The sequence below is a fragment of the Onychostruthus taczanowskii genome, unplaced genomic scaffold, assembly GCF_017590055.1.
Source record: "Onychostruthus taczanowskii isolate IOZ18803 unplaced genomic scaffold, ASM1759005v1 scaffold7, whole genome shotgun sequence".
In the NCBI taxonomy this organism is placed as follows: Eukaryota; Metazoa; Chordata; class Aves; order Passeriformes; family Passeridae; genus Onychostruthus; species Onychostruthus taczanowskii.
This window is the reverse complement of record NW_024504786.1, coordinates 15,756,895-15,901,073: the sequence shown is the minus strand read 5'-3', so window position 1 is coordinate 15,901,073 and position 144,179 is coordinate 15,756,895. Positions and strand designations below refer to the sequence as shown.

The following is a 144,179-nucleotide window of genomic DNA, read 5'->3' as shown; positions in this document are numbered from 1 at the left end:
AAAAGAGGGAAGACCAGGGAATGAGTTTTAAATTAGGTCAGTTGATGTAACTGAAAAGAAAAAATCAACAGTTTGGGGCATCAGGTCTGATAATAACTGCTCTGCATTAAGCTAAAAACCAGCTAGATCATCTGAGAGAAAAAAACAGATAATAATTGTGAAATAGAGAAGAGATTAGTGGAGAAGAGGGCTATGAGCAAGGGCAGAGGTGAGTGAGTGAATATCTCCCATAGAAAGAGACCTCGTTCATCATGCTAAAAAGCATGGAGGGATTATCTTGGCGGTGAATTACAATGAGCCATTAAATAAAAATGTCATTATTTAGTACATGCTAAAGCTATGCATTTAATTTCCCTTGCTCATCTTTGTGGTCTGCCTTGAAGACTAGTAGTGAGAAGAGAGAGACGGCTGATCCCTGTGTGAGTGGCACATCTGCAGGAGATGGGGTGCTCCTGTTCTCTATCAGTTGGCTCTGCAGGTTCATACCAGCCCATAGTGGCTGCTGTAGTTTCACCCACATGGCTCCCCTAAGGGCATCTGCTGCACTGACTGAAATGTAGGGTGTTCTAGGAAGTGTGCATGAATGTTTTATCTTGATGGGTTCTCAGGTAGGTGGGTGGTATTTATTACAACCAAAAAGATCTTGTGAGAGAAAAAATAAATTATTTTATAAACCGTCAGTAGATGCAGCAGGGCAGGGGGAACAATTTTTTGAATTTTCAAAGACTTTAAACAAATAATTTTCAGGTTTGAGTTCTAGCTGTTCTTCAATAACAGTTCACTTAAAATATAGCAGTGGGCAGATTTTACTAAAAATGTCACATTATTTTCTTAAACAGAAACTGAATCTTGAATGGTTTTCCAATATACACATTATGTTGGCCTTTTGCAGGAGCCTATATATAAATTCTTGAAAATAAATGGTTTATGGAAATACTTCTTGAGAGGAGAATGTTGGAATGCAAGCAGAAGGTAGAAACTTCTGCCAAGTTACCTCTCTAAGTAATTAGTTAAAATTATTTAAAGTGATGCCCAGCATGGGGCCAGGTTTGGGTTTCTTGCAGTTGCTTCACTTGCAGATGTGGCAGGCAACAATAGCAGCAAATATTCAGCTCTGTACTGAATGCTTATTGATTGCAGTTACTGATCTGCTCATAATTGAAGTCTTCGAACTAGTCTAGAAAATCTGGCATGTACTTCTGCATGTAGATAGAATAGAGACAGTATTTTGAAACTGATTTCTTAACAGAAGTTACTTTCCCAGTTCTAGTTACATGAATGCTGCTGTCTAGAAATGTTTCTTCTCTAAACAATGATTGGAGGCTGCAACGTAGAGCAGCTTTCATCAGGCAGGTATTTCTTAGGATTTCAAAGAGACTTCTGTGTGAGTAAAGTAAGGAAGAAACCAGGAATTGAAGTTTGGGGTTTTTGTTGGTTTGTCTTTTTTAATTGTAACATAGATATGCTATGGCTTTTATTTCACTGTGTGCACACGCTCTATCAGGAAAAGAAACATGTTAAAAGAACCATAGAAGTGGCTCTTACAAAGTTGGACATTTCACTTGCTGCTCTCATGAAAACTTAGCATTTTTAATTAAAACAAATTCAATTTTCATGTCTCTTCTTGGGGACTACATTGTTGGGACACTGGCCTCTTATTGCCCCAGTCTTCGCTGTGAACTAGTAAAGGGTGACCAACATACAGCAGCTGTCAGACCATTAATCCTCTTCCCGCTTTATCTGCTGCAGCAAAAGTTGTGATGTACACCTGGCCTTTTTATGCAAGACATATTTTCTTGAAGGTGGATCTATTATTTCCATTTCTCCATTCCATTCTCCATTTCATGTAGTATTTTCCAAGACAGTTTAGGAGGCAATCAACACTGTACAGTCTGAGAGACGGTTGCAGCTGTTTTGTGCCAGATTTGATTCAGGGGGAGTGCAGACAATCTGTATTCAATTTAGCAGCCAAGCTGAAAATGAGGAGGGGAAAAAAGCTCTGAACAATGAAAAAGCAAAAGGACAATTGTTTGTTGTTTTACTTTGAGAAAAACCCAAAACTTCACTTAACATTCCCATAATGCAGCATGTGGGCTCAAACCCTTTTTTCAAAAGATGTTTGAAGCTAGGCCTCCCACAATGTAGAACACTTTTATGTTTTAAATCAAAAGTAACTGAAAAAAAATATTTCAAAAGCATAAAAGCATAAAAAACATGTAATCCTAGTATTTCTTTGTCACTTTCAATCTCATGTCTAGAACAGATTTTTTTTTTTTTTTTTTTTTTTTTTTTTGGGCAAATAAACAATTCACCAATAAATTTGCTGAACTCTTGTATGGGCCCAGGTTAGCTTATGTGGGAGCTGGCATGAGAGAGACAAGACTGTGGAGGGGTTGGAGCATATGAAGTGTATATGTACTTGGAACAGCTGAGTTTATTCTTTCTAGCATTTTCTAAAATGTGCCTGGGAATGGTGTAATTATGGCAAGATAAAGTCACTTCTATTTGCAAAAAGAGTGTCTGTAAGGAAGAGAGACTCTGCTGGAGCTGTAGGCTTCTCTTTTGAACAAAGGTTTGGCTCACCAAATAGTATCCACTGCTTTGTATTCTATCTATTGATAAGTATAGGAATTTCTTGTTTATCTTCTTTATTGTTTTTGAACACTTATCTAATGGTTTCAATGACTTTTTCCCACAATAAACCTTTCTTTTGCTGATGATGTGATTGTTGATTGTACTATTTAACCCACATTCCCTACCACGCTTCCTTGTTTTCACATTAAATTAGTTTACAATTGTTTACTCTGGCCTGATTTTGACACCTGCAGTATCGATTACCTGAATGATCAAAATCCTTTTGAAGGTTAGAGTATTGTTTTCTTTTTTACTTTTTTTTCCCATGCTTAGAAGACTTGAAGAATTTATAAATTCTGGATTTCTAAATTTACATCGCATGTAATTTAGAATTTTTCAAGGTGAAGAAAAGTTTTTGAACAGTGCTTAACATTGACACAAGAGATAAGAAATGTCACAACTTGTTTTAGTTTAGTTGTTTAGTTTCAGGTTTTATGAATTCCAAAAGAAATTTAATAAAATTCTTCCTGTAGGATAAATAATGGCAAATATGAAAAGGAAAGATGAAGGAAGGAGAAGATTGGTACTGTAACACAAAATCCTGCATGGAAGTGGCTGGGGAAGGAGGCTGGAGCAAGGATGGGGAAATTGAAGATGTAAAGCCTGAAAACTGCTAGGGTTAAGGAACTGGGCTAGGAATTCGGTGCTGGAGGCTTTGATACATTTTTGAAAGTAAGTCCCATCCCAGCCCTTGGGCATTGGATCTAAGATTGCTGAATTTAAATGGCCTTTTAATAACGACAAATAGAATGTGGGCTTGTAGTCCTGCCTCTGGAAGAAGAAAAAACTACTGCTGCCGTCAAGCACTGTGAGATGATGTAACAGAAGTCTGTAGTCAGGTCTAAAGGTCATGGTATTGCTGGGAACTATCTAAGTTTCTGTATGATGATGCAAATTTCTGCTTTACCAACTTCTCTTTCCTCTCAACCAGAAAAAGTGCATATATCTGCACATGCAACTAAATTCAGAAGATGAATTATGCCAAAATTTGGGCTGTCTGGGTAGCTGAATCCATACCCATGCCGGGGATATAGTCTGAGGTTGTATAGTAATTTTGTTACTGCTTTCATTTTCAACTAGTAGGCAACAGAGCTCATGCAGGAATAAAAGTGGGCTGAGTCCAGCAGAAAGTGTGTGTGTGTGCACGCGCACGTTACTCACAACAATACTGGAAGCTGCACAATTAATGATAAACTGGAACACAAAGCGTGGGAGGTTGAGCATGAGAAATTCATTCTGCGCTTTGCCACGGTGTTTGTGTTTCGTTGGCCAAATCACTTAAAAGCAAAGCCTGTTTGCTAAACACCACGGAGCCTGAATTTGGACTTTTCCTCCCTTTTGAAGCGTGTTGTGCGTACAGCGGTCGCTGCTGTGCGGCTCCCTCGGCGGCCCGGCTGCTGCCTGCGCTCGGCCGCCGCTCTCCGGTAAGCGCCGGCTGCGGGAACGCTGCGGCGGGAGGAGGGGGGGCGTCGCCTGTCGCCGCCGGGAGGAGCCGTGGGCGAGCGTGGGGCAGGGCGCCGGTGAGTCGCCGGGGGGACGGGGGCGGCTGGAGGGGCCCGGTGGCCCCTCCCGGTGCGAGTTTGGCCCCGGCGACCCCCACCGCCCCGCCCGGCTGTTCCCCGGAGCGGTGCCGGGCGCTTCCCCGCGCTCCCACCTCCGCCCTGCCCTGCACATCTGGCGGCCCCTGCCCGGTACCTGCTGCGGCCGCGGGGAGTGCCCGCCGCGGGGCCGTGAGGGCCGGGGCGGCCGCGGGGCGCCGGGAATGCGCGGCGGGGGCAGGGCGGAGCGCCGACCCCCGCCCGGGGCACCGGGAGCGGCCCTGCCCTCCGCCCGCCAGCGACGTGGCCCCTTCTTTGCTTTCTTTCTCGCTTTCTTTTTTTTTTTTTTTTTCCTTTCTTCCCCTCCCTACCGGGGAGATTGTGCTGGGAGAGCAAATTTTTGAAATATCTGGCGCTTTAGTTTTTCATCTTTTTTTCCGTCGGGACGGGCAATGGCTCGCTGTGAGCCAGAGGAGTCTGGAGGCGTTTATAACAAAGCTGGTGGATGCTTTTCGCTTTCAAAGCCAGAGTCTCCTGAAGAAATATGAAACACTTTTCAGTAATGAAAGGCATGTGTTCTGTGAGGGAAGCGTTTCCCATCTGCCTTGTAACACAGGAGGAACAGACGTAAGGGCTAATATTTACGAGGAAAAGGTGTTTCTTGTGCTAAGCTGCTAAGTTTTGGTTTTCGTAAGTTTTCCCCACTTAGAAACACTTTGTCATCACTTTTACAATTTTCAGAGTGGTGGCGTCATTGTAGTGCTTCTACAAAAAAAAGGCAACATTTCTAAAATAACACAGCTTTAAAAGCATGGACTTGTCACTGGAACAGGTCTAACACACCATGCTGCTTAAAAAGTTGACTCTGAAGCTGGCCAGACTTAAAAGAGGCATGTCTTTTAAATAATATGAAAATCTTTCTCGATATAAATAGATATCACACTTGTTAAGAGGAGAGGTTATGTTTTGCCTCTAATTGCAAGGCAGAATTGCAAAGTAGCTTTGTAGCCATGAGAATTATATGTGGGAACAGAAGAAACTTTCTTAAACACTATGTTTAATGTAAACCTCACTTCAATCTACTTGAGGTGTTTGGAATTGCTTAATTATCTGCATTATTTGTATAGTGTGATGAGTGTTCTTATACATACTGACTTTAAGCAGTAAACAGAAATTAGAGCAGTTAATTTGTGTTAAATTCTGAAGTTTTCTTCCCTCTCTCCCGCACACGCTCCCTGGAAGGCTTGCACATTAACTACAAAAACAACTGCTTTGACCACGTTTCCTCTGATATTGTTAAACTGCAAACAGAAATAAAGCAGAAATAATGGAAAAATAATTGAAGTGCATTAGAGTAATGCCTATTGAAATTCATAATGGGAGTGTTCAAAGTGGTAAAGGTGCTACTGCTTCAGTTGCTCTAACCAACTATAAACGTATTCAGGAGAACCCGTGTCAGCCTGTATTTTTTGGTTTATAACAACTCTTATTTTTAGGTAATTGAATTTGAAGATTAGCTGCAGATGTGTCTGCAACCCATATTAACTTTTTAGCTGTTGTGTTGCAATTCGGGTTTTGGGTTTTTTTCCCCTGTGATGTTTACGCTGTAGTGTAAACACTGGGAATCTCTCCTGGTGTGGAGAGAACAACAGCAGGCGTTGTGGGAGCTGCTGAGCTGCTGGAAGCGTACCTGACTCTGCCACCTGCAGTTTGCGTTGAAATGAATCGCTTAACCTGACATAGCAAAATTTTCAGTAGCTTTCTGGTTTGTTTGTTTGGTTTTTTTTCCTAAAGGAAAGGAATGCAGGTACTTTCTTTGTTTATACTCCCCCAAATTTGTGCACTTTTGTGGTGGAACTTTCAGAGCAGAGCAACATCATTCAGGATAACTGCACTGGGACTTGCAGTTGAACTTTGATACTAAAATATTTTTCATTCTCTTCATTTTTCTGTGTTTTTTTTTTTTAATTGCCTTTTATATTAATAGATAACAGGCTGAAAAGCCCACATAACTTCTTTGAGGATATTTTCCTTTCTGAGACAAACTGTGATAGGCCATGGTTTCTTGCGTGGCGCACTGCACAAAGAAAATTCATCCTATTAGATCAAGGCTGTGTATTATCTTAAGAGACAGGATGCTGAATACAGCTTGGTGGCTCATGCAAGAGGGGGTGTTGATCATAGTCTGTATCACATCAAGTGTTTTTGTGATTGTATTCAGTTGAAGTAACATTTCATAGTAAAGACTAGGTCTTGGTAAATGTAGAGAATGCAATTTCTAAATATTCATAGAAGAAACTTCTCATGAAATAAACATGCATCATGATTAGGTTTTGAAATCATTTTGGCATGGCACTGATTTTTTTTTTATCCAACAATCTCTGTACAAATTTAAATAAGTTCAAATAGTCAAAGCCTTTATAATACTCAGTTTAGCATTTTTATGTAAAGCAGTATCATCTCAAAAGGAATTTTGGCTCTTGTTGGTACAAAAGTACCACTTCACTTATATTTCTATACTAATCAGCGTTTTTCCTTCTCTTCCACCTCTTCTCCCTCCCCAATTCTTAAGGGTTTCACCTTTGGCTTGTCCAATGGCCACCAAGTGACAGTGAGTGTTGACTGCGGGAGCTCTCCAAGCACAGCGGCTGCTGGGATGTTGCGGCAGAACGGCGGAAGTAACAAGCGTGGTTTGGGATTAGCCCGCCTGTCTACCTCCAACTTCTTCACCATCTCGACTGCAGGAAACTGGGGAATGGGGCGCAGCACCAAGAGCAGCTCTCTGAGCAGCATTAGCTCCAACTCTGACTGCTATGATAATCCTGTTGTGGATCCAGAATATATCATGCAACTGGTGAACGATGTCAGAAAATTTGCAGATGTGCTACTATATTTGAAGGAAGCCTTTCTTTCAGAAGGTGTGTCAGTTGTTCTTAATTCTTAGATTTTCTGAAACTCTTAACAACTCCATTTGTGTGTTTTAACTAGTATTTGCTGTGGTTGTTTCCCCCTGCCCTTTACCTTCATCATTTACCCTCCCTTCCTCTTCCCTCCCCACCCCCAACATGGTGATTACAGGAAGTGATGGTTTTTAGTTTGGGTTCTGCACTTCCTCACCAGAACAGTGCAATCTGTTTCATAATCATAACAAGGGAAAATAAGCTCTTAGTAGGCTGTCTAGGCTGATGCTTAAATTTGTGAGACCATCGACTGATTAATTTTTTAACCACTTGAATGGTTAAAATGGTTTTTGTAATTACAAACAATTCTATTACTGTTTTGGTTGTATTTCAGTTTTCTAGGCTGATTTGGTTTTCGAAAGTCTTCCACACTAGTAGTTTGAGTTTTAAGGTAGGATATAATTATACTGTCTTCCTTTGCAAGTGAAGTATTTACTGTCTTCTGCCAGCAGGTGGAAACTGCAAATTTTCTTGTTTGCAGGAGGTGTGTGTTACTTCCTGTTCCTTTTGGGGCAATACCAGTAGTCCGGTTTTGGTCATCAGCATTTTATCTGAATTTTGTGAGATTAATATCTGAACTGACAGCCAGAGCAGTTTTGTGTAAGATGTCCTGAGTGCTGAACATTTACAGTCACCTCTGTATTCAAGTGAGTGTGCACACAGCTGAAATACTGCTGCTAAAATGTGTGTGAACAATTCTTAAAAGAGCAATAATTTAACACTAGTGATTGCAGAGCACACAGGATGAGCAGAGTTATTTGTGAGGTTGGGTGTCTGGTGCCTACTGAGATTGAAATGGGCATCCTGTAATAAAGGACTGTCAAAACACTGAAGTGTTCCCATTTCCATGCAGCAGTAGTTAACTACTTATCACTTTGAAATTTTGAGCTCAAAAGATCCAAAAAACCTAACCTGGAAAACAGGAGCTGTAATTTTATTTTATAGTGTGGTATAGAATTAATTTGTGAAACTGTGTTGTCCATTTAAAGGATTTGTAATTTATAAAGGAAAGATGTTTCTCTTCCATAGTTGGGAGTTTTATTTTTGACCTTCATCCCCATAATATAGTGAGCTCTGTAGTGCTGGCCATGCTTACTGCTGGCTGGAGACAACCTCCTAGAAGCTGCATAGTTTGGTTTGCATTTTCTAATGTTTGGAAGCATTCCCAGTTGTCTCTCCAAAACCTAACAAAAACTTACCAAGGTGGTTGAATGGACTTCTTGCACATAAAATTGTGGTTTGCAATGCTTGCAGCTTACCACCATCCTGAAATTAGTTACGTCAATTATTAGAAGATGGAATCAATTGCAGGGATAGGAAATTAATTTCTTCCTTTTTGGAAGGGTAAACATCAGTGAGTATTTATATTTGCTTGGTAAGCATGCCTAGAGATCCTGTAGCTTCTAGCTATTGTTCTTTCAGCTTCTGCATCAACTGTTAGTTGTTGTGTTGCTTCTCTGGCAGATTTGTCTAAACTCTTGATGCACAGTAGCTTCAGGTTTGACCATGTGGCTCCCAGTTGTCCCCATTCTGCTGCTGGGGTCCTGCAGTGGTTGGCAGCTGATTGCCAAGGGTGTGTGCCTTCGGTGTCATTCATACTGTCTGGTACCCTGTTTGTGGTACCTGGGCTATCATAGAAGAGCCCAGCAGTTACTCATCTGTGGTTCACTTAACATTCATCTGATGTAGTGATCCAATCTTGGATGACAAATCTAAGAGATTTTGGGTTATAACATGTGTTTGTCTCTAACCTGGAGCATGAATGCCTTGGGATTACAGACTTGAACTGTGTTTTCTTATGGTACCAATGTGAGTTGATTTGTCTCATGAAGAATAAGTTGAAATCTCTTGAGGGGAGTATTTGGTCAAGGAAATGTTTCATAGATTTCAAGGCTACTTCTCTTTGCATTCCTTATGGCAACATGATTTAATTTCTTACAGCAGTCTCATTGTCATAATGCTGAATAAATTTTTGATACCCATCAAACAAAGGGAAACCTAAACCAACAACCCAGCCAAAGCACCCCAAATGAGCAAACAAAACACTCTGAATGTAACTGTAGAGTTTAAAAGGTTGACAGCTGTTTGGACATGAGGGGGCTGCAGTTGTCTCTTGTGTTGAGTGAAGTACCAAATGTTCCATACCCTTCAGTTCTTGTTGTCCTTTAGACCTTGTACTCATTGGATGTATCATTCTCTTATTAGTGATGCAATCTGGGAGTCACTATAAGATCAAGATACTTTATTGTTGTTTTCATTGATGGAGAGTTCTGGGCATTTTTTGAACCTAGGTCAATGAATCCAGTGCTGTTGCTCAAATTTTGTATTTAATTCTCCTCGATGACGGGCTGAAACGGTAGTGGTGGTTAGTGCAACTGGTGCAGTTAGTGCATCAGTGTCTTGGACCAGTCTTCAGCTATATTTCCAGATGAGCAGGATTGTCATGTAGCCACAAGGACTAGTAAGGAAAGTTGTTGTCCTTGTGTTTTTGTTTTGAACTGCAAGGTTGTCTTCAGTTGTAGCATTTGTACTTTATGTAGTTGGAGATAAATTTATGGAGAAGTCTCAAAATAAGTCTTCTTTCTTTTCTGATAAGAAGAAAATGAAAACAATTCCTGCCTGGAAGGCCAGACCTGAGATTGTATGTTGAGCTAGTACCTAGAAAACTCAGATAATTTCCTATAATTTGTACTGTTCTTAGTGCTGTTCATTTGACTGCTCAGTTTTATGGGTGGCATTGTTTTCCTGGTGTGCCCCAGGTTTACTTATTTCCATCCTAATGTACATCCCGACATGGCTTGAAAGCTGGTGAGTTTTCTCTGTGCTTTGAGTTCCAAGAGTAGCATTTCAGCTATTGGCTGAGAGTGTGAGAACTTTGTTGCCTGCAACTTACACCCCTCTTTCCAAAGGTGGGACACAGAGGGAAGTACCGTATCAAGGCTGGAGCCAATCTCTGATTTTCAGAGTAGTGGCACTCAAGATAAAAGAAGTAACTTCCTATGGTAAAAGCAGTTTTAGGAACTGAGAAGTTGTTTGATTCCCATGGAGACCTGCTGAGGGCTTAAAAGCCTGACCACAATATCGAAAATATTAGAGATTTTGAAGTGTATGGGGTATATTTAAGGTAAATCCTGTAAATTGAAGAGGTTAGTTCTTGTCCCAAACATGCAGGACTGAACTCTTACAAACTTGTGTTAGAGAATCTACCAGTGCAAAAAAACATTGCTTACTGCATTGATATGCAAAGTTGAGAATCTATTTAATAGATGTTTATGTATGAGGTTGGTGACTACAGTCCAAGCTTTTACTGCATATAATAAATTTTACTGTTGCTTCAAGTAAATGATGTTACTTGTGTGGTCTTTGCTCAGATGAGACTCATTTTCTCAGGTGTAAAAAGACCATACAAAAGAATATTTAGGACATGGTAAAATATCTTCTAATTATGAACTGAAATTAAATACTTAATCTTTAAGCAGTACATAGCAGCTTTTGCTTGTATTGCATTAGAGAGGGAGAAAGCATTCCTGTTTCCCTGCTCTGGAGGTACTTAGCTACTAGTTTTGTGACATCTGCTCCTTTTTTTTTAGGAATATAATGTATGCCATAAGGTCTGCCCTTGAGACTGTGGGAAATACTGTGTTTCATTATGAATAGCTCTAAGGGTAAAATTTGCATGTGGTTTAAAAGTGCAGGAATAATTACATTTTAATATGTAGTCATCTTGATTGTACTGTAGGATATACTTCGGAATTTTTGCTTACTTTATCACAAACTTTGATGTAATCATCAAAGTGTGATATTGTGTCCTTCATGTGGGTAATTGTGCATCCTTTTAATGAGCAAAAACTTTCTTCAATTTCATCCTATCTTCAACAAATGTAAATTGTAGTTCATTCTAAAATATTAATACACTTTTTTTTCCCAGGTATCTTAGAACCAGAGTAGCAAGATAAAGCTATTATCTTTCATTACAGATTTCTCTGCGGATCAGAATGTGTCTGATTTTTTTTTAGAGTTTGATAGATTTTTTTTTTATTTGGGGTTTGGTTTTTGAGTGTCTTTGTGGGGGTTTTTTTTGGGTTTTTTTTTTTTTTGGCTTTGGTTTTTGTTTTGTGGTTTTTTTTTGTTGGTTTTTGTTTTGTTTTGTTTTTTTTTCTAACTGAAGCAGAGTCAAAAGTACTGCTGAAGCTGGAAGGCCTGGTCAGGAATGTTTGCATTCTCTTTACAGTAGCACCAATACTTTCAAACGCATCAGGAATGCTACCTAACTTGAAACCTATCAGGTTGTTATTTTTGCAGGATAAGATATTCACCCCAGTGGGACAGTTCTAAAGGTGTCTCAAGGTAAACAGTTTCCTCAAAATGGGGAACTTGTAATCTCTAGTGACTTCAAAACCTTCTTTTAGCACGACAGAGATTGGTGTTAATCACGTACTACACTAAAAGCCAGAAGCCATTTACTGAATACAGTGCCTGACGCTCAAAGGTGAATGATTTCTCTTCAGCCCTTCCTGACTTGATAATGTATATTGTCCCTATTTTTAGTATGATTAAGGCACTGCAGTATTTTTAGCATTTCATTTTTTATTTCCTTATTTTGTTATAGTCTAAAATACTACTGCCCTTTTTTCTGAGACTATGTACTTGAAAGTCAGTTTGTCCTGTTTTGCTAGGGAAATCTGAAGCTTATTAGTTCCTACAGTGAAGATTACAGATTGAATTTATGATAATTTTTAATATTGGGTGTAATTTTGTAATTAGGTGTTGTTTGTTCTTTATTCCAATTTTGATGTTTCTCAGTGAAAGGTGCTGTCTTTGATACACCTTAAACCAGATGTATTAACCTGTCTAATGACACCTTATACTGAAATGCTTGGTAGGTGGGCAGACTGCTCTAAACAAGGATCTGATGAAGTATTTACTTTTCTTTGCAGTTTCTGGAAGCAACATTTGGGAGAGTTTTTTATATTTGCTTTGATTTGAGGGCAGTTGGACTAGTTTTTGTGGAAGATGGTGCTGGTTTTCTGCTGGGTAGTATTTTGTTTGATAAATAAGAAACTTTTATGAGAGAAGGGAAAGGAAAATGTAAGGGTAGTTAACTTTTGGGAACTGTGAAAACATAGTGATTATCAAATGTGTAAACAACCTGCTTGTGAATTATTAAATGACCTTTGAGAATTGCTAGAAAAAAACAGAGGAATCCATGTAATAGGTAGCACATTGTTTCTCTTCTTCCATGTAGCACAGAAAAAGAAGGAAAACAAAGTGTCTAGTAACTAATGAATAATATTATAGAATTAAAAATAGTTGAGGATATTGAGAAATAGTCTAAAGTGGAATTTTAAGGTTTATCACTTCTAGAATCTGTCAAAGTGGAATATGCTTGCAGTATCTGAAGAATAATTTTGTGATTTATTATTAAAATATAATTTTTGTACTTTGTAGCTCTATTCAAACTTGATCCACAAGGAACTAACTGCATGTTTCAAATGCATTTGCCTGTAATAAGATTGTTCATCCTCTTGCTGAACCAAATTAGATGTTAAAAGGTGAATTCTGACAACTTATGTTTGCTGCTTTGGATGTTATGATTTCCATGGCAGAGTTAGCAGAAGTGCCTGTTTGAGCCTCAGTAGCAGGGAGGCCAGGACAAAACCAGGCTGGGGCAGCTGCAAGGAATAACTTAATGGGCTCCTGCAGAAATTGCCTTTATTTTCCCCTCTCCATCAGCAGCTTAATTGTTGATACAGTTCTGTAACTGTTTAAAATCCTCAAGATGCATCTAAACCTGCTATTTTTTTATTATAAAGCTTGTTATGCTTGGGGTTTTGTTTTAAACATGCTGATAATCTATTTCCACCGCAGTTTACAAAGAAACTTCTACATGAGCTGCTGTGATCTCACAGTTTCTCCTTGACACTGGTGGTAGTTCTCTGGTGACTGCATAGCAAGCCAAGTTTTGGGGGCAGATCTACCTGAAAACTAGTCCTAGGAAGAAAGGAACTAGTTTTTAGCTGGATCAGTTCCATGAGCTGGCTGTAAGGTTGTACTGATTGCCAGCAAAAAGGGAGAAGGTGGCTGGCAAAAGAACAAGGGGCCAGAGGTTAAAGTGGCACAAGACTGTAAGGCTTTAGGCAGAGTTGGTGTGGCCCTCCAGTCTGGCATCACAGCATACACTGCTAAAACCTGTATTAATTCTTTTGTCTCCTTTGCTGAATGCTAAGTTTGACAGGGGTATATGAAAGGTGGGGTGGTGGTGGGGAGAAGAGCAAGCAGAGGATGCCCTTTGTAGATGACATATTAACCAGTCACCTTAGCACTGAGCTTTTGGCACACTTGAATTTGACAGTCATCTTCTAAAGTTGCCTTTCTGAAACCTGCTTCTTACATGCACGGTCATATCTGCTTCCAGTCTTTCTGACCTGGAAATTCCTTAGTACACCCTTTCACATACCTCCAAGTAGTAGTCACTGCTCAGTAGAAGTTCTATCAATCTGAAACTGAAATTGTTCTTTCACAAATCTGAAATAGTCTTTCAAGCTAGAAGATGTGAAAGGTATAAACAAGGATAAGAACAAAGTAAATAGTTCCTTAAATTTTCTTTAACAAGTAAAATTATCGCTAAGAACTGAAAGGTGATAGTAGTGACTTCAAGAACTTGTTGTGAGTTTTTTAATGGCAAAACTTAGAGGAAAAAAATTAGGCTGCTTCTTTTAGTGTAGCTGTAGGACCACAGCAAGCCAGAGACCTCCTGGTCATTTTCCCATGCTTCCTTCACTTTCACACTGTCATTTTCTGGTCCCTCTCTTGGACAGCAAACACGGAGATCCCTGGCCTGAGTCATGTTCGTGTGCAGTTTCCTCAGAGTTGAAAAGCTAGGCAGAGAAAGTGTGATGTACAGCCTGGATGAACACAAACCCACAGCAGTGTAAAAAAAGGTATTTTAAAGTCAGTTTATGGGAGGCAGGCATAGTTATGAACCTTAGGTTTTCCCCAGGAACATTGCACTTAATCTGGGAGAGCAAACTTCCCACCTTTCTTTTCATTTCACTCCAGATAATCCTACAGTCTGTTTTGCCCAAGCCTCCTGTTTACTGAGTCTGCTGGCTGCAGGCTTTAGTTAGGGAGTCTTGGACTTTCAGACACTGTGAGCAGAGCCAGAGGAGCTGGGTATTTTGTTTGATTTTACAAGTTTGCAATGGTAGTGCACTGCTTAATTCATCTGCAGTCATGGAACAATTCTTCTATTTCCACTATTCTGAACAAGAGGAAAAAACCAACCTCCTCTTGAAGTTGAGTTCAAGCAAATCTGCGTTCTTCTTAGTCAAAGTGTAAGCTGCCTGTTAAATGCTGGCTGCTAATGTTGGATAGTAAATGCTGTTTCTTCAGTTTCAGAGAAGATTGAAGTTAAATAATAACTTAGTGGACCGGGAGATAAGTTTGTGGCTGATAGTACTACCCCTCCCCCAGTTGCATACTCCACATTCCTTCAGAACAAATGTTCACTTGTTGCTATAGTGTCTAAGATCAGCAGTCAGGAGGAGGGGATGTCTTGAAGGCTCATGAGTGTTTAAAATGTAAAATCAACCCTTATGTGCAGTCAGATATTTTGGTTGACTTAAATAATTAGCATATCTTTCTTTAGGAAAACTCTGAGCTATTTATAAGACAGCACAGGCTTTTTTCTTTCTTATGTTGCTTTTGAAGTGCAAAAAAAAATGCAGTACAAGGAAAAACTTAATTCTTACTCCTTTTCACATTTCTGATGTACAAAAGGAGCTCAAAACACTTACAGCCTTAGCTGGAGTGTTAATTAGAATTAGCTTCCCTTTCCATCACAGCAACTAGACTAATGGAACTGCAATGACAAGATCAGCAAGATGAAAGGTCCCTAGTGAGGAAGAGGATGAATAGTACTATTTTAATTTTTGGAAGTAAAACTAGGCCTTTCAACAACAAAAATTCTTCTAATATAGTTTACAGCTTAAGGAGCAGGAACACTTCCACCAAAAAACAACTTGTATCTCTCAAAGAACTCTGTCATAACATCTGAAAGATAAGAATTGACCCATATTCAGTCTAAGTCTTGTGTTATAAACAGCAATTCCCATGTATATGTAGGAGCTCTTGTGTTAAAAACAAAACAAAAAACAGTTGCCACAGATGAGTTTCCCACTCTTGGCAAAATGTTATAGCAGATGCACAAAAATATTCAATTCTCTCATTTTGCTCATGCATCAGTTTATCTAAGTTGCAACATAAAAGAAGAACATCAATACAAATAATTTTTGTATGCCTGACAGCACAGAGTTAACAGTTGTCATCTTAATGATCTTGACTTCATGAAGGTTTCATGGACTAAACCATTCCTTTTCCTCCAGTTTTGTTGGAAGTGTTTGTTCTTCCTATTTATGTAGCTAGGTCACAGAACTGAAGCTGACATGTTGCTTAATTCTCAGCAAATGTTCATCTAATCTGACAGTTCTAGTGATTTGATTGTTAGAGCTAATGTCTTGGTAATGGATTAGAGTTAGAACAGCATGGCAGGGTAGGAGATTTGATACAGAGCTTGGACCTTGATTTTTGTACATAGCTGTTTCCCTTTCCTCAGGAAAATAGGGATTTTATGGGGGTTTATTCCTTTGTCTGCCTAAAATGCCCTTTTTATGGAAGACGGACGTGACTCATGTAAGGCTGTAGAAAATACTTACATGTGAGTTAAACGTTCATCTTAATGGCATTCGTTACAGAACAGTGTAAATGCAAAACCTAGGACTTGAGGAATTTTCTTTTGTTGAGGCTGAGATTTAGCTGAACAAAGGAGTTTTTCCTTTTCCCCATTTTCTTTCTCCTTTATTGCTTGAATAATTTCTTGGACTAATTTTTAAAAGTATGTAGGAATTCTTACTTGCCAATTACAGTTATTTTTAGTTGATAAACCAGTTTTAATCTTAAGTTAACAAAACTTACCTCTTCAGTCTTGTTTTCTTTGTCATGACTGAACTACTTCAGATATTTAAGCTATTTTAGTAATACGACATGTACCTTTTTCAAATATGCTGATTCGCTCTGCTGTGTGTAGCTGGTTTAGGGCTTACAGGTGGGTGTTGCAGCAGTTCATGATGTTGGTACAAGTTCTGTTAGTGCTACTTGTCTGTGAGAGACAGTGACTGTGGGATTGTGGAGCTTGCTACGTGTACATGCTGAAGGGGAGGTTCTTATTTTGGAAGGAATCAGGTGTTCTTCTAAATCTTGTAATATCTCAATCTTTTCCTGGTTTTAGAAGTCTGCAAGATGGGAAAGACCTAGTGAAGAGGTTTCAGCAAAGATGTATTAAAAAAATGAAAATGAAATAAATAATGGAAAATGTCAGTTGCATGGTTGTAGATCAGTAAGTTGCAGGAAGTATATTTGTATGGTGGAATTAAAGCACCTTCATGCCTTTTCTGGAAGAGGCTTTGATATCTTTAGGACTTGACATTATACTTAGCATTTCCAAGTTCTTCTCTAAGTATTGGATTAAAATTTTCCCAATTTATGCAGGTCTGATTGTTTTAGGGCTCTGTGTTGTGAGGGAATGTAGCATCTCAGTTAATGTTCTACTTTTGGACTACAGCTATATTCTTAGCTCTACTTTTAAGCTCAGATGTCACTGAAATAGCTATGGACATGGTATTCCTGAAGCATTAGCTTAAAGACTGCTCAGTGTTCACAGATTTATCTTGCTGTTTTAGTGTTTTTAGTGGTATGAATGGATTCTTTAGTAGAATGCTTCCTGTGGGGTTTTTTGTTTTTCTCCTGTGGACTTTTTATTTCATTCATTGATTGTGTACAGGGTATGTAAGTTATTTTATTCACCCACAACTATGGAACTAAAAGGTGTGTCCAGAAGTTGTCCAGTGCTGACAGCAAGTGGGGGAAAAGGTGTTTACTGGAATCACTAAAGTGGTGGAAGTGCAGAGCAGTGAAGATTGGCAGTCAATATGGTCTCAGCTCACAAGTAGGTTATCCACTCCCAACAGAAAAGCAGTTGAAGGAGGCAGCTTTTTTGAGGGGTAGTTCTATATGCTTTGTTCTGTATTGAGTAAGCTGCATATTGTTTATCTGAAAGCTTAGCAGCCCACATGAATTGTGATAGTTGAGTGAAGACAGTTTGTGAAGGGCTTTGAGAAAGTGACTGTGATAAATAGCTGAGACCAGTGGTGAAGGGGAAGCTAACAGTAGGGTTCAGACTGCACAGTGGTCAGATTAAATGCTTTCTGGTATTCACAGTTAAGCCCTTGTGTTAAGGAGAAGCAAACAAATTCAGCAAGCAATGGAGAACTCCTAGCTGTAGTTGGCTTCAGATGATGGCTGGACATGAGATTTTAGAGAAGGTGGCTAAGAACTTAATTTGGAAAGAAAGCAGTAGGTCTGAAGCATGTAAATTTTTGATCTAGCATCGACTGCCTGGAATGACAACTTTAGTGGTATTAGGGAGAAACAGATGGGTAAATCCAGAACCACAAAGCAAATTAATTCTGCTGTGTTTCTCACCTTTCTGTTGCAATGTATTTATGAAGAAATACTACTCTGTTAAAAGTTCATGGTGAGGTGTACAGTGAGTTACTGTTGTCTTTTGGGAAGCGCAAGTGCCAGTGTGACATCAGTTGCTGCCTTAATGATAGCGTTACTGTGTTTTCTCTTTATACAAAGATTTTCAGAAATGCTTTGGTGTGAATTAACTGATACCAAAACATTATATTGCAGTGGAGATTGACTGTTCCTGAGTTTAGTAAAAGGGAAGATTTTAAAAGTATTTCTTTTGGACTATGCAAATGGCTCTGTCACCTGTGTGAGTTATGCAGTCAAGTTTTGCTCTCTCGGGTGGTTGTTTCAGCAGGACATCAGTGAAGGAATTTCAAATAACCCTTAATCCTTTATGTTCACCATTTTTCTAGACAACTCATTTTACCAGCTGCTGCTTTAGGGACTTGAATACATCCTTAAATCTAAATTGATTTTAAAGTGTAACTTTTTTCTTTTAATCAAAAAACCAGAAATGGACTACTAGCACATCCTATAGCAGACCATAGTTGTGTTTAAAAAATCCTTTAAAATAAATGCACAAAATCACACCCCATATTTAACACCATATTATCTTGTAATCCTGGCTTTGTGTGGTCTTTTGAAAACTAGGTGGGCAGGCAGCAGTAACATAGCTTCCTCACTCAGTCAGTGGCTTAGGCTAAAAGTGGAAGGAGCAGGCATGTAGAACAAACAGCATTTTAGACTAAAATTAACATGAGTTAAAGGTTAAGTATTGTTTGATAATCTCTCAATGTTGGTTACCAAACGTTAAATTAATTTTATTTAGAATTAATAAACCATAACTTTCATTCTACTCTTTCTGTGTGCCAGTTTGATATGGTATGATCAACTTGCTGGAGATTTTCATTTTGTGATTTGTTCTTTTTTTAAAATAAAATTTGTTCTGTAAATGTTGAGTGAATATTACTTCATATGCTTACAGAACTTGAACCAGAATGCAAGGAACATAGTTGCTTAGAGCATAAGGGTTCTCATTTTATTTTAACAGTGTCTTCCATTGGCAGCTGTTTGATCTAGTGACTGTTTGACTAAGTTTTAGTGAAATATCCTTGAATAAGAAATAAGTAACTAGTCACTACTAGATGTATGATTTTTTGCGAACTGTGACTGATCAGATTTATTGCTGATGTATTCATATTAAAGAGTATAGCCTTATGTCCACTTGACAATTTACAATTTTAGCTTAAAATGTGTCCTGAAACTTCTGAAGCATTATCCTCACCTAGATTTATTCTTAATCCCTGGGGAGATTCAGGGAAATGAACAGTGACTAAAATGGCCATGTAGTGTTTTCACTCTCATTTGGCAGAAACAGGTAAGTAAGGAAACACTAGCAATTATCATTCATCACTGGTTTCTGGTCTCTAAATTTTGGTTTAATAAAAGATTAGAGTATTCTAAAGATTAAACTGCATGGCTGAACACATCTGGGTTAGTTGACTGGAATCTCAAGGCTAGTAGAATAAAAAAGTTAAAGGCATGTAGTGTACAGCATATTGAAATAGATTAAAAACTGCAAACTTGTGGTAGTTTTTTCTAAATGGCTTCCCTAGTTTAACAAATGGGGAATTCATCTATTAATCTAAATGTGAGACAAATGTGAACTTTTCTGCTGATGTCAGTTGGCAAACCAACAAAAGGAAAATATGTAACTGCTTTCAGTGCAAGCAGAATGATAAGATTTTTATTATTCTGATGTATTTTGCATGTACACCTTGGAAAGATTGTTTGGAAAGATTGTTTTAAGACATCTTTATTTTTGTAACTTTAATTTCTGAAAATTCGTTTAGTCTGGGTTTGCTCTATATATGTAGTCAAGAAGGATTTATTTCAAAAGTTTTACTTCACAAGTAGAGAATTGGTCCATAACTAAAATGGTGTAAGAATGTTAGTCCAGTTTTATGAAAAACAAAAGCCAGCACAGCTCAAGGTCACATAGAGGCTGATCAACATGGTTAGTGGTTGAGTCTAAATGGATAGATTGCTGTATTTTGGCTAGTCCCTAATAGCAAATGTCAAATTTGAAAGGGTTATTGGGGCATTTGTGATAGATAACAAAAAGTCATCATGCTAGAAAACTTAGCCTGGAAGGATTTACTAATGGGAGATAGTTTTGTTTTCTGTCCAGGGATATTTTTTCTGCAAAAATTGCAAGCTTGCATAGACAGGGTGCTTATTTCAAAAAATAAAGACAAAACTTGTCCCCTTAAAATTAAAAAAGATGTGAGTCCCAGGTGCTTTTTTATTTTACTCTAAATTTGTGCAACCTGACATTAAGAATAAAATTAGTAGTTTAACAGTAAATAGACAATTAACTTTCCAAATGTTAAATGCTTTCTTGTATTACAAAAGCATTATTTGTGTGGAATAACTGGAAGCAAGCAGTGCTACTTTCAGTACTGTATTCAGTGAGCTGCTTGCAGGAAGTCTCAATGCATTCTCACTGAACTGGGTCAATATTGCTGTTTTCAAAAAAATGCCCTTACAAAACTCTAATGCTTTTATTTCTAATATAGGCTTTTGGGTTACTATTTTTATTACTTTGTTTTCCTCATTCTTAATCAAACTTCACATGTCCCTAGATTTTCCTCATTGAAATAATTTCTTAACTGATTATTTTCCATAAGTTGTAATTTTTTTTGCTGCAGTATGATGCAGTTAGAACATTGGTTGGAGCACGTGCTGCTAAAGACTATGAATTTAGTGTGGTGTGTTTTAATGATGCCATGACAACAGGGGTTGCCATGATACTGATGAACAAAAAGGCTGGGACTGGCTGTCTTGCTAATTTGGAATCTTCAACTACTATGTTTCTTGACAGAGGGATGGGTAGGTAGCTTCTTATTCTGCATTGTGCACAGGGTAGAAAGGTGATGACTCTACCAGACCCTTCTGCAGCTTCCAGCCTTGCTAGAGATTTTGCAGGAATAAATTCTTCCAGGAATTCTCTGAGTGAGTTTTTCAGTGAATTAAAATGTTTCCTTCCTTACATCTGCAGCATGTAGCCAAATAAAGGAAGAAATATGATAGCTGAGACTGTTGCTTTCTCATCACCCCTGAGCTATGACCACCAACAAATGTCTCTACCATCATTAAAGGAAAAAGTTTTGTTCCTTTTATAGCCATACAATGAATGAAAATCATGTCTAACTCATATGTTTACTGCCTAAAAAAAGCTGCTTTGTTGGTAGACTAGACAGTAGGGACATAGGTAACCTTGCTGTGGTCAAACCACAATCAATGTAAAACTTGTTTTCACTGTGTGTGTGATTAATTCTTGTGGTCTTTCGAATGTGGTAGTGAACTCTGTTAAATCAAACAAATATGCCAAGCTGTTAATTGTGTTAGAATGGGGCTGACAGAGATAGCAGGCAAAAAGAAAATGGTGGTTTAATCTGGGACTGTTTGCCAAACTGCAGATGTAGGAATTAGGTGAGTTGCACGCAGGTCATTATTGTGTGATCGTTTTGCCTACTCTGTGATGCTCACTGGGAAGTCTCATAGTCTGGGTCAGGTTCAGACCTGAGTGCTGACAGTGTCCTGGTATGCAATATGGACATAGATGAAGATGATAATAATGAGATTTTAGATAAAATCAGTTTTACTTTGGATCAGCTTCATTCCAATGCTGATTTTTTTCCCCTGCCCTAGGTGGCACAAGTAGTGATACCATGTAATCCTTCTGTATAGTGTAATAGAAGCAGGATATAATTTACTTAAAGGTCAAAATGACATTTTTTAATAAATAGAATGAATGGTCTCTAGCCAAGATATTTGTCTTGAATATTGACATGTTGGTTACTCAAGCCTCTTTCTTCTGAGTCCTGCAAAGACTGAAATTGATGAGAAGCTGACTGTGTGCATTCTATAAAGTGAAACTTTAATAAAAAGTTCTGGATCCAGATATTGGGGAAATTGCTTCCAAGTTTGTGTGCTTGCTCTCACCACCGTCCTGCAAGATTATTTGGCTGGCCTGTTTGTCCTGAAAGAGGTTAGGATTCATGGAGAAGATGTGAAATGGTGCCTAAAATTGGAATTCAGATTATTATATGTCAGTTGAAGGGGAGGTGAAGTACACACACTTCAGCTGATCCCAGGAGAACAGATTTACAAAGGGAGTTCCCGAAATGAGGACTAGACCTAGTGAGGCTGATGGCTACCATGGGCGTTTAGGGGTTCTCATCAGCTGCATTTATTCTGCTGGAAATGTCCAGCGGGAGTGCTCTGTAGATTCTGATCATAGTGAAGGCGTAGTGTGTTTAGGAAGGTAGATGCAGAAAATATTTGTGCAAAACTCCAAGTTACCTTGTTTATAGTAAGATTTTGACCAGCGAGGTGAGTTTCTGTAGACTTCCCCCAGTCTAAAGAGACTGGTGTGTGTATATAAACTTGTGGCTGTAGAGAGCACGCACGGCGTGTTGTTCTCACTGTGTAATGTTCTTGAAAGCTATTTGAATGCACGACATAACTAATCACATCTTCCTAAGTGTAAAAAGCTCCAGATGGAAAGCTGGACTTTATTATGTGTTGTGAACTAGAATATCTGCTTTGACAGTCTCACATGCATTCTGACTCAATGAATTTTGCAGGGATGTGTTACTTTTCAGTTGTTTCATCTAGACCGCTACCCTGTCTTTCTTTAGTGAGACCAACTTCCGTTCTGAACAAACTTTTAGCCACAGCAAAACAATAGTTGTATTACTGGTTTCCCTTCTTTTGGGACTGGTGGAAATTGAGTAGCAGAGAGTCTGCTGCCATTAAGGCCTTAATATTCTGTGTGGAGAAGCAGTAAGTAGAATTGCATGTACGTCTCCTGTATGGGTCTGAAGAGCAGTGTAGTGGGGGAAAGACTGTTAGTCTGTATTTAAACTTATCCTGGCAAACATTTATTGACATAAACAACTTCAGAAATATTTGGACCAATAATAAATCAGGTCAGATAAAAGAATGCCAGCCAACTGACACAGCAGTGCCTTTCCCGACTGCATGTATTGTGACCAGCCCTGACTTGGCAAGGAGGGTGACTGGTGCTGACAAGCTTGATGAGCAAATTTGATTTTGTTTTGCATGAATAGAATCCATAGCTGTGAGGACATTATTGCTTAATAACTTACTAAACAAAGGCTTCCCTTTGAGAAATATGTAAAATTAGAAAATAGGTAGATTATACTTTTACATTAAAGATGTGTGAACGGTTATAAAATGTGGTGACCAAAACCATTGAGGACTGGGATGCCAGTGACAATAGAGTGCTACTGTGATGACTTGGCAAACAGACTTTCCAGCTGCTTTGTATTATTGTTCTTGTATATTAGACTTGTCAGCTTTGAATACATGCTTTTTCACCCTGTTCTTCTGTATCCACTTCTCCTACAGAGTATGCTTTCATTTGGGAAGAGTTTGTTTTCAGCTCTTGTAAATGACAGTTCAACCCCTAGCGAAAGAAGATTTTCAGATAGGCTACTAAACTATCCAAGCCTTTTTTTCTCCCCCTTTTCAGTTTTAAGAGCTGGTTTTCTCCTTTTGAGAGGTAGGGGGCTGATTCATTCCTCCAGGAGATTGCAGGAAACCAGTCACCTGAGTGAGCAGCTGAGCTCAAGTGCCCAGAGAGGGCCTCTGAGTGTTGCAAGATCACTGACATGATCCTGCTTTAGACTTCTGTGGATTTTGCATTTCATGCTGTTAACTTTGAGAGTGGTTTTAAAACAATATGGCATCCATTGGTGGAGAATTTCCTGCTGACTTCATGTGCATCAATGAATGTGTACAGCAATACAAGGGACAGAAGAAAAAATGAAAGTAAATACTTTTTGTGAGTGCTTCAGTTAGATTGAATTGCTGCAGGAACTCATTGGAGACACATTTCCTTGTGCATTCCTTTCACTGTATTTGTTCTACCGTTGTTTTGATCTCAGCCATTTTCAGACTTCTTACCATTAAAACTCTGTTTCTGTTCATCTGGCATGCTTAGGCTGTTTTGCTACCTGAGGTTTCTATATTTGTCCTGAACAGGAAATCTCTGGTTTAGTGTCTGTTTGGTCTCAGTTATTGTGAATGCAGTGTAGTTGTGGTTCCTGATGACTTCTGCCCCCACCTCTCCCCAAGCACCACTTGTCACAGACCTTTTGTCTTCTGGAGGGACACAAACAATGCTTCAGATATATTGTAAACAAATTATACAGTGATGGAATACAAAGAAATCTCAGTTGGGTGTAGCCAGACCTTTGCTTTTGAAAGTACAAATAAGTAATCTCCTGCTTGAGTGCATTATTTTAGTGATAGTGTTCTCCTGGATGGTATGATAAACATTTAATTCAACTCAGTGGTTGTTTTCCATTAGCATTTCCCTTTGAAGCTTATTACTTCTGTTTTAGACTTGGAAGAGGCTTGTGTCCACTTCAAGATTTCTTCTTTTGTTTTTCCCCTTTTCACTTATTTTGCCTTTACCCCCCCGCCCCCCCCAAGGTCTATTGTTCTGGCAAGATGTATTATCAAATTTTTATAGTATGAAACTACATTTTGGGATCGTTTTTGCTTTAATTAGTCTTTGGAGGGGTGTTGTTTTTTGTCCTCATTTAACAAATAAGGAACCCTAATGGACTTTTTTGACTTAGACAAGTCTGCATTTGTGAGTCGCATTGAAGTCCCAAGAATAAATCATGCTGTTTGATGTATGTCTGTGTTATACTCCTTCCTGAGCACTCTCAAACTGACAATAATCTGTAGATTGGTGGGGCTGCTTTATGGCCTTGTTTCCCCTCCCTGATTGCTAGGGGTCCAAAAATCTGCCCACCGGGTTTCCAAAAGGATCTGGCTATACAGTGTGGGTGTTCTGATCACATAATTAGGAACTCTTCTCTCCAGACACATCTTTGAGCACCTGTGTGTCACAAGACAGGGACGCCATCATTTTGACTAGGCAAGAGATGCAGTTCTAGTCACATGGTGCCCTTGTGCTGACCATCTCTAGTCCATTGACCACAATATTCATGCCCTTCATGTGAGGCTGCATGCATCCTGGTTAGACAGAGATGGCTGATGGGGATGTTCCTAGTATATAGTCTTCAAATACCTTCATAAAAGCCCATCCATCCCATCCCTGCCAATAAAATACATTAGTTCTGATGAAAGATTGTCAAATATTTGTCTACCTCTGGAAGTCTGTAAGAAGAGATAAAATAGGAACTCCAAGGACTATCTTCGTAAGAATTTCAAAACTTAAGTTTGCACACTACACATATTTCTTAATGATCTAATTTGAATTGCCTCTAACTATTAATATCCTAATTCCTGAAGATTACATGTTACTATAATTTTAAGATCTATTATCTGTGTTGTCTGATCCACTTTGAGTTTGTGGGCATCATACAACTTTGCTGTTTTTAATTTTCATCATTGCCTGTACCTGGAACTGCCTTGTACTCCCAACAGAATTTATTCTTGCATTGATGGAGTAAAAATTATGGATTAAAACCTGAAGGGACCATTAAAATTACTGGTTTTCATTCTGACAGCTATAAAATTTTTCTGAGTTTTAGAAGGTGGCAATGGCCATACTGGCTTAGGCTAAAGCTGTGTCTAACCCATTGCATGAGCTCTGATGTTTGCCAAAGTTGAATAGCTAGAGAAAAGTAAAAATGAGAGGTTGGTTATGTGCTCTCAGCTGTTTTTGCTTAGTAGGATTCTTGAGCTGTTGCAAGTTACATTGGTTTAGTACAATGCTTGGTAGCTCAGTAGAATAAAGGATGGAGTAGTGAATGAAAAGTTGTGAAGGCAGGTTCAAAAGGAATTAAGTTCATTCAGAGGCAGCAGTTATGTTTTGTGGGTAGGAGCAGCTGTGGTGCAGCAGTCATGGATGCTGGGGAACTGCACTACTGAAAGCAGCCGGTCTGCTCTGGGCTCTGAGCAGCAACAGCAGCCACTGCTGTGCAAGGCACGGGCCAGAACTCATGGCCAGACCCACCAGGGCATTTACTGACTCATTAATAACTCACAGGGAAAGTTAACTTGTCCAGCTCTCCTTGTTTCCATGTAAACTTCTTGTGTCCATGTTGTGGTTTGGCAAGAAATTCCACAGATCTCTTACATGAAGAATCACCCTTTTCTGTTTCGAAGCTCCTGCTTGCTCACTTTAATCATCTGAGGTGTGTTACACAGAATTGAAAGACGTGGAAAGCAATTGATTCTACCTGGCACTTTCATGCCTTTTTAATTTTTCTGATCTTCTTTCATATTCCCTATAAATCATTTCTTATGCAAGGTGGCAGCTTCTACTGTTATTGCTTTCATGGAAACCACTTCAAGCCTGGATTGCTTTCCCCATAAAGGTCTGAACTCTGAGCTATAGTATGCCTTTACATCAATGTGTGTTTGTCATAACAACCTCTGCTGCTAATGTGAATGCACTGAATCATGGTCATGTTGAGTACCAGGCGTTTGACCTTTTTTTGCCTTAGCTATGCTTGAGTCAGTTAAAAATCATTATATGTAGGTGTAAATGAAGATAAAGCCACAATTGGCTGGTTGGGTTTTTTTTTAACAAGTTACTTAGAACTTGCCTAATTTACTGCTGAGTAAGGTGGATTTTCCCAGACTTTTGTGTGTCCTGCTACAGATAGAGCTTCCTTGTCCCTTCCAGGAGGAAAAGTGCCTGTGAATGGTAGATAGTGTTTACCTTCGTGTACTTCCTGAGTCAAGGTTTATTCCTTTGACAATGTATAAGCCAGTCTGAGTTGAAAAAAAGAAAATCTCCTGATATGTGGCATGTAGGGGAATAAAACCTGAAGCACAGTGGTCCTTAGGAGATTTGCTATTGTACTTGATACAAACATAAAATTTGTGTGTAGCCCCCCCCCCAGCTGCACACTTGACAGCTGTGATCTACTGTACTGATATGTCACGTTGTACTATGTGGATTCCTCAGAACAATTTAGGTGCCTCTAGCCTCAATGTAATGTCACCAGAAAAAATGGCTCTGAGTTGAAACTATTCTCTGGGCAACACTGGATCAATTTGCACTGTACTGTGATTGTCTTTATTGACCTGTTTGTTATCATGGCCACAGACAACACAGAATTGCCCTGCTCAGTGGGGAAGTGAGTCAGCTTCTATTAGATCCTCTTTTTCTTTTTCATAAGCTAGACTTTCCTGAATTTGAAAGCTTTTTACCAGAACTTGCAACGCAGCACTCTAGCACATGAGAAACTTTTAATTCCATGCACCAGCACCTCTTCTATAACAGAACAGATTGTGGTTTAACCTATGCTGTGGATGCAACAATAAGTATTTTGTAAAAAACTTAGATGAAGTTGGGATTTAGAGGCACATAGCAAGAGGTATGTAATATAAAAAGCATCACCATCTTGGAGTGTGTTTGAGAATTTTTCTGATTTGGCCTAATTCAGATTATCTACTTACTTATCAGTACTGACATGCATAAAGACAGACCTGTGTAGATCTAGGCTTATATACTAAAAATGCTTAAGATTTTGCTGGTACTTTAATTAAAAACTAACCAACATTTGCCAGAAATTTTAATTTAAAAACATACATATATGTTGTTGAATTTGTATCAGGTGAAGAATTACCTAATGAACAATCAGAATCTCCTTTTATTGATACCTTTTTTCATATATGTAATTATCAAAATGGTGGTTGATGAAATGAAGTGATAAAAAGACGATGGTTTAATTTAGAAACGTTAGGGTATTGGTGTAGAATTTCCACACCCCTTTTTTTTTTGTATTTGCTTGACCTTTTGTGAGAAATAAGTTTGTGTAAATGATGAACAGTATTGCAAGTTTACTATTGGCAGCTGCTATTATAACTCCATCTTTTTAACAATTTCTTTATTGTAAGTAGGCTCACCTTCAATATGGCCTAAAATTCCATGCAGCTGAATACCATAAAAGTGTTTTGTAATGTGACTGGGTGTTAATTCACTGTTTTAATGTAGTTTCTCCGTTACTTTTTTTCAGAAAATCATGATGGCCTGCATCAAGTAGTACATGAACGCCTGGGGGAGTTGCTACGTGTTTTAAAAGCAGTGATAAATAAACATCAGGCTCTAAATTCAGTTGATATTCTTAGTGCTGCAGGAACAGTTATTGCAAAAGTAAAAGGTAAGGAATGACTATCTTTCATATTCATGGAAAATTGTAATTAGTGACTTGATTGGCTTGGAGTTATAGACAGAAGAAACTAGGGTTTTTTAAAAGCGTAATGCTGTAATACTTGTTTTAAAAAAATGCCTTCCCTAAGTGAAGAGTTAAGTAGAGTTAAGAAAGTTAAACAGATTTTTCTCTCATTGATGTGATAAAATTCTGCTTATAGGAAGCTGAGTGCAAACCCACATTGAATTCTAAAAGCACAAGCCTGTGATTTTAAGCTTTTCTTTTACCTGAGTATCAGAGAATAATATCACAGAGTAATAAACCTGGCATTGATCTACTTGGAGATTTGCCAAGAATCTTTGCCTAAGTTTGTCAGTCTGTAGGGACGGTACTGTATTTATATCAGGTGAAGAAATCTCTGAGCAATCCAAATCTGAATAGTTGAAGAGTTATAAATTCCCCAAGTGCATCGTAGCCATGTGTCAAAGGTGTCGATAGCACCAAGAAAAAGTGTTGCAGACATACTAATACTTTCTGTTGTTGATCTTTGCTACTGTGGTTCTCAGCATGTCAGACAAATGCAAATAGTGAAGCACTCAATTGCTCCAGCCGCAGAAACCTGTTCCTTCTTTGTGTGACCTTTGACTGCAGCTCCTCCTCCTCTGGAGTCTGCTATATACTGTGGAACCAGCTAACCAGCTTGGAGTGGGGTTAAATCTCTACCTCTTGCCTGTGTTAAATCATGTAGGATATCTTCCTTCAGAGACACATAGTTTAGTTTTTCTTCTTTGTCTAGGCCTTCCCTCTTGTTTCCTATTTATCTTAGTATGTCTGAAATGTATTGTTGATTCAGTAAAGTGGGAATATCAGTTAAAATGCTAATGTGTTTAGCTTCCTGATTCCTATATATTGCAGTCTTCCAAGCTTCTTATGGATTCTTCCTACTGATATATGGTTTTGCCAGTTTGTTTGATCTTGGCAGGTAGTAGCAGACAACTTTGCATTTTCTTTGTGTTACACATAGAATTTCCTATAGTTCTGTACCTGTATTTCAAATGATCATGGGACAGGACTATAACTTCTGAACTTGCTTTAGAGGTTTGTATGTTACAGCATACAGAAACACAGAGGGAGGAGGGATCCCTTGTGGTGCTGTTTGCTTATTGACCGTGGGGAGAGTTGAAGTACACACATACAGTGGTAGTCAGCGTTAAGTGAACATGTTAATTGTTTAGTGAAATAATTCTTCCACCTCTGACAAGCTGTTTCCATGCTTAAGTGCTGTGGTGACATGACTGTGTCCTCTACTCTACCCTAATTTCAGTGGTCACAGAACAATGTTCAACTTGTTAAATTTAAGAAATGCTGAGGAAAAGTGACCCAAGGTATGCAAATAAATCATATAATATTGTTTTAAAACCGCTCTCAAGCTTAACAGCATGAAATGCAAAATCCACAGAAGTCTAAAGCAGGATCATGTCAGTGATCTTGCAACACTCAGAGGCCCTCTCTGGGCACTTGAGCTCAGCTGCTCACTCAGGTGACTGGTTTCCTGCAATCTCCTGGAGGAATGAATCAGCCCCCTACCTCTCAAAAGGAGAAAACCAGCCCTTAAAACTGAAAAGGGGGGTAAAAAAAAAGGCTTGGATAGAGTTTAGTAGCCTGTCTGAAAATCTTCTTTCACCAGGAATGGAACTGTTGCTTACAAGAGCTGAAAACAAACAGTACTGCCTCAATATTTGTAGCCATTGATACAAACAAGTACTTTGGTACACAGATTTTGGTAATGTCTGTCAGTGTTTGCTCAGACACATACTGTATTTGTGACACCTCTGGAGATGGAAATGGGGACATGCAAGACTTCAGGACTCTTTCTGACTGGTACTTCAGTCCTACTTCTCTGTGAACAGCAAAGCCTTTGCTGTGTGAAAACAGACTGCCTCCCCCAGCATAATCTGTGGTAAATGTGAAGGCAGTTTGCCTTTAGCACCTGTTTGGTTTTTACAGCTGTTCTTTTTCTGAAGATCATACTGCTCCAAGTTTATATTCAAACTGAAGTGTATGACAGCTGGTACTGAGAAAGCGGAAATAAAAATACAGCACATTGTGGTGATCATAAGCATATCAGACCTCAGATTTGCTTACTTTGACCTGTGTGTAACACATGCATTCACATGTTTTCAGCTGTGGTTATTTCACCAGAGGAAATGCAGCTTTTGAATAAACAGGAAGCTACAAGAATGTGAGGAGCTGGTAGAACATATCCAGTATCCTTTTTCCTCTGGCTTCCCTGTCTTTGTTAATGTGACATTATGAAAAGTTCATGTGACTCATCTGTTTCTTGTCATTGGAGGACAGAACTATAAAAAGATATGGAAGCACTCTGTAGTTGGATTTATGACTAGGAAGAAAATTAACCTGCCATGGAAAAATTCTGATGTTTATTTAGGAGAGGATGAAATAGAAACAAGCTGAGATTTACATGTGATTCCACCTCCTGATTTTGAGTCTTTGCATAATATCAGAGTTTCAAATCCAGTATTTCTTTGGAACTTCATACAAGTACATACTGCTATTATAACAAAAAAAAAAAAAAGCCTTTTGCTCTTCATTAAATCAGTTACAATAACTTTGGGACCTTAGTGACTCGTAAAGTCTTAGTGTCTTGTGAAGTGTTGCAAATGACAAATTGCACGGTGCTTTAAACATCATGTCCAGTGCAGATGGACTACCCCCATTTAGATTACTGCAAGTGTGAATATTTCAAAGACTAACAAAAATTACAGTGTGTGTGACCATCTTTCAAGCTTCAGTGGGAATGATACAGATGTGCCCCTCGTTCTGCTTTGGATGTTCAATGCTTTTCCTTTTAGACAGATGGAAGGAAAAACTAGATGTAACATGTTGCCTGAATCGTGCTATGGAGAATCATGCTTGGCAGTACAGGTTTGTCAGACTTGCGCTATTTTGGACTGAGGTTGAGGGAGAATGGCGGTGAGAAGAGTGGGACATGACACATTTGATTTCTCTGGTTACATGTTGGACATGACATGCCTCACTGGGCCTCTTTGGACTCTACTACTTGTACATGCCTACTTGAGTGCTTCATGAAAAATGTCTTTTAAATGGCACCTCTCTTGACCTGGAAGAATTGAGACTTGCCAAAGCATCTTGCTTGGAACCTGTTTAGGCTCCCATTTCACTAGGTCACTTCCCATTTTGGCACAGCATCCTATTTGTAGTTATTTCTCCACTCAGTGCCTTTAAATAGTTGGTGGCCCCAGAGGACATGGTTCTCCTGATCCCATGCTGAATTCAAGTTTGTACTCTTCTTCTGCTCTTAATTACACACTTTGACTTAATCACTAGAATGAATACTGATTCCTGCTAAAGCTGAAAATTGCACTTGTCTTGTACAAGTTTCTTATTTAAGCATAAGCTTTTTTTTTTTTTGTAGTAGTTCTGCATTAAAAAGAAATACCTCAAACAAAAAGTAAAAAACTGAAGTAATTCAGTTTTATTGGTGTATCTGTGATGTTCATTCAGAGCAAAATTTATTATGGAAGGAATAGGAAACAGTTCCTTGAAATTGTCTTGTTGGCATCCAGCATAAGTTGAGGAGGCTGCCAAAGTACACTTTGGTGGTAGTAAGTACAGGCTGGTGAAATGATATGGCACTAAGAACTAAAATCAGAACAGTGGGGCTTGGATAGCCTGTTGACCTTCTCTAGAATACAAGAATATTCTTCTGCTCTCCATACTATTGCTCTTTTTACTTATGTTCCTCTCCCCATTTATTTTACATGCTTTGAAGAGGAGAGGTAATAACAAGAGGTATTACAAGTCTTTGTTTTCAGAGAGGGAGTGGTCTTTTGGTCTTTGCTGCGTTTTTGTTTGCTTGGGTGGTTGTTTTGTTTTTGACATAGTTCTGAAAGGTTTTTGAAAGCGTTGTTGTGAGTTTAAAGATAAAATTGGTTGCACAGGTACTCCGTTCTAAGAAGTCGGCTGGTTGCTTACTTCTTGATAAGTCAGCTAGTAAAGCGTGGATTGAGGATGTATTCCTGGCTAAACAACATACATGGTGATGCTATCATATATATCTACCATGTATGAGAAAACTGACCTGCAAAGGGCAAATTCTGTGAGCTTGTCCAGGCTCTGCAGACACCTTGCAAGGCAGCTTTGCTGCAGTCAGTCCTGCACGTGTGTGTGGGCAGCAGGCTTGAGGCAGCCAGTGAACTTGTGCTGCCTCCAGCATGGCTGTGTCCCATGGGCTGTGTGCCTGCGAGCTCACTGGGAGCTATCCATCACCTTCTAAAGGCCCTGCTTGCCCTTTGGTCTCCACAGCTGTCAGCCTTTCCTTCATCATTTGAGAAGCATTGCTCAAATGTCCTCAGGCCGTGCTTCAACTTCTGAGATTCTCACTTCCAAAACCTTCATGGCTGTTTTGGATTCCCCAGCCTGACCTGTGCTTGATTCGAAAAAGTTTTGATGGCATGACCCAAGAGCTGAAACTGCAGCATACTGCAGCATTTTAATGAGATTGCCAAACCCACCTCAGTTTGAGGACAGCTTTGGAAATAAAGATCCACTGCTAGCTAGGCTTACATTTCTGGTACTGGATTTGGATTTTAAAGTACCACTGTCATATGATTTTTTGAAGTTCATTATGTATCATCTGAAATCTTGTTTAAACGAGTTGTCTAGTTGTATTCTTGCTTTGAAATCTGTAGAACTATAGATAGATAGCTGTCATTTCCAGACATGGCAAGATTACTATAGTTCATTGTTGTCAGTAGCTATTGTGTGCAGTCAGGATGTCCTGGGGAAAGAGAGTGCGTGGTTTAAAGTTGACGTTAAGTACATCAGCATTCCAGTGGTGGTAAGCTAGAAAAAAGTTGGTGGTATTCTACTGAATTACTGAGAGATTACACTAACCTGTTTTGGGAGAAGTGAAAAGAAGGAAATCTGAAAAATTTGAGATTTGTTATTCCTTTTGTGATGGATCCTGAAAAGAGAGGATTTCTCTGGCATATAAAGTGTAAAGCTTAACAAAACTCTTCCTGGAACAGGAAGGCAGAGTGAAACAGACAGCGTTTCTTTAGGGAAAGGCTCTCTATATTAATGTCTTGTTAGCTAAGTGAAAGAGTCCTCTCTCTCTGAAGATACTGTGGCTAATGGATTTACAAATGTTTCCATGGTAAGTGCTTTGAATACATAGACAATTTTTGCTAATTCCTTCTAATTTTGAAACAGTTTACATTTCATGCTGGCTCTTAAATGATTTTTCCAGTCATTAGGGACTGGTAATCAATAGAACTCCTTGTGACTGTTGTTGCTTAATGATTTGAAATGCAAAGTTTAGACTTATGCACAGCATTATTTCTGGGAAACTGAGGTTTTCAACTAACCTGAATTTAAAAAAGAAAAGAAATCCACTGCTACTTACAGTTATTAAAAAAAACCAAAACAGTGGAGCTTTATCAAATCTCATTTTAAACGAAGATGCCAGAGGCATTTTTTTTTTGTAATTACAAAGTGTAGCCGAACGAAGAGGTAAGAGAAGCTGTAATTTAGTAGTGAACTGTGTCAACAGAGACTGGTAATGTTATTATAATATGTGAGAATTGCTTTTTGCTGTAGGCTTATTACAACATTATTTTATGTTTGCAAGTAATTGTAAAAATAGCCCATGAGAAGAATATGTATTTTCTGTAATGGCTTTATATAGAAATAGTTGTTATAAAATGTTGATCAATTCTGTTGACATAATGTGTAAATAGGAATGGATTTAACTGTGTTACTTTACTGGTAAAAAACTTTTCCTTTCACAAAGGAAGTCTAATGGGGGAGCAGATTACTGTACTTTCTTTGTTTGTTACCCATTAGTATTTAGGCACCTGGCAGGAAGTTTGAATACTTTTAAAGATTAAAGCCTGTTAATTTGCTGAGAAAAATTGTATAGAGTGGGTAACATTTTAACATTATCTTCTTTTTGCTACTTCTACAAGTAATTGTATTTTATTTGTACTTGAAATGTAAGGACGACAAGTTAACCTTGTTAGATTTTGCAAAAAGTGATGTGGGTTGAGTACCTGTACGTGTGTCCTTGCAGTACCTCTAAAATAGGTGTTAGCATGAGTGATTTACACATCTAGAGAATTAAGAATATTGTATTGCTTAAAAAGAAAATTTTAAAAAACGGTAAACTGAAAAAAAGAAAACTTAAAAATACTAATGTGAAGTTGCCATTTCTCACAATGTAACTCTGGGAAAAACTTCCCTCCAGAGGATACAGCTTCAGCTCAAAGGAATGTGTGCAGCTTTTCTACAAAAAATCTCCCAGTCACCATTGATTAAGGAGTTAAGTTGAAACCAGACAAAAATGGTTGTGCTTTTTGTCTTGTCCTTTCACCGTCCATCTTCTTATTTAGTAGTTGTTAATAGAAACTCTGGATGAATCATTCTTCTTGTCTCATTATTCCAGCTTGTCATAGGAGTGTGCTAAAGGCTGAGTTGAGTAGTTAAGTACTTGATCACCACTTTAAACCATCTAATTTGTCCAGCAACACTCTTCTTCCTATTTGGGACCACCAATAGTTACGCTGAGTTTCTTCCCCACTTTTAACAGGAAAAGTTGAGGGGCTTTTACCAGACTGCAGAGCTAATAATTGAAGGGTTTTGCAGTGGAACCACCTTTTGGTAACTTTCTGCTTGCCTGTGCTCAAGCCAGAAATGCTGTATTCTGGATTGCGTTCAGTTGAGGGGGCACCCCACAAACTGCTGCTCCTGTTTGGAATTCTGAAATTTCTACTCAGAAAAGAAGCAGCTGTTCAATATCTGACTGCATTTGTGAGCGGCTTTCTGGTGGTGCTGCTGCTGCGTGATTTGACTCTGGCTGGTAAATGACTGGTTTTGTTCATGCATTAGCAACATTTCCACACAAAGCTGCTCCTTAAGTGGGAAGATACAGGAAGTGCAAGAGTAATCTGATTTCATTGTGAGAAGCATCTGGATTGTGTTAATTTTTTCCTTTAGTGTTTACTTTCTTAGTAATCTTCTTTAAAACCATGTTTTTTCAATTATTAAGAAAAGCATAATGTTGCATGTTCTGTAGGAGACTGTATAAAATTTGTCTCTAGGCCTGGTAAACTTGCTTAATTGACCCTACCTCTCACCCTTTGGTTTTCTTTTTTTTTTTTTTTCTTTTCTAAGCGGTGAACTTCAAAGAAGTTAATGAAGAAAATAAGAGAGAACTCTTCAGTGAAATATTTTCTTCCATTGAAACATTGGCATTCACCTTTGGAAACGTGTAAGTTGGAATCCAGAAGGAGTTTTTAAAGAACTCAGTGGAGCTGAATCAAATTAAGACACAACAATAACAAAAGCTTAAGTTTTCTTTTGGACTGCTATTTTCTGATAAAGTAGTTTAAATTAGCTACGTTTATAACAATTTTACTGTTTTGGGGTTTTGTCAGTTTGTATTTTTCCTTAATAAGAAAATCTATGATGGTATAGAAATTGCAGAGAATATGTCTACTAAAAATGGTTTGCAGAACTTTTGAAGGACTTAGTAACACTATTTGAATTTCTGAATTCAGTGATACAGAATTGTTTGGTGAGGTAAAGTAATGAAGTAACACAATTCTTTGTTTTTCTGGCAGTGTTTCAGACTTCCTTATGGGAGATGTAGACAATGGCTCGTCATTGGGACTTCCTGTATCTCGGAGAAGTCGGGTAGGCTAAACACGTTCTCTTGGAGTGTAAAATGGTATCTGTTAAAGGAGACTTCAGTTCCACTGAAACTGCATCATTGGGCTGGGACACTAGGAGTCATGTATGTTTTAAAACAAGTTCTCAACCCAGGAAAACTATGTATTCAAGGTTTCAAATACTTGAATTAGTCTCAATTCTAAATGATAGTGATGACTTGACAGGCTACCTGCTGTCATTGTTTTTGAGATTTTTAAATTGGTTAAGTGAAAATAAGGGGGGAAAAGTAAGATAGTTGAATGACAGCTCACTGAAGTAGTTAGACAGTTACTCGTTAAACCTGGAAACCAAAGGGTTAAGGACTTTGTTTTGGCTTTTAAAGACTCGTATTTATGACAAAATTACCTTTTCTTCTTTTGGAGCCCACTTTGTGCTGTGACTGTTTCAGCAACAATTCACTAAAAGAACTTTCAACTTACAGGTAGTCAAAGAAAAACATTAACATTTTAAACTTTCCTTTAAACACTGTGAAGGTATGATTGAAAAATGCTCAGTACCAAATTCTGTTTTGAATTTTTGTGTATTGAGAAGCAGACTTTCAGGTAAATGAAATAAATTTAAAAGTTACTTGCAAGGAAAATACAGTTGATAATTAATGTGTATTACAAACTAAGTTGCAGCAAGGTTAAAAATGTTAGATTGTGTACTTTTTTAGAGACTTTGTTGAAATATACTTAAGACTTAGCATTTTTTCACACAGGCTTGTGTGCAGCAAGCCATGCAGCTACGGCTGAACAGTTGTATCAAATTTTCACTATGTTTGATAATCCATCTTTCTCCCAACTGTGTTATCACACAAATTCTACTTCTGTAGCTGCTATAAAACTTGCCTTCAGAAATAATATGGAGGAAAAGTAGGCTACTCAGAAAACTGGTTCCAGCAAACTTCAATTTAGGTCACTGATAAAAAACATGAAATAAAATAGCACAGAACCCAGCATCTCATGTAAATTAAATGACCTTATTTGACAAAGTACTGGTTTATCTAAATGGTTCACCAGCAGAAGGAAGGTGCTGAATTTGCCAACATTTTAATCTTGAAATAGTTTTGCATTGCAAAAATATACGCTTGTGAAAAGAGATGGTCTTATATATTGTATTGTGAAGTGAATGATTGATTGTCTAAAAGATCACTCTTCTGAACATGGGGGTGAGGGGAAAGACCAAGGGGAAATTTGAATATAGTGAAATGAAGGAGTTCCATTCTAGATGCTTCAGATCAGCTTATGTTTAAAACCTTGCTTTTGTAGTATCTCGTGCTTTTCCTAATGTGAAGGTGAACAATTATACATTTTGGAGCAGGTGGGGTAACATACTTCAGTTTCTTAGAAATCTGCCTGAAGTACATTTTCATTTAGGCAAATAAATACACATTTAGGAGGTGAATCATTTTACTTTGATTTACAATTCAGGGAGAAATTTGGAGGCCAACTAGGAGGTGAGTGTTCAGAGGAGTTAAATGCAAAATATTTAATAGCTGTTTAACTTTTTCTGTAGTTCTGTGTGTTAAGTGATCATAGCAGCTAGCTGTATTTTAAACAGAGCATAACATTTCAGTAGAATTTAACATGTAAATACTCTGAGGGTTGATTAAGGAGAAATATTTTAATTGCCTCTTTAGTTAGGGACCTCCCTAATTAAGCTGATGAGGATGGCTCCGAGGAGGGGGGTGGGCAGAGCTGATTTTGCTTCTCTTGACTGCAGAGGAGTCTGCATTCTTTAGGCATTCCACTTGGAAGCTTAAGTTAAATGATATGTATACCCCCTCTTAGCAAATGTAATTGTTCTCATTTTAGCTCTTGTAGTTCAACCAGATGTACAAGGTGGAAGCAAAGATATTTTTTAATTAAAAAAAAAAAGCACTTGAAAATATACAGGAAAAGACCAGACAGACATGTCTGACCTTTCATTACTGAACAAGCTATTTGAATGATATTTGATGCTGTGCATATCTGAGAGCATAACAAAGAAGGAGGATAAAATTTTCAAAGTGTGTGAAGAGATTTGCCTGTGTTAGGGTGAGAGTCAGATAATGAGGGGAAAAAGAGGTAGAAGAGACAGCTTGAAGCTGGAAACTAAAGTCAGGGTTTTAATTTTGCTGGGACTACTGGGATGAGTCATTGGGTTGCTTGAGGGTGGAAAGCTGTATGGATCATGTTCTGATCAGTTGTGGGACATAGATAAAAGCATTTGTTCATGCTTGCTTATAAAATTTGGTATTACGTATTTGCAGTGGGTGAATGTGAAAGAATGAGTGACCTTTGATTAGCTGCTTTAACTATGTGCCTGATTTACTGGATAGCAGTGAACAGTTTTCAGGACTGCAATGATTTAGGTCTTATAGAAATGGGAAAAAAATTTTAGGACCAGAACTTAAAATTGTGTAAAGTTAATATAAAGTATGGAGGTTTTCTAATTATTTTTTTTCTCCCCTGACAACTTTTAAATAATCTTGAGGACAGTAATACTTTATATAAAATCTGAACTAAATCTAGGAATGTTCAAGCTTTCTCTGCAACCAAATATTGATCCATTGCTAAATTCAGATTTTAGGGTCTTTTTTACCAATTTAAAAAATTGGGGACAGCTTTGCATAGATTTCCCACCTGGTCTGGAAAAACCCTTCCATTTTGTTGAGACTCTCTTGTATTAGACAGCCATCAAAATAGTAACAAAGCAGCTCTTTAGGCTGTAGTTTGATTCTGTTTGATGTCATTGATGATTAATACCTTGCATGTTTTGGTCTTTGGAAAAGCTGCTTCTGCTATGAAGTAAACAATGATTCCTGAGAGATTTTTGTGTGATTTATGATCAGTTTTTGTTTACATTAAAAAACACCAACAAACCAAAACTACTTGTATCATTGATAACTGTGCTCTGTTTTAGTGAATGTCTGAAAATAAGCCAGTGCCAAAGTCTAAATGGAAATAAGCTGTTCTTGCAAAGCTTAAGGACACTTTGCAGCTATTTCTTAGCCTTTGTTTTCTGTCTGCTTTGTGCTTCCAGGTTTTCAAAAGTAGTTTATCCATTTAAAATTATGGTAGGGTTTGATGTCTGTTTTGGTTTGGCTTTTAAGGGGGTAGTTGTTACAAAGTAAACTTATTATTAATTTAAGTCTGTTGAGCAGTCAGGTCTACAGTACAGCCTTACAAATAATTCAACTTGCACAATTCAAGGGGTAGCAAAATGCAGTGAGGACAAATACAGGGATGACGTGATGTGCTACATTCCTTTTATTATTGGATTACATTCTGTCAGGTTGTACTGATTCTCAGGGCTTCATTAGCAAGTGTTACTAGTCAGCTGTTGTGCCTACAGAGCACCACCTGCAAGTCATTTACAAAAAACTTTATTCCCTTGAGGAAGAAATACAGGATTATAATGGCTTGTAGAATGGTGTCTATTTTATGTGTCTGGCATTAAGTCTGTGTGAAAAGGTTTTTAAAATATAGGTAGGGAATTAAGAAAAGGTGGAACTCACTTAATTGTTTAACAAATCTGGTTGATATTTAACTCTTCCATCACAGACTTTCAAGATTGTTGATGTAAAGGTATATAATGATTTCTTGATATTTATTCTTTTTCATTTTACAACAGTGGGGGTTTAAAAAATGTTGTGCCTTAAATGGGAGGGAGTGATGGTGCAGTTTGCTTTATATGCTGTATCTGCAAAAAAATAAAGAGGCAGCTAATGCCATTTATGTTGTTTACTTTCAGTTCCAGTGAGGGATTTTCTTTGCTAACTTTGTTTTATTTCTTGTATACCAGTCTTTTGAGAATCTTTCTGTGGAGTCTGGGGGTTCACTGCATGAAAGGGATGATATTCAAGGTAGGTCATTCATTTAACATTGATAGACACCGTTTTGTAATCTGTGGAGTTTTTTTCTTCTAAAAATGTTCTCAGTTAGTTGCTTGGTCAGTTTTTTACACCTATGCTGCCTTTACAACTTCCCTGTGAAAAAAAAAAATTATTGCCAAGGTTTCATTCTTTTCTAAATAACCAACCCAGAGAGCTGAAGCACCTTCTGTGTGTTGTCACAGATTCGTGTTTTGTTGGGTCACTTTCTTGAAGAAAGTTATGCTTACCATATGACTACTCCAGATAAAATCCTATGACCCTTTAATTTGTTCTAAAACCTGTGTCAGTCCTGTTTAGAGTCAACTAGCATTAAAGACCAACTCAAGATCAGAGCTGCTTAAGCATTCACAGTTGGCTAATACTGGCTTTGCTCTCAGTGTGTGGTCATGTCTAAAAATCACTTCTTTGTGTTGGATGCTTTATTTGCAGGACATCTTCGAGCAGAGGAGGTTGATAGCATGCTCCTAAGAAATGACAGTGGAATTGAGTCGGCTCTGTCCTATGCTAAAGCATGGTCAAAATATACCAAGGATGTAGTCGCATGGGTAGAAAAAAAGCTTAGCTTGGGTGAGTGGCTCTTTCTGGCATTTAATCAGCTTTGTCATGATGAAATTAAACCTGTTGTCAGGCCTCTGTGCTGCAGACTGTCAATAATGTGATTTCTAAATTAGTAGCTGTTCCGCTGAAGTGGACAGAGCTATCATGCATTTCCTACAATTAAAGGTCTATAACAAAGTGAAGGTGGTCCCCTCTGCAGTCTGTTTGTTAAAGGAAGACTGTAAAAAGCATTTAGCATGTGGTATAACTGTTGTTGTGTTATAATGTAAACAGTAACTGTGAAATTTTTTTAACAGAAGTGGAGTGTGCTAAAAACTTAGCAAAAATGGCTGAAACTGCTAAAGCTGTTGTTGGACACCAGGTGAGTGTATACCTTAGGGACTTTATCTTAGTCTTAAATCTTTATTGGATGGCTGGCCCAGGAGTAAAACTCTGATGTTGAGGAAGGGATTTTTAAGCTGATGCAGAATTGATTTATATGATAAAACAGTGGTTAAAAAAATCTTCATTTAACAAATGGAAAGATGTAACAGAAATTTGTATATATAATACTATTTTTGTTGAATATGCAGATCCACAATATTCTTTGTTCTGACTAATATTTTGTATGCTTTGTGATTTGGACTTGTAGACTTTTTTCCTAGTAAAATGAATCACAGATGAGAAATTAGTAATTATCTACATTCATACCGGACATTCATACTATTTTAGTAAATAATTTACTAAATTTATTTGAAAATCTAGTTCAGTTATACAGACATTTAGAATGTCATTACACCTCTGTCTTACCTAGAACATGTTTTGTGTAATTTTAGGATTATATGCCATTCCAGTCAATATTCATTAATGCTTTTCAAAATGATATTGAGAACAGTCAACTTTGGCAACAAACAGCTGCTGCTCTCCAGTCTAACAAATTTGTGCAGGTATGCTTTAAAAAAAAAGACAAAAGTATATATAATTTTATATAATATTCAAAAAAACAAACTTCAGCCTATATGCCTTTAATGTACTCCGTTAATATTTCTTATCTAGCCTCTTCTTGGAAGGAAAAATGAGTTGGATAGACAAAGGAAAGATATCAAGGACCTTTGGCAGCGAGAACAGAAAAAAATGGTTGGTAATTCTTTCATATCTTAACTGTTCAGTCTAGAATTCTACAAAAAGATGAAGCTTTCAAACTAGCCTGTTCTGCAGTTACATTCACACATAGTCTCTGGGGCTTGGTGAAAGTAGATGTAACTGTCAATTTTGTGGCAATCTGGCATTTGTAAGAGGTTATCTTTCAATGTCAGTGTACTTGGTACTGCAGCATACAGACCTGTGCATAAGTCTCTTTAAACATCGCATTAAATAACTGAAAAATTGATGTTGTTTATTCTTTTCCTTTGGCTGCATTCTGCAGCAAGAGCTGGAAGCTGCTCTCAGAAAAGCCAAGTTGCTGTATACGCAGCGTCAAGATGAGTATGAAAAGGCAAAATCCTGTACTGCTCGTGCTGAGGAGGAACAGCTTAGCTCAAGTGGAAGCTTTGTGAAAGATTTCAGTAAGCAACTGGAGAAAAAACGAAGGCTAGAGGAGGAAGCTCTTCAAAAGGTAAAGAGGTTTGTTCCCTGCTTTTAAAGTTGAGTCTGTACTGGTTTTATTCATGCTTTCCCAAGGAGGCATTTGAGTAATTTGAGTTCACATTTTTAATTTTAATCATGCTATGCTCCTTTGGGTTTTTATCTTTAAAGGTAATCTGAAATGCAAGCATACTGAGTGAAGTTTTTTCTTGCTTCTAGTATCAATGCCTGTAATCCATCAACTCTTTATACTTGTGTTTTCTTTAGGCCGAAGAAGCCAGTGAACACTATAAAGCAAGCATGGCAGAGGTTGAAGAAAAAAGAAATTATTTGGAAAGCTTTAAAAGCGATGTTTTAACACAGCTTCGGGAGCTTATTTACCAATGTGATCTTACTCTTAAAGCTGTAAGCATGGTGTTTAAAATGCATTTTGCACAGATATTTATATATTGTTAGAACTAGGGGAAGGCCCCATAAGCCCCATTTTAAATAGAAAGCTTTGAAATAGCAGATGTCATGCCAACAGAAAAAGAAGCAAAACTTTTAATCTATTTGTGTTCTCTTTCTGGTAGGAGTTTTAAAAAAAAATGTGTGAAGGGGTCTTGAATGTTTCTGGGTGTTTCATAAGCTGTTGCCTTGCAAGCACCCTGACTACACAATCCTTATAAAATATTTCTTCAAAATTTTCATGGCAGTATTGTTGCTTAAGAGTGCAGCTTTCTTTGCTTTGATTAGTGCATTAGCGAAGACGTTGGATCAAGCCCAGCATGGATATTAACACACTTCAGCCTTGCTGGCAGTCTCAGTTACTGCAGGATCCATTGTCACTAGCAGAATGTACTAATTTATTGGTGTAATAGGGAAGTCATGGTGAAAACTGCATATGACATGCAGTTTTAAAAAAAAGCTTGAAGAATGTAAGAACTCATTATGCCAAGAGATGTTTGGGTTTTTTTTTTTGGTTTTTTTGTTTATTTAGATGAGACAATGAAAATTTAATGCTGGCACAGTGAGGAAAATAAAACATCAAACTTAACCCTGCTCCACAAGCAACCCTAAAACCAGCCCATAAGAACAGTACAAAGTATAGACAGACTTGTCAGTTGAAGTATATTTAAATTGCAGACTACTTTGCAACCCAAAAGCTGATGAAGCAGTTATGCAGTGTCCCCCTTTTCTGGTCTCTGGCATGTAACAAATTCTTTCTCAGAAGTGTTAGGTAATGAAGAAAGTGTTCACTTAATCTGTCTGCTGGGACAGAGTTTTGTCCATTTCATGTCTCAAGACAATACAGAGCTCACCTGGGTTTGGAATTCCAACTACTTCATTATTGTAGTGATGACTAATATTCACTTCAGAACACAAAAAAAGCCTTTCTGATACCAAAAGCCCTTGTTGTTTATCTTGATCAACCCAAAGTGAGAAGCAATTGGAATTGCCTTTGCTAGTGGGAAGATTCAATACCCCAGAGAGGAGTGAAATACTCCTGTCTCTATTACAGATGAAGCTTGTGCAAGTCTCCTGAAAGTTGACTGTAAAAAGTAGCATGTGATTATTTTCTAGAAGTTTTCTAGTCTTATTGTTCCAACAATCTTCTGCCTGGGTATTAATTTGTGTTGAGCAAAGTGTAAGTGAAATATTTAGTAAATGATCTACAAATAATGAAAATCTTTCTCCCAACAGGCAACAGTTAACCTGTTCCAGCTGCAGCATGCTCAGGTTGTATCTCTGCCAGTTAACTGCCAGTCCCTCTGTGAGAGTGCCAAACTCTATGACCCTGGTCAGCAGTATTCAGAGTTTGTGAAAAATTTGCCAAAGGATGGTGTTCCCGTTGAATCAGGTTGTTTTGAAACCCAGAATTCCCAGGTTGATGGGTGAGTGCCAAAGTACTGGTGGCAACTGCTTGGTTTAAAATGCAACACTTAGGCATATGTGTTTAACAATAAAACAATATTTTTGGAGGAACTCAAGGAATGCTGGTGTTTTACCATGCTTTACTGTTCTCTTAGTCTCATCTTCTAGATGGTAGATTATATATAATTTTGACATTAAAATCTGCCTTTGAATTCTAAGGCAGAATGTTATTTCACGCAATAATATTTGCTAAAGCATTGACAATTGTTGTGCAAGACTTGACTTTTACTATTTTAATGTAGATACTGCTTCATATGAAAAATGTAAATTTTGGACTTGGTAGGGTTGTGTGGCAGTAGTACTTGAAAATCAGGAATTTAGAAAGTCTGAAGAGGTAGTTTTCCTCTTCTACAAGCCTTGCTGCTACATACAGTAGCTTCTTTCATACTGTTTACATTTGGCAACTTTTTGGCAGGAAGTGTGTCTCGATTTCTATCTCATGCTATGTGCCTAAAAAAAGCTCAGAGTCCATTTGTAGGGACATGTTACAACTTAATTATTTTTTTTCCAACCTGTATGAAATAGAAGTTTTTATTATTAAACTATGAAGGATCCAGCTAATGTGGAAGTAAAGACTTCAAGATAAAGACAACTCCTTGTGTCAGCATGCCAAATGCTTTTCCACCTTTAATTTGTTGTAACATGGTCATCTTGGCGCTAAAGCACCAGAATATCCATTTCAATCTGTGTGTTTCACAGTTCTACAGGAAAGCCTCGTCATCGTTTTTCAAAAGGAAACTAAATACAAAAAACCAAATGCTTGAGTCAGACTTCTACCAACAAAAGGCAGGAAATTCAAAGTTAAAGCTGAGATTCTTAATTCTTGTCTGTAAATTTCCTGCCTTTTAAGACTGATTTAGGCTATACTCATAAACTGACTTTGGGGGATTTAACTATGTAGCTCCCTGAGAAACTGATGAGCGTGAAATTTCCAAGACTTTGTGTGCTCTCCCAGCTCTTTACTGCTTGACATTTATAAGAGCATGTTTTTTCTTCTCCTCTCTGCCCACCTTTTATTTTCTTTGTCACAGCCTTGTGATTCTTCATGTACTTGATCATTTTTATTGCTTGAGTCTGCATTAATTTAAGGGACTGTTCCTTGAACAAATGCAAATTTGAATGTTTTTCAGTCTCTGTTTCCCTTAAGCTTGATAGGGTAGAACTGATTAAGGAACAGCTTCCTGACTGCTGAACTTGGCCAGCAGGCTATTTTGTCCCCAGAGTGCTTCAGCATTTTATGTTAATTACTGTTAACATTATTCTGTTCTTACAGTGAGTGTGGATTTTCAAAATGGACTGACACTCCGGCAGCTTTAGCACATTTTCTGTGCATTTAAAAAGCACAATATGTCAACACCTGTGTGTTTAGAGGTGGATGGTCCTGATGTCTGGTCAGAGAATCTTTGAGGGGAAAGCATAATCATAGAATACAATGGCTTCTGATTATTCTTACCTTCAGATGAACAGATAAGCTGTTTTTTCAAAGTCTGCAAGATAATGTTTATAATACATGAAGACGTGGAAAAGCTGATTCCCTCTGGGTGGAGAGAAAACATACTTCATTGAAAATAAATGGCCACTCTTAATATTTTAATTTTTTAGTTTTGGAATTGAATTTAATTATGAGAATGACATGTCAAAAATGTATGTTCATGAATAGTTATTAAAGGTAGCATTTTTTGTGTCCAGGGATTTAAAAAATGCATTCCTTTTCATGAATTTCTGTCTTATTCATTCTTCAAATTACTTTTTTTTTCTTTCCGAAGGGTTTTTAATAAACAATCAACAAACAGCGTCCATACATCCCATGGTAACTTATCTCAGTGTTCAGGAGATTTTCCTGCTCAGACATTAGATGATGTGGGAAGCCCAGTTTATCATCGTTCACAAAAGGTTAGAGAGAAGAGATCTTCCAGCAACACAGATATTCCAGGTAGTTCCTCTGTATTTCTTTTGGAGCTCAGTCTCTAAATAAATGCATTTAAAAAAAAAAAACAAAAAAAACAACCCTTAAAAAAAAAGCTTGGTGTCTCAGTCAGAAATGTAACTCTGAAGGACTAAAAATGTATTATAAAATTCAAAGCCTATAAGACATTATGTACTAGAGCATTATAAGGACAAATGGAAAACTGCCTGATCCTAGATCCTTTGACAAGAAAGGTGAGGTACAATTCAAACAGCAAGTACTGTCAAACTCAGTGGACTAAACTCTTTCAACTGAAACTCTAGCAACTGAAAATCCATTGGTTTTGTAAATTCCAATGGATTTTGGAATTTTTGTTGATTGCAGGTCCTCTGCAAAAGCTCAGTTGTCAAGTTTCTGAGATGAATTTTCTTAGCTCCTGAAGCTTTTACAGGAATATATGCCCTGGGGTTTTTTCACTATATTGCATGTTCATGTAACTCATGCAGATTTTCCTATTTTCAATATACTCACAGTTAGTTTTCTGTTTAAAAAAAGTAAATTTTGTCTTTGACATTCGGAATTAGCACACTTTCTTTTCTAAAGCAGTGAGAGGGCCACCACCGTTCAGATCATGGTCAGTTGGCAACCAGAGTGGAGGAATGTGCAGTGACTCTGAAAGTGCAGGGGGGAGCAGTGAGTCCCGATCCATGGATTCTCCATCTGCCAGCCCAGGTACAGCTGCCCTCACTGCTACACTAACCTCAAGTCTTTTCCCTGCACTGTTTCACATTAGTGAAGACATCATTGTTAAATAAACAACGGTTGAGCACAGCATGTAATGAAAAATGAACAGTTGGGTAGGACTGATACTTACAGCTTCCTGAAAATTTTTCTCCTCTGCTAGGGGATTTTAAAAGACGACTTCCCCGAACGCCTTCCACTGGGACTATGTCGTCTGCGGATGATCTTGATGAAAGAGAGCCACCATCTCCTTCAGACTGTGGTAATGTTGTTTCTGTACCTGAAGTCCTCAGAAGATGCTTTTTGTTGCAGTGTGTGGCTTTTCTTTCTAATATTCTTAAGAAGAGTACTTTAACAAGGTGTGATTGCCAGCAGCGTTGTTTTTCAATACAATATGCATCCACTTCAGGTTGAGAGATGAAGAATAATGTTCAAGTCTTTTTTGAAGTAGTGCAGAATTGCCTTTATATGTTTAGGTTACTGTGTGGACAGCCATAGAACATTTCTAGTGTTGTCACCCTCTTGAGGTAAAGCAAATTACCCACTAAAAATTCCCTCCAGACATTTGCGTTTAAATTTAGCTCCATACTGAGTTATGTAAGATCACTTCTAACCTTGGACATGAAATGCACAAATACATAGAGTTGATAAGTGGCAAATTGAAGGAAAAGTGGAACCAAACGTTTAGGGTAGTAACTGAGATTTTCACCTTTTCAGCTAAGACAAATGAGTTCAGTAATGTCTGTCCCAGATTTGACCAGGCCATTTCTAATTTTCAGATGGATTTTGACTGTATAATGACAATGTTGCCACAGGCATTGAGACCTGAATAACTGGATTATCAGAAATAGTTCTATTGTATGTCTACAGTACTTAGAAACTAATTCTGAAATATTTGTGGCACTTGCTCAGTAAAGCCCTTAGGAAATTCTTTACTTAGCCCTTATTTCCTAAAGGTATATTTTGCCTTCTAGGAATGAATGTGTGGTAAACAGCATTAACTCAGATCTAGACTTAAAGCATGGCAATGTGTTACTGAATGCAAGCTTTCACTTAGAGTGGTATTGTTTAATCAATGTTTGAGCATTTAAGAAGCTTTCTAGGCAATTAACTGAATGTGATAATTTTAAGTTATCTGTAAAACAAAGGGGTTTGGTTCACAGAGTTGTTGATGACATTTTAAGTTAATTGCCTGAAAAAATTTGGACACAAAAAGGACTAGTTGCTATTCTTTTTAGTCTTAGAATCCTCTAGAAAATATTTGATGTTGTTACAAGAAACTCAGAATCAGTGATTCTTTTTAAAATTCATTTTTATGAGGCTGCTGCCATTAGTGTGTGTTAATTCTTCCTTGCTGCAAAATATTCCTTTTTTTAAGCATTTCAGAAACACTAAAAGCCAAAACAAGCCATCTTTCATACTCCAGTACAGGATTTCAAAATGTATAAAATTAAACTTCCATGAATTGTTGCCTGAGATGCAGGGCAGTTGGAATTAAATGTCCTAATATTTTCACATTGCCACAATAGCAGGAGAAATTTGAATACTTAATAAGATGATTGTTTGGTTCTGCTTTTACACCAGATTGTTTGGTAGTTGATGTCTCTGTTATGTGAACTGCAACTTAGTGTTGTCTCCTTGTGGTTTAAATGTTTTTGATTACTTTGATAGTTGCTATTACTTACAGACTTGTGTTCTACAGCACAGTTCTAAAAAATCAGAGTAACTAACACCCCACTAGTAGATATTAAAATTATTATAACAGGGAAATTCTCTTCAGGTTTAAATGATCTCACATCTGAAACTGCAAATTCTCCAGGACCTTTTAGAAATGCTAATATGTCCAAAGCAGCACAAACACACAAACTACGGAAGCTGAGAGCTCCATCTAAATGCAGAGAATGTGACGGCTTAGTAGTATTTCATGGAGCTGAATGTGAGGAGGTAAGTTGAAAATCAGTTTTAATTGCTGCTTGGGATTTTATCTAAAGTTGGGAGTTTTGTTTCTGTATAAAAACTGGAGTTTGTTACTCATATAACCACCATGAACTTAAAGCAGAGGCACACCACACTAACAAATGTTTTGTTTTGCTCCCATATGGAGTAAGAAACAGCAGAAGTATTTGTTATGGTGTGAGATTATATCAAGCCATGTGCATTTTTTGTTTCTTCCCCTGTAGTGTTCACTTGCATGCCATAAGAAATGTTTAGAGACTTTAGCTATTCAATGTGGGCACAAAAAACTTCACGGAAGGCTTCACTTATTTGGAGTGGAATTTGCCCAAGCTGCTAAAAATATTCCTGATGGCATTCCTTTCATCATCAAAAAGTGTACGTCAGAAATTGAAAGCAGAGCACTGAATGTCAAGGTATGCTCAAGTTTGTTCATGCTTAAGTTTGACACTATCTTAAAAAAAATTCTCTTAAGATTTTAATGCTGTCAGTATCATCTGTGTTTTACAAGTTGCATTCAAATTGAAATAGAGTTGTGCTCGTCTTTTAATTTTAGGGCATCTATCGTGTGAATGGAGCCAAGTCAAGAGTTGAAAAGCTTTGTCAAGCTTTTGAAAATGGAAAGGATTTGGTTGAGCTCTCAGAACTCTATGCACATGATATCAGCAATGTTCTCAAGCTGTATCTCCGCCAGGTATGGAATTGAGAGGTCAGATGGAAAACCAAAGTGCTTCACTATATTTCTTCAATACAGTACAAAACAACCCCTTTCCAGCAGTCCTACAGCAGCAGATTAAACAAGTGCCTTGTATAACTGCAGTGGCTTCTTTATTTGCACATGGAGCCTGTGACAAGGGCTGGGAAAAGTGCTGGCATTACAATATATATTCCACATGGATATTTTGGCTTTTTTTAATACCATATGCATAACAAGCTTTTGTTTGTTTACTCGTAGTAGAGTTTCATTTCTAAAACCTTTCTGATTAGAGAATTTACCTGTCTTATGTGGAGTTTAAAAGATTCCCATGTTCTTGCCTCTTCATGCAGACAGATGCTGTTAATACCTGCTAACAAACATGTCATTAAACACTCATAATGGTCATGATGTGTTCATTATGGAGGGATTATCAATCTTTTCCTTCTAAAATAGAACTTTAAAGCTTCATGATTAGATTTTAGAAAACAGTTTCAATATGTATGTGAAAAAATGAAGCTGCAGTGTAGCCCAGTGAAATTGAGTCACTCTGAAAACTTGTTAACCCTGAAAGCAATGATCTTTAGCTAGATGGTTCTGTCCTCTTCCTCATGCTGGCTGTCAGATGAGCATTCCAATCTTATGTTCATCACCATTAAATGATTTTGAAATCAAGTTGGTTTTTTTTTTTTTTTCCTCCTTGAAATCTTTGTTTTTCAATAAATTGTGATAAATGCTCAGTCCTGGAGCTTTTGTAGGAAAGGGTTAGCAAATGATTTCTGGAAAAAGGTGTGGATTTGGAATAAGCAAAATTGGGGATTGAGCTAATGAACAAGGATTAAACAATGTCATCATCTGAGAAAAGATGCTAGACCAGAAAAAGTTCAAGAAAAACAGGAAGGAAACAGTTAAAATTCAGATTTAAGTATGTTTCTGAAATGTTCCTATTTCTTCAGCTTCCAGAGCCCTTGATTTTGTTTCGGCTTTACAATGAGTTCATTGGACTTGCAAAAGAAAGTCAGAACACTAATGAGGAGTTGGATGCTAAACAAGCTAGCCCCAAAGCAAAGACAAGACAGTCACTCTGTATTGAACTGAATAGGATCATCATTAAAATTAAAGATCTTCTGAAACAACTGCCTGTACCAAACTATAACACTCTTCAGTACCTTATTGGACACCTTCACAGGTAAGAAAATACTTTAAATGCAAACTGATGTTGAAAACTTAACTGCTACATGTTGCACGCTAGGAATGTCTTGTGCCATTTTGATGACTCTTGAGAAGGAAGTCACATATGCCTTTCTGTGACTTTCTGAAGACACTGTTCTCTGATGGAGTTTTTTCCGTATAATGAATTCCCAAGTGAGAGAAGAAGATGAAAGGGGAAATAAAGCAGGGAAAGCATTGGCCTCCATTATTTTTGATTCTCTGCTAACATTGGGGTCAGTAGTAATTAGTGTCACATGCATTTAAATATGATTTAAATTGCAGTGTAACAAAGATAGGGCAGTGATTTGGTGGCTATTAACAGAAAATTGAAACTTGTATCATATCTCTTAATAACCATTCTTCAGTCACATTTCAGTTCCTTGTCCTCCAAATGGTGGTTTGTATGATGATGTACTAAACCGATGATTGCCTATAAAAAGGGGTAATACTGGGCTGTAGCTGTGTTATTACTTAGAATGAGAGACATTCTTTTCCCCAGCCCCAGAAATGCCAAGTAGCCACAAATAACTTTAACAAATAGGACATAAAAACACCCTATGTGGGAAGTTCAAGCCACTGTTAAATGTGGTCTGTACTGAAGATTCCGCCTGCCTACCAAACCCATTCTGTTTTTTATTGTCTCTTACCCTCTTTAGACATAAGATTTTAATATCAAAAGTATTTCTGAAGTAATAAAACCCTCTAACACTTGGGGATTTCTTTTGGTTTTTTTTCCCCTCTTTGTGCAGAGTTACAGAACAATGTGATGAAAATAAAATGTCAGCCAGCAACCTTGGCATAATATTTGGCCCAACTCTGATCAGACCACGTCAGACCGATGCTACAGTTTCTTTGTCATCACTTGTGGACTACCCTTATCAGGCCCGGGTAGTGGAGCTGCTCATAACATACTATGAGAAGATATTTGATGTCTCATTGAAACCACTTCTGAGCGCTTCTCATGCTGAAGAAACAGCTGGTACAGTCAGAGTTGCTTTATCAGCGGATGAGAGGGAGCCACAGCAGCAGAGGAAATCGTTTGTTGCTGTAAAGGAAGTGAGTGACTCTTTTGCTGCCACAAGGTTACCTGTGCCACATTCACTACTGTGTTAAATTCTGGAGCATTCCAGAGCATATTACTAATAAGTCTTTGTGGGTTTTTTTGATAAGGAGTGCCTTTTTTCTTGAGCTCTCATTTACTTCTGTTCTGACTTTTGTTAGCAGGGTATTCAAATAGTTCCATGTGAAAGAGCTTCAGAAACAGCTGCACTCTTTTTGGAATCAAAGAATAGCAAGAATACAAAAGAAGAAGCAGATATATCTGTAACTGGTTAGTATGCTGTTAAATCTGGGTGTGGGTAAATAAGGAGCCCTGGATGCTTTAGATTATAGTGCATGTAGCTCTGCAATATAGACAGAAGCAAGTGATAAAACCAGTTCATCACTGTTTGATACACTGTTTAGGTTTGCAATAAGAACAGTAAATGAAACCTAAAGGCTTTTAAGAAATCTGTGTTTATGGAATCAGAGCTTAAAGTATTTGGTAAGAGAGTATAACAGTGGTTTGGTTTCTCCCTTGTTTTAAAGAAAGCAAGCAAAAAAACTGTCCTAATTATGCTGTGACTGCTGATTTCTGAAATCCACTACAATGCTGTAAGCTACTACCCAGCAATTTATGTATTTTGACCACTGTTCCCGTAAAATACATATCATTGCCACTTACTAGAACTACACCAGAAGGCTTTGGAAAGAGTAATTATCTGACAGAATCATCAGAGCATTCTGGATATCAGTGTTTTTGCTTTAAAAACCCCAGGTTTGCTAACCTAATTCTAACTCTGAATTTTCTTCTCTGTTTATCTGCCTATGCTACTACAGGGGTTTGGTTTAATGTAGGTATGATTTCACATAGTTCATTTAGGAGTAACTATACATATTCCCTTTTAATTGTACTGATTTTCATCTGACGTTACCACTTCAGTCATGTCCCGTACACCAACAGTGCGACATTCTGAAACATACTAAAACTGAAAATATTCAGGGTTGGCAAAGCACCAGCCAAAAAGTGAAGCATCTCTTTTTCTCTTTGGTTACAGTTGTACAGTATGTGTTTTACTGCTAGTGAAATGCTTACATTTAGTTAGAGTAGGCTGTTGCTAGTATTTATACAAGCTATCCCTTAAAACTGTTATCCCATTAAAATGCTAACTAGCAATGTGTCATTGAAGTCTTGCTGATTTCTCTTGGTGAAAAGATCCAGTCATATCTGTTTGTGTTTCTAGGTGATGTTGTGAGTCCAGCTTCAGAGAAGGACAATGATCCATTAATTTCTCTAGGTGAAGACCCCTGTCAAATGAACTTAGTTGCTGTAAAACCCAACCGTCAGATTGCCAAAGTTCCATTGCGGGCTCCAAGGACAAAGCCAGTGTCTCGCCCTGTCAGCCTGCCTGTAGACCGACTACTTCCTCCATGTGTTTTAAATGAAAGAAATTCACGAAATGCAGGGGCAATAAGTTCAGAGAAGCTGGGCAGAAGCCCTACTATTGAAGAAGTCTCAGAGGTGAAGGCACTCCCTGCTGTTGATACCTGCTGCAGACTGCCTTGTTACGACACCCAGATGCTGCGAAAAACGTGGGACAAGCAGTACAAACAGTATGATATCACAGCAAGGACAGCAATGATCGTGACTAACGTGCCCCAGGAGATCCGAGCACTCGAGAGTGGAACTGCAGGTGCTTTATCATCATCAAGCAGCCTTGGTAACAATTCAGCTAAAGCCATTCTTCCTAATAAGCCATATTCTGTTGTCGAGTCAGGAAGGACAGCAGCAGAAGAGAATGGTCCTGATGTGAATCCTCTTGCTGCCTTTAGGGCACCAAGAACACTGCAACCACCCCCAGGGACATTTTATAAACCACCCTCTAACAAACCAAAAGAAAATGGAGATGGTTCTTCTGCTAAAGCTTGTGCACCCACCAGTGCTGGCTCTGTGCTCCCCCAGGATAATACTGTGAAACTGGCTAGGAGATCTGCACTTCCATCAGGTGATGCTGAACAAAACACAAATGAACAGAAATCTAGCTCAGAGGATATTCACTCCACAGATCTGAAGCCTGCTTACCATAGACTGAGACCAAAAAGGATCCAAGAACTGGAACACAGGGAAGCTCATTTTGTATAGGGTGCAAATTCCTCTTGGACTACATGCAATTTCTTGGTGTTGCCCAGTGGAGGCTTCCCTTCGCCCCTTTATCCTTTGCCTTCCCTTGAGAATCCCACTTTTGTGCCATATTGGAGTTATTTTTATATATATGCAGCATTTTAAAAATGGGGGGAGGCCTGGGGAACTGTGAATTAAATAAGTCAAACTTTTTGTAGTTCAGTAGCTTTCAATAAAGATGTAATACATTCCCAGTCTAGACACATGGGTTCATTGAATAAGACACCTGAGCTTCATTTCATTGTGTGGAATGGAGTGCTTATTCATAGAGAAGCAGCTATTTTTCTTAACAGATGTTATAATAAAAATGGAAGGTTTAATGTTCACTGTCTAAGCATAAACCAAAGCTTGTGCTTTGCTCTGTAAAAGCATTTGTTCATTTTTCTAATCTGTGCAATTAAAGCTTTGCTCTTGAACAGGCTTACATACTGGCCAGCATGGCAATAGTTATGTATCATATGTGTATATTTTAGCAGACATGGTTATCTGTTGCCAGTTTTCTATGTTGTCACTTTATTTTGTTTTGGTTTTTGTTTTGGTTTTTTTTTTTTTTGTACAGCAAGGATGCACTTACTGAGCTTTACTATTCAGAAGCAGCAATCAATTCACATCTGGTCTCTTGTATAGCTTAGTGAGTGGGGCAAATGTGCACAGCCTGTTTAACTTGGGTGCCCTTCTGGACACACTCAGTAGCCCTGGTGTTGTCTTTCCCAGGTGAATGACAAGGCAGTGATTTGCTTGCTATAGATCAGTTTTGCCACTTAACCTGGTGTAACTGAAATGAAGAACTTAGTTTCCAAGTTTCCATGAAACAGATCAAAATAGCCAAAAATCAGCATTAGTAGGTGCATCTAATGGTTTTCACTTTGTATTAAATGGTTTTTATGTGTACACTGTGTTATATTTGCTTTAAAATATATTAACGTGTTAACATTTCAGTGACTCTATGGCTTCTATATCTGGATTTCTTCTAACTTATTAAAATACAGATGTTTGGCCTTTGCAGTAGTGTAGTACTCTCCTGCATCTGTCTTCTGGGACTAGGGGGTGGCACGCTTTTCTTTATGGGATTACAATTAGCATGACCCTTTCTTGCATACTATAGAGTACAGTTGTTTTAGCATGGCACTTTCTACTGATGAGCACCAAGATGACTCTCAAAGGACAGCAAAGACGAAGAATCACTTTTCTGTTTTTGCAACAGGAAATACATTGGACTTTAATACACCATTACCTTTGCCCGTCTTCCCAAAACACCACAGATAAAATCCCACACTCTGTTTTGTGGGCATAATCTGATTTTTGTTCCCAGGACTCACAGTGCTGGACTTTGATTCCTTGTCACATTTCCACAGAAGCAGGACTTCCGTTCTTGGCAAAGGCCATCCTATCACTGGATGGTTCTGGCCATGCTTGAGGTAATTTCTTTGGGGGAGCTGCCTCTTATTACAGAAGAGCTGAAAGTCCCAGATGCTGCAGTCTGCCCAGACTGGTGTTAGGAGTTACAGAACAAAATATGTAGAAAGGCTTCTTGACATAGATGGGAATTTTTTCTGTTTTGACAGTGGAGGTGTGGACTATATGTACCCCACACAACTGGTTAATGAATCATTAAAGCCAGTGTAGCATAACTTCATAGCACAGTTGTGAAAGGATCAATATTGGTTAGGACCGCAAAATAATCTGTGAATTATCATTAAATTTATTGTCTCACTATATTTTTTTCAGCATATCTTAACACTGGATATGGTAATTAAGAAATTTATTAAATTTCTCAATTTAATAATTTCTTAATTTAATAAAGCTGTTCAGCTACTGTGATGGATGTCTTTAGTACTCCCCAGAGCAGGCTCCTGAGATAGAGAATTCCAATTTTCTAGAATTCTCTAGAGATAGAGAATTCCAGTGAATACTGACGCCTGAGAAACAGACAAATGTTTCCTAATCAAGTCATAATACCAGTAATTACAGGCTCTTGCCATACTCCTGTTTATGTAACATCTCCTTCCATCTTTCGCTAGTCCTGAAGGTTTCTGCCCTTTCTAAGGTGTTTCCCACAGCGCCGCAGGAGCCAGCGGGTCGGGCCGGGAGCGGGGTGAGCAGGGCCCGCTGCCTGTGGGTGGGGATCTGTAGGTGTTTTACAAACCCACGCTATTTCAGGGAAAACATCCAGTGTAAAAGACGATTTACGTGTCCCAGTTTTATAATGCCTTCAACTGTTTTTATGTAATACAAGCGAAGTAGCAAGGGCACGACTTTGGAAATGGACACCTCTGGAGCCTATGTGTAAGCGTTATGACCCTGCTGCCCGGCGTGACGGCAGCGCCGGAGCGGCTGCGGGCTGGGTCGGGGGTTCTTTCCGAGCTTGCCCTCCAGCCCTGCCGGGGAGGCTGGGAGGCGGCGGCTTCGGGGCCGCTCTGTGACTTCTTGTCAATTTTCGTAAACATTTGCACGGTGGCGTCACGGCCGTGTTGTGTTCGGGCCCGTACGCTGAGGGCTCCTGCCCTGTGAGGGAGCGGGGTCCGACGGCCGCCTGAGGGGATGAGGGGGCCGGCCGCGGCAGCGGAGCCTTGCGCCTAGTGGAAAATTCTTGGTTTCCTTTGGAACTGGAAATGTTTCGGTTGGCCCCTGTTGTTTCTTTTGGTTCAGATGCATATTTTACTCTATCTTACTTTGAAATGTCTTCACTCCAATGGAAGTGCAGCAGTCCTACCCACCTGCTGCAGGTGCCAGTCTGTGGATCATGCAAAATGCCCGGCAGCTTGAACTCTGGGGAGGAAACCTCTTGCAGTCAGATTTGTTTGGTAATTGCATTTTCTGAAGTCGTAATGCACTGCCTCATCCCTCTTAAAGCTTTGGCAGAGCACCGACTTCTGTAAGTCGCTGACCTAATTAGTCATGACAGCTGTTTGTTTAGTAGGGCCTCTGACGCTACCAGAACTACCCTTGTGAAACCATCTTCTCAAATAAGGGGTTAGTTCTGATCTGAAGAAATACAGAAATACCAACATCCTGGTAACAGGCTTGATTGTGCTTGGGTAGGTCATACTGGATATTTGAGAGGATTTTTATTCATGAGTCCTTAAACTCGCAGATTGAGCCATTCTGTATCAAGCAGGGGATTAAAACAATCTCCTTACAACTGAGCAGTGTTATTCTGCGACTGCTAACTGCATCTAAGATATGTGTTTCTTTGCTGCCAAGCTGAACATTCCTTCAGAAACCTTTCTCTTTCAGCAGTGCTCACAGATGAGGTAAGCTTCTGTGGTAAGTTTTCAAGGTTTTGTTGCTTCTGTGTAAGAAGTCTGTGTTTTGCTTGCAAATCCATGAACTCTTTAGCTTCCGTGTAGCAGAGGCCTAATGGAGCTAATCTGGAAGCTGACACGAAACGCTCTGCGAAGGCAGCGCACGTATGGTAACGCTGGTAACAGCTCAGAGCGTGGTTGTACTTTTTTAGTGACTTTGCTACATACCACTGCAGCTCACCATACAGAGCGGGCCCAGAGCACACAAAGTTAGTTCTGTTTGGGTGAACCTAAACTGGAATGTGTGCTTCAGCACCATACCTGATGTGCTGCAGCTGCTAATTCTCCTTCAGTCTGTGCCTGGAGCTCGTCTGAAGTAACCCTCAGGCAAATAGTGCATGGGTCCTCGGTCCTCAGCACCCACTGTTTCACTGTAGAGCTCTTGTTGGACCGTTCCACTTGTCAGCATACACATAATATGTTGGGAAAATAGAGCAAACCCAGTGTTTCAACTTCCCATGAGTAAAGGGGGGGTGGAGGGAAGGACAGGGAATGTCAGGTATTTATAAATGGTGTTATTTAGAATATTCGAGACAAGCCTTTCTGAATAAAATGTTCTATATGCATCTCCATTTGTATTCATAGAGAGAGGGGAATTCATTTTCTAATTTAAAGTTCCAAAGGACCCTTGGAAAATGTTTCACTCACAGGTGGAAGAAAAAGCTATCTTAAATCTTCCAAAATGTTAAATGCTTGAGGAAGGTGAATGCTAGGAAAATGCTTGCTCCCCAGGCCTTATGCAGCTGGATGACAGAGCAGTGTTTATATGAAGTGAGCTGAATTACACCAGAAGTAGAAAGTATGCCATGTGTTGCCACTGCTTTGTGCTTGTTTATCCACAGATTGGGGTGATTAGCTCACTGCTGGGTTTGCATAAGAATGGGATCTGTTTAAGATTCCCCATTTCTCTGTGTTTGACATGGAAGAGTCTGATTGTGATTATCTTTGATTCACAGAAATACACCTTTCAAAAGAAGTTCCATAGGGCCTTTTCTTAGTCTCTCTTGATGTTTTATTATTTGATCCTGGTTTGATAGAACTTCCCATTCTTGTCTTTCAGGTTACTCCTTATTTCAGAGGGAGGCTTCTGAAATACATGGGAAACACCTAAAAATGTTCAGCTTGGCTTTTCCCCAGTAGCTGGAGATAGTTGGGTGCAAAACTTACCTTAACTCAGAAAGCCCCAACATGTGTTTGTGTCGTTTTCTTTCCGTACATAGATAGATCTGTTTATTGATATGGATACATTTATAGACACCCCCTCCTACAGTTAGTCGAGGCAAAATTGAGTTAGCATTAATTGTGTTAACTTTCTAGTGAGCCTGTGTTGGGGGACATCTACGTGCATAAGAATGTCTCACAGGTTAGGAAATTGTTTGGGTGCTGTAAAACATTGTTGAACATTAGCAGTGCTGGCCCATGAGCACACCCAATACACCTAAGTGTGGGTATTTGCAAAGCTATCTTTTCAGGTAATTTTAAAATTCTCCTTATTTTACAGAAATATTTGCTTGCGGTACTGGAGGGATTACTGGGGATGTTTTTATAATTTGCTGGACAAATAGCATTTAATCAGACTTAATTTTTTAGTCAGAAGTCAGGAATAAGCCTGGAAATAAGAAAACAAAATTCTGATATTTAAAACAGCTGTTAAAACTGTGGCACATGTGTGTGAGGTAAGAGGATATCACAACACACATGCCATGTGACCCCATGTATTGCATATAGATGCTCATGAAGCATGTTACAGGGATTATTATGAGATATCTATTGTAGGCATAATGCAAGAATTGTCACCAAACATCTGTCTCCACTTTCTGCTTTCTTTATGGTCTGATATGTAAGTGGAATGTCTCATGATTTGTTGTTGCTGGTTACAAACTACAGATCTTTAGAAAACAGTTAAGTCATAGTGATGACTGTGGGTAGAGCTACAGTGAAATTGTGCAGTGTGCTCCATAAGCTGAACTGTATTTTACCTTCCCATGTAAAGTGATAGGCCCTGCATAACCTTTCTCTGTTTACTTCTGAAGATCCCTTTGTAAAGCTAAAAAGCAGAAATGGGTCACAGGAGCAGCAGATGTAGTTGACCATAGAAAGCAAAATATCCCCTACCTTCATCCAATTGTGATGTAAAAAATCTAATTAGGAGAGATTAATTTAATCTGTTAGAGCTGTCTCTGAAAACATGTGGACAGCAAAAAGAGATCCATTTTCTTAAAATAACTTGCCTTAGGATTTCAGAGGTAAAATGCTTGCTTGCTGGATAAAACAATTAAATTATCTGTTTGCCTCACACACTGTGGTAGGGCTTACACCCAGTCTGCAGCTGAGAAGCAGCAGCAGTGCTGGTTTCTCTGCTTTGCCATTAGTCAGAGTTAGCTTCTGTCTGTGGCTTTATGAAGCTTTGTTTCTCTGTCTAGATTGAAGTAGGCTGTGTCTTACCTGTGATATGAACATGTGCTCAACAGAAATTAGATCAAAGCTGCTTAGAAAAGAGGAAGTTGCCATAGAACCATAGAAAAGAATCACTGAGGTTAGAAAGGACCTCCAAGATCAAGCCCAACTATTGACCAAAAACACCACATCAACTAAACTATAGCACTAAGTGCCATGTTCTGTCATTTCTTGTTCCAGGGACAGTGGGACACCACCTCCCTGAGCAACCCTTTCAGTGAAAAAAATTCCTCCTGATGTCCAACCTGAACCTTCCCTGGCACAGCTCGAGGCCATGCTCTCTTGGTTTGCCTGAGAGAAGAGGCCAACCCCTATCTTGCTAAACCCTCCTTGCAGGCAGTTGTGGAGAATGGCAAATTCTCCCCTGAGCCTCCTCCTCTCCAGACTAAACCCCAGCTCCCTCAGCCACTCTTCACAGCACTCGCTCTCCAGCCCCTTCCCCGGCTCCGCTGCCCTTCTGGACGGGCTCCAGCCCCTCGGTGCCTTCCCTGAGGTGATGGCCCCCAGCAGGCACAGCTCTCGAGGTGTGGCCTCACCAGTGCCGAGCAGGGGCACAATCCCTGCCCTGCTCCTGCTGGCCACACTGTTCCTGACACAGGCCAGGATGCCCCTGGCCTTCTTGACCTCCTGGGCACACCTGGCTCGTGTTCAGCAGCTGTCAAGCAGCACTCCCAGGGCTTTTCCCACTGGGCAGCTTTCCAGACACTCTTCCCCCAGTCCGTAGCACTGCCTGGGATTGTTATGACCATTTGGCAAAGGTTGTCACACTAGCCAATCTCCAGTCATCTGAGACGTCCCTAGTTTATCAGGATGGATGAGAAATGATGGAGGTGAGCTGTTGGTGAGCCCTTTTGCCAGTTCCTTCAGTACTCCTGAGTGGATCCCCTCTTGCTTCATAGACTTGTGTCTAAGTGGTGCTCACTTGTAAGTGTCTAAGCAGGTCACTAACTATGTCCTAACAGATTGCAGGGGAGATTTTCTGCTCTCCATCCCTGTCTACCAGCTCAGGGGACTGGTTGCCGTGAGGATAACCAATCTTTGTGTTGAAGACTGAGGCAAAGAAGGCATTAAATACCAAGGCTTTTTCCTCATCCTTGGTTACAGTGTTTCTCTCTGCATGCAGTAAAGGATGGAGATTTCCTTTGGGCCTCTTTTTGTTGTTTATGCATTTATAAAAACACTTTTTATTATTTTTCACAGCAGTTGTCAGTTTGAGTTCTAGCTGAGCTTTTGCCATTCTAATTTTCTCTCTATGTGACCTAACATCATCCTTGCACTCTTCCTGAGCTGGCTGCCCCTTCTTCCAAAGGTCATATACTCTCTATTTTACCCTGATTTCCAGTGAAAGTGCCCTGCTCAGCCAAGGCTGGTCCTCTTCCCTGCTGGTTCACCTTTCAGCACATAGGGATGGCTTGATCCTGTGCTTTGTTATCCTTTGTGCCAGAAGCCAGGTTAAAGTGGGTGGTTTAGGTGGCATCTGTGTGCAGGGGCTCAAAGACTCAGCAATGGTGCTGGGGAAGAAGCAGAGTGTAGTGTTCTGCTGTTGGAGCTGCAGTGGGCTCAGGAAAATCTAGAGGGTGTTAAATTCAGTGAAGCAGTTTTGTGGAGGATTTTCAAAGGTGTCCCCAAAGCCCTGTGAAGGGGAAAGAAAAAGGCAAGCCCTGCCACATGCTTTTAAAATTTTTTTTTAATAATGAAGGCTGGATTGTCATTCAGCTTCTACTTGGAAGAACAATCACAGGGAAACTGTGATAGTGTTTGTACAGAGTCATCACCCAGCATGAGCACTGGTAGGAGGTTTTGCTGCATTGCTGTTTCAGATGCCCTTTACAGATGAAAATCTGTAGGGAATTCAGCATTCACTCAGTTCTTAAATGTAGTGGTCTTTTTCTGATTTTAGGAGAAGTGTTGTTATATATGTAAATGAACTTCTTTTTTGGAAATTGAATTTCTTTCAGTGCCTACTCTCTTTCTGATTGCAGCCATCCCAAGTCAACACTGATTTTATGAGCAGGGTGCTGCCTGTAAAGAGTGAAGATAGATCTCCACCATGACTAATCACTCCAGAAGTTCATGTACCTCCTCAGACCAAGTGGAGTTCTCCACACATTATTACTAAGTACTACTCTTTATCATGGTTCTACTGTGCTTTTTTGTTAGTGTTTTGCTCTACTTAAAGTAGTAAAAAAATTTTTGTTGTGATAAATGATGCAACAATTAACTGCCTTCATTACATGCAAGTCCAAGTTAATAGCCAGATTCAATGTTCATTACTTTTTTTGTTCTGAAGAGATGTTCTTCCTCTCTACTGCTTTTCAGTGCTGATAAATGTGTCACAGGAAGTAGCCTCTAAACAAAGGAAACTCACAATTTTTCATGCATGATAGTGTATCAAGTGCAAAATTAAATGGTGCAGACAATGAAAGGAACCGATCTCTGTGATAGCATAATCTTAAAATAAGAAGAGAAAGCTGTTATTTTGCTCTAAGGTCTGTTTCTGATGTCAGCTGAGAAATGGCAATGCATTGTTTGCCACAGGTTAACCAGAAGTACTGATGCAGAAGAATGAACTTTTTTAGGCAAGTCAGACTTCTACTCTGGAAGAACTGGATCCTTCGGAAAAGACAAAAGGTAAAGTATTAGTCTTTGGATTTCAGGTTTGAACCATGCACTCCACTGGATTAAGTGACTGGTACATTTATCAGCATGTAAAACTTTCAAGACCCTCAAAGAATCACATGTGATCTTTGTAGGGGCCTGTTGTCTGGCATCTTGTCTGGTGCAGTGTGCAAAGCTGCTCTTTACAGAACATAGAATAGTTGTGTTGGGATTTTCTTTAACAAATGATATTTTGTACCACAAGTAGTGGTTACTAATAATTATATATTTTCACATTCAAAGATCTGTTGTTAGAAAACATAATGAGCATCATTCAGCTCAGGAGGGTTTGATTCCTAATTTTAGGTTTGCTTTTCACACTTAGCTGTTCTTAGATGTGGTTCTAGTTAGGACCTTACAGTTCACACAGATTGTCTTTTTTAATATGACTGAATGACATAAGTAAAGCAAAAGCCAGAAGTATTTTAAATACTTACAAATACCTCGTAGATATTATGATATTCGTCTTACAGCAAGACTTCATTGCAGAGTCAACAGTTGATCCATAGCCAATTTAAGCTTCTCGCATTTATATGGTCTTATAATTGTGCTTGCTCCATTACAGCTCTGTCTGGATATTACATTTCTCTGTGCATGTTGCTGGGATTTCTGGCTGTTTATTATGTGGTTCTGTAGGATCATGGGCTGCTTTCTGATACTTCTGGTGAATTTTGAGACACCTTTTTGTCCTTTGGATAAGGCCCACAGGAAAAAGTCAGAGATCTGACAGCACTGGTCTATCCTTAGCACACAACACATTGTGTACCAAGTTGAAAGAAAGCTTCCCTTGAGCTTCAGACTTCAATCTTTTCCAAACTAGTTAACTCAGACAGAAAGGAGCTACCAAATTCAAGTCTGAGGATTTTGTATATCCTAGGGATGAAGAATCAACATCTGAGCATTAGCACATATTAACTCTGCAGCAAAGGTGGACCAAGGAGTCTCACCAGTTCTTGCCCCTCTGTGTTTGAGTGTTTAGTGCTTGTCCCAAATGGGTGGCAAGGGATGTTGATCAGACCTTGTGGATCCTGCTGGGAATGGTATTCTGAGCTGTGCACAACAGCTGTCAGGTTTCCCTCTCTAATAAGTGTGTCATTTGCCCTTTGCTGCTGGTAAGAGTTTGTGTGCTTTTAAAAAGATCAGGCATGCATAACTTCCTAGGTGGTGGTGGGTGGGTTTTTTGTTATTGTTCTGTTTTAGAAAGGAAACCCTGAAGAGGAAAACTATGAAACAGAAAATTGTTGCCTGGTGTAAAGCTTTCTGTCCTTTTGCTGTAAGAATATGTTGTGCTTAACTAAAGCTGTTAGACAAAATTACAGTGGAAAAACAGGGCAGCTCCAAAAACCTGTTCTTAATTTTGCTGTGGAGTGCCTTTTGCCCAAAACAACATTCACGTGTAACCCATCTTGTCTTTGGCTCTGCTGCTATGTGCATTATTCTTACGTGTTTGGTACCTGGTTGGGGAGGAGGGAGCAAAGGTAAATAAACCCTGGTTCTGAAGATATTTTGTCCTGGCTGTTACAGGGAGGAGCAAAAAAGTGCCTATGTGTCTGGACACAAAAATCCCCTTGCTGCTCCTCAGAGCCCAAGGCCTGTGTTACAGGATCAAAGGACTGTAGTTTCAAACCTCTGCCAAAACACACAGAGGCAGTAAAACAAACTGAAACACAGGAGTGGAGGAAACAGACTCAAAACCGGGCAGGATGTTGCTCTGTGGTAAAGCAGTGCCCTTGATTTTCTGACATGACACGGGAGCCAGTGACTCTTCTAAGTATATTGAAAGGTCTGAGCAATAAAGTGGCCTTTGATGGGGTCTTCTGTGTTATTAAATAAGGTGTTTGATCTTAATACATACATTTCTACAGGTGTTAGGAAATTAATAGCATTGAAATGAATAATGACAAAAAGAAGCAAAAGTAAAGGTCAAAGTATATAAAGCTTATGCTGAAGTCTTTTACTTTTGGGTAAGCACAGTGTACAGTGACAGCCTGCTAATGAGCCCAGCAGTGTCAAAGTGTGGATTAAAAGAATCCTTTTGTCTCTTGTATCTAATCCTTGTTGTAGAGTCATGCACTACCTCCTGCTTCTTTCTACCTCAGTCAGGATGTTTAGATATTTCTTTACAAGAGGTGGAGAAGCTACTGAGCACTGAGTTGATGGTGATGCTTTGTGGCATTCTGATGAAATCCTCTGTTGGGTTTCCTTCTGAAATGGTGTAACAGGCAACGGATAGCCATGGGCACGTGCTGCACTGGGCTTTTCTGCTGTGAGAGGAGGTCTTATGCCTCTAGCCATCTAGGACTCTCTGGTGATCTATTTGAAAAATTTATTTTTAATTTACTTTTTTCCCTTTTTTCCAGCTTCGTTTTCTAGTGGAGCTTTTATGGCCTCTGTCATTGTTTCTTGCGCTTGTCTGGCTGAGGAAAGCCAATCCACCGTATCGCCAACATGAATGTAAGAACTTTTCAGATGTTACCATGACCTGACTTGTTAGAGGTAATGGCCAGGTGTTCTCAGACAGAGGTATTGGGACCTGTTTGTGGAGCATTATTGTCCAGTGGTGAAAGAACAGAGTTTAGTTCAAGTAGCTTAGTTATTTGTAGCCATGTAGTATAAGACCTAGCAGTGAATACTTAGAAAAAATGTCTAGTTTTCCTGTGAGATGCTTTCTGGTCAGACTTACCTGGGGTCTCAAGGTGCTATCTGGTTTTGGATTTCCATAATTCTGTTGCTGAGAAAGTACTACCTCACTACCTATTTAAAAAGGCCTTCACATTACTCAGGATTAGTTTCTGTTGAAAATAGCCATATTGCTTATATTGGGGACTTCTTTTTTCTCAGTTAAGGATAAACCTATGTGATTCCTATCACATTCCTTCTGTAGAGAGCCAACTCATCATGCTATTTATATTCACAAAGGCTGCATTAGAAAAGACACCTAACAATTTCTATTTTGTGTTTTGACTCTAGGTCACTTCCCAAACAAGGCAATGCCATCAGCAGGAACGCTGCCATGGTTACATGGCATCTTCTGTAACATGAACAATCCCTGTTTCCGCAGCCCAACCCATGGAGAGGGTCCAGGTGTAGTGTCCAACTACAAAAATTCCATGTAAGCAGAGCTGTATGTGTGAGACTGGTTTGCAGCAATACAGGCCTGCTAGGGAACTGCTAATAGCTTGCTGTGGGCACCTGTTGGGCATTCGTGGGCATGAATGATGCAGGGAGAAAGGCTGGAGTACCCTCACCCTGCTTAGAAAGGTCTCTCACCGCACCAAGGAATATTTTAAAGAATTGTTCTGTGATTTGAATGAATAGGGAACGTAATAATACACCAGTGTGCAAACAGTGGAAGACAAAAATTTTCAGTTCTAGCACTTTGGTTTCATGCTAACAGTGGTAAACAGAGTTGAAACAGAACTCACAATGGTAGTTTTAGGCCTTTTAGAGAGGGACTTCAGTGCAAGTCTCCAGGGAACACATTTTAATTTAATAAAATCTGTAAGAACCTGCTTACTGAATGTCTTGGGACAAACCTTTTTGATAAAAGAGCATGGAATACCTAAGCCTTCTTTTCTCATCACTAGAGTTGTCCCTTCTGAATGAGTGCTCTGATGAAGTAGCAGCAAATAACCTGCACTGCCACTTCTTATGTAGGACCTATTTTGGCTTGTGAGACTTTAATCAGCACATAAACTTCAGATACTAAGCTTGTTTGCAAAATAGGAGGATGGGAGATTTCCAGGCTATTACTGAAAAAGGGCTGTGGGAGTGTTTTATTGCATTATTCATTACAGCTGAGTCATGAAAGAAAGTATAGCAGACAAGGACCCTTAGAGTGAAAAAAACCCTGTCAACCTAAATATAAAAAATGCTCCAAATCTCCCTGTTGCAAAGTCCACTTTGGAGCATCCAGTGATTAAAATTCATGAGCTAATAATGAAGTCCCTGTCTTGTGAAAGTCTGTAATGTGGACTTACCATTTGACCTTTTGTTCCTAGTGAACAGGATTTAAAATAGTCAGCTGACCATTTTTGGTGGAGTACAGTCAGACACACAGTGATGCTAGGGGGTTGTGATTTCTGTACATTCTAGCTTTTCTAGGTTGCTTGTTAAAGAGCAAACTGTCACTTTGTCAGTCCCAGTAAATACACTGCACTACAGCAGAAGTAAATTCATTGTGTTCTCTGAAATAATTTGGTCCTTCCTGTTTGTTGTTTCCTGTAAGCTAAAGTGAGTCATGTGGACTGAGATAGACTATTGCATGCATGGAAACACATAACACTGTTAAAGAAGTGTAATGGCCTTACCTGATAGTAAGAATTTATTATGCTTGTTCATAAACAGAAGGATCTGGTTGCATCCTTGCTTGATCTGCATGTTCTAACCCAGAACCAGTAGTTGAACAGCTGCCTGTGGCTATTTGTTACTTATGTTTTCCTGCCCCTCCTAGAAGAAATACTCTGAAGGGACCTAATAAATTGGAGGGGACTGGTGTGTGAGGGGAAGGATGTTTCTGTTTGTGAATGATTCCATGTCACTTGCTAGGCTGAGCATGTGCCCAGAGTGCCCCATTCAACTGCTGGAGCTGGGCCTGGGGTAGAACCAGGGCAGATTTGCGCTCTAACTGTGAGATACAAGTTGTCTGGGGAAGGTCCTGTATCCCCAGAAGGACCAGTATTGCTAATGAAAAAAATGTATGAATGGCCAAACTTCTGCAACACCAGTCACCCTCATAAAACTTCTGTGGACTTTCAAATCTAACTGAACCCCAGACTACCTGAAACTGAGGACAAAACAACTTTTTTTTTTTCCTCATCCCTAATGCAGACTTTCTTTCAGAATTTTTCTTTTCTTTTCTTTTCTTTTCTTTTCTTTTCTTTTCTTTTCTTTTCTTTTCTTTTCTTTTCTCTTGAAAGGTTCTCAAGAGTCATCACTCTTAAATTAGTGTTTCTTCATTATTTCTCCTTTCAGCCTTGCAAGGGTATATAAAGATGCTCAGGAGCTTTTACTTGAAACTCCTGAAATCCATGACCTTGGAAGAATCTGGGAAGAGCTGATCATTATGACTCAGTTTATGGAAACAATGAGAACTAATCCTGAAAGAATTGCAGGTAATTGTTGTGTCTATATCCTTTAGACTATTTAATCTTTCCTTCTGAGAGTTGGACAGTAGTTACTTTGGAGGCTGGCAGCATTATAGTATATTTCACTTGTAGCTGCTCTGCTTAGTGTTAGGGTAAGTTAAAATCTGTTCAGTGACAAACACCTGTCATTTAAGGGAAAGGAGAGAGGCAGTCATCTCTGTTCTGCAACCATCTTCCTTAAATAACAGTAGACAAAACTCAAAAAGCCTAGATATCTCACCACACAAAGTAAAACATGGCTTAAGAAATGTCATTAATTATTATTAAAGTAAAAGCAGAAGCAGTCAGAAAGTTCACTGGAAGATGCAGAGGAATGGAAAATTAGGAACATATCTGAATATGTGCCAGGAGCATAACCCAGAGAAGTGCTTAGAGGTACTTTGCCACAATCTTAGCTAAAACAGGTTTGAAACAATGAAGAAGGAAACTCTTCATGATATGTTGAGAAAGAGAAAGCATTGAACACATATAAACAATTGCAAATTCATTGCAACTTTTATTTAAAGCAACTTGCCAAACTCAAAACACAGTCCAGGAGAAAATAGGGAATGGTATAATTGTAAATTTTTTTGACTTAAAGTATGGAATTTGGAAAGGTACTCCTAAACTGAAGATATAAAAATTGTCTGGCTTTGTGAATTGATCTGTCCCATTCTCAAATCCTTTGCCACAGGAATAGCATTCTTATTAAAATTAGTCTCTCTCCATATATTTTTAACAGGATGTGTATAAACCATCTGATGCACATGGTCCACTGTTCTTTCAGAGGTTTATAATAGAAGTAAAAAGGGGATTATCTCCTTGTAAATAACAGGGAGACAACCAAATGCCCCAGAATGTAAACAAGAACCTGAGTATAATCTGAGCTGTTGTTTGTACCCAGCCATAGAAATCAAGCATGACTATTCAGAGGGGAGGAAAAGCATGTCATGCCATGGGTTTGCTATGTACTGCTAAGGGGCCACACCCCGTGGTTTAGGAAGTTGCCTTTGCATCCTATATCAACTTTATTCATGAAATATAGAGTACATTCCCACAAATCCTGTACCATATAATGTTAATGCTTCTTCACAATCTGTGGAGGTTTTAAATGTGTTTTACATTTTTTAAAAAATAGAAGTTTGGAATTTCCTATTATATAAAACAGTAAAAAAGTCAGTTCTGAAGCTTGACTAATAAAATATGAATTACCATCTTTCTTCATACACAAAAGTTACTGAAAGATTGGCTATTTAAGTTGTCTGTGTTTATAGCTTACTACTATCACTTTTAAGTAACAATCTTAATCAAATAGCTGCAAAGTTGAGCAAGGAGAAACTTGTGAATGTCAGAGTTGTGATTGAGACTTCTTCTGATTCCTGAAATCAGACCTGCCTCTTGAGTCCTCCTTCCTTGTCCCAGTCTCCTTTTGCACTGACACTTTTGATGAGATGTTTTCTTGTGGTGTTCTTTTTCCTCCACACTGCCTGGATGCCAGGAAAGGCATCAGTAAGAATATGAGGGACAGACCCCTGCTATTGTTTTCAGTGTTTACTGCTTGAATAAATATGTGGAGAAACAATTGAAGAATTTCTCAGACCCTGTAGCTTCAGGCCAGAATATGCTTAGTGCAGATGGAATTGTGGAAGTTAGTTGGCAAACTCTGATAAGACTCAGCTCACAGAATGGAGTGCATGTTTATTAGAAATGTCTCAAGTTACATTCCCTATGTCAGTAGGATACACACTGCTCCTGTCAGTTTCAATTGCCTGTTCTAAAGACTAGAAGAATTAGAGCTATTCAAGCATTCTTTACCAAAGTCTGTGGATGCTGTGTGAGGTACCTTTAATAAAGCTATAATTCAATAAAGTTATAATAAATATTCGATGAACATGAGCAACATAAATTTTCCAAGCTTTTCTCTCGTAGCATGCTGAGGCAGAGTTCTCACTGATAAGATCTGTAACAGATACAAGCTTTAAAAGCTTGGAACTGTTTGACTTTAGGAGCAGCAGTATTTTGGGTATTGTTACAGGCAGTAGCAGGGAAATTGGTGGCCTCTTACATGTGTCTAATTTAACAGTGGGTGGTCTCACTGGTTTGCTTGAAGAGTAGTTGTTAATCTAGTTTAATATGAAGCATAAGCTACACATCATGCTTCTCCAAAGAAATTGAGTTTTTTCTCACGGAAGATTTTCAAGGGTCACTTTTGCAAAGCTAGAGAATAAGGTTAAAGAACTAAAATTGATTGACAAGAAGTGATAAATTAGTGTAAATGTAAAGGATTGGCTGAAGTTATTTGCACAAGAACACAGAAAGGACACTAAGAACAGTAGCATATTTGAATCTGAACCTTTAAAATAAACCATTACATCAGAAAAAATCAGACACTTACAAATGCAGTCAGGGCTGCTTTCAATGTGTCCATTGCTATAGCCCTAGTCTGAAACATCTTTGAGAGATCAGATATGCAGAGCCAGAACACTCAGCATTTTCTGATTATCATTTCCCAACAAAGGATTAAAATGATTTTGAATTGCAAAAATAATTTTAGCCCCAGTTAGTCACGACTAGGTATAAGAGCCAAAGCACATTCTTTTTGCAGGTTTAAGCCAGGATATGAGCTGTTCTTTAACTTCCTTTGTTTGGTATCTCACTGATCTGTGCATTCCTTTTTCATCCAGGAAGAGGAATACGAATTCTAGACATTTTGAAAGATGGGGAGACGCTCACTTCCTTCTTGCTAGAAAATGTTGGCCTCACAGATTTTGTTGTTTACCAGCTTATTAATGCTCAAGTGCGCCCTGAACAGGTGGGTAGAGTTTAACAGCTACTGGGTGGTTATCTGTGAGGAACCAATCTCCTGGCTGTATGTGCAAAGTAGCCTCAGTGAAGGCTTTGGGCCCAGAATAACTGATGCCTTGTGGGTCATTTGTACAATTTCTACTCCTTTTGGGTCTTTTTTTGAATTTCTCTTTTTTTCTTTTTTTTTTTTTTTTTTTGTGAATCTAGAGGAAGAGATGTTTGATTTGTCTTTAAAAAACATTTTGAGTATACATTAAATATTAATAAATCAAATATTAATAAATAATTAAATAAACAGAAAAATCCTGTTGTTGCACCCAAATAATGAGCATCAAGAAACAGTACTAGCAAGTACTGAAGACTGAAGACTTGACACAAAAACATAAGGAAGCTGTGTATCCTTTTGAGATAATAGTCCTGATGAGAGAAGAACTATTGGAAGTTCTTAGTTTATAATTTAAATTCTCTGCCCCAATGTCAGCATGGTAGCTTTTTGGTATTGTCTCACAAGAATAGGTGGAAGTGGAGAAGTAGACTCACTTTCTTAGATTCTGATTGAATAATAGATCTGCTCAGAAAATCCAGAGTGAAAAGTGCAGGTCAAATCCCTCCTGAAGCAGCTAAGCAGGGAACTATGTTTGACCAAGCCCAGTCTCTGCTTCTGCATGTACATGCTGTATACGCTTCTGCATGGTGGCTGAGAGCTCTCTGAGGAGTGCTATATTAATGAATGAATGTTGCTGAATTGCAGTTCTGGAACAGCTTCTATACTGCATTAGTGTGGGTGGAAGTAAGTGAATAATTGAGCCTGAAAGACACAATTCTTCTGTTTCACTGCCACATAAAATGCAAATTCTGAAATTGTGTGTGTGCAGAAAGAAGGAGGGCATTCATGACCTTTCATGCAGTTCTTTTCGTGCATCACAGGTTCCAGCTGGTGTGATCAGTAGCCAGATTACTTGTTTGCTGTATTCTTGATTGGTACCTGGGAAAGCCCTCCACTGTCCTCACTTTATCATGAAGCAATATCACAAGATCATACCAAAGCCAGTGTAAATTGATACATCCTATGCATTTTCACACTTCCCTGTCAGCTGAGATGTTGAAAATTTGCTTCCTTGCTGCTTGTGACAAGGAGAATATGTACAGATATCCTGCTGGGTTTCTCTTTCCCTATTAATCCCACACCTCTTCTGCACCTGTCTGCTGTGTCAGGAGAACTGAGTGCTGCTCTGTTAGACTCTATTAGCTCCCCAGTGGCATTCATTCATCTACTGCTAAAAATTCTGCTTGCCAGTGTATGCAGGACTGAAGTTTTGAACAGCATCGCAAAAAAAAGTTATTGAAGCCTGCTGGAATGTGGTGTCTTTCTGCTGTGTTTTCTGTGCTGATGTAGAAAGAGATGTAGTTCTCTTTATGCTGGAAATTAAAGAAATTAAGCATTGGTTAGAGGAAGCTGGAGGAGATCTGGTGTTAAATACCACTTTTGCTCTCCTCTGTGCAGTTTCCTTGTTAGCAGTAATTACACAGATACAGGATCAGCTTACCAGAGCTGATTTACAGCTATGAGGAAAGAAAGTGCTGTGAATACTTCTTTCATGTGAAAATGGTGCAGAAAAACCAATCTCATAAGGTTAAAGACACAGCAAGAGAATTATTTTCAGTAGGAATTGAACACTGCATTTTCTGTGGGAGATATAATTTGCTTCATTCCAATAGCCCTTCTTGATCAGCAAGTTGCTTGGGTTGGACTTATGCATGGTTGAGGTGGAAGTTTCAGAGCCATGACTAGACCCTAGATCTATGGCTGTCTTAATCCTCAGCCGTGATAGTTCATCTACAGTTCTTCCTGCTGCTCTGCCCTCTGTTAGCCTGCTTATTTCTGTACACCCCTTCCCCCTGCTGCTGATGGCACCGAGCTGATCAACCTGAAAGCTACTTGTTTACAAAAGCCTGACTGTTGCCAACAGCTGGCTGGAGATCTAGGTCTGAGCCGCCTGGGAGTCAGGAAATGACACACAGAGCTGAAAGCTAAACCTGATCAAACAGCCAACTAGCTGAAAAAATAATTTGGGCTTCATCTTGCCAGCTTTGGCAAAACAGTGACACATTGATTAAAAAAAAAAAGTATTGAAGTTTCCCTCTGAGGGCCTGCTTTTTTGAGTCATTCTAAGATAAAGATAAGAAACTGATGTTAAAACACAATAAGAAGTTCAGGAAAGATTGGCAGCAGCACAGCCTACAGGAAAAACTAGAAGGGCGGAGGTTTGATGTTTTTCTAATCCCATCTGTTCATGAACATTATTGAAAAGCAGTTACAGTTTGTAAATAACAACTCTTTTTTTTTAATGTGTTTGTTCTTCTTAGTGATGTTAATGTCATGTTTCCTCATTTCACAAGTCAAATCAAGGTTCCCAGGCTGCCTCCCTGTGCAGCCCAGTTTCATTGCAGTTGACACTGCCTAATGAGGACCACACCAAATGAGGCGTGTATGGTTAAAAAATGCTGTTCTTACCACACACATCCCCAGGACATAAGTGACCCAGCAAATATACAAATTATTTCACTGACATAAATTAACGTAATTCCAATTCAAATGTTGCAATTTTAGGGAGGGCAGGGTTGTGTGGTTTTGGAGGTTTTTTTTTTGCAAGACAGACTGGATCTGTCAGTTGAATTCCACATCTCTCTGCCATTCATTAAAATATTAGCAGGGGCTGATATCAAACTGTCCGTTTTTGATAAATTTTTAATTGTTCCTGAGCAGTATTCAAGTTTCATAATAGTAAGTAAAACATTGGTTTTGCTTGCAGTTTGCCTATGGTGTCCCTAGCTTGACTCTGAAGGACATTGCTTGCAGTGAGGTGCTCCTGGACCGCTTTATTATCTTCAGCAGCCGAAGAGGTCTCCCTTCTGTACACAAGGCCATGTGTGCCCTGTCCCAGGACAGTCTACAAAGAGTAGAAGATGCCTTGTATGCAAATGTTGATTTCTTCAAGCTATTTCGGCTGGTAAGTATTGACACAATTAACCCTGCCTTATGCTGTTTTTTTTTTTTTTTTTTTTTTTTTTTTTTTTTTTTTTTTTGCTTATATTTCATTACCCTTCAAGAATTTTTTTTTGTAATAAATCACCAATTGTCCAAGTGGTCTTAGTTTATTTACCCCTGCAAGTGTAAGGCTATGGATGTGTGATTGTTAACCTACCACCAGCAGGACACCAGATAGTTCTGAGTATGTTTTGGAATGAAACAGATGAAATTCACAGTACAGCAGAACTAAGAGATTCAAATGCAGTTTTAAAATTAAAGCTTGTGTTGAAATATTATCTGGTCTTTCCAGTCTGTGTAGCAAAACAGTGCATGGAAAACCTACAGGGAATCATGAGGATTCTGAAAATACTAAGTACAGCCCATTCTGTCTTTGCTCCATCCAGCATGACAGAATTTTACACTGCAGTCAGTCATGATGCAGCTTGAACTGGTGTAGCCATGTGAACTGTTTTTAAAAAACCCAAACCAACCAAACTAGCAAGTAGTTCTGGCTTTCATCACTCTTTCTATAGAAGCTTTTCCTTACTTCTGTTCATTTTCTTTGCCCTTCTTTGTGTTCTTTGTGTTCTACTGTGACCTTGCTATGAATTAACCACTTCTGCAGCCTTGGTTTAGTATGGAGATATTATGCCACTCAGATATGTATGTATAAACAGAGATTAATATTATTACTTTAAAATATATAATAAAATACAAATTATATCAAATAAATAATTATAAAATGGCATATTTTTCTAGTATTTCATGTGTATTCTGCACACTGAGGTGATGCTTTCAGAAAACTATTAATAAAGACTCCAAGGTCTCTTTCCTCATGATAGCAAAGTTAAATGTCTATCACTGTGCATATATCTTTCATGTTTGTTTTCCCTGTGATCATGCTTTTCATTTTTCAACACTGAATTTTAATTTGCTGGTTTTTACCTTGTAATATAATGTCATGAAACCATCACATTGTCAGTTTGCTTTAAAGGAGCAGGCAGGATATATGAAAAAGTTGCATAGGAAGTATTGGTCAGACTCTTCTGCCACAGCAGTGTAGCACTGTGATTAATTTAACACGGATTTTGTTCAGATCTGAGTTTCCCAGAACTGGGAACAGAGGATGCCAGGAGCTGCAATTGACACACCAGCAAAACACTGTTTGATTATTGTAGCATTGATAGTCATTGTGCCCATGTGATTTTACCAGCCCTGATTTGTGGCCAGCGTCTGAGAGATGCTGTTTTCCATTCCTAAAATATATCGTCTTATGTTTTCATATATCTTATGCTTGCTGGAAGTAGCAGAGAATTAATACTACAGTATTTCTAAAATAGATTTTCAGTATTTGAGGACTTAAGTGAATATTCACAATGTACTGCCCAGCTTTTTTTACAGGTTTACAATTCCTGTTCTTCCTCAGAATTTCAAAAAGACCAGGTTGAGGCAGGTGCTCCAAGAACCCTGTACAGTCTTTGCACAGACTGGTTCCCCTTAGAGGACATGGAAAAGTGTATTTTGAAGCCCTGCATGTATTCTTCCTGCCTGAATGTCAAGTGACAGATCAGAACACGCTAACACGAGCTTTCCATAAAAGCTCTAGCCTTTGTGGCTCCCTGCCAGGTACCTACACAGTGCAGCTGTCTTCTGCTTTCTTAACCACCTACTGACTTAAGGGAATGGTAGGCATTCAGCAGGGTGTGCAGGCATTTTTGAGGAAGGCTTTTTAGGGGCTTGTCTCATAGATATCACAGTCTAGCTATCTACAAGTCCAGCTTTGTATTTTATTGTAATAGCAGAAGAAATGTCTGAGAAAGCCTCAAGAGTTCCAAGTGCATATGTCATTCTTTAGACAGCTGACAGAGAAGGATGCAGTGATGCAAACAAAGTGGTATGTGACAGCATACAATGGTGTCACCTCTTTCTCTTAAGTCACTGATAAATAAAATGTTAACCTCTACTGAAAAGGCAGTTTGTTCAGTCTGCAGAAGCCTGGGAAAGTAATGGTTTCTCTCAGGTCTGATAAACAGTGAGAACCACACTGTCCAAAATCAGGAATTTTCTGAAGTATAAAGTTTTCTACAAATTATTTACCTCCATGGCAAATGGGGCTTCTGTATCAAACCTTAGCTAAATTTGGAAGTTACCAAGAGTCTGTATATCTCACTCAAAGAATAGTGTCTGTAAGAAGTAGCTTCTCAAATGTCCCAGTTCCTGCATACCTCCTCCATTTTTGCACCTTTTGTCATGGTGGGCTTAAATTAACAGAGCAAATCCCAAGATATATTTTAAGTGGCTTGTGTTTGTTTCAGCCTGGTATTAGAAAGAACATTTACACAGACATCTGTGTGTCTGCATATGAGTACTGGATTTGTGACCCCATAAGACAGGCTTATAAGATATTTTTCCAAATAACTCAAAGAATGTGAGCTACAGAGATGCCATTTGGATTTTCTTTTCATTGTTTTAACTGTTTTAATGTAGAAGGTTTTCCCTATTTTTTATGTATTCACAGCTTCCCACTGTGTTGGACAGAAACTCACCAGGTGCTGACCTGAAGGCCTGGGGGAGGGTGCTGTCTAATGTCTCCCAAGCAGTGCAAAAGGTAAGTGGTCTAATAATAGATTACATCACTTTTCTGCATAGCTCATAGTCCTTTTTGTCCTTTGTTGTTTTTATGTTCCAGTTACCTGCTTTACCAGAAGGAAAATAGACTTGTTGGGGAAGAGTTGATTCCTTAAAAATTCATTCTTCTCTCATTAAAAAATAATGTAGTCGTAAGCATTGGCAATTCTGAAGTGTATTCTTTTCTTCAGAAAAGATATGAAAGAACAAGAACTGAAAATGGTGCCTGTGACAGGGCTGAGGAGATGAAAGGATGAGGTTCTGACTGCATTCACATTTTACCATCTGGGCACAACTGCGACCTCACCAGATGCTTACTTGCTTTGAGGGCTGCAATTAACCAAGTCTTGTCTTTCTGCAGCTGGCCAGGAAGCCAAGTGTTCAGGACCTTTTGAGGGTTCTGCAACCATTTCTACAAGATGGAAGGCCAGAATCCTTAGGCCACTTGGTGAGTTCCCTGTCGGATCTTTTCTGTGGCTACCCAGAAGGAGGTGGATCCAGAGTGCTTTCCTTCAACTGGTATGAAGATAACAACTACAAAGCTTTCCTGGGGATTGACTCAACAAGGAAGAAATCTGGTTATCTTTATGATAATACAACCAGTAAGTTTTTCCACCAAACCATTAAGAAATTCTCAACAGGTGCACCCTATGTTCAAGTACTAGCATAAAATGTTGCTTTTATAAATAACATTTTAAAGCAGTTGATTTAGGAAATTAGACCCAGTTGAAATTATTTTACTCCATACTTACTTCATAGCTGGAAGCAGAGAAGCCCAGGACTTGACAACTGACAGAAATACCCATTTGCTTTTAATATGGAGGCATAATCATAGGCATGATCATAATTAAGACTGTTCCTCTGTTTTATCTTCTATTATATGCTACTGATATCAGGAAGATACCCCTGAAGAAGCTTCAGGAAAAGACAGTATGGCATTCTGGAATTACTTTTCTCCAAAGTAATTTCCTAAACTTTATTTTTTCTCATAACTTGTTTGATGGCCTGTGGCACAGGAATTTAACAGTCTCTCCTTTCCAATAATAGTCAATTTGATACATGGTGGCTGTTAGCTTCCTGCATAAAACTACATCTATTTTGTAGCAGTAATGTTCTACAGCATGATTACATTTTACCAAGAAAATATTTCAGTTTACCAATTTTTGTTGCTTTTATTTCCTCACTATTTATTTCCTCCTGTTGTAATAGGAAATAATGCAAACAAGAGCCACTTTTTTACCATTTGTTATTTTGTCTTTTTATTATGTCCCCTTCAGTTTGCTACTACTGAGCTCACCAGCAGTTTTTTCTGTACTACCACTCATGTTATAGCTGGTGGTTCTGTGTCCCTTCTGCTATGAAGTATATGATTGCATGGTGACAAAGTACAGATGGGCAGTTTGCTTACAGAGACTCCTACCTTTCACTGTTTGTGTTAATACTTGGCTCTACTTATATCTGAGACTTCCAAAGAGGCCCAGTACTCCATCTCTTCAATCAGGAAACAAATTAATTGAATGCTGTCCAAGTAAACTAATTACTTCATAGTGCAGGGGTAAGATAAAAATATTTACATTAAAATGTTTAATTTTAAATTATTGTAGGATCCAATTCTGAACTGTTCCGGAGCTCAACATCTAAGCCCACAGCATCAGCTTTGTATTATTATCAGCTACAATACAAAGGAGCTAAGTCATTAGGAGTAAAGCAAATAAAGCTCAAACTGCTCAGTGAGTTCTGAGCTGTCTCGTTTCCTTCCATATGAAATACCATGTAAATAACAGCAAATTTCAAATGGCTATTTATGTTTGCTTTTCCAATTTACATAGCACATTTTACAACTCCAATATCTACTTAATAGTCTTGCTGTTCATTCAGTCATTGTACTTCTGCATTGCAGAATGTGCTTTTATTCATTCAGATTCAAACTGTCTGTATTGCCACTAAAAAGCCCTGCAGGATGTTATGTGTGATAGGATTTTAGTAGGGTTACATAAAGACTGTCTTTCTTTCTGTCTTTAGCACCCTTTTGTAATGCATTGATCCAGAACTTGGAATCAAACCCTTTAACCAAAATAGCCTGGCATGCTGTGAAGCCCCTGCTGATGGGAAAAATTCTCTTTGCTCCTGATTCACCTCCTGTACGGGAAATTGTAAAAAATGTAAGTTCTGAAATACAAAAATGTATATTTCTAAAAATTGTATGCTAAGAAACATCTTTTGAAAAACAGTCACCAGTGACAGTCGGCCTAATCAGATTTTCTTCTCAAAACTCCATTTGTTCTGATGGTCCTCAGAGGAAGGACAGGTACTCTGTTTAAAGAACAGGAGATAGGTCTTCACTGATTCATCCCATCTTGGTGCATGCTACATGGTTTTTCCAGCTCACCCAAGCAGCATTTTGTTGGCACGATTCCACATTTACACTAGTAAGCATAGTAATATTTATTTTACAGAGGTAGGAACATGAGCAGCTCTGTGCCAGTAACTATTTAAATGAAGCAGCTGTGAGACTTAGATAAGCTTATTGAGAACTAACACTGAGATATTGCAAACCAATAGCAACATCATGGTTTATTATTTTATCTTTTGAATGCATAAAGAATTTTCATTAAAATAGGATGGAACTTGGACTCTTCAGCAAAATGCTTGAAGTTGGGTGAAATTAATCTGAGCAGTTAAATCAAGGTTGCGTATGACCCAGATTTTGGCCAGCTCATAACCAGCAATTCACTACTCTAGAGGTCTGTACAAGGCACAGAACTACTGCTCAGATTTCACACAGAAAAACATCAGATTTACAGCAGCTCAGCATTTCAGGTCTTAATAGCATGGCTGTGGGAGTATCTGTCTTTTCCAGCTGCCTTCCATTCATTCATCTACTCACATCATCATCTTCCTTTTTAGTTCTTAATGGAGAGAGAAAGTCAAGGGGAAAATTCTAAATATTTCTACCAAAAATCTGAGTATTTAAAGGAATTGTAATTAATTAGGCTTAATGTGCAATTGTTTTTTCCATTACATATACCATAGAATTTTATCCTAAGTGATTTTGATTCTGGCTGGATTTTACAGATTCTTTTTCTGATGATTATTAAAATTTCTGCTATTTGAACAAGTTGGATAAGTTTTGAAGATAAAAACTACAGCTGTCTAAGTTAGAGGTTCTCCTTTCACCAAATCCTGGATAGATCATAAATTCTGCCTTTCTACTTAGATTTCTAAAATTCTTTTCTGCTGGTTTTTTTTTCATCAGGCGAACTTCACTTTTGAGGAGCTTGAACGCCTCCAGTTGTTGACCAAAGCTTGGGAGGAAGTAGGACCTCAGCTGTGGTACTTCTTTCAAAACAGCCTGCAAATGAATATGATCCGTGTATGTTATAACTTATCAAAGATCCTCAGTAAGAGCAGCCTTTCACCATCTTTTATTTTTATTAATGGAGAAGACAATTAATTTGAAAGATTTGGCCAGAAGCACAGCCTGTGCAGCAAAGAAGCTGTGGCCTTTAAGGCTATTGGCTGCTGGGCTTGGTTTGAAGGCAAGTCATAGATGCCTTACAGCATCCCTGTGGCAAAACCTCAGGTCTGGGCAGTCAAGAATCTGGCTAATGGCTTCTTAATAAAGGCAGCAATTGCTGCTTCCCTGTCTCCCCAAAATGTCTTTCAAGAAAAGGCAACTTGATTTTCTTGAATTCTGTATAGGCAAAGAAGGCAGTAAGACCATACCTTTTCTGGGCCAGACAGAAATTTATTTTGGGAAATTGCTTATTTCTGTATCATTTAGATTTGACTTTGATCAGCTGCAATTACTGTCTGTAGTTGAAGTTTATAAAGCAGTTCATACTAGAAAAAACATTTGGTTTCCTCATTTTTCTATATTGTAGTAGACATTTATAATGTTTATCCTCTTGCTTATAGGGAAAGAATGCAATTAACAGTCAAGGAAAAATTTCTTTTCATCCATTCTTCAGATCACACATGCAGTTATGCAATAACCCATTTGTAAAATTGATTCTTTAGCATACCCTTTTGTCCTTGTTCGTGTGTTGAAAGAGTTATGGAAATGGAAACCTTTCTAGCTAAACAGGGCATGGAAAGACAATCATTGTGGCAAAGCTGTCATATTTTTCTTCAGGACTCTCTGAAACATCCTACAGTGAGGGACTTCCTGAACAGCCAGATGGGTGCAGAAGGCTTCACGGCAGAACATATCATCAACTTTCTGCACAATGGGTCTTCAAGGAGCCGGGAGAAGGGAATGGTGGACTTTGACTGGCGGAACATCTTCAGCGCTGTAGACCAAGTCCTGCGTTTGCTCAGTCAGTATTTGGAGGTAAATGTATCCCTGCCCCCTTCAGGAAATAATTGTAGAGGATATCTTAAAACCAGTTAGGCAGTACTGGGTTCTGTGGTAATAGACGAGAAAGTTAAAATCATAAAATCTTTGTTTGTTTCAAGTTGAATCTCATTATCCAAACCATGTGTTTAGAATAATACAGTGGCACAAGTATATGAATACTTATTAAAAGAAGTTCAATTTGATGGTCTTCAAATGCTTTACTCAAAATGCTGGTTGAATGTCTGAACACACTTCAATGCTAAGAGGAAGAAAGTAAATGCAAAACCTCAAAGAATTGGTTTCTTGAAAGTATTAATAACCAACAGGCCACTAATTTCCTGACCTTTTCACTAAGGTCAGGAGCAGAGGAACTAACAGTTCTTTGGTAAGTCCCTTTGCAGGTTTTTAAGCATCTGATCAAAATTCCATTGAAACCAGTGAGGGAGTTTCCACTTGTTCTGTGGTCACTTCTGACAAGATGTCTGTCTCTTTCCTGCAATCTGTACCTCTCTTCTCTAGCAAGTTGTTTTCAGTGGTGCCTTCTGTGGATTTTTGAGAGAAAATTGGTACCAGTTATAGGCAAGAAGACTAAGCCTAACTCCTAATTTCAATCCAGTTCAGTCTAAAAGACCATTTGTCCCTACCAAGAAGGCAGGAACTGAAAGTTTATCTGCCTTCCTACAGCTAGTACAAGAAGGAAAAATAAAGGCTTTGCACAAAGGTCTTCTGATTCATTTAATGATTTTTGTATCATGTCAGCAGAATTATTTCTTGTCAAACTGAGAGAAATATATTGTGTGCAGCAGGTCAGTGCTGGAACATCAGTAATATCAGAACAGTTACTGTACCTGGTAATAGATCTTTGTGTCCTAATATTCTTTGTAATGAGCTTATTCTTTAAAGTCTGCTGTTTACACGGAGTTGTAAGCACTTGAGAACATTTTCCCACTGTGCCACACACAATGGGAACAAATAGCTCCCTTTGGGGAATAGCCTGCTCCTTACCACCATAGTATGCAATAAGGGCAGGTGTGTTGCCAGCACTTGTCTTTGGCAACTCCAGGTCTCTGCTGCAAACTCTGATGCAGCTGAGAATCCCACAAATTATGCAGTGGCTGCTCCTCCTCACCACCCCAATAATTTCCTGTTCTTCCCTTTGATTACCTTAGGCCACAGAAAAGCTAAATTGTTAGTGAGAGCTATGCAGTCACTTCTTTATGTTTATTCTCTGGTTTTATCTTCCAACCTGTTCTTATTCTTAAATTTTGGTTTTTGTTTTCCCATTTTCATTGAACCATTTTAAATTTTAAATAATTACTGGCAGTAGATTTGAAATAAATTTCCCCAAGTAGTTGATTAATTAATTTTTATATAGTGAGATTTATGAAGACACAAACTGAGTTCCAATTCACTGGGCAGAAAGAAAAGCCTAGGTAGAGCATACAGCCTTTGTTTAGAATGTAGTTCATGTTAAGAGAAACAAATTCTAGCTTTGCTCATAGATTACTATATAAAATGTCTTCTCACTTTCAAACTGTGTGAATTATTGCAACACTCCCATCTTGCCCTATGTTCTTATACAAGCTTTGATTTCACTCTACTCATGGAGAAGATCTATAAGCATTTGTGTTTTGTGTTTTGAACACTTGCAGCTTCCTTTACTGAACCCCTGGATTAGAGCCTATGCTGCTCCTCAGCCCACTCCAGGCACTGTCTGTTCTGCAGTGAAAATCTGGACAAGTTCAGTTGCTGTCAGTACTTTGCCAGTATCATTCTCACAGATTCCCCAGGAGAACTGTCTGAGTTCTTCTGCAGCTGAAATAAGTGTATTGAAAATAATTCCTCCTGATAAAGAAACAGTAAATAATCCTCCAGGCCCTGTAAAGACACAGTTCCACAGGAGGGGTTTGCTTTCCACACACTGCCACTTTTGCAAGAGCTAAACTGAATTGCTAAACTCAGTTAACATCATGTGGGATAAATGTATCCCCAAAAAATTAATGCAACATGAGCCATCAGTCTGATTTTATTTCTCTTCTGGCATGCAAAGTTTTCTGCCTTATTTTGCTTTCTGATATGGAATTCTACATATATTTTAGTTTTCTGAAGCAAAAGGGAAAATGAACGCTTACAAACATCAGGAAGAATAAAGCCACAAAAGAGTATTACCAATTTAAGCACTGTTCTGTTGTGATTTAAAAAATATATTTTCATATAGATCCCATTAAGCTGTGATAGTACAAGTTTTAAGGGAAACATAGCATGTTTTCTCACAGGGAAAGGTTAAGTAAAGGAGTCTTTAAGATTAAATAACAAGTACCAGCATGAGCCCTTTGATGTAGACTAATTTTTAGTTATTGGCTTGCAAGAAATGATCAGGGAGATAAGATCAAACAAGTTAGCCTGTTGGAATTTTATGAAGCAAAGGAATTCAATAAGTATCTTTCCAGTCAGTCAGGGGTTAAATACTTCTACTCCCTGTTAATATTTTGCCAGTTCTGAAGGGCAGAAGCTAAATATACGAACATAAATCTGTAATTTTACAGACAACTAATGCTAGAGTTTATAGCATTCACAATCTTTGTTTTACAATGCCTGCTAAGTAGGACCTAAATGGAGGAACATAAAGAACTTAAGTTTTGACGAATTTTTGTCTTGTATGTGCATTGATAAGAATACAGTTTGTAATAATGACAGAGACTAAGAAAGAAGACTTTTTTTTATTGAGATAGCCAATAAATATGACATGTTAAGTCAGGAGGTAAATCAAGTGTCAGAATTCATCGGGGATGCAATATGACCAGTTAGATAAATCAATGACTTGTCTGGTGTTACATAGGAATAAACATTGAAATACCTAAGAGATATTTAAATTTAAATGTATGCTCTGACTTTTCCTAGTGCTTCACTTGACAAAGTGCTTTTCATCTGAAGTCCACAGCCAGTGTTCTTTTCTTACAGATCAGTCATCCTTTAGCTGCCTAGTATTCACTCAGGCACTTTCTGGGCTGAAGAAGGGAGGAGAGAGTCAACTTTTAATAGTTTCATCATAAAACTGAAAATAACAATAGTTTCAGTTGAATCTACTTTCCTTTTTTGTTTTCAACCACTGTTGTTTGCTTTAATGTATACCACTTAGGATTTTAATCCCATGCAAGTTTTCTCTTTCTAATTATTTGTAGTGTTTGACCTTGGATAAATTTGAAGGTTATCTTGATGAAACTCAGCTGACTCGGCAAGCCCTTTATCTGCTGGAGGAAAACAAATTATGGGCTGCTGTGGTTTTTTCAGACTTAGAACCTACAGCCAGCAGTCTCCCACCACATGTGACATACAAGATCCGAATGGACATAGATGCAGTGGAGAAAACAAACAAAATCAAAGACAGGTATTTTCCTGATAGTTATTTCTCAGTTCTTGCCTGCCATAACATAAATATGAGAGACATAAGGGTGTTAGAACCTGTGTGGGATGCATATGTAAAATCCAGCTGTATTTGTTAATAGTTACTGTGTAGTGCAGCGTAGAATCCATCTCCAGTTACCAGGTACTAACACAAATGGTATCACTCTTGTGACAAGCCAAGCAGTGGGTGGGTGCACGAATACAAGGCAAAGGGATGACTCTGCTCAGAATCTGTTCAGTAACCTGCTTCAGTTTATAGATGGCCCCACCATTGGGAAAGACAGATAAGGAAGTCCTGCATGGACTGTGACTCAGCGCTCCTCCACCTGGACAGCAGAACTTCTCTGCTGTTCCTCCTCAAGTCCCCACCAAATAGACTCGATTAAAGGGATATCATTTCTCAGGATTGTCTACAGAAGAATATAATGGTATCTGGTAGTTGCAATTCCAAATACAGTTATTTCTATTCTAGAACAGTTATTCTGCTGTGGGACTAATTTATGTACATTTTAAGCCACAATTGCTATTCCAAGTGAGTGCAGAGAAAATTAGAGGAAAAAAAATAGCCTTCTACTTTCTTAAGCAATATGGTCTGATAGACCAAAGTCTAGAAAAGACAACTCCAGGCAGTGTCCCTACAATTTCAGTTGCTAAGATTAATTAATTAATTTGTCCTACAACCCTTCCCTAAAGTCACTGCTTACCCAAATGGTTTCCATGTGAATTTTCTTTTGAGGTACTGGGATCCTGGTCCAAGAGCTGATCCTGTTGATGATTTACGTTATATCTGGGGAGGCTTTGCATATCTCCAGGACATGATTGAGCATGGGATTATAAAGACCCAGACCAGCACTGAAGTGCCATTGGGAATTTATCTGCAGCAAATGCCATATCCGTGTTTTGTGGATGATGTGTGAGTAAAAGCAGTTTGTCTTAATTCTATTGAATACTTGGATTGCTGGATGGTTTAAGATTCTCAAGCACCAGAATTAGCCCTAAGTTACGAATGTCCTAAGGTATAAATGCAAGAGTAATAATTGAGACACAACTGAATTAATTTGGTTTTTTCCTTATCCTGTCATAACCCAGACTCCACAAGCCACCTTTGCCAAGGTTTGACCCCTAATCCCAATCCTGGCCTTTGTTTCATCCAGTATCCAGGCCTAAAATGAACTTAATGCACTAGCCCCTTAAAAGCAGCAGTTTTCTTCCAATTTTCTTCCCTGTTCATGGTGTGCCTGCTCCAATGCTGCAGTCTGTGATACTGCAACTGTCCTGGTATACTTTTCACTCAAAAAAAAAAAAAAGGCATTAGGGAAATCTTTTCATAGTTCTGTCCATGTGCTCTGTGCAGGCGAATGCTACTGCTTCTGATAAAAGCAAATTGCAGACACATAGATTGACCTGTCATTCCCGTCACTCATTATGTGTTAGTCTGACAAAACATCACCCTGGCAAGCCTGCTGTCTATCTCTTCTCCACTGAGGACATTGCAGAGGCAGAAACCCCATCTGTGCAAAAGTTCTCTGAAGCCTGCAGTAGCCACATGCAGATCAGGGCTGGTATCCAAATTCAGTGATGGCCTCTGCAGAGATCCTGCTTAATTGAGGGAAGTGCACCCTCAAGGTAACCTGTAGGCTGTGCTGTGCACGTTACATGTGTCCACCAACTGGCAAACTCAGCGTGCCCAAGGCCACATCACAAAAGCATGGGTTTATTTCTCCAGACCAGATTGCTTTTCAGGAATTTTTTGGTGAGAAAGTGAAGATTTTCCCTTTGTTTTGAAGCTGATGTAGCTTTCATAGCACATGGGAAAAATGTAGTTCTATAGGGCTCAGACTTAGGAACCTGAAGACTTTTTGCTCCTTGCCTTTAGCAGCTATGAGCTGCAGTGTTAATTAGTGGTATTAAACAGCTCACATAAGGATGAGCAAGTACCCTGGGAGCCTGAATAATAAAACCATCCACATCAATCCTAACTAGGGAGAGGGAGATGTATTCCCTCATCTTCTTCACAAGATAACTCCCCCGGCACAGCAAGGCCATCAATGCCAGGGAGACATTGTTTATGTTAACGTGTTCCCAGACTCAGCAAAATGAAGAGATAAACAGTGCAGCTGACAAACCGTGTCCTGCACAGGACCTTGCTTAATAACTCCTGTGGCTATAGTGTGCTTAATAGAAAACTGCCTCTGGCTCAGCCTGCATTGGGTGCCAAGGGCTGTGGTGAGTTGGCCATGACTGAATGCCAGGTGCCCACCAAGCCTCTCTATCACCCTCTTCCTCAGCAAGAAAGGAGAAGAAATTAAGATGGAAAACAACTCCTAGGTCAAGATAAGGCTCTTTACTAAAGCTAAAACAAAAAATAACCCAGAGATTTCGTAGCCTTCAATAACCCTTAGAACCTCTTTGTAAAATAGAAATAACATTCATCTGTCTCATGGGAATGCAGAAACCATTACTTTATTAATATTTAGGGTGCTTGTGAGGTTTACTAGTAACATGCTATTGATGTTTGGACAGAATTTACAGTTCTGTGTTTAATTAATACACTCTTCCCAACTCCTTTTCCTTTTCATTTTTGCTTTTCATCTAATATTTCTCTGTTTTACCTAAATTTAATTTATTCCTTCTTGCTTTGGTAGCTTCATGATCACCTTAAACCGCGCCTTTCCCATCTTCATGGTGCTAGCTTGGATATATTCAGTCTCCATGACTGTGAAGAGTATAGTGCTGGAGAAGGAAATGCGTCTGAAAGAGGCTATGAAGAACAGGGGCATAACCAACGGAGTGATCTGGTGCACGTGGTTCCTAGACAGCTTTTCCATGATGGCTGTGAGCACATTCCTCCTCACAGCTCTGATTATGGTAGGGATTGCTACTCTCAAACTCACTCTTGTGTTTGCACTCCTGATACCAGTTTGCTGTTGAGAAAGAATAGTAGCCATAAAGAGGGAGATGTGAATAGTGGAGGCCTGCTCTGATCACAGCACGTAGCAGGCACATTCTTCTAAGCAGACCTCATAACAGCATCAGCACTTGGCAGAGACAGAACAATAAATGCACCAGTAAAGATTTATTGCGGGATCACTCATAGAAAATACATCAGGCTGGTTACTCTGTATATTGTATTTTCTGTAGGCAGATGCAGATCTCCCAATAAATAATAAGTGTTGTTTTAAATCAAAGAGATAATTTGCAGAATTTTAATCTTGTAATTCACTACATGTCATTAATTTTTAATATTCAGTGCTTGTCTGCTTAGAAACTGTGCAACTATTTCAACGGAAAAAGAGACTGCAAGAACAGAACTTTCAGGAAAACCTAAAAAAAAAATCCACCTTTTGCTCCAGTGATTCAGAATTACTGTAATTTTTATAACTTTTCAGGACAGTTCAGATGTTGTCTCTGAGGACTACCTTTTGTCTCCACTACCTGAGAACCAAGCTTTATATTGAGAGCTTGCTGCTATATTTTATCATATAAATGTATAGCATTTTGGTAAGGAAAAATGCCCTTGCATCTTTTCTGATGCGGGGAGCTGGTATTGGTATAAATAGATAGTTAGGGTTCAAGCTGCTCTGTCTTACCAGCATGTCCTGATAAGTTGTTGTAGTTCCTGGTGTTTCCATTGCAGCTTGGGTGGATAGAGAAAGCTCACTTGATTTGCTACAGTGGTTTAATTAAAAATCAGGAGGTAATTAATATCAGAGAGGAATGTGCTTGTACCTGTAATTCACTTTCTTTCCCATATTTCACTATGCCAGTGTGAGGCACCTTTGTATATACATTCTTATGAGACACTACATCCCTTTTGATAAAGAAATCAGTCTCTAAGGCCCAGTGGGATGTTGCAACCATGCTGAGGCCTATTTATAGCCTGAAAGACCTATTTGAGCATTATATAAATTGACCTAATAAATAGGTCTCAACATTGGTTTTAAAGACTACATAGATAATTGGCAGCAATCCCTGTTCTTCTTGAGAGAGAGCATGTAATCCACAAAAGCTCTAATGAAGAAAAGTCAATAAAAGTTCACCCAGTGGGTCAGTTAATACTCAAGGATCTCTGAGAAACTGCGCTTGGATTCCTCAGGTGTGATATGCTTCTGTTTGAATAATATCCAGGTGCAGAAGCTTTATAATTTGCCTATGGTTTTATTGTGGGGTTTTTTTAAGATGTGTTTTGTAACACTTCCTTATGTTGTCTTTTCTGTACATCAAGCAAGTGGATTGAGGGTATGGTGTGAGGAGATAAATGAAAGTTTGTTGTAATATTTCAAAGAGCTTTATTTAAAATGCATGAGTTTCCAAGGGGACAGATCTTGCTTGGAATCATTTACTTGTTAAGACTGCAACAGAATGTCTGTTTTCAGTCAGTTATGAATTTTGTTCTTTCTGTTGTACTAACCTGAAGTCACAATCCAAGAGCAGAGATAAAGTTAGATGAACGATTTGTTGTAATGACCTCAGTTGTTGAAACGAATATCTGGAAGAGTTAGAAGTCATATTAGGTCAGAAAGACTGGCTTATTACTCTGTACCTATTACATGTCAAAAGCAGTTCTGACCTTTCCTGCTAGCAGAAAGCAGCAATACTTGTAAATTTTTCTGTTTTCCTTTTGCTTGCAGCATGGACAAGTGCTACATTATAGCAATCCACTTCTGTTCTTTCTATTCCTCCTGACATTCACCACAGCCACCATAATGCAGTGTTTCTTGTTCAGCACCTTCTTCTCCAAAGCAAATCTGGCAGCTGCCTGCAGTGGAGTCATCTACTTCACCTTGTACCTGCCCCACATCATCTGCTTTGTCTGGCAAGACCGTCTGACTGCTAATCTGAAGATCCTAGCAGTAAGCCTTTCACTGGTTCCATGGCATCTCTGCTCCCCTTCTCACAGTCCACAATGTGGATCACAAAGTATTGCACACTTCTTCCTCTTGACTTTTTTGACTCAGGGGGGGAGACCTCTAAATCTCTCTTAAATAATCAAGGATTGCAGGTGTGGAAGCCTGTAGCACAGACCTAGTTCAAGAGATATCTTCATAGCTTTTAGAAAATTCAATAAAATTGATTTTATGTTTTAAATTCCAGTAAATTAGCATACTAAAATGTTTTAGATGTTTTGAATATTTCCTTGTAAGTAAAATCTGACTTCTGGTATGTTTAATAAATATAAAGGCAGTTCACAAAATGGGAACAGTTATCTTTCTCATGTGCTATAACCTACTTAACACCCTGTGTCTAAGCATAAGAAGACCTCAGGTTGACATTCCTTCTTTACCTGAACTGTAAAGCTAGGAATTGAGCCCCAGTGCCAAAGTTCTGAGAAATACCTTTCATCTAATGAGTTGTAGACATTCTCCATGCACTGTTTCCTTGTTGGTTCTCTTCCATTTTAGGTAAGATACTTAACAAGTCAGGGGAGCTGGAAACTTCTTGCTGTGTTTTGAGATGGAACCATGATCTTATAAAATTACTCAGATTGTATTTCTGTTGCCCAATGAGTTAGGAAGGAGAGTGGGTGTTTTGAGTCCAGTGTACCCATTTTTACCAAGCCATCTAACAGCATAGGTAAAGGAACTGTCTTCTCACACTAGGAAATATAAGGAAACAGGAAAAAGAAAACAAAGCACTTCCAAAGCTGTAACTAGGTGATAAGTAACTGTAACTAAGTTATAAGCTAAGTATGAACTTCTGGTTTATTAGTTTGTTGTGTTAGAATCAGCTAACAGACATGACAGGGGAAGTAGTTGTGGTTTTCCATATCCTCATAATCTGGGGTACTTTCTGTCATGTTACTCAGAGTGGCTCTGCCTCATACACTCAGGAAATACTTTGTTTCACCTACATAATCAAAGGTATACACTGAAAACTTCTAGATGCACCTGTAGCATTTTCCAAACAGACATTAATGAAGGAAAAAAACAATCTTTGAGAGTTTCCTAGTAGTTAAATAAAATACAGCCAAGGTTGAATTCAGTCCATTATAGCTAAATACTGCTTAGAATTGTAGAAAATTAAGCTTTACATGCCAATATAAAAGTGAAACAGCTTTTCTCATGTCATTTGTTACACAATTTTAAAGTCCTGCCCCTAAAAGTCAGAGGTTTTTTTGTTTGTTTGTTTCAAGTTTTTTGTTTTCTTCTTGTGGTGGGGTTTTTTTTGCTTATTTGTTTTTGGGATTTGTTGCAAAGTGTCCCCCTGTCAGGGCTGAATATCTTTTTTCCTTTATTCCAGAGTTTGCTTTCTCAAGTAGCTTTTGGGTTTGGTACAGAATACTTGTCACGCTATGAAGAACAAGGTCTTGGCCTACAGTGGGGTAACATCAGAACCAGTCCCTTGGAAGGAGATGAATATAGTTTTCTTTTTTCCATTAACATGATGGTTTTTGATGCTTTTCTCTATGGAATACTTTCTTGGTATCTTGATAACGTTTTTCCAGGTATGCCAGTTTCTTATTCATACAAAGTAGTGGTAGTTGCTGCAAACTGTGTTAGTCTAATCAGTCTCTGCATATTTCAGTGGCAGAAACAGGGTGTTTGACCTTGTAGACTATGAATCTTATCCAGTTTAGCACTACTGGTTTATTAAGGACTTCCACTTTTCTCTCTCCTCTTTTATTCCTGAAAAGAATGAGGAAGGAACAGTAAAAAGGGACGATGTGATTTCTAGTCCTGTTTTATAATTTAAATAGAAACTAAATCTACAAAACATCATCTGTTAAAATCCAATTTGTGGACATACTTTTCTTTTGAAAAGTTTCAACCATTTCTAGTGAGACTTCTTTAAATTTTTTAAAATATAGTTTTGACAGTAGATTAGATTTTCTAGTTCATATATCTACTTTGGCCACATTATGCAAACTGTTTCTTAAAGGATGGAACTGTTTCCTAAGACACATGCCTTGTCATTGGCAGTTGTGAAAGTTCCTGTGTGGATTTATTTTGTTTCTCAATGGAAATCATGATTCTAGTACAAAGTCACAAAAGGATTTTCTTTGCTATAAATTACAAAATTCTGGAACCTTCTATGTGAAAAAATGATTTGTTCTTCTAGCTTAAATGGTTATGCTTCATATTGAATATTGCTACAATATAATAACTGCCAACTCTTATGCTGTACAAGCAAGTGAGCTTTCTTTGCATCAGTTTATTACTCCTGCATGTATACTGCAATTCCAGAAGGTGTTCTTGGCAGGAGGATATTTTCTTTTTCTTTTGCTTTTTCTTTTGCTGTTTCTTTTATTCCTTTTCTGCAACTCTGTTTGTTTAAAGAAAAGTGGACAATTGACTGTTTGCATGAACACAGCAGGAATTAAACAAGAAATTTCTTCATTCATAGATAAAAATCATTTTTTTTCTGTCAGCACTTTACACAAAAGTAGCATCTTTCAGGGCTTCTAGTTAGTAGCTTCACTTGCTCCCAATATTTGGTCTGTTTTGTCTTTCTGCTGCTCTGTTTCTGTAGAATTTCTGTAGAATTTCATAGCATTTCTCTGTCACATACATACAGCCCTGCCAAATCAGTGCTGTACTATTTGAGGTTACTGCAGGAATTCCCTGGATAATTCCTTGAGCCCTATGGTTCTAGTCCTGCTCAAGTCTGCTCTGAAACCAGCCACCCGTTGGCACAATGGCCGTTTGGCTATTCAAGCATTCTGCTCCATAACAAATTTCAGTTGGGTTTGCATTCATCCTGAATGAGAAGCTGTTGTTTTAGCCACCAGTTTCAGAGGGGAATAATCCAGTCCATAACAAGGCAAACTGTTTATGAACAAAGACAGAGCACTTCTGTGCATGAATAGGAGTACAAGTGGTTGGCTGAAACACAGGTATCTTCTCTTAATTCAGAAGTAAGCAGACACTTTGATAAGCAGTGGTTTTCAATTCATAAAACTGATCATCTTTTTATGAGTATCACAGATCTCCTTGCCTGTTTTGAATAAGTAACACAAGGCCAATAACATCTCAGTTCACAAAGATGCCAGTTTTAAACATAGAAGCTCAAATTCCTTCATTCTATAAATCAATATGATCCAGGAAAGCAGTGTTGACTTCCAGTAACTCTGACCTGAGCTGCCAAGAACTGGTAATGTTATTGTGCTGTCTCTTATCCAAACTGAATTAACCTGTAACTAAAAAAGCCCATTTTTGTTTAAGAAGAGGATTACACTGTTGTCATTTTTCCTGACAGGCTGTGTGCTGAAATAACAGGCAGAGTGTCTTTTCTCATTACCAGTTGTAAATTCAGCCCCAGGATAATAAGTGTAAATTTAAAAAGCTTTTCAGTAATGTCATACCTGAGGTGTTAATTGGGCATTAAAAGAACGTCCTTGAGTGAGGCTAGGATCCCACCTTAAGCTGCTGCCTGGTTGGTAAGGATTCAGGGAGTAGCTTCATTCTGCAATTAAACTACTTTCTACTTAAGACATGGTCAGGCAAGTCACATCACATTTTCTGAATATTTTACTGCTGTCCAAAAGGAAAAAAAACCCAAAAAACTGCTAACAAAATCTGTTCTGTCAACTACTTGGTACGTGGTTTGACCTTCTGATATGCAACACTAGGACTGCACGTGTTTATAATTAGACTTTGCTTAGATGAATTTATACCTACTGCAGAATGGGGTTATGAAGTGCACTTTACCTACTTATTTTTATTTTAGGGGATTATGGGTTACCACAGCCTTGGTATTTCCCTGTGCTGGAATCCTATTGGCTTGGCTCCAGAAGCCCAGAAGCTGAGAAAACAGCAACTGCTGATGGTGAGTTCTTTTAAAACTTTGTTTTTTAGAAATAACTTCACTGATCTGCTTGAAGGTGACTGCATAATATTTCCATTATTTGGCCTGCTGCAAAGGTGAGAGACTGCCATACACTGGGAGTCTTGGCAAGGGCCTTTGAACTTGGAGTGGTGTGCTATCATTAGAGTCATTAGAGGTGAGTCACTGTTCCGTCTGAGAGACTTTAAGGCCTGGCTTAACAAGCAGCATCAAATCCTCACTCTGTAACCTTTTGAGACATTCAAGGAGTTCTTATTGCTCAGCACAACATCCATGAAATGTTAATCTTACACTCAGGTTCCCTAGTTTTCTAAACCTGACTCTTTCCTGGATAGTTTGACACTAATTTAAGTCTGTTTACTTTCTGTTTCTAAGCAAGATCATAATCTACGCCATCCTTGTACCAACGTGAATAAACTCAGTAAAGAGCCAACAAGTTGATTAGGAGTTGGAGCATGTCACATACAAGATGCTGAGAGAGCTGGGTCTGCTCAGCCTGAAGAGAGAAAGCTCAAAAGAGCTAGACTTCTCTGATGTGTCTAGTGGAAGGATGAGAGGCATTGGATATAAGCTAGAAAACAAGAATTCAGATTCAATATAAGGAAAAAAGTATTTATTATGAAGGTAGAACACTGTAACATGTTGTTCAGAAAGGTTATGAAATCTCTATCTTTGGAGATAGTTGCCATGATCTGAATTGGCCATATTTTTTGAGGATTGAACAGGAAGTCTTTGGAAGTAATTTCTGATTTAAATTGTTCTATTATTATCTCAAGTAGTCTGATTGTGTTGATCGTTATTTCATCCTCTCTTCTACAAAAGCCCTTGAAAAGCTCAAGGCTTAGGACTGTTTCCTCTTCCTGAAAATACCTCTAGGGATATTAAATTTTTGTTAATTAAATGTTGATTACTTTTGGTTTATATAGAAAAAAGTCCAGAGTCAGAAGGTTGTGTGGATCAGAAGACCATGGAAAGGGAAAAAAATGAAAGCAACTCAAATAAATCTGAAGAAGCTGAAAAAACAGAAGAAAAGAGTGACGGCCAGGGGAAGAAGGATGGTAAAAACAAACAATGTAAACACAAACGAGAAAAAGAACCCGGCGAGCAGGGGAAGCCTAAGACAGATGTCCAGGACAAAGATGAAATTAATAGTAAGGAGAGAGAGCAACCTGAGTACTTCTGAGATACTATACTCATTGTACTTCATCCCAAACTAGACATAGCAATGATTGGAGCCAAGCTACAAGAGCTAGTAGGGGCCCAGTAAGTGATAGCATGTAACTACCAGAGCTAAGCATGACAGAGACATTGACTCTTATTTATTCCTCTACATTCATCATCCCGTGGAATATTTTAGCCACTACAATTAAGACAGCTGGCTTCCAGAAGAACTCCCTAACTTTTTTTTTTAATCATACAAATGCAGACTGTTTCTTTGGCAAGTTAGTTTTCTTGCTGAGGGGAGCCTAAGAGCCACATACATTGACTCTTTAAAATTAAACAGAGCCATGACATCAATAAAAATACGCTGAGGTGAATGTTCTTCCCTCTTAGTCCCTCCCCTCTATTTTTTTTTTTTTGCCTCTCTTTAGTGTGTTTTGCATCAGTAGGAAAAGGCTGGTTTCAAAGGGATTTATCTGAAGTGCTCTGTATGTCTGTCTGCAGCCTTTTCTGATGCTGACATTAGCCATCACCTAAGAATTCCTGAATAACCTGTCTTGTTTTCAAGCCCCAATGTCTTCTGTTGTGGTGAGCCAGAGAAGTTTTCTGTATGAGATGCTCAGAGGAATGCATGTGAATTCTGTAGCACAAGTAACACAGCTTTGAGCCCTTTCTGACTCTTGAAAAGCAAGAGATAAAAGTGGGGTCATCAGAGCTCCTCACGTAGGCACTGAAAACATGCATTCAGGGTGAATGGAAACAGGACAGGACTTCAAAGGAAAAAGACAGGCAGAGGTTAAAGGTTATTTCAGCCAATCTTCTCCTAGTACTGCCTTATCTTTTTGGTGCTTTACTCCTTAGTTCCCAGGTTCCAACTGCTCCACGGCCACAAAGGAAGGGCTTTCTGCCTCGCACTGTACAAAAAACCCCAAAAACCTGTCTTCCCTTTCAGCCACCCAGGAACTGGGAGGCATGAGGAGAAGCCAAGAGCAGACCTAGTACAGTTCAGTGACAATGAGGATATAGGATCAAAATGGAGAAATATGAATCACAAAAAAAGGGAGCTCAACCTTCCACCAGTGTCCTTCAGGTGATGCAAAGCAGATACTGGGGGAGATCATCAGAGAATTTGCCTCATAATTTGCTAGTGAGTCTTGCAGACAAGATTATGACACATATAAAACCAAGGAAGGTGCCTCAATTGCCAGTATATGGTAGCTATCTAGCCAGACTCCATGTGAACTTCTGTGAATACAGAGATGTTTGTCCCAGCAAGGTAAATGGAAACCTAGATTCTTTTCACAAATCAAAAGAAAAGTTGCTCATAAACATAATTTTATCTAAAATAGTGCTACCCATTCTATATTGACTATTGCAGCTGTTCTCTCATGTACAACAAATTTGGAACTTTTTTCTAAGTCCTGCCGGTGACAATAATGACAGCCACACAAGCTGCTGATGGATGTGGGGCTGGTTTTGCCCAGCTTGCATTGGCTGCTCTCCACACAGGCCTGCTGGCTACTGAACAATTTAAGTAAACTGCAATTGCAAAATAAGCCTTCTACAAAGCCTAAAGCATTCTGTGTAAACAAAAGTGGACAGGGTCTTTAGTTTCAGTTTCTCAGCTCCCATAATTCACATTGCCCAAGGGCTTAATTTACTTCAAAGGAAGTTTGTTTTGTCTAGAAGCTGGTGCAATAAAATGTCTTGATGCTGCTATTTGCAATAATGCATTTTTAATCCTGAGAGAAAGCCATCTCATGCAGTGCTCATGTTAGGTACTATCTAAATCCTGACCTGTTCTCAGCAATGAGATAAATTTCATCTACCAGGATTAAAGGCAAGTTTTTTTGTTGTTGTGGTTTTTTTTTGTGTTTGGGGAGGTTTTTTAACCATCATGGTCAAAGAATGCACAGCTGGGCAGATTATTTGAATGGCAGATTTCAGCCCAGCTAGAAAAGCAACCTGCTGCTTGTTTAATGTAATCTCTCTGCCTATCTAAGTATTTCCAGAAAACAATTCCAAATAATCTTCCTGCTACACAATGAGAACAGAAAGCATGTTCAGTTTCCCCTGGCCTGATGAATTACCTTTCCACAGACCACCACAATTCTGGGCTCTACTTCTCCTGTCATAGATATGAGGGTGAATCTAAATAAATTGCACTGCAATTAGAAATCTAGCCTTAGTTTTATACTGGTGTGACTTGGAGAATCTGGCCTTGGAACACGATGCTATATTATGCTGTGTATGTGCTGTTGCTTCTGCATTTACTGATGTGTTGCCATCATCAGAACCAGGATTAAAACAGGTGCTTTTATTCTCTTTTCATTTTTGATTTCTTGCCTTTCAAGTAAATACCTTCTTTGAGCCTGAGCCAGCAGGATTGATTCCAGGAGTGTGCATTCAGAACCTGGTGAAGATTTTTGCAAACAGTGCCAAACCAGCAGTAGATGGGATAAATATTACTTTTTATGAGGGTCAGATCACAGCCTTCCTTGGTCACAATGGAGCAGGAAAGACAACTACCATGTAAGTCTCTTCTTTTAGAAGAAGCAAATCTAGGGCAGTACTCTATTGCTGGGGCAGTCTTTTCTTTTCACTCTTCCCTTGTCTCTCTACCACCCCTGCAGCTGGCCTGACACACAGCATTAGGCCTTTTCCAGATGGGGAAATGCTGCCCCTAGGCATAAAGAAGGTATTCTGTATTAGTTAAAGCCCTGGGAGGGAAGTCATGCATGACATAAACAAGTGAAAGTCCAGAGAGAAGGAAGCAATTCTCTCTCCCAGAATTCATTTCCCATGGCTAAACTACCATAGGTGAAGAAAGAGAAGGATCTTCTGGCTGAAAGAAAAAATTTGCAAGCCACTACATTCCACATGTTCTTGGTTTCTCTGACTGGCTCTAAGTCAGTCACATCTATTGGTCTGTGTTCAAAGTATAAAATACAGGCCCTCTTTAAATAAAATTACTATGTGCATGCAAGATCCATGTCCAGATTAAAATGTTCCTCTAGTCCTAGAAACCTAGTATCCCAGGAAGCTGGACTTCAAGGATGTTTGATTTTCTTTATACAGAACCTTGTTTGGCAAAATAGGATTCATTGGTGAACAAAACCTTTTATAAATCTGTGACAAGTTCACCAAATGTTGAAAGAATTGAATGTGTTTCATCATTTTCTCAGAAGAATACTTCAGGGTTTTTTAATTAAAACACTTTTATTTCAAAGGCACTTTAAATTGTCTTATGATTTTTTAAATTGTTTCACAAGGAATATGTTCAACCCAAAATAAAAGCATCCTAATCTGCTGAAATGTTTTGTCATTTGAGAGGTTTTTTTCTTCTGATAAAAACAAAATTTTTTATTGCTTTGAACTTTTTTAAGCAGAAAAATCCACTAATCACCCAAATATATTAAGAGATGCCACCCATTTACAACATAACATTTGGTCTTGTAGTTTACAGAAAATAAAGATTTAGGGCATGAGTCAGCATAGCCAGAGATCTCAAACCATTATTCTTTTTTCATCCTACTGAGCTTCATTTTAGACCCATTTATATGTAGGGGTGATATAACATGCTGAACTAAAACAGTTTCTTGATGGAAGCCAGAAGCATATAGACAGTTGTATTAAAAATGACATTAGCAGATCCATCAGATTCTCTGTAGCAGATCAAGAGTATTTACAGACATGCTTTTTGCTGGGGTGGTTTCATCAAGGCCTATAGTAAGAAGTCATCATGCTCCATCTAGTGGAATCATGTAATGTAGCTTCCTTATCTAGCACAGAGAAGAGAGGAGAGGGGGCATTTCCTCATTTTGTTTTCCTAGGTCCATACTGACAGGCCTCTTCCCTCCCACGTCTGGAACTGTGCTGGTTGGCGGCCTGGACATCCAGACTCACATGGACTCCATTCGGCACAGATTAGGGATGTGCCCTCAGCACAACATCCTGTTCAATCAGTAAGTGTCACTCCATACCGGCTTCAAGGAGAAGCATCCCAGTCTGCATGTGTGAGCATCCCCAAAGCCAAAGCAGGAGAAATCTCCTGCATCATTTCACTGGGAACAAAGTTTCTTAGGAAAATAACAATGCTCCTGGTGTTTTGTGTTGTAGTGTAGGCTAGTAGGAGTTATCCTGGAGGTTCATGCACTATAATTTAAGACCACTAAAGCAAAAAAATCCAAATTGATAGTGCAGTAGCAGGATATTTTTATGCCCATTTGCCACTACCACTCAACCACTTACTGCCTTCTCTGGTGATTTCCAGCTTCACTTCCATTAGTTTGTGTTCATCTCAACAGCAGACTTCTTCCATTTTATTCCCATAAATGGATGGTTTGATGGCTGCTATACCTGTTCCTTTAGTAGCAGGTTCTGCTTTGAAAAGGCAAAGAAAGAGACTATGACCTCCAAGTGAAGTGTGTTGATCCCAAAGAAGATGTTTTAGGGTAATGCAACCTCTCTTCCTTTAGCAAGATAAAGCTAGAGTGAATTTATTGCTGCTTGGGAATAAAAGTGGTTTATTCATTTAACGTGCCTTTTCCCTTTCTGTCTGCTGTCACAGCCTTACTGTAGCAGAGCACATCTTGTTTTATTCTCAACTGAAAGGAAGATCCAGGGAAGAAGCTGAGCAAGAGCTGGAAACAATGCTGGAAGACATGGGCCTCACCCATAAAAGAAATGAAGAAGCTCAGAATTTGTCAGGTGCCCACAGGAATTTTCTAAGATGTTTTGTCCTGCTGCCTTTTCTTTGTCTCCCATAGAATCACGGAATGGTTTGGTTTGGAAGGGATGTTAAAGATTGTCTAGTTTCAACCCCTTCTCATGGCCAGGAACACCTTCTGCTAGACTAGGTTGTTATAGCCACATCCTACCTGGCCTGTGGGCAATTAGTGGTCAAGTTACATATTTGAGGCCATATTCTGACTCATCAATGTGCACTGGGGGGATGCTTTCTTTTCAAAGAGTAAATGGGACTGTACAAGTAGTAAAGCTGGCACAACCTGTCCCTAAAGCTTCTATGTCTTATAAATATACAACAAATTCAAATATACTTGCTCGCTATTCATTTTAAATAAATATATGTATAAAAAATTCGTTAATATAACAAACAAAACAAAATAAAACCTCCTATTACTTCAAGGCAAATGAAATACTATAGTATCATTCTGCCCCACTGTAAGGATCTGTGCTCCACAGTACTGTATTATTTGGTAGGAGTAGCTTCTTCCATTCTGAAGTTACAAATGCACAGAGTGTATTTCAATAACTCTCAGATTCAAAGGCTGATTTTAATAAACAGCCATCTATTCTTATACTACTTTGTCCTGATTGCAACTACAAAAAAAGAGTTGGTTAGTTTCACGAAAGAACACGAAGACCTCATATCTTCCTGCTTTTGTTTCTGGCAAGAAGCAGAAAATGCAATGTGTAGATGGAAAATATATATTATTTATATATGTATAAATAACCTGCTTTGAATTTCAGAAGAAGAATTACTATTAACTTATCTTTGCAGAAATGTGTCTTAGGACGCATTTCATTTTATTTGTAGCAGTTTGTCCCCATACCAAAAAGCAATTTTTATTACATCCCTATGACTTACATAACTCACCTGGCTGTGTTTGTCCTCTGGTAGGTGGAATGCAAAGGAAACTGTCTGTTGCCATTGCTTTTGTGGGTGAAGCAAAAGTGGTAGTCTTGGATGAGCCCACTTCTGGAGTTGATCCATATTCCAGGCGATCTATCTGGGATCTTCTGCTGAAATATCGCCCAGGTAAGAGATTTGAGAGTAGAAACTGTTTGATTTTCTTGGTGGGATTTTTTAAACTTGTCATAGATGCAGTATGTGCCTACTGTGTAAGCTGTCATGAGTAGTGGGATATGAATACAAGCAAACAAGATTCTTTGAACAGAATGGTTTTGGCAAACCTGGGACTGGCTCTGGTGCAGAGAAATAATTGCCAAAAAGCTAAACACAGTTTTGAGTTCCAGAGAGAGTTCATGCCTTGAATATTCCTCCTTGTTCCTTCTAGGCAGAACTATTATCCTGTCAACCCATCATATGGATGAGGCAGACATCCTTGGAGACAGAGTAGCCATCATATCCCAAGGGAAACTCTTCTGCTCAGGCTCTCCTGTATTCCTAAAGAACTGTTTTGGCTCTGGCTTTTATCTCACCCTTGTTCGCAAAATGAGAACCACAAAAATGGAAAGGTCTACAGTAAGTATGAGTGTAGTATGTGTAATCTGAGTAATACTTGCACTGCACCAAGGTAAAAAGCACTTAAGTGCTGCTTGACACTATGTACAAAACTGCAGTTAATCATATGTTTATGTAATTATGAATATCATATTAGCGCGGTTTGGGTTGGAAGGGACCGTAAGGATCAACTAGTTCCAGCAGCCATGCTGTGGGCAGAGACACTTCCCACTAGACCAGGTTGCTCAAACCCCATCCAGCCTGGCTTTGAACACTTCCAGGGTGAGGCATCCACAGCATCTCTGGACAACCTGTTCCAGTGCCCTCAGAGTATAGAATTTCCTCCTAATATCTAACCTAAATCTACTCCTTTTCAGTTTAAAGCCATTCCCTCTTGTCCTGTCGCTACATGATTGTAAGGAGTCCCTATCCAGTTCATTTGTAGCCCTCTTTAGGTGCTGGAGGGTCTCTAAGGTCTCCCTGGAGCCTTCCCTTCTCCAGGCTGAACAACTCCAGCTCTCAAGTTGCCTTTGTCCATATACAGGTCTTTCTGATTCTTGCTTTTACAAGAACTGATTTTAATATCAAGTACACCGATTTTAAATGTCAAGTACTCTGGTAAGCAGCTCAGACACCAGAAAAGTCTACATTTATCCGTAGCTAAACCAGCCTCTCACAGCTTGAAAAGTAGGGTTCTGGGTGCTTTCTCTTGACATAGTGCTTCCAGTCCTAGTAGCAACACAATCTGAACACTCATGGCCCCTGCTGATTGCATTCCCCCAGGTATCTTATATTCAGTTCAAAGTTGATTTGTGCAGATGGATTTATGCATTGCTTAATCCAGTCTTCAGATGATTTTCAGTATAGTACGTTCAAGATGCTCTGGATATACCATATTTTTCATTGACTCAAGCTGTTCAAATATTGACAGCCTTTACATCCTTTTGAGTGTGTCTGAAGCACATTAATCTTTTTATCTCTTGCTTGTCCATGCTAGTCATTTTGTAGCTGTGGATCTCAGTGCTCCTGCTCCTGCTCCAGCTGTGTGCACAGGGGTGAAGAAGGATCTCCAGAGCTGGAACTGGATGGTAAGAAGCAGGATGGTTCAGCATTCCAGCACATAGCTGTCTCCTGCTATGCTGCAACCTTGTCTTAAAGATAAGTGCTGCCAAGGCTCCCTTCTTTGGTCCTTGTGTCTAACATTTGTATTCTGTTGTAACGTGAATTTAATAAGGGTTCTTTTTGGTTTTGCTTACCATTGATCGTTTTTTGTGTATATGTGGTCTCAGGCACAGATGATGAACTGGAAGTTTGTGTGCTTTATGAGTATGGTGTTGAGTTTTGTGTAATTTTTTTAATGAGAACTGAAGCATTATACAGCAAGCATACAGACTTTCTCAGAAGAAAAAGTAATTTTGGCTTTTCTGCATAAGATAACAATTTAAGTAGATATTCCTGAAGATTTGGTTGTGCTTTATTAACAAACCTGAAATAGTTTTCTTCTACATAGTTCCAAAGCATAATTAGCAACATAGCCCAGTCCAGTGTAGAATTAACTGAGGTATCTGTGAGCTATGTAATAGAGCAGTACCTTTTCAGTGCAAACAACCGCTTCTGAAATCATGCTTAATATGGTTAAATAGTCATTCTGTGGACACTCTTTTCACTTTTCACAGGAGATCTAAATGAGCTAGCAGAAGTAATCCACCATCATATCCCAGAAGCAAAATTAATTGAAAGCATTGGTCAGGAACTAATTTATCTTTTGCCCAATAAAAACTTTAAACAACGATCTTATGCCAGTCTCTTCAGAGAGCTGGAAGAAACACTGGATGACCTGGGACTCAGCAGTTTTGGAGTTTCAGACACACCACTTGAAGAGGTAACAGACAGATTAAAACACCTGCTGACCTCATCATAAGCACCCAAAATGTTTACTGAGACTATTCCTGTTCTTAAAATGTCCTTCAAAATCTAGTCCCATAAGCTGTGGCACACTCTTCTCTCTTTGAGAAGAGCCTAGAGAAAGGATCCAATCCTTAATTTATTGTAGCCTTGTGGAGCCTGACCCATTAGCCTGAAATGCATCCTTTTTTTTTTTTTTTTGGTATCTTTGTTCATTCACTTATTTTCTGAGGTATTTCATAAGAGACCTCTGATTATTGATAATAATATGAAGTACTCAAAAGGTATCCAAATTTTCTTCTTTTATATTGAAGGATAATGTATTGTTTTCTGAAGGTCAGTTTACTGTAGCTATTCCTTTCCTAACCAGAAAATGTATTTCTCTGTGGCAGGTTTTCTTAAAGGTCACAGCAGAAGCTGACCCTGAAATGCAAAAAACAGGTAGAGATCTGTATTTGATTAACTGTTCTTGGGACTGGCTTTTATTCTGAACACTCTATAAAGAGGAGTTTCAAAACTTTCAGTCTTTTATGTGCTCTTGACAAAATAAATTTGATCAGCAAATATCTGGTTTTAGGGCATGACATGATACCTTTAAAATAAAGATTAAGCAGAAAGACTTCTGTTTAGGTTGGATGAGGTTCTTAACTATGCAAATAAAAGTGGAGTGCCAAGCACCCAGATGTCAATGGTTTTAGTGGCTGTATAAAAAGTAATTTGCTGACTATTAGTCCATAAACTACACAGATGATTAAACTGTTCATCCTGCTGAGTAAGAGGAAAGTTAACCTATGTGATGTCACTAAATACAACCACAGTGCAACAGTTGTAATTAAAGCAATATGGAGATAGGATATATATAGTTGGTAAAATTTGGACCTCATTAAAATGTCTGTGCTACTTCATGTGTGGAAGATAAAGTGTCTTCTCCGATGCTTCTCCTATTAACCTAGGAGATACTCAAGAAAATGGTTCTGCTCTTGGCAAAACTCCTACTGAGAACAAACCAGCTGAACAAATGGCCCTGAAAATGAGTGACACTTCTCGAATGCCAGTAGGCAGAACAGGAGATCAAAATGAAGGCAAGGGGTCCCGACAGTATAAAGGCTTTCAGCTTGTACATCAGCAGATCAAAGCACTGCTCATCAAACGCTTCCACCACGCCTCCCGCAGCCACAAAGACTTCCTAGCACAGGTATTGATTGACTTGTGCTGTTCTAGGTTCTTTCCCACAACATTCTCAACACTGTCTTTGCAGCAATGATGGCCCTATGGAAAGCAGTAGAGGTGCTGCAAATGGGTAACAGTGCAATTTTGACTCCAACTCTTTTATTTCTTCTTTTATTTCTTTCTGCCTGGAGTCTACCAACTGCACCCAATTCATTATTCTATCACTACTAGCCCAGTGTTTTATTTTTTAACCTAATGCAGTTCTATGACAACCAGAATTTTAAGCCAAAGTGCTGGAGATTAAATTGTTGATGTTCAGAAGTTAAACCAGATTGGATCTGAGTGCTCCTGCTTCCTGCCTTTGTTTACACGTATTATGGGATGTGTACAGTGTCACTCTACAATGTTTCTACAATAACCTAACCTAAAGTTTTTGTGTTCCCTGCAGGTTGTTCTCCCTGCTAGTTTTGTGTTGCTGTCTCTAGTACTTACAGTCATTATTCCTCCATTTGGAGAATATCCTGCCTTAACATTACACCCTTGGATCTATGGACAGCAGTTTACTTTCTTCAGGTAAGAGGAACACTTAAAGTACATTTGTCACACATACACCTTTTTCTTTCTAGAGTGTAACATCGTTGGGCTCTGTCTCACTGCTTTTTTCTCATTCTGTGTGATGTAAGAAAAGATTCACTTCACTGGAATTAACAGATTTAAAATAGCTTGAAATTGGTGTGCCTGGAGAATACAACTGCTAGTACATCTAACAAATAGTCTTTCAAATATCTTTCTAATTTCAGTATTCTCCTCTTCCTACCTGATTTCAGGACCTCAACACTTATAAAGTTACATACCCTATCTAACAGAAGATCCAGGCCTCTGCAAATGAAAATGCAGAATGTGTTTCTCATCTTCTGCTTACTGACTGTGACAGCACTGAGAGAATAGCAATGAGGATTCAAGCCTTTTTTGAAGAATGCTGCTGTTGGACTTTGTCAGAAGTTAGCTTTAGTATTAGGAGAAAAGAACCATAGCCTGTCAACCATCTCAGAATGTTCTGGGGTTTTACATAAATAAATGAAACAATTGAATTATCAGCATTTGAAGGGGGGCAGTTGGTACTGCCATATGGTTGTCCTCCTCTAGTTGCTATGTGTATTACAGTACAATAGTTTGAAAAAATATTTTATAAAGTAAGTCCTATCTGATTCCCTTAGCAATGAACGTCCCGGCAATGAGCAGATGGTCTCCCTTACTCATGCTTTCTTGAATAAACCAGGATTTGGAATTCGCTGTATGAAGAATCAGCCTCTTTCGTAAGTTGCTAGCTAATTTCTCTTGAATGAAATCCTAGCAGGATACATCTAGTGGAACTTGAGTAGTGAAACAAGAATGAATTTGCTTGACTCTTCACAAGAGCCAATGCTTCAGATGTGTTGTTGGCTAGATCTAATATTGGGTCAAAAGCAACAAACAAACAGCAAGATAACACTGCCACTGGATTGGGAATGATTCACAGTGCTCAATGTGACTGACTAGAAACCAGCTCATGCAGCTTGGTATTGAGAGTTAAGCAACCTTGAAATTTATGTTAGTGCGTCAGTAACCTCAGGCCCAGATCTTTACAGCTTCCCTGGCACTTTCCATATCTGAGTCCCTTCAGGTTCCTCCCGTTCCCATTGGTGTGTTTGGAAGCAATAACTTCAGCAATCACCAGGATTGTGAAGTGGCAATAGGATAGTGTCTATGATTTGAAACTGTTCTCATTCTGAAGTGAGGGCAACATTAGTAGAGCTCCAGCTTTTGTTGTCCTACCTGCTTGCTCTGTGAGTCCTGCTTTGGAGCCATTTGTTGCTGGCTTGCTAGGCTTTGACATTTGTTCCCTTTCTCCTGACTCTTTCCCAGCCATGATATCCAGCAATTTGATCCTCGTGGTTGTCCTCTCTTCTCCCGTTCCCCTACTCTCCCTGGTATAGCAGAAACAAAGAGGAAACTTGAAAAAAGAAAAGATACTGCATGAAAAAGAAAAATGATAGTTTCTTCACAAAGATATGTCCACTGCAGATTTCCAGTACTAAGGGATCAAACACAATCCCCTTGTTCCTTCAGTGTCCTATCTGCAAGCTGAAGGCAGTAAACTTGGCAGAGATGTGGGGGGAGATTATATTTATTCATGTGTACCAAATAATCTAAAATTTTGTTCTTATTCAAAATTCACAGGATGAGGGCTAAGGGGGGAATAGCTGCTTAGGGCACTGTGATTTTGTGGATTTGTGAGTCCTTGTGGACTGTTATCTCTGCACATCTTGAATCTCTTTATCTCTCCACAGGAACTACCCATGCAATAACATGCCAACTGCCTGGAACACGCCTGCTGTCCATCCTAACCTAAGCCGCCTCCTGCTGAGCCAAGAGTGGAGCCCCGAAAATCCATCACCTTCCTGCAAGTGCAGCACTCACAAGAAACTCACTATGCTGCCAGAATGCCCTGCAGGTGCAGGAGGCCTCCCACCACCACAGGTTGTGTCCTTGTGCCATAAATCTTTGTAGAAAAGTTTCATGGCAAGTGCTGGAAAAGGGTTCAGTGTCGAAGTACCTTCCCATGCTGATACACATGGAAGGAGTCGAGTACATTGTTTTTCAAGAGAGCAAAACTTGCTGGAATTTGGAATTCAGTTTCAGAGGTATAGGAAAAGCTTGCCCATTTAAATTAATGTTGGTTATGTTTTCATCCAAATTGCAAACTTTTCATGTAGAAAAATCGAACTTTTCATGTAGAAGAAAATCACAAAAGTTTGAACAATTTGTCCCAGAATTTTTCTTTTGCCCCAAATAATAATTCTATTTAGAAGGTTGCCTTTCTTTAAAAGAGGAAAGGGCAGGAGGGAGAAAGAGGAAAGAAAAGAAAGAAAAAAAGTCACAATTTTTAAAAAGTGGAATGCAGTCCTCTCATTAAAATGGGAAAATTAATATTCAGTGGACCCCAAAGTATCATTTTTACATGTCTTTCAGTTCCATTTCTATCAGAAATGTTTTAAGCTAGCAAAATGAATATTTGTATCCATGTGCATGAAGATGAGTAATTTAATAACCAGTGATATTGTATGGAGGAAAACAGAGCTACATTCCCTCCTCTCCTATCAGTGAATTATCTTAGTAGTGCCCTTTATAAAATGTTCTTGCTCTTTTGAAGAGCAAAGGAAAATTACAGCCTGTCAGTGTTTGCATTTAATAAATGTTTTTCTAAGAAGTTAAACAGAATTGCAGTGACTCTCAGAATCTCAGATTTCTAATTTAATGTCACACCTTGCACACTGTTCATCTTTAATATTCCTGTTTGCCAGGTTTAACACACTAGCAAAATGACTAAAATATTTCTAATTTTCATAGAATCAGAGAATCATTATGTTAAAAAACACCTCTAAGATCGAGTCCAGCTGTTAACCCAGCACTGCCATCTTTACCACTGAGCTCCATCCACGTGTGCCACATCCCGACATTTTTGAACACTCTGGGGATGGTGACTATACCACTTGCCATGACACAGCTTCTTGAAAACACTCATTCAGCTTGCTTTGATTTCTCTATCACTGTTCACAAAACAAAGTTGTTTTGAATATCTGTAGAATTCCCATTTATGAAGAAAAAAAAATAGATAGTGGTTATATACCTTACAGCATCCCAATTATTTCTGATTTCTTAGTAATTCCTGTCCAACAGACAAAGTTGAATTTTGCTGATTGCATGCTAATGTATTTCAGAGATCTTTAGTCTAAAACTTCAATTCCAAGATGCAATTTTTTTATTTGTTTGTGGGGATTCTAGTCCTCTAAACAAAATGTTTATTATAATATTATCCTGATAATTTTGCAGGATATGATAGTTTTGTATAACTTGTCAGAAAGAAACAGTTCCCTTAAGTCTCCAGGAAAGCTACAGTGTGTAAATAATTGTCGACAGAATTATGTTTAAGCATAGATAGCTCAATTAATGAAGGCATTATGGGGATGTTACCTGTCTTCTTGTCTAGAATCAGCTGGATGTCTCTAATGTGTCTTCTGTGTCATACTGTCTCTGGACAAATGCAGGAACTTCTGGAAAGTTCCTTAGACTTACTTTCTGGGTCATTATCAGATGATTTCAGGTTGCAAGCTTTGCCATCTGAAGCTGCCCAGAAACCTCTTAAAATATATTCTACCTTGGGATAAACTCAGGAGTGTGAGGTCTTGCATTTCACAGCAATCCTTTTAAAATATTCAACAAAGCTGTCATGTGGCATCATTTTCATACTTAAAAAAAAAAAAAATCCTTCAAACTATCTAATGTGCTAGTGAAGGTGAATTTTTTGTATTAATTTTTACCTAAAGTTGCTAAATCATAGGAAACAACCCTTTTTTTTTGTTTGGTTGAGTTTTTTTGACTGGAGCCTCAGTTGATTTCAAGTTTCCTACTTTCAGATTGAAGAAAAAGCCTTGAGCAGCTCTGACCTTCATTGCAAAGACCTGTTTCAGAGTGACATGCAACTGTTTTGTGTTGCATGCATCACAAACTTACTGATTTATTCTAAGATCTTAGTAAAGTAAGGATGTTTAGGCAAGAAATGACCCTCAAGTGATTGACCCACTCTCTGTCAGTGATACTATGAACCTGAGCATGTTCTCTGAAGCAAAACTCCTTTTTCTCTTTTCCTGGAAAACACTTAATAGCTTAACACTTAAGACACTCTGAACTTTTTTGTGATTGATTAGGTTTCTGTTTCTTGCCAGAGAGTGCAGCGCAGCACAGAAATTCTTCAAGATATGACCCACAGAAATATTTCAGATTTTCTGGTGAAAACATATCCCACTTTGATAAAAGGAAGGTAGGGATGAATCTCTGTTTCTTTTTCACATGTGGTATTTTGTACCTGGTGATGAAATCCTTATTTAATAATGACATAACACCTGATTTGCCACAGTATTATGTAGATTTGAGCACCATGTCAATATTTCTGATAGAGGACTAGAAGAGGCTGATTTTAGGGGAGTTAAATATTTTCAATTATAACTATTTGTATAATCAGGTACTCCTTTATAGGCAGAGCTAAGTGTTGGTGCTGATGGAATGCTGTGTTAATGGTGATGAAAATGGTGCCCCTGCACAGCTCTGGTGAGCTGCCTTGCAGAGATATTACTTTGTCTCCCTGAAGAGCTGTAGCCACACTAATGTGACTATCTGCCTGAGTTAATTATCACTTGCTTCCCAGAAGTGCTAAAGAGCAGCCAAAGGACAGTGTAACAGGGATACATCCATCCTACTGATAGCTCCTCAGCTGGCCTGTGTGGTAATTAGCTGTGCAGTGCCCATGGCCTATTATCTCTGATTCAGGCCTTGCTACTTTTTCAGTTCCCAGCAGAGTTCTTAAAAATCCCTTTATAGTAGGTATGTGCTGACTGCCTTTGACTGATTCCCCTTAGTATGTGTCATAATTGCTTTAGATACATCTTTTAAAATCAATTAATTATGGATTAGAATAGCCCAGTATGTGTCACTTCAGGAATCTTGCTTATCTCTGTATGAGTTGGAGATGAATCATGTCAGAAAACAAATAGCCAAAAAAACACTGCAAGGAATACCAAAAGTCCTGCCAACTCCACAACTCAAAAGTAATAACCAGCAGATTGGAGGTCTGCAAAGTACAGGAATTCAACTTTAGTTTTTACTTAAGCCTTACACATCACTGATTTTGGTTCTGTGCATTTAGAGGGGATTCTCTTTGTCTGTTTCAGCTTGAAGAGTAAATACTGGGTCAATGAGCAGAGGTAAGAAAAGAATTCAGAAATTAAGGTAGTAAATAAAGGAACAATGTGTTTCCGTTTAACCAGGGAGCCTCACAATGTTTCTGCAAAGGGACAAGGGGAATTGTGGCAGAAATTGTAGAACAAAGACATGGCTTCAGTGGGAAATAGGCTGGGGATTAGGAAGGGTCTTATAAAAGGGGTTATATTTGTTTGAACTCCCTGCAGGAGATGAAGGCAAGAGGCTCACAATGGAGCTATCAGAGCTTTATTACCTACAGGAGTCAAACCAATGGGCACCGTGTGGTGAAAAGGTTCAACACAGTAGTACAGTATATTGTGCTACTGCTGTGACACAGCTCTTTCAGTGCCACATAAAAAATATAAACCCTCAAAAAAAAAAGGACCTGAGTGGGATGAAACCTAGACACCAACCTGTCAAATACAGAAGTAACAACCACAATTCCTCATGTCTGCTGTGTACATGAGCAGAAGGTATAAACCAGATTCCACTAGTCCTCTTCTTTAGGTGGAGACAGCAGCTAACCCTGGTGTGTGATGTCTACTCTGCAGTTACTAAGTTTTGAAAGAAACTGGTTAGCCTGAAGCACATAGTTATTTCATTTTTTACCAGTGGTAGGATTTCACTTCAAAGATAGCAGCTGGATGGCTGCCTTTCTTCTCAGAATATCTGCTTCATGTGCAAGCATTGCTTTCTATGGGGTTAGACTTCAGTTCACCTTGTGCAGTAGTATTTGTCATTATGCACTGGCTGGTACTGACATTGGTCAATACCAGCCAGTGCTCCTCTCAGAGCATCTGAAATTTCAACTGAGGTCTATGCTGTCCTTAGTCCTCCATGCTGTCTAAACCATTATATCACAATTATCTTGATTTAAAGATTTTGTTCTGTAGAAATCACTGGTTTGTTTTCTCCAAATCTTCTTTCTAAATAATTTTTTTAGGATCCTGGCATAAATCTCTCAGAAACTTATAGAGCTTCTATTATTTGTAAGCCCTAAAAAGACCTAGTACAACTTGTTAGAAAAAGACTAGAAATTGTTATACATTAAATATTTGTTGTATAGAAATTAAACTTGCATTAAGTGGGGTTTGTTTTTGTTTTTTGTTTCTTTTTTTAAGTGGGGATTTTTTCCCATTACTGTACAGTTATGGGTGTGTAGTATGAATTACTGATGATATTTTTCTCTTCACTAGATATGGAGGAATCTCTATAGGAGGAAGGCTTCCAGTCCTTCATGTTTCTGGAGATCAAATTGTCAATTTTTTAAGTGATCTTGGCCGAATGATGAATGTGACAGGAGTAAGCAAGATTTTTTATTTTGTTTGGTTGATTTTTGTCCCCTTATTAAAGCCTGGTTACTGCAGCATTTAGCTTTTTCATTTTGTTTTAGGGACAAACTTCACTGGCTGCTGCTAAAGAAATCCCTAATTTCCTTAAATACATGGAAACTGAAGATAATATTAAGGTATTTGCTGGAATTATTCTGCTAACTCACGGTCTTTCTTGACACAGACTTCAAATTATGAGAGTATTGCAGGTGGTATTCCCAGATGCAAGAAGAGTTAAAAAGCTAGACTTTAGAAATAACTTGGTATTAATATCCTATACTGTAGGTAATTCTTATTCATACTATTTCATATATGAGATTTTTTTAAACCATGCTATTAGTACTGCTTGCTGTCCCAAATACTTTGAGTAGTACACTAAATCTTAAAATGTGCTTTTATAAAATCCCCTGACAGTAGTTGTCCAATGCTTTTAAAAGCATAGTATGTGAGCTCCTGCTGCAGGACTGTGCCTAGGAACTATGTATTCCTGGTGCTGGATTCACCCCTGCTGACAGTGCCCACCAAAGTAGACAAAAGGCAGCCAAATTTTCTCCTGTAGCTCAGTGAAGACAATAACTGACAATTTAATCTGTGATTTCTGACTCTTTTAGGTGTGGTTTAACAACAAAGGCTGGCATGCTATGGTTAGTTTCCTCAATGTAGCCAATAATGCAATCCTCAGAGCTAATCTAAGGACTGGCCAAGACCCTGAGGAACATGGGATCACTGCTATAAACCATCCTCTGAACCTCACCAAGGAGCAACTGTCTGAAGTCACTGTGTAAGTCTGCTTGTGCTCTGCTTCTGGCTTTTACCCCACCCTCTCCTGGCAACTTACACCTTCCAGCATGCTCACACTCTGAGGAGAAAGTTCAATAGACAGAATGTGGAGGCCCTTCCCTGAAATTTTATTCTAAACAAGAATCTATTCATGTCTTGTTACATTCACACGATTTCATTCCCATCCCACATAGGAGCTATGGCCATTGGATATACATTATTGCATGTTTCTGTTGATTCCCAAGCACGAAGATTCTGAAATTTTTGTTCATGCTCCAAATCCAATACATTTACTTCTGAAATAAAACATGTAATAAAAAATGGAATGAAAACTTGTCCGTAATTGAATACAGGTCAAGTAGTTGACAACCCACTCTCTTGGTGCCAAGGACAGCATGCAGGTAGATTTTTCAATGGCATGTATGGTGTATTTCTGAATCTGAAAGTCATAATTTCTTGAAAAAGCCATCCCTAAAAAGACAACATTTTTCACTCTCCTATTATCATAATTCAATGAAACTGAAAACTTCGCATATAACACAGAGGCAAAATCTGTGCTTCATCTCACTGTCTCCAACTTGCCTTTTAAAGTTTTTTTTTTCCCTGCTTCCACAGAAGTTTGGCTATTGTGCCTAAATGTCTAGTTTGAGATGTCCCCACAAGAAAGGCTGTCAAACTGAGATACATAAAGAAGTAAAAGATCAGGGAATGGTGCCATATTTGTTAACTACAGTCCTCAAAACATCTTGGAAAAATACACTAGCACATTTTGAAACTGGAGAAGTCTTCTACTTTAAAAAGAGCCTTGCTACTGCTAGATCTTAAAGCACCCTCCAGAGTCCCCAGATGCTAATATAGTGTTGCATTGCATCCATTTCCTTGCTCACACTCCCTTCTTGTACTCTGTTGTAGACTGACCACTTCAGTGGATGCTGTTGTTGCCATCTGTGTGATTTTTGCCATGTCCTTTATACCAGCCAGTTTTGTTTTATACCTCATCCAAGAGCGTGTAACAAAAGCCAAACATCTACAGTTTGTCAGTGGTGTGAGCCCTGTTACCTATTGGCTAACTAACTTCATGTGGGACATAGTAAGTAACTGCTGGTCTGACTGACAGCCTCTGATTATCCTGGGTGTGCATGAGCTGAGGGCAAATCAGTGACTCAGGTGAAGGTGATTGATTCTAAGCATTGCAAAGCATCCATTTCTCTGAAGTGTTTCTCAGGGACCATGCTAAGGATCTGGCCTCTGAACTAATTACAGACGTAGAAACTAATTCAGGTGCACAACTCAGTCAACTAATGAAGCTGTCTCCTTTATAGTCTTAAGATTTCTAGCCCTTATAATTGAATACATATAATGAAGTACAACTTACTACAGCAGAGAGAAGCCTCATTGCCTGGTGCTAGTCACTCCTGTCCTCTAGAAGACCCAAAACATATTTCACGATATTCAAGAAACCTAAGTGGGGAAGATTAACAGCCTGCTGGAATAGTATCAATAGGCCTGACAAAATACTCTAGGGTGTCTAAAATGACATTCAAATGATACTCATTTAGGTCACTGTATCATGGTCATGGGGTTATTCCAAAAAGATTTATACCATAGGTGCAGACTTGCTTAGACAGGGCTCAGCTTCCCTCCAGCTACTTTGTCATAAAAGAGAAAATTCTTTGGCTGGCTGAGGCACAACAAGGGCTGGTTCTCTGGCCATGCCTTTGCAACCAAGAAAGTGGCCAAGGAATAAAATGCAGTAAAAAAGGCATGAACATGGAATTGAAAAATGAAAAAGAAAATCAATATTTGAAAAGCCCAAAACTCTTTAGGATTTGGAAGGTGTTCTCTCAGGAGAAGATAAAGCAAAGCATTATTTTAGTAAATGAAGGAAAGAAGCAGGTCCCAGAGTTCTTGTTCCCTGCTGTTCACAGCAGCTTCCTTGACAGGAATTCTGCTTGGCCGTTGCCCTTGATAGCATGATGCAAAGGCATGAAGTGGTGTTAGCAGTTTAGGCACATGCTGCCTTCCATTCTGCATGGGGAATTCCATGCATTGCAATAGAGTAATGCTGCTAATACTGAACAGAGAAAGGGCATTGGCCAAGCATACTCACTTTAGCTTCTTCACAGGAACGTGGCTCAAGTGACTAGCTCTTCTATCCTACACTGCTTCTGTTTGCATCACCAGAAACGGTACTTCCCTTGCATGGCCACCTTTTTGGGAAGCCTGGCAGCCAGACTATGAAATAATGGATTCACAAATCATAATCTAAGAAACAACAATATATGTTATATTTTTGATGATCAGTGTGATAAAAGATGTCTTAGAAAAACGTTTAGTACTAAGATCCCACATTTCCAGGGACCTGTTGATCAAAAAATTCAGTGTGACTAGTCTAACTCAAATTCTGATGTTCCTCAATATAAAATCCTTTTGGAATGATGTGTAGGATCTGGATATGTTTGCAGCCCTTCTCAGGTCTTACACATTGGTCTTCCCCCGGTGCTGTGGCAGGTGAATTATGCACTGAGTGCTGGGATGGTTGTGGCTATATTTGCTGGATTCAAGAAGAAAGCATACACCTCCCCGACCAATCTTCCTGTGCTCGTTGCCTTGCTGCTCCTCTATGGGTGAGTGTTCAAGGCTATTGCTGCAGGTGGGCCCTGTATTTCACATGGAAATGATTTCATGGTGCTGAGCTCGGTACTTAGTGGAACCCAGCTTTGAAGAATAGAACTGGATGGATCTAAATAGAACTGGGTGCATCTAAAACAGGTTAAAACTAGATTCTTCTGTGGGATATTTACATACTCTGTCCAGCTACATGCTGCAAAAGAGATTCTTTTGTCACTGCCTGCCTTGCATTTTTAAGCACCAAATGTGACCCGTACAGGAAAATATATTTGTTCAGTTTGCTGATTTCTTCCTTGTACATTGTGTAGGAATTAGTGGTTGTTCATTAGCCGCATTCACAGTCAATACTAAAGTATCTTCCAGCATTCAACAGTTCTTTGTTTCTTCTTCTTGGTGTACAATTCACTGAAATGTGAAAGATACCTGGGGTGACAGCAACCTTGCTAGCATTAAGTTTCCTCAATTTTAGCAGTGTCTTATGCCCTGCATTTTAATAGCAAAAAACGACTAAGCAGAAAAAAATCTTATGTAGTAACCAGGGAGAAAATAATGTGGTGGGTTAGAGGTTGGTTACACCATTTTGCTATACTTGGGATGGGAAGAAAGCTTAACTTTGTGTTTTATTTAGGCCAACTGACATGAGAATACTGAGAATTTATCATAGTTTTTTTCTGTTTCTTGCATGCAGATGGGCAGTAATTCCCATGATGTACCCTGCTTCTTCTTTCTTCAGTATCCCCAGCACTGCTTATGTTGCATTGTCTTGTATTAATCTCTTTGTGGGAATCAACAGCAGTGCCATTACATTCATCCTGGAATTATTTGAAAATAATCCGGTAAGTAATGTTTTGTAATTTTGCTGGATGGCAGGCACCTCCAAAGCCTCTGTCTCACTCCTCTCCACAGCTGGACAGGGGAGAGAAATATAATGAAGGCTTCGTGAGTTAAGGACTGGGAGAGATCAGTCACCAAATACCATCACAGGCAAATATTAGAGATATTAGTTGAATTTATTATTTAAAATACTCTGTTTTCTCTCTTTTAAGAAAACAGAACATCCAGTTTCTCTGACATGACAAAGAACTTTTCACTTATATTGCTATGTTTTCTTAAACAGGTCTGGTTTAAACAGCTTATATTGTTTCTGTTTCTTACAGTCTTTGCTGAAGTTTAATAGAACATTGAAAAATGTACTGCTTGTCCTCCCACATTTTTGTTTGGGCCGTGGACTCATCGACTTGGCCATGAACCAAGCTGTGACTGAAGTATATGCGAGGTTTGGTAAGTAAAGCCAATAAGAAACAAGTTATGGCAGTGTCACATGTCCTGACCTTGGATGAGATGTTTGGAAGGATTAACTCAGAAAAGTAGTAGATTTTTCACCTTTTCCATCATCAGATGGATGAGAAGTATCAAAGTTCACCTTCTCTGAAGGAATCACAGCTTCTGATAGTGCTGCCAGAGCTCTGCAGCCCAACCAGTAGTCTGCATTGGAAATGAACCCATTTGTTCAGTGACAGACTCTGGTGTCTTTTTGTCCTGTGTTTGGAAGACCCTAAATCACTATAGGAGGATTTATTTTTTCATTTCATTTGAATATCTCAGCTACTGTTTAAAGTGACTGTTGTTCTTCAAAGGCATTCTCTTGGGAAATAGTTGTCTTTGATATCAGACAACTTATTAAAAGAATAGTCATACAACAGAACTCATGTTTTAATTCAGAAAACGTGTCTTTTCCGTAGTCCATGCAAGTTTTGTGTAATGATATCCAAATTAGTGTGTATTCAAGAGAGATTAATTTTACTCCCATGCAGTAGCTGAACTTGGAAGGCATTTTGTTAAGACTTTTTATAAGACTGGAAAATCAAAACTAGTTCCTGATCATGAGCAAAAGTACAGTAATTCATTATGATTATGCTTTTTGTTCTGAGGAGTAGTGGGGTTTTTCAGCAGTATTTCACATTCCTTTCTGATGCTCTTTCTCCAAAGGTGAGGAGCATGTTTCTGATCCCTTTCAGTGGGACTTTGTTGGAAAGAACCTGGTTGCCATGGCTCTTCAAGGAGTTGTGTTCTTCTTTCTGAATCTCTTCATGCAGCGCTGTTTGCTTTCCACAAGATGGTATGTCTAAAAGTTCTAGTAATGTTCCTTATTAAAAGGATTACTATCATTGTTATTCTCTGTGTCGCTTTTTTCTTCTTTTTGTTCTTAATTTTTCTCTAAATATGTGGGGTTTTTTGTTCTCTATTAACTTATCCAATCTTATCTTAATTTACTGATATCCTGATCCAAGAAAGCATTTACAAATCTGCATTTCTTAGGATTTAAGAATATTTTATTAAAGAAATTAGTTTTCTTGAATTCAGATTTTAATGTTTGGTGGGGTTTTTTTTGTTTAAGACACTGTAATAGTGAGATTATAAAATTACCTGGAAAGTTTGTAGTGTCCTCAGTCAGGCTAGGTACTAGCTAGTACTATGAACTACTAGCCTAGTATCCCAAGACAGCAATTCTGCCACAGGACAGCTGTATCCTGGACAATACGTGAACTTCCCCTCTCTGTTTTACAAATGTGCCTCTCCCTTGATGAAAAGAGCTACCTACCAGCTGTGAGTGGGTCATTCACTTCTGTTCAAGAATGCCAACAAGAGTGGCAATAGGTGCAATTATAAAAATTCTGTCTTACAGAGAGATCTACTCAAAACTTCTACTTGTAAGGACCATCACTAGCTACTAAAAGTAGCCAAATAGTGAAGGCTGTGGCTAAGGGGCAGATTATTCTCATATCAGTGACTGAGAAGGCATGTTCTTTTGAGCAAGCCATTTCCTCCCTTTTTAGTATCTAGAGATTAACTTTAAAGGTCAGGGCTTCTCCCAACACAGGAGTACTCCAGCCAATTGTGGAGCTTCAACCCCTCTGCTTCCACCAGCCACATTTTTGGCAGCAGATTAGCCATTGTTTCACACTGTTATTCTAACTGAACACAGAGCAGTGTTCCCAGTATTTTGGGTTTTTCTAGGTTTGATGAGACTGCCATGTCACCTATCATTAATGAAGATGAGGATGTTGCAGAAGAAAGAAAAAGAATTATGAATGGAGGAAACAACACAGATATCTTACAATTACAAGAATTGACCAAGGTAATATTTTGAGAAGAATGAAAAAAAAAATATTTACTCTTGTCTTAGTTCTAAAGTTGCCTCATCCCAATAGCATTAAACTAAACTAAAAATTCAGATGATTTTCACTTCTGTAGATGTCTTGAAATAGGAACTTTCCTTTTTTTCCTCCCCCCGTCAATATAGATTTATGCAGGTCGACGTAAGCCTGCAGTGGACAGACTCTGTGTTGGCATCCGTCCCGGAGAGGTAGGTTGTTCAATAACACTGGATTACATTCCATGGATCAGTTCAGATTTTATGCCCCCATTGATTTGCAAGTTGGAAATGTTAAAGAATATGATAAATTTTGCAATTTAGTGCTTTGGCCTTTTGGGAGTGAACGGTGCTGGCAAAACAACAACATTCAAAATGCTGACTGGAGATACTGATGTGACATCTGGAGATGCTGTAGTGGCTGGCAGTAGGTAAGTACCTTAAAAAGCCCTGTGGCAGTCCAATTTCCAGCACGGAACTGTTCAGATCACACTCTCAATGATCCAGCAGTTCTATGGCACGGAGATCACAGGTAACACACAATTGCATTTGATTCCTTTAACACTTGTAAAATCTGTGGGTGAGCTGTAGTAATGCTAACAGTGGGACAAGGCAATCATATCTAGTGGCAACAGCTCCCAAACGTAAGATAACCCATCCAACAGGGTACTTTGATCTGAGCTTTGGGACTTTTCTCTGGCTGTTTCTAACATTTTTGTTTACACAGTGCTGGCATAATGTCATAAGTTATTACAGTGTGATCTGGTATGCACTTATGTTGGTTTACTTCCAGGTTGTAAGCCTTGGCTTGTTAGGTGTAGTTGGGATTTGATTCTTTGTCCATTGATGTGGTTTGAACAATAACTCTTTTGTTGCCAGGACATGGTCCTGCTCAGCCTGTTCTAGGTGACTCTGCCCAGGCAGGGTCAGTGGACAAGAAAACCTCCAGAGCCCCCTTCCAACCACACCCATTCTGTGATTTTGTACTTTTCCTACTACCATTGAAGTGTTAGCCTTGTGTCCTGCCTGTCTGTTGCTAGTGACCATATTCTGAGCTGAAATTATTGCTTCTTTTTTTTTCTAGATATAAACACTGTTTTCAAAAAATAATAAACTTGAGTGGCTGTTAAAGAACTTCTCGTTAAGTTTGTCTATACTTTAACAAGAAAATGGGTGAGGGGAAATGGGCTTACACTCTTAACCAGGACTGAACTGACTTAAAACAATATACTCCTTGCTCTTATGAATAGACAGACATTTTCATAGCATGTTTATCAGGAAGAATTAATTCTTCTCTTACAAGAGTTGTTGCCCCAGAAAATAAGGATTTTATTCAAAGTGTTCTTCTCTGTCTTAGAGCTAGTATTACAGAACTACAACTCTTTTCTTTGTTTCTCTAGTATACTGACCCACATTTCTGATGTCCATCAAAACATGGGATACTGCCCTCAGTTTGATGCCATTGATGACCTGCTCACAGGACGAGAACACCTGTATTTATATGCACGCTTACGGGGGGTTCCAGCAGAAGAAATCAAGAGGGTAAAGTACTCCTTCTTTTGATAATTAGAGTGATATTTGTGATGATTAATGGTGCTCTTAACACGCTAAGGGCCAGAATTTCCAAAGTGTACTCATTATTCTGTGTATTGAAGTCCTGGGTGTGGTTCCTGTCACTTGGACAGTTAAGTAGCAAGACCTCACTATCAAATGCAGGTCCCCAGGCATTAATGAGACTTGTAAATCTGTGGCACCAACAGTGGAAGGCTAAAGATGCGATTGCTGTGGCTCAGAATATCATTGATTGCTATTTTGCTCTTGCCTTTTAAGTTGTGTATGTATAGGGAGGAAAACATGAAGAGGATTCCAGAAGTTTAATTTCTTGCACAGATTGAAGTCTACAGTTGAGGCTGCTTTATGGCTTTCCCTCACCTGTTAGAATGCCCCTCATCATCATCATAAATACTTTGTACTTCCCTGGCCCAGTTCTAAAATGAATGTGCTAAAACCCAGGGGACTGTCATGTTTCTACCAGAAGAGGGATGTATCAGCAGTCCTGGCTGTTCTGCAATTGCTGCTGTGTGAAACAGATGTTTTTTCTCACAGGTTGCTGAATGGGGCATCCAGAAGCTGGGACTTCCTATGTACGCAGACCACCTGGCAGGGACCTACAGTGGTGGCAACAAGCGCAAGCTCTCCACTGCCATTGCCCTGATAGGCTGCCCACCACTCATCTTGCTAGTAAGTGTCATGGAAACACAGCCCTGGGTAGTTCAATATAACATCTCATAATACTACATGCTAAAGGGCTACCACGTCCTTGAAAGTTCCTTTCTGCCCTCAATTTACAGCTATTTCAGTGTAATTTTGAATTAATTTCAGGTGTAGTCTGGGATGTGTAACTATGTTTCTAATGGACCCCAAGTGATTACAAAAGAAAGACCTTCAAAAAAGAATGTGTTGAGATAAAATCTATAATCCAGAAAAATCTGAATTTAAACTGTTGTTTAGTTTCAGTCTGCCTTTTCTTGTCAGAGTGTAGCCACTGATGTAAAAGATGATCTTCCAACATATCCACCTGGCTACTTTATCCAGCAGAACACAGGAAGATGCCTACCCTTTTCCAGCCTTTAATATCTTTGGAATAAATTATACAAATTTATACTAAACTATACAAATGCTGAAATATAGCTCTTGCCAAACAAAATTAATGATTAGATAATTGCACATCTAAAGTGAAATTCAATATGAAATTACTACAGAAATTCTTTATTTAGACTATATTCTACCACCTTAATTTGTATGTCTATGGCTTTTAGACAAGTCACTTTTATGTTGTAAAGTTTATGAAGTGTTTTAATACATACTAATAGCCTTGGTTCCTTGTACCATTTAATATGCCTTTACATGTATTCTGCCTGTAGTAAACAGTCAGATAAGATGTTTTCTCATAATTTCTTAAGACAAGATGTTCAATGAAAATTTTTCTATCCTAATTTTGTTTGCATTTTCTGTTACTTACTGGGTTAGCTGACTTATGTAGGATCAAATCCTTAGGCGGTGTAAATCAGAATGACTTCACTGATTTCTTGGATTGAACAATGTCCTATATGTTTATGCAAGTGAGACAATCTGGTGAGAGCTCATTGTTGCCCAGAAAAGGCACTCCCTTCCCTGTAGCTGTGCTCTACACATACAGCACTGTATTCACACCTGCAGTCCATGGTCTTGTTTTCTTACTGCTTTGTGCCGAGAAGTCCATTGGTACCCACTCACTCCAATGCTTCTCAAGGTCTGTGTGCTTTCTCAAGGCACAGATTACTTTAGAGAAACAATCACATGCTATGGTCAAAAAAGTGACCTGATTCTAAATGGATTTTCCCTGTTTTATCTGACTCTGATTGCCTTAACATTTCCATTACAGGATGAACCGACTACTGGGATGGACCCTCAGTCCCGGCGCCTCCTGTGGGACTCTATTGTTGGTGTGCTCAGAGATGGGCGAGCGGTGGTTCTAACCTCACACAGGTAAAAACACTTGGAATTCAGAATCTGAAAGCAGCTGAAGTACATCTGTTGGCTTTTATCTCAAATATCTCTTCTCTGTTTTGAAAGTATGGAAGAATGTGAAGCCCTCTGTACTCGTTTAGCCATCATGGTACAAGGTACCTTCAAATGCCTAGGCACAATTCAGGAGCTAAAATACAAGTAAGTAGAATATTTTTATAGTGGTTTTTAATGGGAAAATTTAGTGTATGTGACATGCACTATTCTTAATATAAGTAATTCAATGGTTAACCACACCTATTTCTGAGTGCAGCTCTGTTGTATATTAGACAATCTGACCAGATCTCATTTCAACTCTATTATGCTACATACCACTTCTGCAAGGCAAATACAGGGCTTCCTAAAAAAACTGGATCTTATGCAATATCTTTCAGATACTGTTATTGTTTTCATGGCTGCAGAAAACTAATTTCCTTCCTGAATGATGAAACAACCTCTTCACCCAATTCCTAAATCCACATGTCCTTCCCAGGTTTGGAGATGGCTATATTGTCACTCTGAAAATCAAAGCTCCAAAGTCTGGGCTGCCTCCAGATCCTGCTCCTGCTGAGAAATTCATACGCATCAACTTCCCAGGGAGTTTCCAGAGAGAGAAACACTACAACATGCTGCAGTATCAGATTTGCTCTTCCTCTTTGGCTAAGATTTTCCGATTAATAATCTCCAATAAGGAAAATTTGCATATTGAAGAATATTCTGTGTCTCAAACAACATTAGATCAGGTGAGTAAAAAGTAAAACATCCATGAGAAAGCCTGTCTGGTGAGAATTAGGCAACATAATGGGGATGTATCCAAACAACTAAAGGACCAAATTGTTTAGAGAATTATCTCACACCTCTTTCTCAGGCAAGATTCCCAGGCCTCTCATCAAGGAGGGTGTATCAGTATGAATCAGTAACTTATTCCCTGTGTAAATAGGTGCCATGTGAAAGCTGGTAAGACAATGTTTCCCATATGACAGAATTCACACAACCCATTGCTTCAGGAGGAGCAGTCTGAGCAAGGTCAGCAATTTGGAATGAGACTGAGCTGAGAATAGCATTTTATTTTAAATAAGAGGTTTGGACTGTGTTGTATCAAAGACACTGTGAGAAGCAATTAGACACACAAAACCTGGGAAGTCCACTGGGAGTTTTGAAAACACTCACTTGCTAAAGGGTATTGGCCCCATCTGTCTGCTTTCCTAAGTAACAAAGGGTCCACATATGCAAAGCTGTTTTCGGTGGGATTGCTAGAGAGGAATTCCTGGCTGCCTTTCAGCTTCCTACTAAAATATTCTGTCTCCTCTTTCCTATCACAACCAAACTGAAGCTGTGTAAACCCTGCAAACCTGGCTGAAGCCATTTCCTCCTTAAGAAAAAGTAGGTTTTTACTTGCAAGCAAGTACATCCAAAGGAAGGAAGTTGCAAGGAAGTTTATCAAAATAAAGGAGGAACTCACGATCTCAGCTGATAACACAGTGTCTCAGTTCAGTGATGTCTGTGGATTCCCCTTTCTGTCTGTTTCCTGCAGAGCAGGAAACAGACTAACTCATCTCAGTTGAAGACATGGTGATGTTTTCTGCTTTCCTCACACAGGTTTTTGTGAACTTTGCTAAACAGCAGATGGAGGATGAGGAAATTCCTTTGCATCCGCGTGCAGCTGGAGCCAGCCGAGAAGCCAGAGTGTCCCCAGCTCTCCATCAGCAGGCAGCTGCATAGACTGCTCCTGCAGCTTCCAGGCTTAGTGTGTGCACAGTGCATGTGCCATACCAGAGCAGAGCAAGGGTAAAACAAAGGTTTTCACATTCAGTGTTACACTGATTTTTTTGCACCTTTCTGAGCACTGTGCTCTCAACAACAGCCCTAGCAACAGCCAACTTCTACTGCTCTATCAGTAACACTACATGCTGAGAGTGTCAAAGGAAAGGCAGGTCCTTGCTATAGAATAAAATCTTCCTCTAACATAAAGTCCATTATAAGATACAAGAAGCAAGTCTCATTCCTCCTTGTTGACATATAAATAACATCAAAGATGGATTCTCTATCTGGTACTTTCAGGCTGGCAGGTTTTTCTTCTTTAACCCTTGTGTCAACTGCTGCAAGTCAGCAAACAGATCCCAAGGCTGACAGCATTGCCCAGCTTAGAAGCAGATTCCTGCTGTGCTGAGTGCACGGGACTATCAAGGTCAGAACAGTGCTGGCTAATGGGGCTAGTCCTGGGAGACTGCTTCACTGTCTCACCAGGCTGCCAGTGAAAACAGACGGTTGTCTCAGCAAGAATGAAAAGAATTAATTCAGAGCTCAGACCCAGACAAGAAACTTGCTCTTAAAAAAAATTAATTAAAATGATCTCATACTCATCTTCAAGTTGCCTCAAAGAGAGGCCAAATGTCAAAATGGAGATTAAAAAGAAAGAGAGTATGACTAAATCTGCCAAGTTTTGTTTTCTTGCAAAGAAAGGTCTCTTTGTTACTAAACAGGACAACGTTTTCTTCTTTCCTGTGACTGGACATTAAGTGGATGTAAAGTGTGAATAGGGTATGTGCTTTCTACCTCCTCAGAAGGAAAATTTCAACCTGCTTGCACTCCACACTGCACTCAGTGGGAAATCATTTGACATTTAGTTCTTTTTTTCTGGTTCACAATTTAACTAGTGGAACAACAATACTGAAAACAAATTCATAATGATGTTTTGCTTCAGTTATCTATCAGATCTAATAATTTCTAAGAAATCTTCTCTATGTTATACAGAATTAAAATCTGGATCATGTATTTTTGCTTTGAAAGATATTTTTCTTCACTTGATGTAGTTTTTTTTATAAGGACACTCTTGCTGTTTACTGTACAAAATATTATGAAACTTCAGCAACCAGCTCTAGCCTTCTCTTTTTGCCATAATTATTTCAAATGGTTTTAAAATAGATTTTATTGCATATTTCACCCTTACAAATAGTTCCAAAAATCTTTCTATACATCTATTATAGATAAATAAATTAATTATGAAACAAAACAGTATCTATGCATTCTCTTCATATTCTAAAATAGCTTCTTTAAAATGTCATTCAGATAGATTTCAATAGCCTTTTTAAACTAGATTTACACAAAACCCGACTAAGTCCCACAGAACATCCTGTGACAAAGAAAACACAGGAAGTCTAAAATGAAGCTGATTTTTCTCCCTGGCTCCAAAAATAGGAAGAGCATTCCGAGGACTAGCAGTCACTTCATGTATTTACAAAGTGTATTAAACTACTGAGAGAAGCCTAATGTAAAATGCTGGGTAAAAGGTCAATTAGCATCATAAGGAGATGTTATATATCAAAGCAGGCCAGATATCAAAGATATGGCATAGGTTAGATTGCTTCTGAATCTTATTTACTAGTATGCAACTACTAATGAGAAGACCAAAAGCAAACAAAAAACCCAGCACATTCACAAATACTGCAAATATTTCTTACTTAAGATTCTTTTGGCAAATTAGGTGTTAGACCCAAATCAGGTTTTTGAGATATGGCCTATTTCTTTATTCCAGGAACCATTCATATTCTTTGGTAATGTTATGCTACAAAGCCCCTGCCTCCAGGCAGCACACTGGTCTTCAAGTCAAAGAAGGCAGATCATGCAACTGTCCTGAGGCCAGCTGCCATGCTGGCTGAACTGAGCTCTGTAGTTAGCTGGTGTGTCCTCGTTCCAGTGTACTTCTGTCTTGCAGAATGCCACTGCTAAATTTGGAGCTGCTTTTCAGCACAGACTTCTCAGGATCTCTGATCCATCAATCTAAACAGACTAGTACAGAAAAATCTAAGGCAGGTTACAGTGAACTGCAGGGACTTTTTTTTTGCAGCTGTGCAACGAAGCCTTATCTTTTAAGGTGCTTCTGAGTTGAGAATTCTTGAATATAAGGAAGTGTAGCTTTCAAGTGCATACAATTTCCCTTAGCAGTGGAGATTCAACATGCGCCAAAATCCTTTTAATTTATTTATTTATTTGGCAGGACATTTATGAGGTTTTCTTCTTGAGGTTCTGTGCAATATTCAAATTGAGCCTTCTTTTCTTACAACAAAAAGGGAATAATTGGCATTCTATGACTTGGATAGTCCTTGAATTCTCTTAAGTAGGTGCAGTGTTTATCCTTTGCCCAGACTGTCATCTGAATGAAGCAAAGCAAGGTGAACAGTCCCACTAGAAGGAAGGGGAAAAAAATACATTCATTATCAGATTAAAAACATGCTCCTGCTGCTGACATCACTTCAGGTTGAAGTACCAAAACATTACTCACCTGGAACACACTGAGTCATGATAGTGAAACTGATCCAGGTCCCCACCTGTTTTGGCCAAGGAAATTTAAAATATTTCTGGTGACAGCATTTGCATTTATGTCTCTATTGATCAAAATAACCTTGTCCCTAGTATAGGTAAATAAAAAAATCAAGGTCAGCCAGATCAATTTCTACTGTCAATGACCTTTAGTCAAAAAGGTGAACAGTGCCTTATTATCACAAACAAAACCTTCATATTTGCTTCCACAGCTATTACAATGACAAACTTTAAAGCATTAAAACAGTGTCCTTCCTTTTGCTCTGCCTAATTTGTATTCATCAGACCTCCATCACTATTAGCAATGGTAACTTTCTATAGTCTGAGGCCCAATGCTGTTCTCATGAACATCTGTTGATCTCCACTGAATTTCAAACCTGACACTGTCCTTCTGTGCAAGAATAAATGTTACACTGAGTTGCACTGACTTTATCTGCTTTTGAACTCAGTCAGGAGTTGGGTCCTTATTAAACAATATTAAATGATAAACTGATTAAAGTTTCTAAAGCAGTCACCGCCAACAGAAGTGATTGTGTAACTTAAAACAGGGAAGACTTTGGCTCATTTTCTCTATCACAGTATCTTTTACTTGTCTGATCACTATCTTTCTGCCTGCAGTGATATTTCTAGGCTCTTACATTATAAATCCACCAGACACCTCCATCCCCTCAATGCAGCACATGTTCAGTGACAATCTCCCTGTTCCTGGCTGCAGAATTTGCCCTGCTTTACAGTGTATGTCTTGTCTAGCAGCCACACGGAAGCACTGGCCCAGGGTCAGGGCTGTCTGTGTAAGGTTAGTCACATCAGTACTGACCCAAGGGAGGGGAGGAAGAGCAGGCAAATTCTTGTCCACAACCTGATTTCATGGGGTTTAGGGAATGAGGGGAAATGTACTGAGCTGAACAGTTTCAGAGGTTTCTTCCATGTAAAACATTCTAAAAGAAGCAAAAATATATTCAGTGAAACTAAAATCTGAACATCTTGTTTGAAAATACATACCTCATATGTATAGTTAGGGCAAGATACAAAGAAAAACAGCCATGTGAAAGGATTCTTTGTTGGATATGGGATCTTACAGGTTTTGGATCCTATAGATTAGAAAACAAATCACAAAATATTCACACTCCTAAATATATTGTTTCCTGTAAAGACAACCCAGCTCTGTCTACTTCTGTGTCTCATGACTGTCAGAGGGACAAACAGGATGTGGGAAGACAGGATGTCCTCTGGACTCACAAGAGGAGTGGGATACCTGTGAGGGAACTTTCCCTTGCTCACCAAAACATAGCTTGTAGCAGCACGGTTTCCTTTTGCACTGGAATATAACCAATGTAACTGCTCCCAACACAACCCAGCCCAAAACAATAAAAATTACGGTAAGATAAGAAGTGTTGTTCAACAGTCTGATGTCAGTCCTTGCACTGTCTGATTTCCCTTAGAATCCAATCTTTACAGTGCTGTGCAACCTGTGCTCCCACAGCAGTCAGCTGAAGGTACCATCACCCCCCAGGATCAGGTCTTTCCTGAGGCAGAACAACTGAAGGAAGTACTAAATGGCTGCGCAAAACTGAAAAATGATGATGCAGTTTTTACCATTTCTCCGGAGGTCACTGAGTGCAACATGAATGGAAAAATTTCCAGCTTCACACAGCTGCAAGAAAAAGTATGACAGAGTTAAAAAACTTCTTACCTTCTATTTGTTTTTCTTCCTTTTGTTATTTCCTACAGTTCTTTAAAATATTTAAGAAAAGGAAAATCATCTATTATAAACATAATAAATATCCTTAACTAAGACTACTGACAGAAGGATGAAACATCTCCATTCAAATATGAGTCTATAATTATATTCTGTTATATCTTTATAATATTTTTCAGAAACTGTGGCCTCAATGTCCAAAGTATCAGATTTATTACTTACATAATCCCCTTGAAATCTAAATAAACCACAGGGGATAGAAGTGAACTCGGGGGATATTTGCTTTATTTTTTGATCATTCTTATGCCTTTAAAAACATCCAAAAATTATTTGCATAGTCTTGGTTTCTCAAAAGTTATTAAAATCCCAAGGAAGATACAATTTGGTTTCTAAGTAAGTTTTCTTCTCTAGAGTATAATTGATATTAATAATGAAATATAATTGACCCAGCTTCCTTCACTGGATTTAAAGAATGCTGCCCCAATCAATTAGGAAGAGAGTGTATTGAAATGACCCATTTATATGATTATGGACAGTCTCCAGTGTCTGCAATGCATAACTATTAGCAAATGACTAGTGGTCAGAGCTCCTGAGTTTTATTCCCAGCTCTGTGCTTTCAGTTATGGACTTTATAAAATGTGAGTAGATTATGACCTCACAGAATTTTCATCCAGGGAAGCTGCTTTGGGATCCTGCAGTCACTGATTAATTTGTCAAAGCAAGTGAGAAGCTGATGTTCTAAACAAGTTACACATGCATAGGAAAAGTCTTTACATGGAGGTACATATTTATTGGCTACACTGAGTTTGCTTCTGCATGTATGAAGTGTTCCTAGGAATAGTGAGAATGAACAGTAACTGAAGAACTTTGAATCATAAAGAAAGCTATAAACAGGTTTGGAAGCTCAGCAAAAGAAAACTTTATCACAACATAATCTCTTAGTTGGCCAGTTGTCTGAGATTTATGATCTGTTGTGATTCTTAACACTCAGTAAACAGTTCACAAAACAAACTCACTGGCTTTTAAACATAAGGTCACAAACTTTTAAAGATTGTGAGAGATCATCCCAGCAGATAAATATCCTAGTCTTGGAATGGACACTGAATCAAAATATTCCTTTGTGTACAAAGTCAAATTAAAACCTGACAGATTTATCTGTTTTCCATGCAAGTGGACAGCTTTAGTAGTATATCCCAAATGTCCTACTCCTAAGGATCTGTTCATCCTACTCACTCCTCCATTTATATGACAGAGAAGCAAGGCAAGATATTTTAGCATTTTATAGAAAAAGCAATAAACCTACCAGGAACATGATCACAGCAAAATTTATCTGTTTTTTCCCATAAGCTATTAAAAAAAAGAGTTTGCATGTCATTAGTACTAGTATACAAAGTACATACATAAATACTTAAATCAATGAGGGTTGTTTTGCTACTTACAAGGAGGAGTGTAAAGAGGATGATTGATGTAATATGCAAGCCAAGCTGCAAATCCCCAGTAATATAAGCAGTTCTGAAAAATAAGCATTTTTTCTTTGTTTTAGTACAGTGTTTTAGGCCATTATTTGCTGCAAGGACTATTGATAACAATGGATCAGGACAATCCTTCAACTTGCTGATAATACAACAAGAAATGGCAGTACTAAGTGTGGTAGGTGGGGGCGGGTAACAGGAAATAAGAAAGGAAATGATACTTATAGAGTTAAGATTTCCTCTAAAATATCTTGGAGTTGTTACATGTATAAACCATTTTAGAAACTATGATCATATGACTGAAAACAAAATTATCTTGCCTGGCAATCCATTGGGCAAGGTTGAAGAGCATACAGACTGTATGTTGAAGAGAAACTTGTTTTGCTGACCTCTGAGACTGTTAGACCAGATTTGGGCACCGTTCTCTCTTCTTTGTTTATTATTTTGCACTGCCCAATCTCCTGTCCTCTCCTCCTTCACCCCATCAGTTTCTTTCTTTCCCATGCTTTTCCTGCCTGATGCTTTCCTCTACACTTTCACTGTGATTTCTCTTGTTATCCCTTTTGCTGCTGTCCTTGTGTTTCTGTGGTGCAGTTCCCACTCTCTAGACTCTGGTAACACAGCTGTCACTGATGGCTGCACTGACACACTCCTGACCAATCTCAGTGCTTGTACGTAGGCTTCATCCTTGAAAAAACTACTTACAGTGACAAACTTTACCTCTTATTTGGTTTCCTTGGCCCTGCCTCCTGTGGGGTTTTTTCTGACAGTCATTGCTGCTTTGGTGTCTTGGTGACATGCTATTGTCTCCCTCCTTATATACATGTAGGTGGGAGGGAGGCCCTTTCTTGGGCCCTTCCTCTTCTTGCTCTGTACTCTGACCTCGAGCTGCCATTCTCTTGCAGACAGACTTTAACCCTCAACAGTTTGCCTCTCATTTGCCTCTCATCAGTTTAGACTTCTTTTACCCAACCTAGTGCCTCAGTTTTTGATGTATTAGGGTATGTTTGTTTATCACCTGGACTTCAGCAAGACCACAGCTGAGCTCTTTATCTTTCTTTCACTTCTTCTTTTCTTTGCCTTATCTTTCCTTCCATCCTATTTTCAATTTTGAGCAAAACTCTGATCCTCTTACTCTTTCTGGTAAAGGTCCTCTTACCTTTTCTGGTCTTCTTCCTTTTTCTTGGCCTTCCAAATAGGTTCCAATACCTTAGGCATTCCTAGGTGTTTCTGCTTTCTCCTTCATCACTTCCTTTCCTGCTCATGCAGGCAAAAATCCCATCCAAGGCTGTCCTGGCTGGTTTAACTTCTTTATTTTTTTTTTTTTTTAGCTTTGAATTTTGCAGTCTTTTCCCCCTGTATATACCAGAACTGCATTTCTAGCAATAATACCCTGGAAAAGTGATTACCTCAGCGTCTCCAACCTGCACTAGCTGACTGCAGTGTCTGATGGTGCATTTTTCTGAAAATGCTGGTGCCCCCTCATCTGCTGCAAACAGCTGTATCAAACATTCAGTTGCATTTCCACTTTCTTCTCAGGGTTAACTGAACCACTGCAGTGCCCAGAGACCTCAGACAAAATGGATACCCTTTTGGGTGTGCTGTAATACAAGCACTTAGTATGTCCTTGCTCTGAGATTGTGTAAGAGCTAACTGATGAAAAAGAGCAAATTATTAACCAGTAATTACAAATCAGGTGGGATGAATGAGCAGAAAAAAAAAATAGCTTCCCTGTGATGACTTCCATTTTCCCCCAGGAAATGCAGCAGAACCAAAAGAATGACTCCAGTGAGGGACAGTATAAGTAGTGTCCTATCCATAAACTACTGCTTCCTCCCTAAAATTAGCTTCTTCAACAGGCACTTACAATTTACTGACTGCTGTACAAACTTAGGTGGAAACAGTTTCTTGTAATCTTGCAATGGCATCTGCAGGAAAACCTTCTCCTAGCTTCAAGGCTTGGCACAGGATGGAACATATGGCAATGGATTTCAGTGAAGTAGAATTAAATAAATTAATTATCATGGCTCAGTCCCCAACAATACATGTTCTAATTAAACTGAACAAGTGCTAACCACCCAAAGAACATGATTTACTGCAAAGACTATTCCTCAGTTATAACAATCTTCAAGATGAGTGGGGTCTTCCACTGCTAAGGACCTTTCAGTAATACTTGTAAATGTCCAGCTGCCACTTGAATCTGTATTCCTCATACAAACACCTCCAGTGAGGTTCAAATAGGAACATACACACTTCATAAACTCACTTGGAGAAAAGAAAGAGTTTCTGTGAATCCTGAATAATAAAGCTTTACAACAGTCTCTTATAATGCTGCAGGTCAAGTTCAGATATTGCAGGGATCCCATAAATAAATTATTCCTAAGTTTCCAGACTTACAGTTAGGACTTTTGTCTTCTCTACTGCAATTGACAATCCATGGTTCTTGATATCCTGCCTATGTTTATTCATGACCAGCATGTACCCTTCTGTTTGTCTTCTTATATTGTCTTCTGGTTTAAATAGTATTTATTTAGATCTAATGTTCTCTTTCCTCCAGTTGTTTTTCTACAAAGTGATGATATCCCTTCTTTTTACTCACAAAAATGTTCATGCATAAAGAAAGACCATGTAAGACCAATCATGAGACTAATCTTTGAGGAATTCTTCTGGTACTTACCTATTATTAAAGGTCTAACTGATCCTTTTTTAGCACAACCCAACCATAATTATCTTTCTTTCAATTAGTTCCTTTTTCACCACACAATTTTGGTATTAATCCCTATTTTATTCACCCTAAGGAGTTGTTTACTAGGTCCAGATAAATCAGGTATTCTACCTTTCCAATGCCTAGAAAAATCACATCTTAGAAAAAATTATACTGTTAGTGTGTTCTGCTTTTGGTGAAGCTGCTGCATTGTAGGGCATAATTTATTCCTAGTTCAATTTGGGAAAAAGGGATGAAAATCCCATCTCTCATCAATTCCCATCTCAGATTTCTGCTTATTGACACTGAAGTATCTCCTGTACACATAGCATTCCACTGCACTTAGGAAAGAAGCTATCTACATCTGCTGTGTATGTGATCAAACCCTGAAAATACCAAAGTATCAAACCCTGTCTACTATGTCCTTGTCCACCTAGTATGTGATGGAAAAACAGAAAAAAAGATGTGATGTTTTTCACACTGGCACAATTTTGGAGTAACACCACCAAGGCCAATGAAATTATAAAAGCAAATCAAACCCAAGCATTGCTAAACTTTGCTAAAGGTAGAATAAGAACTGTGAGCAACTTTACAGATGAAAACAAGTGCCTTCAACCTGAGAAGATGGAAAAGAGGAAGTGATCAGAATGACTGGCACAAATGTTAATTTTAGCAACAAGAGTTTCTATGGTCTGAAAGGAACACGTAGTTGTCAGAGATGGCAGTGAGAAAAATAATTATCACACTGATTGTTTTTTCAAGGTAAAGTTGCTCATTTATCTGCTGTTTAGCATGCATTATCTACTGTCGTGTCAAGAACAAGAGATCTGCAAGACCTGTTGTCTTGAATGAGATCTGCAAATCTTTTAACAACTCTTGCTGCAGGAAGCACAAAAATTTCTAGGAAGGATTCTTTTGGAGGGCCACTGCTCCACTACAGACCCTCCTTTCCTGAAAGCTACCTGAAGGACCAGAGCCACTGGACAGCTGTAAGGAGTTAGCCACAAGGTAGAGCTTCAGCTGCTACAAGTATCACTGCCATAGTGCAAATTACCAGGAACTGCCTAAATCCCAAATGTTAAAATTCCCAAATGCTTTTTCAGTTGATAATCTCTTGTTTTCCTTAGAATAAGTACTTTTGACTACTACTGTGTTCTCTGTTGCAAACGTTTGTAAAATAATTACAGCTTATGCATAACCATGCAGTTGCTGTACTACTTCTCTGACACCCAGGGAACAGAGTCTGCACCCGAAGAGCTGCCCTGTGCCACAGCAACACTGCTGACATCAGGGAATGCTCCTGTGGAGAAGAAAATGCTGAACAACTGAGGTGCTTTGCAATGGATCAAAGGTAAATTAACAGCTTCTTAACAACAAAGAGAATGTTAGGGGCAAAGCAGATATAAAATGACTGTTACAATTTTTTTTTTTTTTTAAGAAAGCAGCTCTCCCACCATTGTGCCTGCCTGTACTACCTTTAAAGTTAAGTTGTTACTAAAACATTCACACCCAAGGACCTAGCTGAGTGAAAAGGAAGGGTATGCTGAAGGTATAAAATTCTAAAAAGTAATGAGACATATAATATTAGTAACAGTATGACAGCATGTGGGTTATACAATAGTGACATTAAGAAATTTTCTGAAAGAATTTGTGGCAGCTTTATGGGTGAGATTTGCTGTGCATTGCTACAAAAGCCACACAAAATGTCTGTGGTGCAGAGGCAGAGCATAGGCTGGCTAAGCTGGATTTGTAAGTGCAGTTGTGGATAGATTCTGGCACATTTTACCTTCACAATATTCCTCAGTGGCATAGTCCCACGGGAGAATCGATGAACAAATACAGTTTCAATCAACCTTTTGATGTAGTGGAAAGAATGGCAGATACATGCCAAGCTAGAAACAGCAAGACAAAAGCATTTAAGAGTGCTTAAAAAAAACATATGTGGCAAGACATTTGGAATAAGACTACAAGAAATACTGCTCAAGCCTGCAAACGGACTTACTTAACTACTGGGTGTGGACTTGATGTACACTTCTCATCCAGTCCATAGACAAAAGTCATGCGGAAATAAAACACAAAATAGATGAACAATGGACCTGTATATTCTATCAAAAATACCTGCAAAAAGAGAGAAAATCATTAGACAGCTGAATTGAGGATGGATTGCTTTGGTCTCTTTGGGATAACTAACACAGTGGGATAAACACCTCCACACATCCAGGATGGCATTAAGAGGCAGGGAGGGAGTAGAAGGTTTGGGCTCAGGCTATGAAACTGGTAGCCATGCACATAAATATTTTGCAATTATTTGCCTCAGTTGCATTCAAACAGCCATTGCCAGTGCTGCAGACACAGTATGGGTATGAAAAGATAACAATGGCAGCCCAGAGATCATGACAAATATGCATGCATGTTACATTTATGCAGCTCTCACCCTTCTCTTGCACTCAAAAGCTGTTGCTTTATTTTGGTTTAAAATGAAATTTGGTGAAGAATTTGTCTTGAGAAATAGGAGTTCTGCTTCTACTGAATGAATTTTGTTTAAACTGGAAACACAGCTTGTAAGTATTCACAGTGACCCCATCTGTGTGAACAGTTAGCACAGCAGTTGTCCTGGGAAACAATAATTTCATTCTATGTTCAAACAAGCTTTAACTGGAATACTAGAAGGAAAATAAAAAGAAAGGAAACCAGAGAAGCTATTTCTCTAACTTGATTTCATTCAGATAGGTGTGTATTTCTTAGGAATATCACTTTAAATTGACGTTAACTTTGGACCAAATATTAACAGCTGAATTTTCCACCCATCTATAAGTAAGGAAGGTAGGCCCATACGTCACTTACAGAGAAAGAAGGGAAATTGATTGTACTTCTGTCACAAACAAACAAACAAAAACCCAACAACTAAAGAAAGCAAACAAAAAAGAAACCCAAACAATCCCAGTTCTCTAATGTGTTTAGAGTTGTTTTGATACTCGGAAAAGTTGGGTTAATGAGTTCTGTTAAGATCAGCATTTTCTCTGGTGAAGATCAGGTTTGCTTGTAGATGAGAAGAAGCTTATCTTTTTGATTTGATAATACTAAAGTATTTGTTGGTTTATATTTGAATGAAGTAGCTTGAAGGGCAGGGAGAGCAAAAGATTATGAAATGGTAGAAGCCTGGGGTTACTCTGCCCTGTGATATTTTGGTTGATATTAATGCACGTGTGTCTTGAAGTCTACACTGCCATTAGAAGTTTTTGTCTGTCTTCCTGGTTTTTTGGATTGAGTAATGGCTGCTTGATTTATCAGCATTGCATCCAAAGTAAAGATGTGAAGACTTGCAAAACATATTTGACTTTTTAAATTTTACCTCTATTAACATTGTCTTTGGTATTTGTAATCAACACAAGGTTTTGTTAATATCTCATAGCTAATAAATGGTAAATATGCCTTTAAATGATGAGGTACTTTTCCCTTGACATCATGCTGTTAATTTGAACTAGCGTAATACTGTGCAGCAAGGACCTTCTAGAGAGCTAGAAGGGTCATTGGTCACCTCACTGCATAAACAGCAGTGCTGTGTTGCCTGCCAAGTGACTTGTGATAAAATTTGCATTTGAGCTCAGACAATAAATATGCAAGGTCTCTGTGGATGGCTGCTAATATTGCAGAAATTATCAGCTGTCATTAGCCTGTCACTGGCATCCTGGGACACAGTCACATGCAGACAGCAACTAATCTTAATTTTATGCATTTTCTTGCTGAAGTCACTTCAAGTACTAACATGTAAAGTTGCTCCCATGCCTCTTTGCAGGACAAACTCAATGGAGTATAATCCTAATTTTGTCAGAAGTTACACAGGTCCTGTGGAGCAGATTGCCAAAGGCATTTACTTACCTAGTTCCTAATGATTTTGCAGTAGACATCCATTTGACAATCTGCATTTTAGTTCTGTAGAGTCAACCTACCCCGCAGCGGGTTTTCCACTGCTGCTCTCCCAGGAAACTAAATAGACATTCAATCTGTTACTGCTTTCCCTGATTAAATGAACTGAAGCAATGAGGATTCATTGCCTGCATCCACTATCAGAGCAGACATCATGCAGAAATATTGGAGAGAAACAAAAAGTGATGTAAGGATTAACTGTGGAAAACTAGCCATTAAAATGGCTCAGACTTGAAGCAGAGCTCACCGTAGTCCATCCTATCTGTGGCCCTAAATCTTTAAAGTATAAGGTAGCAGTTGTGCCAACAGGGAGGTGCTGCAGGATTTCTTCATCCCTCAGGGACTTTCCTTCTGAGAAGGAAAGAAGTAATTACATCTTAGTGACATTCAAGTCCACTTTGGTAGCATAGTAGCTTTATATGGTGCTTTATCTATGAGACCCCTTGATATGATGTCGGTTTATTGGAATCTCATTAAACAGACCAAGAATATTTACACTTAATTTTTATTTATCCCTGTAATCACATATAAGCCTGGATCCTCTATTCACACCAAAACAGTTAAAAGAATTCTCATTCCTATGTGCCTGCCTAGTCTAGTAGACTTTCTTCATCACTGCCAACAGCAGAATTTGTTGATGGGCAATGCCCTTTATCACAGTTCCCTGACCTCCTAGTCAGCTGCACCTCTCTCTCTCTTCCACTCTTCTCATTGCTCATCACCAGACAAAGAGAAGAGAGGATAAGCTATGTTTGGAAAGCTCTCCTATAGAAATTTTCTTTCTTTTCCCAAGCAACCAGCTATGAGGTGATTCCACTGCACTTGAGCTTTTAATGCCTAGATTTGGAGGAATCTCCAGAAGGCCAGCATTTTCTCATGGCAAGTCTCACTACGTAAATTCATAGAGGAATCTGACAAGGGAGACATTCATCTCTTTTCCATGGATAGATTTTACACCATGAGCAAATCTTCACCAGCATACTTTTAAGGGATTGTTTAAATAAACTTGTCCTTAATGAAAGCAAAGGAAGAAAGTGTTATATTTTAGCTAAGATGAATTAAGACAGTTTGGCAATAAGACTTTCTTTTGTGGACTCAGGCCATGTAAGAGGCTTCTAGTAGCAATACCTACAAGTGTATCAATGAAGTCAGCCAGCTGTCATCAGCTTTGTCAGCAATTGCTACGTCCACGGCAATGTGTTCTGCATTAGCTTCCCTCAAAAGAACTGTAATTCCTGCCTGAGAACAGAGGATTATATGAATTGGTAGCTCAAACTTGCAGCCCTTTTTGGTGTTCCCAGCTGAATATCATCATGGAGATCATTTGACTGCAGCTAAGGGCAGTGAATATCTAGATCCTATGCTGCCTCTCAGGAAAGCAACAGTGCTCAGTAGTCAGAAAGTGCATTGGAACAATGCGCAAACTCCTAAGTTAATTACCAAGCAACCAGGGTGTAACTGTGTTTCCTTCCAAAGAATTGTATTTGTTCTGGATTCTCATCAGCTTTCACAGTGCTAATTAATATAGCTGGAAACAGATTCTCAAGTGCCAATACCCTTAAGTACACCTTTCATGCCAGGGCCCTGCTCAGTTTGGTTACTCCAGACCTCAGAAGTACTTACTTGGATCAAGTTTTATTGACTGCCTTGCTGGGTACCACCGAGGATCTGTAAGACCATACAGAGTTGTGTGATATACAATGTTCAGTTTAGATCACCCATTACTATAATGAACACAATACAAGAAGATGAGCTTCGTTTATAGGTTTTTATAAATATTTATTCAACACTAATATAGGTGGTAATTATGCAGCAGAAAAAATACAAAGGTGTATCAGGATAGGATAAAATAATTTTACTGAAATCTCACTGTGATCACATTCATGTGCAGGTTATCAGCATTATGTGTGCATACATTATGTTTCAATTATGTATTTTTTCCTATTTGTGTACTGGATATTCTGATGTGATGTGAGCTGCTGCAGAAGTTATACTCACATAATTTATGGAACATCAATCTGATCTCTCTAATTGTAGCATTTGGTTCCACCTAGGCAACAAAAAGACTGTAAATATAAGATTAATGTTTTGAAAGAAAACTACTAGGTGTAACACTATTAAGCCAAATAGAAATGTGACTTAGACAATGTAACTATTTTGTACAGATGTCTAGCCTTGATATGAAGGATTCAAACAACTGACAGGAAAAAGGCAAGACAATTTTTGACACCTGTTTCAGAGGCAGCTTCTCTAAGAGTGATCAAGAGTTACTGTTACAGCAGTGACAATCTGATGGCTTCTGAGTACCAAACAGCAGGCACCATCTTAGCAAAGCAACTTAGTAAAGGACAACTGAAGTTGTCCTTTTTGCCCAAAAGCTCCTTCTGGAAAAGGGATGAAATATACTGTAGTCAGTATGAAGTTTGCATAATCATTACAAGTGGCCAAGGAAAGGCTACCAGAAGATGAAATCCCCTTCATAAACACCATATTTACTTAAGAAAAGTTAATAATTTCTTTAAAAGTCCTTCAAGCTGATTTTTGTTTTACCTTATCTAGGAAGCATAGCTGTTTCTTTGTCTCCCAGTCAAGGATTTCCACCTGAGAGGACACAAAATGACAATTAATCATTATTGGCTAAATAATGTGTAAACTCTTAGCTGATTCCCCAATTCATAATTAATGTGACTCTCAGAGTGGGACACCGTTTTTCTCTGATCTCTGAACTGAGTTAAAAACCTTCTTGATGTTCTCAAGAGACAGCTTCAATCACCAGTTTCCAAAGGCACTCAGCTTGGGAAAAAAAAAGAAAAAAGCCAAATGAATTGTCTTCTTGGATATATTGAGTAGCAGAAGTAGCTAAGTGCTTGATCAAAAAAGTGATCTTGGGTATTTTCTTATGCTAGAGCAAGTGGAACAAGGGGTAGAGAAGTTTCATAGGGATCACTAAGGACCAGTACTTTTATGATTCATAAAATTAGAAAGAGTATGAGAAAAAAATTAAATGTATATATATGCATATAACCAAATATTCTGAGTACATAAAGCTTGAATATTATTGTGTGTTGTTTCCAGAATATTTTAATTGCAAGGAGAGTGGAAAATATTGGTGGACATTATGAACAAATGCAACTAAATATCTGGGCTTCACAAACACTTAAACATTTGTTATAGGAATAGTTCGTGTTACTCTTGCCTCTTAATCACTTGTTTTATTAATTACATATTAGCATTTCATATTCCAAGCAGAGGTTTAGCTACAGCTCTGAAAAGGAAAGAGAAGTTTATTTCCATGATCAAATGGCAGTTTGGCAAAATATTATGATTTTATCAACAGCCAAGCAGAAAAGTCCCCAGACATTTCAAAGCCCAGTTGCAGCAGCTCCCTAAACCTCATTGCAGTTGTTGGGGTTTTTATATAAACATCTAGCATTAATTATGTTTGGTATTAACTGGCCAAGAGAAAGGATTAATATTAGACTTTAAATATGATTCCTCACTAAAAATAGGAGTCACAGTCCAGTATCTTTCTCAGAGGGTTGCTTTGAAGAGATCACTCAGTTGGAGTATCTTATTTCCTTGTTTCACTTGTTCCAAAGGGTTTTCTTTTGGCACAGCAATGGAACACTTCAGCTCCAGTCACACATCAAATCTGATCTCCACAAGGAACACTAATGCCATGGTGTGTTCTACCTGTGCATTGTAAGCTCTGACTGGGATGTTGAGGGAGATCAGTGCTGTTCCTCCTTTGTGATATGTAACAAGATGGATTGTTAGGATATGTTTTCCCTTGATTTTTTATATTTAAAATAACACACATATCCGGTTTTAATGTTTGCTTGTGTGAAATCGCCATGGGAAAGCAAGTGAAGTGGATTCCTTTCCCAGAAGACTATTCTTGAAATACATCATTCTGACACTTGGAGTCCACAGAACAAATACAGGGCAGAGAGGGGGCTGTACACCACTTTTTGTCCCTTCTGATGCCAAGTTGCTACAAGGACTATTGAAATATTTGGTGTATCTCAAAGTTCTTCTTCTGCCAGTGAGTACCACTGGGCTGCCCTGCAGACTGCAGAAGTACCTACACTTTTAGTAGTGTCCTTCCCATTCCATACCCAACCCAAATGTATATATTTTTTTATCAGAATCCCTCAGGGGCAGTTTTAATCTATGGCCTCCAGTGGTTGTATTAGAGAGATATTCTCCAGATCAATTACAGTGGATTTAATATCTTTCTGCCACCTAAGGTAGATTAGTTGGGTTATTCTTGCTATGCACAAGACCAGACTGAAAATTACAGTTTTTCTTTTGCTCTGTGGTTTTCAGGGGAGTGACTGTACAGTCAGTCTCTGTGAACCTTTAGAATCAGTGTGGAAAACAAATAAAGCTTGATTCCACTGTTATGTGGTTCTGTTCCAGCACAATTCTTTCAAATGCCAAACTGTCATACTTGCCTATACTGGTCCATGCAAATACCTAAAGGAAGCCTATAGAGATGATGGATCCAGCCTCTTCTTGGAGGTACACAGAGATAATGGTGAGAGGGAATATGTCTGGATGCAATAGGAGAAAATCCAGACAACAAGGAATTTTTTGCATCATGAGCTAGGCCAAATATGAGAAGTTGCTTAGAGAGGATGTGGAATCTTCATTCTTGGAGACATTTAAAGCTGGACTGGACAAGACCCAGTGCCATTTGATCTTGCTGTATCTGCTTTGAACAGGAGTTTGACTGCATGATTTCCACAAGGCTCCTGCAACCTAAATTGCTCAATGTTTCTTTTAGTTGTTTTTTTTTTTTTTCCACTTCAAACATTTAATTTACTTCCAATTACTTTCAAGATCTAGGCAAATATCAAGAAATTTTCAGAAAGATGGATGCCAGAACACAGCTTTATATTCCACTCCAGTCCACAGCAAATTGTGCAGCAACAGAGTGAAAGCAAGGTGACTGTTTCCTCTGACTCTTAGATTTATCAGAACATCCCCCAGTGTAGGTGTTCCCTGCACAAAGAACAGAAAAGCCTGATCCAAAGCAAGAATTGGTAGTTCCTGAACATCCTGGCCAATCCCATGAAGCACCCTAGCACTGAACACAGTGTTTCCAGCCTTGAGGCACAGCACCAAGGCAGTTAATGCATTGGTTGGCAACAGTTTTTAGACACCCGGCAATCTGTTCTTGGAACACTTACTGATGGGTATCATCTCTTTTAAACATAAATTGTTTGGCTCAGAGAACTTCAATTTCATTGTGTTTTCAAAGCATTTAGCACAATAGAACACCAACTGTTGGCCTGCATTAGTGCAGTAAGACTTACAGTCCACTTATTTGGTGAATTTTTAAAGACATTTTAAACTACAGCTTCTCTGAGACTACTTAGAGTAGAACTTAATCAATAGGCAGATTTGTGCAAGAAGTTGAAAACTCTTTTATAAATTACTAGAAATATATATCTTTGATTAGAAGACAAATTTCTTCAATTGCACAAGGATTAAAAGATCAATAGCATCATTAGTAAAAGAAAAAATCTTGATTATTAATGTTTAGAACACAAACAGGCTGAGGGCAAAGAATAATCAATACACAATATAAGCAGAGAAAAGTATATTCAGCTGTTAAATTTTTATTCAGAAAATAAAAAGGTAAAATAAAAGTATTCACAAGGGAAAAACAGCTGAGCAAAGTGTTTATAAAGAGTTTTTAAGATGTAGTGTCTCTGTAATGGGATTACAAAAATGTAGTTCAGTTGAATTCCTGCAGTTTAAAACCATAGCTAAAGTGCTAAAGGATCAACAGATCTTCAAAAATAATGTGATAACTATTATGGAAATACTGACACATTTATCATGTCTGTGCATCTTAGAAGTTTAATTTTAAACCATTTGTAATCAGCAGATTGAGTAAACTTGAGTGAGGCTTTATAAGCACTGACATAAGCATATACTGTATTGATTTCTTTTGAAATTACTCAGTTAAAAAAAAAAGAAAAAGTTTATTTCACAGTATAGGAACCAACCAGTCTGAGAAAAAGCAATGCAGAATGAATTCTCCCTGAACCGTTGGAATGCTTACATAAATCAGTTTCTTTGAATTTAAAAACCAATCCAGTGGTTGCCACAGTCCTAACTGTGACAAACTGAATCTTTCTAAACATTTTCCCTATATAATTATTAATCTCATTATCATTTTCTCTGTCTCCTTTGACTTTCTTGGTAGACTGTGTTGTTCCTGAAGGGAGTAAGCATGCCTTAGTGTGATCTCACATTAGGGCATATCAAGAATAGTTCTCCTTAAGTTAAGAGTTAAACCAAAGGGAGATTGCTGTAAGTGTACTTACACTGAAAATTCTGATTGTGCTGCTGCTTTACAATTGAGTCTCAATATGAAGCTTCTCTTGCACTGAAAGGTACAAACTGCAGCAGAGGATGGGGTCTAAGGATCCATCTAGAATTGGTTTCTGAAACAGCCAGCATCAGGTGACTCAGAAAGAGTAATAAATCAGGGCAAGAATGTAGTGACTGAGGGAAAGGGAAGAGACAGACACAGTGATTTTGACTCTCCTGCACCAGAAGTGCTGCCTATGTATTTAATAATTTTTCATGGATTTCTTTCTTCAACTAGTTTATCCATTTGTCTTTTAAGCCTGTGTAAACAGTCCTGAGGCAGGGAGTCTCACAGCTTAGCCACATGCTATGGGAGAAATTCCCAAACCAGAACCAAGGCAAATGTTCACAAAGCAAAATTTCATCATCTTACCTGTGGAGTTCTGAACCTTATTCTCTATGGATTCCAGCTAAACAAATCCTTACCTCTGAAGCAATGGCTCATATTTCATGAGACTAGAATCTTATTGTATTATTTCACCGTGTATAAAGACACTGTGTATAAAGTGATGCCCATATTCAAAGGGTTTTCTAAAATGAATTTTCACTTTTGCAGAATTTACATGTCTAACATTTACAGGTTCACAAGACATACTCTAGGTATTTACCCCTCAGCTTCCTAAGTTCTGCTATTCTGCAAGACAGTGAGCACCAGTGTTTGACCTGTGCTGACACTCTTACTGCATTTTTATTTCTTCCACCTGTTTCTGATTTGCTAGTTAGACATGCTCTCATCTAAATCCCCAAGGATATTGATCCAGTAAGCATCTTTATCCCAAGGTCAGCACTATGCACAGCATTTAGATTCTTTCTGAATGAAACTAAACTGTCAGCAAAGGAGATTATCTAGTTCTTCATGCTTTACATGTAATAGTTAGACACACTGCCAGAAAGTGGGAAAATTGCTTTGGAATGTCTTTTGCCATTCCCCATTTCTCCCACAGGCAGACCAAAAAGTACAGGCAGGAGAGGAATTCAGTGAAAAGGGCTGTCTTCTACCAAAGAGAAAGCCTGAATTTCTCTCTCTCTGGGCTCCTTTTATCACTACTCCCTTCCATTGTAATTCTGTTCAGTATTTCTCTGCAGCAGATGCCTTTTGGGATACCACACAGCAAAGAGACAAGAGTTGAAGTAAACTTGGATACCCTGACCAAATTATTCTATCTGACCTTGGAGCTGGGTGCCTAACCCAAAACCATTGCAAAACGCAAGTTGCTTTGTAGACCTGGGCCTGAGGATGATAACAGGCTACAAATGCTCATCCTTGAGAAAGACATGGATTCATTTATATAATTGACAGAGATAAAATGAGTCAGCATAAGAACAGTCAGGAAGGAAAAGGAAGGTCTATTTACTTGGGGTGGGGGGCTGATTTATTTTTCAAGAAAGGAAAAGTCATTAAGGCCTTCACAGTGAATTCTGGCTCTTGAAAATCTACAAAAACTTTTCAGCTTTTACTACTATGAGATCTTTTAGGAGGATACACCAGATGAAAAGGAACCTCCATCAGTTAATACTGACTCAGTGCATATTTACTTAGGCTGGCTAACACAGAGCTGCATGTTGCCAATTTCCCAGGCATACTGAAAAGTCACATCATTCACTGAGTATCACTGTCACTATGAAGCACATTGGAGTGCCTCCATCTGAGAACCTGAGCCAGCTTTGACTCAACGCTAAGTTGACATCCAGGTTTTCCAACACCACTGCATAGCCTTTTCCTTGTGCAAGAGAATATTCACTGCCTTGGGGCTTCAGTTTATGGTTATATTCTACAATGCCAATATTCAGGTAGAAGAGTTATACCAATTCTTTATGAAATCACAATTATATCTTTGTATCAGCACTGTGATTTGCATTATCAAACTTCAGTATTTCTACTTTCATTACTACTCTTTGTGCATAATTTCCTGTAGGGATGTCAAAATGTACACACATGTATGCTTTTGACGTGGAATTGAAGAAATTGAAGAGGGTTTTTTTTCTTTGTTTTTTACCTAGCAGCATCAAGGATGGGTCTGCTGTCTTTTGATAGTGCAAGAAGACTGCAAACCCTGGGCATTTTAGAAACCTTATACAGACAGGTGAACTTACAAAACTGGTGGTTTGGTGTTTTTTTGGTTTTTTGGGTTTTTTTAAATATACTTCAAAGAAGCCCATTTTTTAGCTAATATAAGACTTTGCATTTCAAATGTAGCCTTCAAATTCTGAGAAGCTCCAGGTACTTCCTGCCAATGAATGTTTTACTATCATCTTCTCCTATACAAAATTAAGTTTCTCTTTCAAGCTTCACAGAGAAAAAAGACAAATTGCTGTCTTCTAAGTAAAGCAGTACAACTGAATGTTGAAGTGTTGGTAAGTGTGGGGAAAAGTGGTGAGAGAAGAGTAAGGGATAATGTTTGCCCTGTCATCTCATCTCTTTCTGTGATAATAATCTTTAGTGTCACTTGTAAAAACAGAGCAGATGCCTTCAAACACCAGAGAAATTTTCAGTTGTCCCTTTAAATGACCGTTCAAATATCTCATATGTGGCCTTGTCTTTCTGGCAATTCTTGGAGGATACAGCATCTTGAAATGTTCTGCAGTCCTGCTTTTAGCACTTGCTCTCAGTGCTCTTACTTGACAAGGCTTTAGACAGCATAGCTCTGAGAGGGAGAAGCCTTTGTAACAGGAGCTGTGACATCTCAGCCATGCCAGCCAGACAGCAGTCGCCACCCCCTTACTTTCAGAGGGTTTTCATCATAGACAGAAGAGGAAGGGAACTTTAAATGCCAACAAGGGGGGCCAGTACATTATTGCTTTTAGACTGTACTGCACATGTCAGCTCAATCTATCATCAGGGAGTGAAGATTCCAAAACATTTTTGGGTATCGCTGCTCACAAAAGGTACTTATCATCCAAACTAATTAAGGAAGGAAAAGTACAACCGTGGCTCTTGTGACACTAATTTTCTACAGTATGAATGTATTTGTTAAAGGCTCTTTCCTCTAGGAAGTCAGAACACCGCGCTATTTTCTTTATATGAAATGCTTTTGAAGACCTAAACCTGTCAAGTAAAAAGAAATTATACAATTCATTAGTCTAACTTCAGAGCTCTACTGGAGACATTTACATCTGAGCATGTCACATAGGCATCCCTCATATGGAAAGGAGGAAAAGAGGCACTGTTAGCATAAAAAGTATCATAAGCTCTGAAACAAACCTCAAATAGGTCAGAAGAGTTGTTCTCTGTGCAACTTAGAGAATTGAGCACTCCTAAAGAACATTAATCTAGATATAAGTCTCTGTCACACATCTCTCAGTCTTTGGAGTTGAATCTCCTCAAATTATCAGGTGCAGTATTTTCAAGTATATGCATGTTTATTTATAGTTGTCCTTGAGAAGCTTCTTTTGAACTATTAGTGATTTAAAAAATGAGGTGAAAGTAGAAACAAACCAACATCTGAAGTAAACATAACAGTCTGATGATTGTGAAGTGATTTGTGATTCTGATCAGGAAGCACCACAGAAGAACAGTAAAGGGTAAATGGTTTATAAATGTGTAGGGGAAAGTACAAATTTATACAGTTCCTCAAAGAGGGAACCCTAAAGTTTATAACAACAGTAGAGATTCTTCCTGCCCTCCCCAGGAAGTACTGAGAGAAGTGGGACACTCACCTTCTCTCTTTCCATAGCTCAGCTTTGAATGTGTGGTGGGGAAATGCAACTCAGGATTCAAAGTTAATGAATTTGCAACAGAAAACAAGTCAGGGAGAATAGTGCAGAAAGCAATATGGAACTGCACTGCTAGTGCTACTTAGGCAGTCTTTGTCCACATCCTACCCGAGACAGCTCACACACTGGATGAGCCGGGCAAATCTGTTTCCATCCATTATCTGCTACAAAAAGAAAAGGACTAAGACATACAAGGCTGACAAGTAAATTCATGAATCATGCTGAGTTTGCTTTAGCATTGCTTAAACACAGGATCTTGATTTAGGACTCCAAAGACCTGGATCTCCTGCTATTGTCCTGCCTAGCGAGACTGAGCAGGTCATTCAATTTTTGTATGTTTTCCTCATCTGCAAAATCAGGCAACACTAATGATGTCCGTGCTTTTGCGGTCTTCTAGTAACTAGTGCTCTTCAGGAGTCCAAGTAAGTCTGAGAGAGAAGAGCAAACCTGAAGTGACTAAAGGCAATCAGAAGGGTATTACACATGTGCTTGCTCCTGCATTT

The 144,179-nt window shown here is 38.7% G+C and overlaps 3 protein-coding genes across 12 annotated transcripts; 2 read left to right on the top strand and 1 right to left on the bottom strand.

Moving 5' to 3' along the window:
- The first annotated feature begins 4,019 nt into the window (after positions 1-4,019).
- ARHGAP29 (Rho GTPase activating protein 29) lies at positions 4,020-54,250 on the top strand. 10 transcript variants are annotated; one of them, XM_041421578.1, is made up of 23 exons: positions 4,020-4,058; positions 6,745-7,090; positions 27,703-27,846; positions 35,053-35,149; positions 35,502-35,574; positions 39,379-39,439; positions 39,899-40,036; positions 40,324-40,388; positions 40,843-40,953; positions 41,063-41,143; positions 41,433-41,621; positions 41,858-41,995; positions 43,274-43,464; positions 45,271-45,440; positions 46,014-46,142; positions 46,315-46,413; positions 47,932-48,095; positions 48,332-48,520; positions 48,661-48,798; positions 49,755-49,987; positions 50,760-51,066; positions 51,232-51,340; positions 52,293-54,249. In XM_041421578.1, exons 2-23 carry the CDS (start codon positions 6,829-6,831, stop codon positions 53,189-53,191), a joined length of 3,987 nt encoding a protein of 1,328 aa, XP_041277512.1. In that variant the 5' UTR covers positions 4,020-4,058; positions 6,745-6,828; the 3' UTR covers positions 53,192-54,249. The 10 variants fall into 10 exon arrangements, with proteins under 10 accessions (XP_041277512.1, XP_041277515.1, XP_041277519.1 ...); XM_041421581.1 differs by having other exon boundaries at positions 4,029-4,154; positions 46,315-46,410; positions 52,293-54,250; XM_041421585.1 differs by having other exon boundaries at positions 4,029-4,154; positions 47,971-48,095.
- Positions 54,251-61,557: 7,307 nt separating this feature from the next.
- On the top strand, positions 61,558-122,370 carry ABCA4 (ATP binding cassette subfamily A member 4). Its single transcript, XM_041421722.1, has 49 exons — positions 61,558-61,623; positions 64,011-64,104; positions 64,621-64,762; positions 66,625-66,764; positions 69,461-69,588; positions 72,395-72,592; positions 75,131-75,220; positions 75,602-75,842; positions 77,263-77,402; positions 78,497-78,613; positions 79,376-79,573; positions 82,762-82,967; positions 83,721-83,897; positions 85,630-85,852; positions 87,616-87,837; positions 89,225-89,429; positions 91,652-91,750; positions 92,695-92,919; positions 95,284-95,461; positions 96,763-96,894; positions 97,500-97,639; positions 98,574-98,711; positions 98,971-99,158; positions 100,135-100,225; positions 100,814-101,019; positions 101,435-101,483; positions 101,996-102,237; positions 102,661-102,785; positions 103,430-103,528; positions 104,543-104,732; positions 106,979-107,073; positions 107,981-108,013; positions 109,208-109,313; positions 109,405-109,479; positions 109,954-110,123; positions 111,035-111,212; positions 112,634-112,749; positions 113,442-113,589; positions 113,911-114,034; positions 114,743-114,872; positions 115,772-115,892; positions 116,058-116,120; positions 116,232-116,338; positions 117,308-117,449; positions 118,014-118,148; positions 119,332-119,435; positions 119,523-119,615; positions 119,947-120,196; positions 121,053-122,370. The coding sequence occupies exons 1-49, from the start codon at positions 61,558-61,560 to the stop codon at positions 121,173-121,175; spliced, it is 7,002 nt and encodes a 2,333-aa protein (XP_041277656.1). The 3' UTR covers positions 121,176-122,370.
- Positions 122,371-122,528: 158 nt separating this feature from the next.
- LOC121345143 (very-long-chain enoyl-CoA reductase-like) lies at positions 122,529-136,206 on the bottom strand. The gene is made up of 12 exons (XM_041421721.1): positions 136,126-136,206; positions 135,574-135,625; positions 135,199-135,243; positions 133,823-133,926; positions 131,651-131,766; positions 131,435-131,540; positions 126,912-126,984; positions 126,776-126,819; positions 125,370-125,427; positions 124,776-124,864; positions 123,736-123,781; positions 122,529-123,638 (listed from the first exon to the last, which is right to left on the bottom strand). Exons 1-12 carry the CDS (start codon positions 136,204-136,206, stop codon positions 123,511-123,513), a joined length of 942 nt encoding a protein of 313 aa, XP_041277655.1. The 3' UTR covers positions 122,529-123,510.
- Between the last annotated feature and the right edge of the window lie 7,973 nt (positions 136,207-144,179).

Bases quoted from the DNA above. Each gene is read 5' to 3' on its own strand.
- ARHGAP29 (XM_041421578.1), top strand. From the start codon at position 6,829: ATGTTGCGGCAGAACGGCGGAAGTAACAAGCGTGGTTTGGGATTAGCC. The intron at 40,389-40,842 runs GTGAGTGTATAC...GTGTAATTTTAG, and splicing joins AAGCTGTTGTTGGACACCAG to GATTATATGCCATTCCAGTC. The intron at 40,954-41,062 runs GTATGCTTTAAA...TTTCTTATCTAG, and splicing joins AGTCTAACAAATTTGTGCAG to CCTCTTCTTGGAAGGAAAAA.
- ABCA4 (XM_041421722.1), top strand. From the start codon at position 61,558: ATGAACTTTTTTAGGCAAGTCAGACTTCTACTCTGGAAGAACTGGATC. The intron at 99,159-100,134 runs GTAAGTATGAGT...TGTCCATGCTAG, and splicing joins CAAAAATGGAAAGGTCTACA to TCATTTTGTAGCTGTGGATC. The intron at 120,197-121,052 runs GTGAGTAAAAAG...TTCCTCACACAG, and splicing joins CTCAAACAACATTAGATCAG to GTTTTTGTGAACTTTGCTAA.
- LOC121345143 (XM_041421721.1), bottom strand. From the start codon at position 136,206: ATGATTAATTGTCATTTTGTGTCCTCTCAGGTGGAAATCCTTGACTGG. The intron at 133,927-135,198 runs GTAAGTACTTCT...TTTCCTTCTCAG, and splicing joins GTCAATAAAACTTGATCCAA to AAGGAAAGTCCCTGAGGGAT. The intron at 126,985-131,434 runs GTAAAATGTGCC...CTTATTTTTCAG, and splicing joins CACTGAGGAATATTGTGAAG to AACTGCTTATATTACTGGGG.